We start from the raw sequence: 144,179 nt of genomic DNA, 5'->3' as shown, positions 1-144,179 counted from the left end.
AACAAATCAATTTTATTACTGATTTCTTTTGATATGGTTCGCAGACCTTCAATTTTTCTGGCTCATCGGAAAGGTCTGATAAAAAAACCTATCCAACGAAAGTTCACATGGAAGATTCAGACAATATTTTTATCACAATATCTCAGATCCGGCCTCCAGAAAGTATATAAATAACACTTAAGTGCCAATAACTTTTGATAGGGTTGTCAGATCCTTGATGTTTTAGGCTAATTTGAAAGGTCTTTCAATTATCTAACTAACCATGGGTCGCATGATGGACCCGGACATCATTTTTACTGAAATATCTGAGATCCGGCCTCCAAAAAGTGTATAAATAACACTTAAGTGCTAATAACTTTTTATAGGGTTGTCAGATCCTTAATCTTTTATGCTCATTTGAAAGATCTTTCAATTATCTAACTAACCATGGGTCGCATGATGGACCCGGACATCATTTTTACTGAAATATCTGAGATCCGGCCTACAAAAAGTGTATAAATAACACTTAAGTGCTAATAACTATTGATAGGGTTGTCAGATCTTCAATGTTTTAGGCTCATTGGAAAGGTCTTTTTAATACCTTTCTGAAAATGTATAACATGATAGGGTTTCTTGCAAAAACCACCCTTTTTACAATCTTCCGGACATACGCCAAAATCGTTTTTTTAGCATAACTTTTGAAGTACTTAACTAAACTTGCTGATTTTAAATAGAGACCTATGGGATCCCGAGACGGATCGAATGAGACTAATACGGTCAAAATCCGTTCATCCAGTCAGGAGATAATCGAGTGACATTTTTTTTGTCCACCCACCTACACTAGGGTGGTTCATGGATATATGAAAAAGACAAAAGTGTTCTATTTCGTTTGCATCAACCGGAATTTTAAAGTTCTATGACTCCAGAAGCTAGCCTGAAAATTTGAGCTCATTTGGTTAAGGTTTAGTTGCTCCAGTTTTGATCTGAAGTTAGTATGGAACTTGATTAAATTTAATATGGAGAATTGTAACTTTTTACATGTTCTTATAGAAAATTTCCCAAAACCCTATCAAATTTTCCTATTCATAAGTTTCTTATAGGTTTTGATCTGGGAACAACTTTGTAGAACATCACAAAGTGCTAAGAATTGATCCTGGAAAGATACAGGATGTTTTTAGAGTTTACTTTTTCGGCAAAATTTCAAAATATGCTAAAAAAATTAATCTGTATCTTTTCGGGATCATTTCCTAGCGCTTTGCGATGTTCTACAAAGTTGTTCCCCGGATCAAAACCTATAAGAAAACTCTTACATGATAAAGTTTTATCGGGTTGAGGAAAACTTTCTAGAGGAAGAGTTAAAAAGTGAAAAATAAATCAATTAAATTTATTGAAATTCCATTCTAACTTCATATCAAAACTGGAGCAACTAAACCTCAACCAAATAAGCTAAAATTTTCAGGCTAGCTTTTTGGGTCATAGTACTTCAAAATTCCGGTTGATGCAAACGAAATTGAACACTTTTGTCTTTTTCATATATCCGTGAACCACGCTAACCTACACACATCCACACAGACATTTGCTCAGAACATGATTCTGAGTCGATAGGTATACGTGAAGGTGGGTCTACGAGGTCGAATTAAGAAGTTCATTTTTCGAGTGATTTTATAGCCTTTCCTCAGTAAGGTGAGGAAGGCAAAAATGTTTTTTCGTTGTCTTATTTTTAGTGCTTAAGCTTAAGTGTAACCAATAAACTACTCTAAAATGATTTACAATTTGTATTTTAAGATATTGAAAATGGGCAATATTCAAGGCATTTTAAAATTTAAAACGACGCAATCAAATATTCAAATTTGATTAAATTTGGGTCGCATTTCGAATTTGATGTTTAAAGTAAGAAAATAAAATATAAAGATTTTTTTGTTTGTTTTTTCGAAACTCGGATGATTGAAACTTCGGAAAATCGAGTCTGGACTGTAGTCTGAGACACTACAAAAATTACTTGAAACATCTTTTTGCCTGAAATATAGGAAATGTTAGTAAAAAACACAGCCAAAGTTGACCCCTAAAAAATAACATTTTTCAAAACATTGGCAAAGTCCATTAAAACAAGTCAAACTTCGAAACCTAAAATTTTCAATAATTTTAAGATTGCTTCTTTCCAACGCTTTTTACACACTTACATTTTTTACCGAATTCGGTACATAGTTGAACCGGGACCGTGGTGTAGGGGTAAGCGTGATTGCCTCTCACCCAGTCGGCCTGGGTTCGATCCCAGAAGGTCCCGGTGGCAAATTTAGAGACGAGATTTGTCTGATCACGCCTTCCGTCGGACAGGGAAGTAAATGTTGGCCCGGTCTAACCTAGAGGGTTAGGTCGTTAGCTCAGTCCAGGTGTAGGAGTCGTCTCCATGGGTTCTGTCCTGGTGGAGTCGCTGGTAGGCAGTTGCACTCACAACTCACAAAGGTCGTCAGTTCGAATCCCGGGGTGGATGGAAACTAAGGTGTAAATAGAGGTTTGCAATTGCCTCAACAATCAAGCCATCGGACACCTAGTTTCGAGTAGGAATCTCGCAATCGAGAACGCCAAGGCAATGCTGTAGAGCGAATAATTTGATTTTTTTTGGTACATAGTTGAAAAATCGGTAAAGTTTTTATCGGTAAAATATTCGTTTAAATGAAAAAAAATAAAAACACCGAATTTCGGTTGTAGGAAGAACAATAATGAACTTCATTACCGAATTTCGGATTGTTTTTACCGAATCCGATAATTTTCAGTTTAGGCGTCATCCATAAAGAATGTCACGCTGAAATCGGCCAAAATTCTAAATCATTTTAGAGTAGTTTACGGGTCACACTAAAGCATTACAATGAAACATAAGACAGCGATTTTTTTTTGTGGTTCGATTATCCGAATATGTCCGAGGCCTTCGGATAATCGAGTCTGGACTGTATTTGAATGGAATTTTATGTCAAACATCCATGTGTAAGTAAATTCACCGTTCCAAACAAAAAAATATTGAAAAAAGTTACTTTTCGATACCACTTTTCAGCACTGGTATTTAATGGTGTTAATTTTCCATTTTGTTTTTTTTGGTAGAGAAAAGTAGGCCTTTGCGTTGCTCGAGAATGACTGGAAAAGTAAGTAGTTTCACGACGGAACTGCAAGAAAAAAAAAAAGATTCAATAAATCAAATCACTTTCAAGCTAAATTAATAGCACGAATGCATGACCAATGTTTGATCCACTTTACAGATTATGGACATCAACACTGTACGAACTCTCATGTGGATATATGCGGAATCAATCGCCGAGATTCGTTCCAGGATTAGCTGCAATCTGTTCGTGCTGAGGATGCACCATTATCGACGGCACGTGCCACGGCACGGCATCCATCAAAAGGTTGGCAATCTCACCAACCAGACATTTGCGGACGGAAGCAAGGGAGAACTTGACCTAGAACCGGGTGCCGCCACCGGTATGATTGATAGTTTTGCATGGGACATGTCGCCGACAAAGATTAGGAACAGCTGCGTTCGGTGTAGTTGCATCAAAAAAACTAGTTCAAAACACACAAACCTGGCAACCCCTTTCGGGGTCTTCTTTCTACCTCAATCAGACAGTACCAAATCTACGCACACAGCATAACCACTTATCGTATTTGTATTAGCACAAGGCCGGGGGGAAAACCCTATTATTGAATTAGACATGAAGGCAAATACTCTGTGCGCGGTGCGCTACCGAACATCCGCACTTCCTGATACAGTTTTTCAACCTTTCCTCCTCCGGGGCACCCTCTTCGTGAGATACACGAACTCGGGAAAACCCCGTTGATAACCTTTCGGGCGAAGCACGTGGATGATTGTGCATCATGTTTCATTTCAGGGACGAAGGGGAAATTTCACCGTGATTGCCGTCGAAACGGAATCGACGCAGGGAAATAGGATTAACCGGGACAAATGGGGTGCCGCTGCCGAAAGCTGTCCCTGCAAGCATAAATCACTTGAAAACAATTGGATAAAAACATACATTGCGGACGAAAGATGAGCGGAAGCACCCCTAAAAGGGAACAATTTCGGGTGTTCTACTTTCTGTGGGTGAACGTCAGCAAGCAACAGACGAACGACAGACAGAACATTTGAAATTGGACGAAAGAAGTATGATCCGCAAATTATGCGGCTCGGCACATTTTCCACACATGCACCTTTACCATACATGCACGACATGTTCGCTTCCCATCATTATGCGATGAATGTTGACGGGGGGAGTGAGCAGTTGAAAGCAGTTTGAATTTGTGGTGAGTTTGTGTCCTCCTTTTTGCAACAGATGGCCGATGGGGGTGAAAGTCGAGTTGGCAGTTGTAATTACTGTAATTTTACAAATTCTAAACAAATGCATGCTTTCACATTCGGGGTTGACAAATAGTTTCTTTAAATTCTTTTGCAAGCAAAATTAGAGAATTGTCCTTTGTTCGCCGGTTTTTTTTATGCTGTTGAAGAGAAAAGGTAAAACAATGTGCTCAGTTCCAATAGGACTTAAAAAAAAATTCGTGGAAATTTCACTGAACGTGCCAAATGCTAAAATAACGTATACAATCACACTATCTTAGTGTAAAAATAATACGAAAAAAATGGCGAAGAAACGCTTTACCGAACTGTTTATGGAAATTTCACTTATATTCAGAATATTTTAAATGACCTAAAAGTAATAATAAATGCATTTGTTTTTAGTTGATTGCTCTTCTGTTATCACTGAACATTTTAAATTACCTTGAAAAAATATTGTTTCTGTTTCTAAAAAAATATTAATGTGTTATTTTAGAGATTTTTTTCTAATTTGAAGCAAAAGTATCCATTAATGTTTTATACCTTTTAACAGATTAATGCTACTTTGAATTATTTTTTGCAAAATATCGATAAGGCCGTTGCAAATATTTATCAAAGTGTATGTCGCCCCCTTCAAAATTATTGGTCCAAAAACAGGGGGCCAAAAAAATAAAAAAAAAAACTAAAAAATGTCAATGAAAATAGGGAGAGTTCTTTTATAACGTAACGCAAAAAAATGGATTTCTCGACCCCCTCCCCCTCCCCCCCTCGTGACAAAATTTCCATACAAAATTTAAAAAAAAATGTATAGAGCGTTTCACGGCCTTGAACACGCTTCAACTCCCCTCCCCCTCTCCCCCCCAACTGCGTTACGTAATAAAAGAACGCCCCCATAGAAGTGTGTTTCATATGTATAAAAAACCTCTTCAAAAAAAAAAAAAAAAATACTATGGATTTGTTAAATTTGTTATTTTTATGCATTGGTTTCAGAAATTCGTCGAGTTGTGGAATTTCACGAATTTTACGCTGTCCGCGAAATCGTGAAAATTCACCAACCCCACTTATATCTTATAAGGAGCCATCCATTAACCACGTGAAATCTTTATTTGAAATTTTGTATATCTCAAGAATAAAATCAAATTTTAAGAAAGTATTTGATTGATTAACTCAATTTGGCACAAAATGCACATGCGACAAGATAGCACGACCTCGGCAATTTGGTGATCAACATTTGATAGACTGTTGTTTGCACTTTGGGGGGCTCGGTAATCAATTATTTGTTAGCAATCCTGAACAATCTTGTAGAGTTCCACAAACTTTACCAATTTTTGAGGAAACATTTAAGCAACCTTAAAAAATCAGCTATTTGATCGTATCAATTCAGGATTAGGTTTTAGAGAAAAGTGATGTTCGGGGGCACTTTAAAAACTCTGAAAAATAATCAAAAGAAAAAAATAGACCTAAGGGACAAAAGTTACAGCCATTTTAAGGTAAAAACGTTACTAAATCCACCTTTAGGTGGTTGGTGCCTTCCTCGCATGAATAAAGTGAATACACTACACAGCCTCAAAAAAGTGTATAAATAACACTTATTTTTATCCAAATATCTGTGATCCGGCTTAAAAAAAAGTGTATTAAAAACACTAAAGCACTAATAACTTATGATAGGGTTGTCAGATCTTGAATATTTTGGGCTCGTTGGAATGTTCTTTTGATTACCTATCCAACGATGGGTCGCATGATAGATCCGGATAACTTTATCATCAAAATATTTGAGATCCGGCATCAAAAAAGTGTATAAATAACACTAAAGTGCTCATAACTTTTGATAGGGTTGTCAGATCTTCAATGTGTTGGACGCGTTGGAAAAGTCTTTGATTCTGAGTCGATAGGTATACGTGAAGGTGGTTCTACGAGGTCGAATAAAGAAGTTCATTTTTCGAGTGATTATATAGCCTTTCCTCATTGAGGTGAGGAAGGCAAAAAGATGCAATTTTAGAACCCAAATATATCGATAAGAAAAAAATTAAGCCGCACTACAAATGCTGAAAAAATCTCAGGGGTATTTTTTTTTCTTTTAATTCGAAGCATCTTAATTTGAAAATGTCACCTTTTTTTAGTGAAACGTGTATGGGTAATTCTCTACCAACTCACACGAAATCGGGAAAAGTTGCCCCGACCCCTCTTCGATTTGCGTGAAACTTTGTCCTAAGGGGTAACTTTTGTCCCTGATCACGAATCCGAGGTCCATTTTTTGATATCTCGTGACGGAGGGGCAGTACGACCCCTTCCATTTTTGAACTTGCGAAAAAGAGGTGTTTCAATAATTTGCAGCCAAACGGTGATGAGATAGAAATTTTGTGTCAAAGGGACTTTTAGTAAATTAGACGCCCGATTTGATGGCGTACTCAGAATTCCGAAAAAACGTATTTTTCATCGAAAAAAACACTTAAAAAGTTTTAAAAATTCTCCCATTTTCCGATACTTGACTGTAAAATTTTTTGGAACATGTCATTTTATGGGAAATTTAATGTTCTTTTCGAATCTACATTGACCCAGAATGGTCATTTTTTCATTTAGAACAAAATTTTTCATTTTAAAATTGCGTGTTTTTTCTAACTTTGCAGGGTTATTTTTTAGAGTGTAACAATATTTTACAAATTTGTAGAACAGACAATTACAAAAATTTTGATATATAGACATAAAGGGGTTTGCTTACAAACATCACGAGTTATCGCGATTTTACGAAAAAAAGTTTTGAAAAAGTTACTTTTTGCGTTTCTCTTTGTTTCGTCGTCCGTGTCTGTCGCGGGTGACCATGAACGGCCATGATCGATGACGACCAACTTTTTCAAAACTTTTTTTCGTAAAATCGCGATAACTCGTGATGTTTGTAAGCAAACCCCTTATGTCTATATATCAAAATTTTTGTAATTGTCTGTTCTACAAATTTGTAAAATATTGTTACACTCTAAAAAATAACCCTGAAAAGTTAGAAAAAACACGCAATTTTAAAATGAATATTTTTGTTCTAAATGAAAAAATGACCCTTCTGGGTTAATGTAGATTCGAAAAGTACATTAAATTTCCCATAAAATGACATGTTCCAAAAAAATTTACAGTCAAGTAACGGAAAATGGGAGAATTTTTAAAACTTTTTTAGTGTTTTTTTCGATGAAAAATACGTTTGTTCGGAATTCTGAGTACGCCATCAAATCGGGCGTCTAATTTTACATAAAAGTCCCTTTGACACAAAATTTCTATCTCATCACCGTTTCAGGCTGCAAATTATTGAAAAACACCTCTTTTTTTCGCAAGTTCAAAAATGGAAGGGGTCGTACCGCCCCTCCGTCACGAGATATCAAAAAACGGACCTCGGATTCGTGATCAGGGACAAAAGTTACCCCTTAGGACAAAGTTTCACGCAAATCGAAGAGGGGTCGGGGCAACTGCTGTGTGAGTTGGCAGAGAATTACCCGTATAGGACACCCCAAACGAAATCAGAAATTGTCCAACTAAATTTTTCCATGTAATTTTGCAAGCTGAATCTGAATCTTCTCTCAGAATTGAGCCAATGCATTGCAATGCGTCAAAATATTAATTTTTGGTCATATGTTTCTATGGGATTGTATTATGATTTGAGTTAGGCAATTGCTTTGTTCAAAAAAAAAAAAATATGATAATACAGATTTTTGAAGGTATGCTCAGTTGCTCTCTGTAAATTTGGTCGTAGAAGGCGTAGATTGCGAGATAACATTTTGGTGTCTTGCACAAAGTTGCTTGAAATAGCAAGCCTAAAAACTTTCTGGAAGATGAAAAAATCCCAACGAATTCCTGAAATATGAGATTTTCAAAAACGCACTAATCGTATACCACCCGATTTTTCAACCAAGCTATTTTCACTTAATTTTTGCGATCTGGACCACTGTGCAATGTAAACCAAAAAAAACATATTTTTTGTCGGTGGAAAAAAATCAACTTCAATTTGTCAATAATTGTTTTCTTAATGTTTTTGACTTATGGTATGGAAACAAAAAAAAGTTATTCTGGTTGTTAATTGTGTTTATTTCTTTTTTAAATGAAGCAATTAGATTTTATTCAAAACAAGCCGATTTGACTTGACTTTAAATTATTTTCAAAAAAATATGGAAAAATAAGAAAAATAAAAACAATACAAAACATTTCACTTGTACTTTTGGCACAACAGCACGTGACCCATCTTTTGCACAGTGAACTTGGCACTCCCTCCTCTAGCCTGACAGCACAAACATCCAGCTCGACCTGACGGTACAAATTGGGCCGCTCTCTAGAGGAATTGTTGCGCAATCAATCATGCGTGTTATTAGTGTTCAACCTGGCATCGTGTGCTCATCTTCTCTTACACACAGTTCCATAATCGTTTCCCCCTGTAGATTTTTCGAATGACTGTTTACCGTGTACAATAAGACGAAAATGCCATCAATAACCTACAATTCACCCGCTCGTAAGGGGGCGATTGTAATTGAGACATTAGTGCAAAAGTGTCAAAGTTTAAAATGTTTTCGACATTATTTGTGGGGTTTACAAGCATTATTTCTGGTGTACACACTTTCTTTCTTCTGAATTTGAAACAAAATTCCTGACGAGGGACACGGGGAAAGTTCTAAACCTGCCAGCACCAGAAGATAATCCTTTTCCAATCCAAATTCAACGGGGGCTTCCCGAAGGCTTCGATAATGATTATTTATTCACACTACCCTCGCTCTCCCCCCCCCTCTTGGTAAGGTAATTCCGTTTGAGGGTGCAAAAGAAAGCAAACACGTAAAAAGCTGCTTCCATTGATGGCTAATAGCCAGTGTGCAGTGTTTGTGTGGACACTTTCCCCGATTGGCACCGGTGTGTGATGGGTAAATAACCCCTCCACTCTGTTGGTCGAATGTTGGAGAATGGTTGACGAGGAAGAGGTAAGGGACCTGCAGTTGACGGGTATCTCTGCACATTTGGGGTTGTAAATTCGATTGAACTTGTTTGACTGAAGTATCTGATAAATTAGAATTGGAATTAATTTGGAACATGATCAATACATTGAATAGTAAACTTGTCGATTTGGTTAACGGTTTTTCTTTAAATTCAGTGTAGTCTTGTTTATTTCAAATAATGTTCAAACTTCAAGGATAACGTCCTTCGCGGTCATTGACCTCAAATTATCAAACGCAGAATTTAATTCCCCCGGGGACGCTCGCTTTTCGGCAGTTTTGGCACAACATAATCGTTTTAAGCCTCGACATAAATCAACACTTTATGGCCCCCAGTAAATTTCGTCCTTTCACAAAACGGCACACCGTGGAATCGGTATAGCACCGGATTTTCCCCCAATGCAAATAAACTGTTGTCAGTTTCTTATCACAGCTGAAGTCAAGCTAAAACGTGACCTTTCGAGGCTTGATCTACCGCGGTAAAAGGGGAAAATGCAAACAAACAAAAGTTTAATTTTAGATGTGAACCGAAAAAAGAGTTTTCCAACATTATCAATTTAGAGAAAATCCTTTGCTCAGTCAGGCGTCACGGCGCCTGTTGTGTTCTGCTTTGATAAGCTCCCCTCTTGATTGAAAACGGTAAAACATTGATTCCAATTTCACACTTTTCTTCCACTTAGGGTAGGCAGATTTTATGGATGCATAAATTTGTTATGTAGATGTTAACGTTAGCTTTTTTATCTCTTTCTAACATTTTTGGTATTTTTTCCAGCGTCAAATTGCGTCACTTTTAAGTGTTATTTACTTCAAATTGGGTTTGGCACCACCTGACAACAACCCCCATTAAAAGCCTCTCAAGGACACCAGCAAAGAAAGTTCCGTCACGTCTTTTTCCCCCGAAGGAAAACCCGACTCGTCTTTCCAAATTACGTTTGTAATTACCGGTAGGTGCCACAGCAGGGAAGTTCATTTCTATCTCGTCGAATTCCGCTGAATTTAAATTAAAATTTCCTCGCCACATCTAAAATATCCGGACTCGCACGCTGCTTGAAATACTTGAATTCGTCTCAAATGACTGGAAATTGATGAGCGTGCCGAAGGAAGGATTTGGACATGAAACAAGACACACACGCGCGTGCTGCTATCGTGGAAGTCAAGCAGTGACCTGAAATTTAATTTCAAATATATACACTTTCCCATTTTGAACGACGGTCGGTGCCGATTTTCATCCCCGCGAGGGGTGCCGACTTGAGAGGGAGGACTTGAAGTCGGTTTTTGGCTGAAATTAAACAGCATCCGGCGAGGCGGATGGTTTGGCAGGCAGTTTTGTGGATTTGAAAGTTTGGGGTTCATCAACCATTTTGCACCAACAAGAAGAATAAGCAGAATCTAAGGACTAGCGATTTTAAAGTAGTATTCGTTATCTGTTTGTTGGCCAAGTGTCAGATGTTCCATCGGGAAAATATTATGTGAAAATATTCTAAAAATTTCAAAATCAAGTTCAATATTTCTAAACGTTTAACAGAGGCGACGCGTGGCCAAAATGTTTACCTGTTCAAACAATCTTTTTAGTAATTTTGAAGTTTTTTAGCTCAATCATATTTAAAAATATCTTATATACATAATAAGAAAATATCAGATGATGTTAGCAATATTGTTGTGAGAACTGTTGATCACATGATTTTTATTGAAATAGTAACTCTTTCAAATTACAGCAATTATTATTCTTCAAGAAGTGTAAAATTGAAATGCTTTTTACATTGTTGTTTTCTATAATTAGCTTGTTTTGTAAATAAAAAAAACTAAATCAAAACTTGAGGCATAATCCAACCACAAGTTTTTCCCTGGAGTTTTCTTTAGAATGACTTCTCTTATGTTCCATTGGATTAGATTAGAGCAAAAAAAAATTCTCACTAAGCAAACATTCCGGATGTTGACCATTCCAAAACAATTAGGCCATAAACATTGTATTTTTCGTTTCTCTTCAAAATTTTCCTAAAAAACTAGAGGGAAAAAATTAATATCGATGAAAATTATGAAAATCTATAAAAAATAAAATAAAAAAACATCACTTTATAAAATTTTCCCAAAAAAAATTAAACGATCAACACTCAAGAATTCAAACCAAGTACACATTATTACGACAGCTTTATTTTGATTTTTGTTTTTGGACAAACAACATGTAAAGGAAATTATTGTATGCTTGGTTGGTTAAAGATTTTGTTCTATTTTCTTCCAAATTATTTTGCAAATTTGTCGATGAACTTGCTTGCTTACTTTTAGCTGAGCTATTTATTACTTTCAAAAAATCAAATTATTCGCTCTACAGCATTGCCTTGGCGTTCTCGATTGCGAGATTCCTACTCGAAACTAGGTGTTCGAAGGCTTGATTGTTGAGGCAATTGCAAACCTCTTTTTACACCTTAGCTTCCATCCACCCCGGGATTCGAACTGACGACCTTTGGATTGTTAGTCCAACTGCCTACCAGCGTCTCCACCGAGGCAGGACCCAGGGAGACGACCCAGGGATTGACAGACTACACCTGGACTGAGCTAACGAACTAACCTTTTTTAGGTTAGTCCGGGACCAACATTTACTTCCCTTCCGACGGAAGGCGTGATCAGACAAATCTCGCCTCGAAAAATGCCACCGGGACCGTCTGGGATCGAACCCAGGCCGACTGGGTGAGAGGCAATCACGCTTACCCCTACACCACGGTCCCGACATTTATTACTTTATTTCAGTTAAAAACGCTTTTTGGAAGCAACATGCCGTTCTACTATTTATAAGAATTAAAAAAAGTTTTACAAAAATATTTGAGCGAACACGCCAAATCGTCTTAGAATCATGGAACAGCCAAGCGCATTCGTATCCATAAAGCTCTCAATGAAAATGTAACGCGCACTGAAAATTCTCCCAAGCAGCCGCCAACCTGTTCGTATTTCTCCATGCACGAGTTCCCATACAACGCATCCAAAAATACACAGAAAGACCCCCCTATTTGTACACGCTGGACGGTATGAATGTGGTAGGTAGTTCAGGGTGTGCATGCAAGCTTTTGCACAGCCGACATAAAAGCGCGCGAGCCGAGACGCGAGCAGGGAGAGAGCGAAGTTCAAAGAGAGAGAGAAAACTCCAGATTTTGCCATTGTTATCCGAGCATTCGTTGGTGAAGGTTGTCTGAATCAACATGACTCATCGCGTCCCGGCGCAAAACGCCGGCAATATTGCCCTACCTGCGGCTCAAGCAGGCAAAAAAGTGGGAATTTCCAAAAGGAAGGTTGAGGCCTCAACTGATGGCCAAAAACCGGGAATTTCCAAAAGAAAGGTGCTTTTGGAAGTGACATCGAACAGCAAAAAGACGAAAAAGAGCGACGGTACTGTACCGATGGATGAGGAGGAGGAGAACTCTTCATCGCACGAGGAGCAGCTTTTGAAGAACAACAAGTTCGCTGGACTGCCTGACGAGGACCAGGTAGCGGAAGCAAAGGAGAATGAAGTGAAACAGCGAAAGGAGAAACTGCCTCCTTTTTATGTGAGGCAATCAGCAGCAACGATCGACTTTCGTGCGGGACTGGTTGAACTCATCAAGTCTGGGAAAGTCCTAGGCAACATTCGTCTGTGTCAGGATGGATTTAAGGTGCTGGTGCAATCCAGGCAGCACTATCAACTGGTCAAGGATTACTTGACCGAAAACGAGGAGTACTTTACCCATGATGTCGTCATGGATAAGCCGTACAAAATCGTCGTCAGAGGTCTGTACGACATGCCAGTGGAGGAATTAGCTGCCGAGCTAAAAGTTTTGAAACTGGATGTGTTGGCCGTGCACAAAATGAGCCGACGCAACAAAGACATCAAGTACCGTGACCAGCTCTACCTGCTGCATTTGGCTAAGGGATCGACGACGCTTCCTGAGCTGAAGGCAATCCGAGCGGTTTTCAACATTATCGTGTCGTGGGAGCGATACCGACCAGTGCATCGTGACGTCACACAATGCTTCAACTGCCTGGGCTTCGGGCACGGAGGTAAGAACTGCCACCTGAAGCGTCGTTGCGCCAAATGTGGTACCGATGCGCACATCACATCCCAGTGCATCCAAGATTCGCTGGTGAAGTGCCTCAACTGCAACGGTGAGCACTCGTCAACCGACCGAAAGTGCCCCAAGAGAGCTGAGTTCGTGAAAATTCGGCAGCAAGCATCGACGAAGAATCAGCCTCAGCGTCGTAGAACTCCTCCAGCCCTGGTGGAGCAAAATTTCCACCTCTTCAACCGCGACGCCAGGTCCCGAACTTGGCACCGTTGCCGTTGGATCCCAGGAAGAGAGCTGAGATGAATCATCCACGGCCGGGTTCCAGCCAGGAGCCGAGAACGCCACCACCGGGCTTCAGCCAGGAGCCAAGACCAACCCAAGAACCAGCAGTTGAGGAAAATGGTAATGATCTTTACACCTCAACCGAACTCCTCAATATTTTCAAACAGATGTCCGCTGCACTGCGTGGATGCAAAACCAAGACCCAGCAGATTGAAGTGCTGACCTCGTTCGTCATCCAGTATGGATCGTAGGTCCCTCAAGCTGCTGAATTGGAACGCTTGCTCCATTAGGAGGAAGAACTTAGAGCTGGTGGATTTTCTTCGCGAGAAGGAGATCGACGTAGCTGCCATCACGGAAACTCATCTGAAGCCCGGTGAAAAAGTTTATCTACAAAACTACAAAATCGCGACGCAGCTCGATAGGACCACCTCTGGAGGAGGAGGTGTGCTTGTCGCTGTTCATCGTGATCTCAAGCCACGCCGGCTGCCACACTTTAAGCTGGACATCATCGAGGCCGTTGGAGTGGAAATTCCCACTTCGGTTGGCCCAGTACTCTTCATTGCTGCATACTGCCCACGTCAGGTTAATTCCAGAGATGGTTCAGCAGCAAAACTGAAGAGCGATATCCAGAAGCTGACCCGGCGGAGCGCAAAGTACATCATTGCTGGTGACCTCAACGCGAAGCATGAAGTTTGGGGCAACAGCAGGAGGAATCGGAACGGAGTGATTCTGCACAACGATCTGCAAAACGGATACTACAACGTTGTGAGTCCGGATCGTCCAACGAGGGTGGCTCGGTCTGGGAATCACTCAATCATCGACTTCTTCATTACCAATATGGCTGAGAACGTGGCTCATCCTGAGGTGTTTGAAGAGTTGAGTTCTGATCACTATCCGGTGGTTGTGGAGGTTGAGCTTTACTCCGCAGCGGCAATCAACCCGGAAAGATTACCACAACGTTGACTGGCAGCAGTTTCAGCAAGTGGTCGACAGCAACATCGACTATGATCAACAGCCGGAAACTTCTGCTGATATTGATCGTTCGCTGGAGGTGATCCAGCAGGCTATCAACCAAGCAGAGGCTGCCAACGTTCGGGAGGTTCCTGTTAATTTTAAGGTAACTGATATTGACGTAGATACTAAACACTTGATTAGACTTAGGAATGTTTATAGGAGACAATATCAACGGACTGGGGACTATGACAAAAGATTTCAGTTAACAATTTGAACAAAATCATACAAGACCGACTTGACAATATCAGAAATCAAGAATTTTCAAAACATGTAAGCCAGCTTGGGAATTATTCAAAACCATTTTGGAAACTTTCAAAAGTTAAAAATAAACCAAAGCCTATTCCTCCTCTTAATGTTGAGGATTCTCCTTTGATTACATCCGAGGAAAAGGCAAATGCACTTGGGCTTCATTTTGTTAGTTCACATAATCTTGGCGCTTCCATGACCAGCCGTAAAGAAACATCAGTTGCCAATAGTATTTCAACAATCAATGACTCTACCTTTGAATTTCCTGCAGATTCCCAAGTTTCTGGTGAGGAAGTCAAAGTTGCAGTAAAACAAATGAAAAATAAAAGCTCCAGGCTTTGATAACATTTTAATCTAGTGTTGAAAAACAGAGTGATCAGTTCTTTCAGCATCTAGCCAATATTTTCAATAAATGTTTGCAACTTGGTTACTTCCCCACCAATTGGAAACTGGGCAAAGTCATACCAATTTTGAAGCCTCAAAAGATCCAACATCGCCAACAAGTTATCGTCCCATTAGTCTTTTGAGTAGTCTGTCCAAACTCTTTGAGAGGTCATCTATTCAAGGCTTTTGGATTTTACCAACGATAATAATATAATTTTGAATGAACAGTTTGGCTTCCGAAAGGGACATAATACTGCTCATCAGCTCACGAGAGTAACTAAAATCATCAAGCAGAACAAGCTTGAGTCTAAATCAACTGCTATGGCTTTGTTGGATGTTGAGAAGGCTTTTGACAATGTTTGGCATGATGGTTTGATACATAAACTGTATTTATACGGTTTTCCAATGTATCTTATCAAAATTATCCAGCACTATCTTTCGGAGAGATCGTTCAGGTTTTTTCTGAATGGGATTGCTTCTGGATTATTCAACATTGATGCTGGGGTTCCCAAGGAAGTATTCTTGGCCCACTTCTGTACAATATTTTTACATCTGATTTGCCTACTCTTCCTGGTAATGGTGTGTTGTCACTTTTGCTGATGACACTGCCGTTATTTATAAGGGTAAAATAACCAGATATTTAGTTGGCCGTCTTCAGAAGGGTCTTGACGTTCTTTCCGAATACTTTGGCGACTGGAAAATTCGCATAAACGCAGCCAAAACTCAAACCATCATTTTTCCACTTTCCAAATCGGCCAGATTTGTCCCAAAGGATGATGTTTTGATTAAAATGAATGATGTTTCGATACCCTGGTTAAAGAAAGTTGTCTATTTAGGTCTCATACTTGACTCGAAACTATTGTTTCGGCAGCATGTAGATAAAATATTGAACAAGTGCAGCATTCTCATCAGGTATTTGTATCCTTTAATTAACAGAAAATCAAAGCTATCTTTGAAAAATAAGCTAGCAGTTTACAAACAAATAATTTACCCCGTTATTGAGTATGTAGTACCTGTTTGGGAGTGTTGCGCTAGAACTCATAAATTGAAGCTCCAGCGTGTCCAAAACAAGGTACTCAAAATGGTTTTGAATGTTCCTGGCTGGACAAGATCAAGTGAGGTTCATGAATTAGCAGAAGTAAAAATGTTGGATCAGAAGATTCAAGAAAAATGTTTGAAATTCAGGAAAAATGTGCTATATCTGAATACCCTTGATTCAAGGATTGGTTTAGTTTATGGTAAGATTAAGTTAGTTTTAGGTTAGGTTATGTTTTCTTAAATTTATTTATTTTTTTTTCCTCATTGTACCTAGTGTTACAAAAATGATAAATCATATACTTTTAAAGTTAAGAAAATGAACAGTGTTTAAATCACGAAAAGCAAACTAAAGCTGAAGAGCCACAGCTGACCACTTATTATGTAAACCAAATGTAATGATTATAAGAAAGATTCAATAAAGTATATTTAATTCAAAAAAAAAAAAAAAATCCAGATTTTGCCAGATTTTTCCAGATTTATGCATACTCAAAAGTTCACTTTTTGTAAACTTTTCTCTTAGCAAAATGCATTTTAAAAATGAGGGTTTTCAAAAATCTCAGGAAAAGAGGGGGGTGCCACGGGCGCGGGGGTGGACCAAATGTCACCAAACTTGGGATTCTTTGTTTTTGGGGCAAAAATAACCCCCATGCCAAATATGAACAGATTTGGTGAAGGTCGATGTTGGACGCGTGGTCACTTGGGAAGGAATGACCCATATAAGTCTGACCTTACTGTAAAAGATAATTTAAAAATAAATTTAAACACGTTTTTCTTCGATCGAAATACAGTCCAGATTAGATTACACAGTTCAACAAAAAATCAAATGTTTCTTGTCTCTGAGACGAGAATATGTGTTCCTAGTAGATTTTTGCCTGCTGAATCCGAATTCGGGTCCAGAATTGTTCCAAATGGTCCCAATTTTGAGATACACCCGTTTGAAATGTTAGTTTAGGCCAAAATTAGCTACTTTGTCGACTATTTTACAAAGAACTATTGAATAAACAACAAACCAATACATGTATCTTAAAGTTCACGTTTTCCCCTTCCTGACCATGGTTTTAAATTTGATTGTATCTACGCATATTTATAGCCATTTTAAAATTAGAATTTGACTTGCATGCAGTTGGAAAACTTGAATGAGAGCCAACTGAAAATATAATTTTAAAATGGCTATAAAATGCGTAGAAACAATCAAATTTTAAAACCATGTTTCAAAGGGGAAACGTGAACTTACATACAATGGTTTAGTTGTTTATTCAATAGATTGTAAAATAGTCGACAAAATAACAATTTTGGCCTAAACATTTCAAACAGTGTATCATTATTGACAATTCTGATCGAGAGCAAAAATCTACTAGGAACACATATTCTCGTCTCAGAGACAAAATCTTGTTGGACTGTGTTATCCGAAGGCCTCCGAAAAATTTCACTTCGGACAATGGAATCACAAAAAAAAAGTTTGTCCAGCCGCACATCGTTGATGTTGAAACCTCTAAACTGGGCCCTCGTCCTGTCACGTCCGTCAGTAATCTTGTCGTACATTACAACTAGAATCAGATCTGCCAATGAATTAGTACACTTCTACCAAATAAACACTGACGCTGTATGGATCTGACTCTAGAATAAATGCACAGTTGTGTGTTATTCATAAATCCGAATTATTCAATTATTCATATAAGTCCAAATATTCATTTGCTAACTAACTTGAATTGAAAATCTAAACTTTTATCTAAAATCCTCTAAACTTAATGTTCAAAGCTAAACATTCCTTTAACCGTTGTAGTACTACTTCTATCAAAAACAATACAAATTTATGAACAGTAACTGATATACAAATTGGATAAACATCGCGATTTGAAAAAGAAATGACCATTTACGTCAAAAAATCCGTAATTCCTCGATTCGCAACAATGGTCGAAACAAAACTAATCCGAAAACCGCTAGTTCAACAGATCAACGAATTTTGTCGGATATCATTACATTATTGATTGATCGAGACTCTATGAAAATGTTGACATAAAATATGCCTAGTAGTCTACATCAATCAAAGTCTATTGACAGCATTACTCTAGCATAAAAATTGCAACTAACTTTAACTTTAAATAGATTTTGAAAGAATACAGATTTATTTTCAATGCTAATGCTAAGCAACAACAGAATTGTACTATCCTGAAGTCCCAACCTAAAACCCACATTGTGATAGTGAAAAAGTCACAGAAGCAGCGGTGTCTTGTGCAATTGTGATATTTTACTACCGGAGAACTACCTAGTTCACGAAGACAGCTTATCGGTCAACGCTTAAGCCCTGGGGCTGCGACAAAGCGAGTTCTCGTAGCATGAAGTGGTGTCCAAAGTGCTTATAAAAAAGAATGTATACCCAAATTTTAACTAATGCACTAGGATCAAATCATGCCCCTTGACTTTACAAGGCTCAGGGAGAATCACAAAAAATGTTGTTGTCTTATTTTTGATTGTCGAGGTTAGTATGACCCCTCAGCTACACTAAAGTGATTTAGAATTTTTAAATCCAAGATGGCGCCCAATATTGCAGTGCTGAAATATTAAAAAACTGCATTTTATTATTAAATAGGCAACCAGCTATTCAAACTTGACTAATATGGGGTAGCAGAACTCGAATATGGTGTTAAAAAAAAAGAAAAAGAATAAAACGAAAATGTTTTTTTTGCTCGTGATTCGATTATCCAAAGTTCCATACAAACCTTCGGATAATCGAACTTCTGGACTGTAACAACGAACTTTCATCAGTCGGATGATAGATTCATCAGACCACATGTCACACTTTACCTCCTCCACATTGGTATCTTGATCAGACAATGTCGTCCTTCAACATGCATCATCCACCCGTAAACCATCATTCTAAACCTGCCCTGTAACACGATATCTCACCATTCAGGTCTACCGGAATATGATCTCTCCAGTTGTTCACAAAAACACACAAAAGCAACAAAAAAAAAAAAAAAAAAAAAGAGAAAAAAGTCCCCGAAGACAGATGAGCACGAGGCAAACGTCAAACCTGCATAAATGCTACACATCTGTATTTGTTCCTAATTTGGTCCCGCGCGCGCCCGTCCCCTTAAGAATTTGTTGTTAACTCCCGACTTTCAACACCCGGAGGGCGGCCCAAGTCAGTCGGCAACCGCAAGTTTATGTTTACCTAAGTGTTTTACGTTTTACTGCTGTTGGTTCTACTTTACGGAGTGAAAATAGAATGCCGGCCCAAGCTGCAGCGAGTTTTCCGCCGGAAAATGCACCTTTGAGCCTCTCGAGGTGAGCTGAGACAAATTGTCGTTAGTTGCTTCCTGAAAAATTTGGGTTTATTCTGGAAGGCTGGATTTATTTCTTGATTTAGCTTAACTTGGAACTTCCACCTGATTAAGTTGATGTGAACAACCAAATTTCTCACTGCAATTGCACCCTGCTGAGTCCAATTTCCCCTGAGAAACTGTGCATCTGCGGCTCGCTTGTTTACATCGTAAATTATCATTACGCATCTAAAGTAACTGATAGTTTGATTAAATTTACGACCTGTACGTCGATAGTCGGCAATTCATTTTCGGTAGCGTTTTTTACCCTCATCAAATGATTTCCAAGAATAAACGAAAACAGCCCACAAATAGGGGTCCATATTTAAATGTGCACTTTGGGGTAGCAGTGTTCATTAAGCACCCACACTTACGACCATCGCTAATGAAAAAAATTATAATCAGTGGCACTTAGCTGGGAACAGAACCGTTTTCCAGCACCAACATAAAACAAATAAAAAACACCTGACCTAGGTCTGTCACCCTGGAAGTCCTGGTCCCTTCACTATGATTGATTAATTGCCCACAGTCAGAAACGTATTTGGAACTACTTGAACTTTGAGGCGCATAATTCAACGTGCACTCCAAAAGTGAGGAGAATTAGTTGCAACAACAGAGCACTTTTACCCGCCTGCGGCGTAAACAAATAACTCACATTTGTAAGCATAAATCACTCGCGACGTGTTAGGTTTGTTAGGGTTTTTTCTCCGGAGTTCTTTGAAGAATTTGGAGCGTTTCGGTGCCACTCAATGAAGATCAATTACTTACATGGGGAGATCGGATACAAATTAGTTGAAGATCAATGAATACTTAAAATAAGGAAAATTTTGAATCAATTTGAAACCCTAATGATTAAAATATTAATGGCGTAATCATTCGGTATTCTATTCTGTAGAGAAGCTATGGAATGAAAATCCCGATTCAAATATCTGCAGATCACTAGAATTTCGCAAAAACTAATTTAAATTTTGGAATTGTTGCCATGTCAACACTTCGACTTCAATTAAAGCTTATAAAACGAGTTTTCAACAAAAATCGAGTGATAAATAGTTCAATAGAAAGGGAACAAGCAAGTTTCCATTAAAAGTTTTACCAAATAAATTGTTTAAATAGTGAGCAATTTTCTTAATTTTTTTTTTTTTGATAAAGTGCACCGTTTTCAAGCTAAATCCATTTTTAGGTGACTTTTTTGAAAATAGTCGCAGTTTTTCATTTTTTAAAATTAGTGCACATGTTTGCCTACTACCCACCCAAACAACACACCATTTTCTAATGTCGATATCTCAGCAACTAATGGTCCGATTTAAAATATGTTAAAATAGGAAACATTCGTGAAATTTTCCGATCTTTTCGAAAAAAATATTTTAAAAATTTTTAAACCAAGACTAACATTTCAAAAGGGCCAAACATTCAATATTACGTGTTTCACCTTCTTTCAAGATACCATCAATTGAAAATTTTTGCCATTTTTCGAACCACCCTAGCACGATGTAAGTTACCCTAATATCCTAACAAAAAAAAAATACGGGTTTAATTATTTTTGACCAAAGAACCCGCAGAAAAAATTAGAGCCCGATCAAAGAACTTTTTTTCGGTTTAGGCTCTTTTCAAATGGAATTGCTGTATTTACATGCTCGATTTTCGAAATTTCGGAATTACAAATGCTTTATTTAATTACAGTTATGCTACAATCAAATAATAGCAAAATATAGATGAATTTAAGAATAAATCCTTAACTTTTACAGGGGTTGGACAAAACGATCGCGACAGGCAATTTTCATAACTTTGAGAAATTTTAATCGGTTTTGTTCATTCAAGAAGCATTTGAAAGGAAAATTATTCTAGTTTCTGAATGTGTACCGGTACGAGGTAACTGTCCGTGGCTACCGGAGATGTTCCGATTTTACAAGAAAAAAAAAAATGAAATAAAATTTGCAGTGGGCTTATTTCGACTTGTCAAACTATCCTAGAAAATATGAAATTTCCTTAATTTAATTTCAAGGTATGCTCAAGTTTATTACAGCATTCACTCTCTGATACATTTTCTTCACCAAATTTTTTAGTTATTTTCAAATGTTAGGCTAAATGGAGTGTGGGAGCTGTCACACGGCGATGAAGCAAAAAGTTATAATCCGAGATGTGTTTTACCGGCCTGGATCAGAATGTACATGAATAAATAAATTTTATTGAAAAAATCTTGTACAATCGATTGTAAACTATGTATGATACATGCAATAATATTTATTTCTGTATTTATTTATTCTGATCAAAAAGAGCATTTTTGAAACTTAAAGAAAATGAATTTTTAGGACGCACAAAAAACACTTTTGAAAAAATCCTCAATTATTTTTTTTTTTTTAATTTTGGACAGTACCGTAAGCCGGGGTGACTTTGATAGGATTTCAATTTGTTTTTGGAATATTTTCGAACAGGTAAGGTTTTTCTCAAGATTATTATTTTTAAAACATGTACTGGGGTAGGCCACACAAAGTCCATGCACTATTTCGGAAAAAAAGTTTTTTCAATAATGTTTAGAAAAATAGTTACGTTAAAAAATTTTAGTTTTAATTCCGGGGTGACTTTGATAGTCATAGTTTTTCTTGTTAAAATCATATTTAAGATGATCAAACTTTATTTGTACGCTAAATGTACCATCACTAAAGTAGCTGATATAGTTTTAAGAAAAAAAAATCAATGTTTATATTTAGTTAGCTAAGTGTATAAGCTTTTTAGCAAAATACATATAAATTTTAGGTAAAATTGTTAAAAAGTCGGAATTTTGCCTGAAATTTTTTGAAACTTGTTTTGTTTATAAAATTATCGATTTATATTGCATTTTATACTAAATTTCAAGCACGAATCACAGATTTTCACATTTTACATGAAATTGGTTCAACTGAAATTGCCTATAAAGTTGGTGATTTTTTTAAATTGTGGTTCAAAAACAAAATATTATATATTATTTACATTTTTTTTAACATTCTCCTAGTGGAAAATTGTCCAAAAAATCCGAAAATGCATTCCGTTTTCCGATTAAAAATCATGTTCATTGAGAAAATCATGACACTTTGAGAAGTTTAAAATAATGACATTCATCAACATTTTCTTAACTATATTTAACTAACTTTTTAAACTTGTCAAAATTTTATGAAAAGTTCATGTTGAGGTACTTCGAACACTTCTCTACCACGGTCAGTATGTTTCTAAACCATTCCTTACGTATTTTAACTGTACTCTTCATTTTGCGTAAAAATCGCAAACCTATCAAAGTCACCCCGGCTATCAAAGTCACCCCGTTTTACGGTACCATGAATTACTGTATAAACTCCCAAGCTCATGTTCGCATAAATATTTTTATTTGTAAAAAAATAGGACAATTGACCGAATCGGGTATAAATTTATACTTTAATACTCCTGAATATGTTTTTCTACTGTACCTATGAAAATTAACTAGCATTTGACTGAATAAAAAAATCTCAATCTTGTCTACATGAGTTTAAATAAACATCTAAAAAGATATGTATAATTTAATTTTGTTTTTGATGAGCAAAAACTAAATATTTTCAAATCTATTCTTTTTCGAAGTTTCTTATATTGCTCTAAACATACTTGAAAACTTTTAAAATATTTTTAGAAGATAGCAGTAAATCACAAATGTTAAATTTGTTATCATTGAAAATCGACAGTGGTAAGGACATAAAAACAATAATTTTTTTGCAGTTTTGGAAAGTAAATTGAAATTTTATTAAGTTCGATTCCAATGTTATCGTAGACACGCATGAAAAGAAACAGGATTTTTGGTTATTTTATTGTGAATTTTCCAAACATTTTCTGTTTTGTGTAATTGACATTTTACAACATAATTGAATTGTTATTCTTAGTTCCTGCCACATAGTCACAACAAATTTGTGTGTCTCAAATTTCACCCAAAAACCAGACCACATCGTCTCGAATCGCGTCCTAATCGCGTCTCAAAATCGACACATCAGCGTCTTTGCGCGCCAAAAATAGCTCCAAACCGCGGCTTTTCTAGTCCCAAAACCGGCGTTCTTGTTGCATTCTTCGGTCAGCACGACACAGACTCTGCGGTGCAGTTTTCTTTTCTATCGTCGTCACCTTCGTGTTCACACAACGTCGTAACAGACAAAAGCATTTTCCTCGGTGATTTATCGGGAAAATCTCTGGGGATAAATTCTCGTTGGCGGCACGAACACCCAAGTCAGCATAATTTGGTCTCCATTAAAAACTCTTCGCAATGCATCATTCTTGATGCGGGAGGAGGGGTGGTCCCATATTTCAATTTACAGCATAAACTTGGCACGTTAAGATAGTGAGTCTGAGTCTCGCGGCACTTGTGGCAACGCAAAGATTGACTGGAATTTGTTTCCTTTTTTCTCGGTGGGATAATCTCAAACTAATCGGCTCTGCGGCGCGCCAAATCAAAAACACATTAAAACCCCTTTCTGAGCGGAATTTCAAAATAGTCTGGTTTGGGAAATTCAGCACTGTAAAAAAAAGATGTTTGTTTCTCATGTTTTGTTAATTTTTGTACGGTGCGCAGAACGCGTGCGGTTTTGATTGTTTTCCTAAGCATTTAAGTTAAAATCGAAAGAAAACAGACTCTCTCACTCGAAAAAAACATGTTTTTTTAACGTTTAGTCGAAAAGCCGATCGTATTTTCCAAGCAGTTAATCTCTGCGCGTTGCTTTGTTTTGCTACCGGCCAAAAAGTGCTCAGAAGACCGATTTAAGAAAATAAATACCGGAGATTTTCGCCTTGGGACTGACGAAGCTGCCAAACGAAATTGTTTCGACATTAGGGAAATTCTTGCCGTTTGGCGGCTCTTTTTAAATGGAAGCCAAGTTCAAAGCACAGTTTGAGGTGGGAATCCTTTTCATCGCGGTGTGATACACTGCACTGATTGAGAAGTGTTAATGGGTTCAACTGGAAGGAATGTCATTCACAGCTCCTTCAAAGGGATAGCTGAATGAAGGATGGTGTGAAATGATTCACCAATCGTCGTTTAATGCACTTGTGTTGATATAATGGATTATAAAAAGATGTTTTTTTCTTTACAAAATTTGCAAATTTATTACCATCTATTCTTGAAAGGAACCATTGCTGTAGAAGTCTTTAGAAGTAGTTTGGCCTATGAATGAAGTCATTCATTGCCCATCAATTGGTATTCCTCGTCGATTTACGCGTGTGTTTACACGTTTATCATGAAATAACATCAACATTCACGAGGCTCATTCATCCACACTAAGCATCAGGCTGCGCTGAACTGACTGATGAGAGACTCACTAATGGATGCTGTAATAAATACGCGAGAGATTTTCATCACAACATTGCGCCAACAGCAGCACAGCTGCACATCACTTGAGGGTCCTTTTGCGAGCAGATCGTGCTGAGCTCTGACGGACAAGTGCATCGCTTTATTGTTGTTTAACTTTGCCTCATTTACACTCTCGGCGGGGCGAAAATTTTCCCATTTTTTTTATTCTCTCACCAACATAAGAACAACAAATGCAGCATTGAGCACAAGTTTTCTCCTCTGCACTTTGGCACGCCAGAATCTTTCATCGGTGGGGGCAACATAAGATCGAACATCAGGGGAATCATATTTCCAGCCAGCCGGCAGTGCGAACACGGCCACATGGCCCTATTAGGGCACGCGCCAAGCCACCACCGGGGTGAACGAGAGTCTGGTTTGAGATTTTAACTTGAAATATTTTAAAATAATGCAAGTTAATTGCCTCTAAACTGGTGGAAGGGTCGATTGCTGTTTTTTGCTTTAGCACAATTTTAATATGAATTGTTATAACATAGAGCAGTTCTCTCAGATTTCGGTCATTCGATTTTTTTGTATTTTTTAATCCGACTGAAACTTTTTTGGTGCCTTCGGTATGCCCAAAGAAGCTATTTTTCATCGTTAGTTTGTCCATATAATTGTCCATACAAATTTGGCAGCTGGCCATACAAAAATGATGTATGAACATTCAAAAATCTGTATCTTTTGAAGGAATTTTTTCATCGATTTGGTGTCTTCGGCAAAGTTGTAGGTATGAATATGGACTACACTGAAAAAAAATGATGCATGGTAAAAAATTTTTTGGTGATTTTTTATTTAACTTTTTGTCACTAAAACTTGATTTGCAAAAAAACACTATTTTATTTTTTTTTTTATTTTTTGATATGTTATAGAGGACATCAAATGCCAACTTTTCAGAAATTTCCAGGTTGTGCAAAAAATCTTTGAGCGAGTTATGAATTTTTGAATCAATACTGATTTTTTCAAAAAATCGAAAAATTGGTCGCAAAAATTTTTCAACTTCATTTTTCGATGTAAAACCAAATTTGCAATCAAAAAGTACTTTAGTGAAATTTTGATAAAGTGCACCATTTTCAAGTTAAATCCATATTTAGGTGACTTTTTTGAAAATAGTCGCAGTTTTTCATTTTTTTAATTAGTGCACATGTTTGCCCACTTTTGAAAAAAAATATTGAAAAGCTGAGAATATTCTCTATATTTTGCATTTTTGCACTTTGTTGATACGACCCTTAGTAGCTGAGATATTGCCATGCAAAGGTTTAAAAACAGGAAAATTGATGTTTTCTAAGTCCCACCCAAACCAAGACCAAACCAAGACTAACATTTTAAAAAAGCGTTATATTGAATGTTTGACCCTTTTGAAATGTTAGTCTTGGTTTACAAATTTTGAAAATATTTTTTTCGAAAAACTTGGAAACTTTCACGAATGTTTCATACTTTAACATTGAAAATCGGACCTTTAGTTGCTGAGATATCGACATTAGAAAATGGTGTGCTGTTTGGGTGGGACTTAGAAAACATAAATTTTTCTGTTTTTAAACCTTTGTATGGCAATATCTCAGCAACTTAGGGTCGTATCAACAAAGTGCAAACATGCAAAATATAGAGAATTTTTTCAGCTTTTCAAAAATATTTTTTTCAAAGGTGGGGCACTTATTTTAAAAAAAAGTCAAAGTAGTTATGTCACAGACATAACCGGAATGGCGTAGACTACGTAAAGTTTAGAGATGTGAACATAGAGTTTTCCATATTTTAATTTTGAAGAATTAGCTAGATACTTGAAATACATTAACGGAATAAGATCGTAAATGGGAGATGGGCCTCCCGACAAAACAGAACTTACACACTCCAGCCACTCCATGTAACCATACTTTGAATGTGTTGGCAAATCTTTGACTAGAAAGCCTTATTTAAACAATGGAAACATCGAATGGAGGAGAGATTAACGAAAAACAATTTTTTCGCGAACCGAATGAAAGTTTGGTAGCATAATGTGGTGGAGAGAGAGGGGTTCAGAAAGCTGTGCAATCCGTCACCCCCGAAGACCAACACTAGTTCCTGAAAGGCATTTCACCGACTCATCACGGGTGGGACGAGAGACTGGGAGCGAGGCAACTCCGAAGAGTTGGGAAGTCTTCACCCCCTTCCTGATTGTTTCACAACCACGGCTTGACCCACGAGAGGCAACTGTTTGGTGAGACGGCAGCAGGCGCGTGCCTCATCCTGTTGCTGCTTCGTCCCGGGTGGGCCGAGGGACAGGGAGTGGGCAATTCCGAAGAGTTGGGAAATCCTCACCCCTTACCACGAAAGATCCAAACGGTCCGGCCATTGGGGGCGAGAGCAGCCTCAGAAAGCTGTGCATTCCGTCGCCCCCGAAGACCAAAATTTGTTCCTGAAATTTAAATTGAAATTAGCTCGCTGCCTCGTCCCGGGTGGAACGAGGGATGAGGGCAACTCTTTCAACAGTTTGGAATTGGACACGACGCAATTCTTTCAGAAGCGCTCGCCGCGAATGCGACGAGCTAGTTGTTGTTTCACAACCACGGCTTGACCCACGAGAGGCTCTTCAGCGGAAGGCAGCAGGCGCGCGCCTCATCTCGTTGATGCCTCGTCCCGGGTGGGACGAGGGACGGGGAGTGAGGCAACTCCGAACCACGGCAACCACGAAAGATCCAACGGTCCGGCCATCGAGAGGCAACTGGCTGACGGTGACGACGAGAAGGCGATGCGCGCTTCTTTTCCAGTTCTGGTCCCTCTCTCCTGCTGCTGCTGCCGGTCCGACGTCTGAGACGTGAATGATAGAATGGGCTCTGGCGCGCGTTGTTATATAGCCTTTCGGCCCGCTACTTCCCCTCTTTTTTCGCGACCGACACTCGGTCGCGTTGCTCGGATGATTTTCCCCTCAAAATAGGTACTTGACATTCCCGTCCGTGAGTGGGAAGCGCTCATTTTGCTTGCAAAATCTGTGCATTTGGAAAACATTTTAAAACATTCAATTGTTTCAATAGTTAAACTATTTTGCCAACAATGAAAGTTATATAGCAAATTGCTGAATAATTTTCGAATCGAATGGAACATAAATCGTGTCGATTCGATTAGAGGGAAGGAAGTTATAAGCGTTTGACGGATGACGCAGTAATCCAGGGCCTTCGGCCCGGGTTTTTGGAATGACACCCCAGTACCTTCGACAAAGACGTAAGTCTACGTCAAAAAAAAACATGGGCACTTATTTTAAAAAAATGAAAAACTTCAACTATTTTCAAAAAAGTCACCTAAAAATGGATTTAACTTGAAAATGGTGCACTTTATCAAAATTTCACTAAAGTACTTTTTGATTGCAAATTTGATTTTACATCAAAAAATGAAGTTGAAAAATTTTTGCAACCAATTTTTCGATTTTTTGAAAAAATCAGTATTGATTCAAAAATTCATAACTCGCTCAAAGATTTTTTGCACAACCTGGAAATTTATGAAAAGTTGGCATTTGATGTCCTCTAAAACATTAAAAAATTAAAAATAGTGTTTTTTGCAAATCAAGTTTTAGTGACAAAAAGTTAAATAAAAAATCACCAAATTTTTTTTTACCATGTAATATTTTTTTTCAGTGTAGTCCATATCCATACCTACAACTTTGCCGAAGACACCAAATCGATGAAAAAAATCCTTCAAAAGATACAGATTTTTGAATTTTCATACATCATTTTTGTATGGCCAGCTGCCAAATTTGTATGGAAAATTAAATGGACAAACTAATGATGCAAAATAGCTTCTTTGGGCATACCGAAGGCACCAAAAAAGTTTCAGTCGGATTAAAAAATACAAAAATTAAAATTTAAGAAAAAAGACCGATTTCGTAGAGAATTGCTCCATAGTTTCAATCATGCGAAATATAATTGAGAATTTTGGCCCGGGCCTAAAAATTTAAAGTTGCTCAAATGAAAAAAAGTATATGAGATTGTCCGAAAAAGTTTCGAAAATGGGGCCTGTATCCCAAATTTCAGCCCATTTGGTTGAAAACTGGCTGAAATTTGGGATAGGACCGCATTATCAATACTCTTTCAGGTAATCTCAAATACTTTTTTTTAAATTGGGCTTAATATCATCTTTTCAAACGAAATCAAATTAATCAACTTAATGCTAACATTCCATAGGTTGTCTTCCTAAGGTGTCTTGATAAGGTCCAGTTTGTGACGATACACTACCTTCCCTTTACTAAGCAATCGAATCCAGAAGGGAAAAGATCACCAGTTGTATTGGTCCGAGCCGGGATTTGAACCCCTATCTACCGCTTACGAGGCGGAAGCGTTACCCCTCTGGGCTACGTGGCTTGGTCAATAAAGAAATTTGAATCTATTAAAATTAAGATCTAGATAACATCAATGAAAATATTTGCTATAAATTTAGACTTTCCCTTTAAAGGTGATTAAATTTATGAAATCGATTACCGGGATGTCATTGATAGATTTCTATTTTATTTTTTTCAGCACAGCTTTCAAAAAAAGTTGAGTTGAAAAATTTTATTTTAAATTCCGGGATGTTTCTTACAAATTTCAGATTGAAGGAGGGCAGATTGAATTTATCAACGTCAAACGGACCGTTTACACAAATGGCGGTTCTACTTTTTATTTTTTTCAGTAACACATGAAAATTCACGGAAAGGACTTCCATAAAAAAAATACCAACTCAATTAAGCTGGCTTTAAATTGATACTGGGTGAATGAAGCCAGCTTTTCAGGCACCGATGGAAATTTATGAAAAAAAAACTTGTTGGAATAGTTGAAATACTAGCTAGCCTAACATAAAACAAACTACCCAGAATAACGGAAACGCTTGCTGAATCAATAAAAACTGGTAGAAATAGTCGAAAAATAAGTGGATTAACCAGAAAACTCGCATGAACACCATACAATTTAAGCATTTTTTTCAGTGATAAAAATTTCTAATAGTCTAGCTATTTTTTAGGATTTCTAACTTTAATTTTTTTCCAATTTAAGCTTATTTCAACTGGGAAAACGTATTACCATAATTGTATTAGTCAATGTTTTCGTGATTACACGTAACTTACTTTTGTTCTTTTCAAGGAAGGTTGAAAATACTCCTTGAGATATTTTGAACACTAATCTACCAAGTTCAGTATAGTTTAATACCATTCCATTCGTATTAGTTTGGTACCTTTCATTTTGTAACAAAAAATGCAACGTTTTAATGTCACTCCGGTTTAAGGTATATTCTAATTCTAATTTTACTAACCTCATATTCCTATTGGTATTCAAACCACACCGAGTGGCAACAAATTCCATCAAATTACGATTGAACCACACAATCAATGAATTTCTGTGTATCACCAAGTTTCCCTAGAAACGATTCTGCGCCATTCCGCGCTGTTGCCGAAATATTATTGCTTTGCTTAGGGAAGGCCCGAATCCAACTCGCAAGCACGTGTATTCTGGAGCAACTTGCCGTTTTCACACTCCAATTCTTGCAATTGGCTTTCATCGAACCCCACCGCGAGACTTCCTTCAAAGTCATTCCCGACGGGAAACAAGGATATTTGACTCGGGGCAGGGGCTCCGCGGACCAGGAAGCAGACGATGATAATAGACCAATCAATAAATAAAAAAAGTGGCGATTGGTACCTTTTCGTCAGAGGTTCACAGAGCGTTGAAACAGCTTTAAATAGAGATTCATTTTGGTTTACGGAATGAGTAAAAGCCAATCGGCGGTCATTCATTAGAACAAAGCGAAGTCACGCAATTTTTTTCACCGTTTGTATCGGAAGTGCTGGAAAAGTAATTCTGTTGGCACAGATCTTCACAGTTCAAAAAATAAGTTGTTATAATAGAGTAAATTTATAATATTTCGTTAATAAAACTTTTACTCTAAATTTGTGTCAGCGTAGATCTTTTTTAAATATTTTTTTTCTTTGTGTAGGATGACTTTCACCATATTTCAATTAAAGTACCTTTTCGTACAGTAGTCAAAAGCCGGCCGGCTGATTCAGCCGCAAAAAGCACGCCAGTTCCAAACAACTATAAGGGTTTGCAAAGTTGTACCCGCAATGGTCGTCAACAACATGCAGAAATATGAGAATGTTGAGAGAGAGAGTGAGCCAAATGAAAAGAAACTATGCTGAAGGGACATGACTAATTAAGTTCTTGCTTCCCCCTGGTGCAACTTTTTTCTGCTCTGACCAAAAGGGTCTGGGGCCGAAGTGATTGTGTGTATTAATGGGAAATATGTGCATATCGTTAGTTTTGCCTGCGTCTGCGGCGTTTGTTCTTGTGCAGTCAGTTTCACTGTTGAACACGATTGTTTAGGGGTCGAAATTCGTACTTTTGTGTGGTTTGGTCAGCGTTGGAACGTTTACATTTGATTGCAGTTGGAGGCATTCCACAATTTTAAGTTTAAATGTTAGAATTGGTTTGAGTTTTAAAATTAATCAACGCTCAACATCAAACTGTCAAACGAACCACGCAGTCCTGTCACGCATCAGTCGTCAGTTTTGTTGGATTTTCGCTTTGTTTTTGCTCTTGACACCCCCTCTTCGCAGTCTGTGTCTGCTCCTTTCGGCAGCATACAACAAAACACAAAACTCCAAAGTCAATTTACAAACGTAAAATGGGTAGTTTAAATGACAACCAAACAGTACAAAGCCTTTCAAAGTTCGTCGTCACATCCAGTCAGCCAGGTTGGAAATTTGATCCTTTGACAGTCCTTAGTGCAGATATCAACACAGTAAAAAATGTGTTGAAAATATTTATTTGATCTTATATGAAAACATAATTTAAATTCATATTTTATAATATTAACCTTAAGAAGATTTACTCCATTATCCTCATTTAGGAATTGTTCAACCTATATAAATCATAAAATAGACTTTTTTCAAAAAGGATTAATTTTTCACAGTGCATTCACTAGCTTGTAGTACCTGGGTTACGGCAAAGCCCCACTCTTCATTTACCGTGTAATGATAATGATAATTAGTTCGTAGTCGCTAGGAAGACATACCAGGACATAGATATAGTTTGTAATTTGAGATCCTTTCCGCTTCAACAAGACATGGGCCACTGGCAGTGCGTAATTGGGTGCATTTCCCATCCAAATAAAGCAACTCCTTTGTCAGCTGGTTGGCGGCGGACACTTTTGTTAGTTGAAACCAAATGTATCCAGTTTTAGGCTCGATTTCAAGTTCCTGACAAACGAGCGTTCCGGTTACGGAACGCTGGCGCTGTGTTTTGGAAATGCATCAATTTTCGTATCAAAATTTACATATCAAATTGAGCATTGCGAATTTAATTTCGACCACGATGGGCTCGTTCCTTCCGTCCCAAAATTTTGATTATTAAATTCGACAGCGGCACAAAAGGAACGATCAGTTATTCTTATCCCAGGAGGGGGAAAATGTTGTCCTGTAATAAAACGCTTTCCCGTATTGTGTACATTAAAAATACTGATTAAAACTGATAAAATCCCTTCATTATCATTATCATTCAGCGGGCAATCTCGCACCCCCTCCCAAGCATAAAACATTAAAAACACGGAATGTTTTCGGCGGCTGAAATCGCTTATTCATTCACGTTCAGTTAACGTGTGTTGTTTTCCATAAATTACGGATCCCTAATCAGCAGCAGCAGTCCCGTTTCTATTCCCATAATGGAAGACGATGAATTCAATGTAAGAAGTGGAAGGCAAAAAGGACACACATCGAGACGTCGCGACTGTGCTGGGCAATACACGAAGGTATACACTTTCGTCCTTTTTGCCTAACGGCGTTAGTGTGCGCTAATGAGTTATCTGCAAGTGCGATCGGACCCTTGGACGGGGTCCAGTCTGCACGAAAACCGCACACGGGAAGCAGAAGTGTGTGGGTTTTTCCATAGGGTTTGATTGAAGTACGATGAAGTCCTTTTGAAAGCGAAAGACCGCTTCAATACGGACAACAATTTATAACTTGAGACTGAATGGAAATTAAAGAGTGTGGTTTATAGCAACATATTCTTTTGTGTGTGTGTATAATGAAATTAAAGGATAACCAAATTTTCGTATGATCAAATCAAAGAAAATATATTTAAAAAAAAATAAAAAAAATTGTACATCGCTTACAAGTGACTATAATGAGAAAACCGCGCAATTGATTAAAAAGGTGTTTTAAACGTTTTGATTATATATTTATTTTGACCGTGATTTTCTTAAATCCGCAAGTCAGTTAAATGATTTTCTCAACAGATTTATTTTTTCGTCAGATAAAACATCCAAATGTTTAATTTTTTTTCATTTTTTTTCAGAGGTAAATTTTTAAGACTGTAGCTTTATTTTCTAAGTATTCCTATTCAGTACTAAGAACTTTGCAAAAGATTCAAAAAATAAAAAAAAACTGCGTAAAAAACATGTTTTTTATGGACAGCTGCAAAAAAAATATGAAGATTTGTTTACCCGGACAAATGGAGCTTAACATTTCAATGAGGCACATAACTTTTGTAAACAAGAGAGATTTCCAAAAAAGTGTCCACGTGGTTTATGAATGGTCCCTTTGCCAGATTTAGGTTTCTTGTATTTTTCCTTTAATAAATTTTTAAATCTTTTTATGTCATTTAAATCAAACCATTTACTGTTAAGTTGCATCAAATTGCGAATAGGAACAAACCAAAACAAATTGCGAGATATATATTTTTACTAAACACAAAGGGAGTTAAGTAACATGACTAAGGTTTATCTTAAATTATAGTCAATAAATGCATTTTTTAAAACATTTTCAAAGTCATAAGTTACAAACAAACAAACTCTTAGTATTCTAGAAATTTAGAAATTTAGGAGTTTTGCATTTTGATTTTTAAAAGGCAATCGACTATTCAAATTTGACTAAAATCGGTTCACAGAACTCGAATTTGACGTTAATAACAAAAAAAAACATTTTTGTTCGTGAATCGATAGTCCCATACAAACCTTCGGATAATCGAACTTCGAATAATCGAAATTTCAGATAATCGAGCCTGGACTGTACACGGAAAAAAAAGTTCCCAAAATCGTGAACAAGCGTTCATGAAAATGGGAACCTCTAACAAAGTATTTAAATCCCATGGTACAATGTTGAAAAACGTATCATGAAATTTGAACACTTTGTTCGTGGTTCCCATTTTCATTAAAGCTTATTCACGATTTTGGGAACTCTTTTTTCTCTGTGTATTATATTTTTACTCCCTGTCTAACGAAATTTATACAATATAAATTATGTTTTGTGTGCTTTTCCAATAAAACCGACACTAGAACTCCTTCTAGAAGAGTTCTAAGAGAAAGCATCCAATAATGTTTACCATCAACATTGTGTGGCCAATGTTTACCTATGTAGCCCATACACTCAGACACAGCTCTTTCATCTCCGCGAGAGCCACAACACATTATTCTCGATTACGTCACACACATATCCATCCATCAGACTCCAATCATATCATCACGGGCAGTGCATAAGAAAATGATCGCGAGAGCGAGCGATCAAGCGATCCACCCTTCTCACACACAATCAAACGTACAACACACCGGGTTGTGGTGGTGTGACTGGATAGAGGTGTTCGTACGATCGCTGGATCGCTGCGCAGGTGGTTGTGCAAAAAGTCAGAAAAGTCAAACCTTAGTCAAATCTGAGTATTGGTAAAGCGGTGGATCGTGAGTAATGATTAACTTCAGCCCGTTTTACCTGTCAGGTAACATTGGCTAATGGTTGGAGGAATTTCTAACAGAACATTCTAAAATTGAAGGTTGGGTTAATGCGGGACTTGATTTGACGTTTGTAAGGGCTAAAATATGGATTTGGGGTCTTGTATGGGCCATCGTGGTCGCAAGCGATCCACGCCCCTTTTGATGACATTCTTTCGCGAAGTCACACTAACACTTTCCCAGGTGTGTCAATCTACAGGTGTCAGTCAAGTTTTGAAGAACAGAGATTTTCATGGGGTTTCTTCAAGATGGATCTTGAAAGATTAATGTTTTCGATGAAGATTTCGCAATATTGTAAGGTTTCTGATCTGGTCAACGCCCAAATCTCGTTTCAAGTCGAAGATCTCCCGCAAGTCTTGGGAGTTGTTTTCTTATGATTAACACACCCACCTGTCTGTATTGGTGCGGGTCTCCGGTCCGGGGTCGTGGGGCCCAACCAGTCCACGCTTCACTGCGGGAACCTCCCTTTTTTCCTCGCTTTCGGGTCACCTCCCCTATTAATCCAATTTGTGCACTACTCCCGTGGTCACTTCACTAGCCTATTGGCGGATCACCACACTTTGACCACTCCGGTCATCGCTGAATCACTCGGCAGTTGTAAACAATTAGCCACACTTAATTTGAGAACGCGTTGCAAGCGTTGCTCTCCACGACGAACGACGACGACGGCACCTCGATTCGAACTGAATCAACTCGCCTCAACTGCTCCAGCTCACCAATACGAAAACTTCAAAAAAGGGAGATATTTAAACCACCTTAACACACACGCAAACGATCAAACCCAAAACACTGACCGTGCCGTCGCGACTTCGCGTTGTAATGTAATTCCAGTCAGGGACTGACCAACACTCGCTCACTTACCAGTACGAAGAGGCGAGAGAGAGCATAATAAAAACACGGCGACAGAAAAGCCGCACGAAGAAGAGCGCGCGATTTACAATACACGAGTGCCTGCTACGGTAAAGGACGACTGGTATTGTGCGACCGTTACGAACGGAACCTCGACGAAGACTGACTGAACGAAGCATGCGGCGGCAGCGAACACAAACAACACAATCAACACAGTAAGCCAGGGGTGCCAGTCGGGTGGGTGGTGTTGGGTTTGGTCTGCCTTTGCTGCAGAGTTTTTTTGGGTGGTATTGGCGGTTGCAGTGAAATCCCTTCTCTCTGGTAAAATGTTGGCGATATTTAAATTTAAGCAAATTTTGCGTTTAGTATAGTTTTAAATTACTCTGTCAAATTGTAGTAAAACAAATTTCGGCTTCGGAGTAAAACAAATTTCGGCTTCGGTAGAGTTACATCATTTTCATCGGAAATTTGCATGTTTTCAATGCTCTGTTTGTTCAGTTTTTTTCTGAGTAGCCACGATTTTAAATTTCAGCAAAAATGCGTTAAAACATTCATTCTACACGATTAAATTTGTGTGGTATGCATTAGATTAAAAAAATTGTTTAATGTGAAGCCGTTGAGCATTTTCGGAGAAAATTGATCATCACTCTAAAATGCTCTGTATTGAATTCAATTTAACGAATTTCTGCACCAAATTGAATCAGCAAGTGCCGGTTGTTGCCTTCTTGAAGCTACTGAAAGAATGTTTGGTCTAAATCAAATTTGTTTCGAAATTTATATAATTTTGTGGTACAATCATTGACGTCCTACTTGCCAATCATTGATTAATGACGATTTCCATAACTTAACAAGGAATGTGATAATCGTTGCCAAAAGGAATCAGCATGTGAAGAGCACTATTCTAAACAAATTGTAGAAGCATTTTTTTTTTCAAAATATTGATAGCGACGCATAATTTATATCTTTGAACGAAAAATCATGGCAATGATGGAAGTCTTTACATTAAACACATTGAAAACACTGAAAAAGGCCATCCATGAACCACATGGACGCTTTTTGGGGATTTTAGTCCTCCCTCAATTTTGTAAATTTTTGTTAGATAGTGTAATAGATTTTTCGAGAAAGAAAAAGCGTAATTTATTTCATGAAATTTTCCTATTCTAAATTCAATCCGTCTTGTGGTCCTATAAGACCCTAGTTAATATTATGAAGTTTATAAAAGCACTTCAAAAGTGAATGCGGTGAAACGGTTTATCAAAAGTCCGAAAGATTGTAAAAGGGTAGTTTTTCTTTGATGAGCCTAAAAAATCGAAGATCTGACAACCCTATCGAAAGTTATGAGCACTACGGAGTTGCCAAGATATCGGAATTTGCAGATTTTTGACGTTATTTGGGTAACCCAGAAAACCTATTTTTTCCTACTTGTTTTGCTTTTTCTGTATCTGAGCAAATGCAATTCAAATAAATAATCCCCATCTTTGAAGCTGAATTTAAGGATTATTTTCCATTAATGATAGAAATGATGACTGTTGAAAAATGTTGGAAAATAGTTTTTTTTTTTCAGGAAAATTTACATGCCCTTCTAAAAAGTGTTGTTCGATTGCAAATTTGATTTTATGTCAAAAATTATGCTAAAATTTTGTTTCGTTCTAGAATTTGAGATTTTAAAAATTTTAGCAACTAGTTTTCCAAAAATAAAAAAAAAGTTGTTAAATTTGCTTTTTTCCTTCTATAAAAATGTATAAGTTTTGAAACAATATTTATAAGCAGAGGTATGGAGTAGTGCGGTGCCTGTGTGGACGCTCAGTCCTGTTTTTTCGTGTTATTTTCCGTCTCTTTTATGTCGCTGTTCGAGTGCATGGGATTGGTCATTATAATTAAATAATGGCATCAGTAGTGCGGTGCCTGTGTGGACGCGCAGTCCTGTTTTTTCGTGTTATTTTCCATCTCTTTTGTGTCGCTATTTGTGTACATGGGGTGATTGGATTTCTTCTGATTCGTGTTGTTTTCATCTCTTTTATGTCGTTGTTTGTGTGCATGGGGTGATTGGTCTTCTTCTTCTTCTTTTTTCTTTATTTTTAGTTCGCGCGTTCGTTGGCCAATGAGCTTATTTTTGTTCTCTTTACATAGTTTTCGATAGAAACGATCCGAATTCTTTTTTTTCGAGACAAGCAAGTCGTATTGCTGGATTAAGTCCTTTCTATATCATCGATGATCGGAAGGCACGCCGACGAATATGTTTTAAGGCTTATGATATAAAATCATTTTAATGAATAAAGCCCTTCTTACATCACCGTTGATCGGAAGGCACGCCGACGAAGAATTTCTGGAGGATCGCGGTCGAATTAATACTATATTTAAAATTCTAGATAGCTATCTTTCGGATTCGATTGTGAGTAGCGGGACTTCGCGGTTACTATGCAACGTATTTTTATATTTTAAATTTATAAGTCCTTCTTTTATCATCGTTGATAGGAAGGCACGCCGCCGGTTAAGTTCGTTTAAGTTATTGTTTTAATTCCATTACAATCGGTTACGTGGTGTCCTGTTTTCTTTTCGTTTATATTCGTTGATCTTAATAATTTATTCCAACTGGCAGCTTTAGTATTAACTCATCTACTATTTTTGAAATTTGCTCGCGTTATCTTAATTGTACCAACAGTAAAAATATACTGATAAGTCCAGCCCATAACACTACCGCTCGGTTGGCACGCGTTCGATTAAAACAAACTTTTTAAATAATCAATTATTTATCTTTCCGCAGCCGGCTGCCTAAGATTTAAAATTTCAACCGATAAACAAAATGCTCATGGTCACATCACTGCCACTCGTGAATCCTGACCTCATACCCATCTACTAACCCCTCAAAACTCATGTGATACTTTGTCGGAGAAGCAGTCGATTGGGCGGTCTCTATCACTCAAGTATCGGACTAACATTCCCATCCACTTCCCCGTGACCCTACCACTGGTCGTGGCCGGCGCCGGTATTGATCAGCATGATAGGGGCCTTTGAGAAGTTGCGAAGCGAGGAAAGATAGCTCCCACTTATCTTCCACGGCTCGTGGATGTAACTTCTGGGGGTCCTGGTCAATAACGGAGTAGCAACTGCGGGTGGGCACCTATGCTTATGCTTATGCTTATGCTTATGCTTAATATTTATAAGCAGAGGTATGCCAAATTTAACCAAAATTTAATCAAAAACGTTATTTAATCCACCATTAGGTGGTTGGTGCTTTCCTCACATTTTGAGTGTAATGCTAGGTAATGTCTGAGATTCGGCCTCCACAAAGTTTATAAACAACACTTAAGTGCTTATAACTTTTGATAGGGTTGTCAGATCTTCAATCTATTGAACTCGTTGAAAAGGTCTTTTGATTACCTACCCAACGATAAGTCGAATGATAGATCCGGACAACGTTTTTGTCAAAATATCTTAGATCCGGCCTCCAAAAAGTTCATAAATAACACTTAAGTGCTTATAACTTTTGATAGGTTTGTCAGATCTTCAATCTTTTGAACTCGTTGAAAAGGTCTTTCGAATACCTTTCTAAAAATGTATAACATGACCTCGTCGAGGTTTCTTACAAAAACCACCCTTTTTACAATCTTCCGGACTTTTGTTAAATTCGTTTTTTAGCATAACTTTTGACGTACTTAACTAAACTTTATCATTTTCAATAGCGACTTATGAGACCCCAAGACGGATCAACTGAGACCAAAACGGTCCAAATCGGGTCAGCCAGTGCCGAGATAACTCAGTGCAAATTGTCCCACCACACACACTGACATTTGCTCAAAATTTGATTCTGAGTCGATATATATACATGAAGGAGGACAAATTAAGAATTTCGTTTTTCGAGTGATTTTATAGCCTTTCCTCAGTAAGGTGAGGAAGGCAAAAAGTAAATTTGATTTATTTGCAGCATTTTTCATGAATTTCTACAACTTTGTCGAAGACACCAAATCCAAAAGCAGTTTAGTCATAGAAATCGAAATTCGGCTGAAGGTTCTTTGGCCCAACTGATTAGACCCTATAATATTATTATTTTTTTGCTTGGCAATTAGAGTTCTAGTCATGTTAGGAAGGTCCCAAAAAAGGCCATTTCAAGCAGAACATTGTAAATGGGCCTATGGTGAAATATGTGCTTAAGTCAGTTGATGTTCACATGCGAAATGAGTAGGATAGAGTGTTGGGTTACATTTCGGTTTAGGAATATTTAAAACTAAATTTTCGACAAATTTCACAAAAAAAAACATTTTAATTTAATAAAAAATCAGAACTCTGTTATACCCGATTTGAGTTGAGTTGCAAAAGGACATTGATTAGCTATAATTTGCAGGAAAGATTGTTTGGTATTCGAGAAATAAAAACGGAAAAAAAATAACTTTTTCACTAATTCAGGGACTTTCTTTCATTTCAATTTAAAATTAAAGGTTTATTTTGTAGAAGAAAAAACAAGCTTGTGTATTTATTGATGACATGTTATCCTAGAGAGGTGTATCAATTCAACGAATTTCGATCAACGTTTTTTTTTTCGAAAAAAATGATAACACGTGGAAAGAGCTCCTGCAGGTTGGCATCATTCTGTAACGAGCTTCACAGCTGATCTTGAACGGTAGTAACAGTTGCAATTTAGCTTACAAATATTTTAAGTACAGTAGAAATTAGAATTCACTGCAGAATCCGGTTGGCTTTCAAACGTGTTTGGCTTTAAACACGTACAATATTTCCGAATTTATCATTGATGTTCAAAAATACAAAATTCAAATTAAATGATTTAGTAGCAAATATGATGAGTTGTGTACAAAAGACTTGAATATTTTTTTTAAACTGATAAAACTGCTGCACTTTAAACTAGGCATTATATATGTGTACAAATGTGTGTTTGTGTGATTGTGCCAAACTGATACACGTGTGTTTTCTGTTTCGTATAATCTAGAGTTACTTAATACAAAAGTGGTCTTTAAAAAACTTAACTTCCATCACGGAGGAATCCGGCTTTTATTACTTCCTCGCACAAGTACAAATCATGGATGCAGTTAGTTGCGTAAATTACGGACGAAATCATGTTAATAATTAGAATAAAAATGATTAAAATACAAAAATTTTGAATGAAAATACAGACCGAATGTGGGTGTAAAAAAATGTGAACTTTTAATGTGTTTTTTCTTTCAAAATGGTTTGTTTATTTCTCCTGACTAGCGTACTTTTTTTTACGAACATCAAAATTGAACTCTTTGAAGAACGGTAAATTAAGGCGAAATGTCAGTTTGGTGGGGGAGAACCAGCGCGCTGGCCATTTTAGCTACACTACTGATTAGAGCGGCCATTTTGTTTTGGCTGGTTTCCACCGCGTGACGTCATCGGAGGATTGTGCTTGTCTCTGATTGGTTGCTGAATGTAGTTGTAGGATTTAGTATGTATGTGTGTTTTTGTTCTTTTGTAGTCTATTTACACGTGACGTCACTAAAAGGTTTGTCATTGTCGAATCACTTTTTCAACTTTTCCCTGAAAGTAAAAAAAAAAACAGAGGTGGGTTAGTTGTGTGGAATTTTTTACGACAAGTTTTACATTGATCTTTTGTTAAAAATATTGTCCCTGACAGCAATACAAAGATTTCGTATTATTTTAAATCAACTGTTCACTTTTTATTGGTCAAACATTATACATAATAACAATATCTGTAGTTTCTCATTTCTTTTTTCTCAGTTTCTTTAAATATTCTATGATTTTCTGCTTGTTTTCTGTGTCGGCGTATTTTGGTTGTTTTGTTTTTTTTTTCCTTTGCTGTTTATCTGCAATATTCCTTTGAATTGTGTTCTTACGCTGCTTGTATGTGTTTTGTTTGTTTTTTTTGCTGTCCTACTTTCGCATTGAATTTTGGTTATTTTCAAACAAAACTAACGAACAATACCAATAAGACGAAATTAACAATCAACTGATGGCATTTTTGCTTCAACAAACGGGGGTTAGTGTTCAAGATTATTGTTTTTGTGGCTATTTCCTTTAGTATCCGGAAATAAGTTCAATCTGTTCTCGTCACTTTTTATTTTTGAAAAGTTTAATATGGTGATTTGTGAAAAGAACATCTTTTTTTGAGTTGTTGTTTACTCAATTGTAAATGATTTTTTTCTTAAGTTTTTGCACGATTCTTTTCATTCAATAAGCAGTCAGGATAACTTTCTGTTTCATGGTTGTTTTAAAGTTCTTGTATGTTTCTTGTTACTCAGAATAAATAAACAAAAGGTCACACGCTGCTGGAATTTGTTAGTAGGGTTTGTCGAGTTTTGCTGCTTGATGGTGAAAGTTTTTTGTTTTGTGTGTTCATTTTAAGTATTTTGTTGATCAACTTCGTGCATCTAAAAATGTGTTTTCAAATTTCTCTTCACCTTTTCTCATCGATTTTTTTTAGTTCTTTTCTCTTTTTGGTTTAACTCGTTCTGTTGACATTTTTTTTATTTGCTGAGATTGAAAAGTGCTTATTTCATTATGTGGGACTTTGTTTTTTCAGTATTTTGCAAATACCATTTTACGCCTATCGAATGTGTGGTTATCTTGATTGAAACATTTTGCTGATGTTATTTGAAATGTGGTTCCGTGTGTGAGTAGGTGAGATTTTAGTGAGTCGCTGTGAGTAATGCTATTGGTGGTGAGAATATGTGTGTGAGTGTGAGTCTAACGCTTCCATCAAATTTATTTAATCCATTAGTTCTGCGCAGGGAAACTGCCAAATTTGGTAGGCTTGTTGAATGTATTTTTTTTATTTGTTTAATATTTACACTATGTATATTCTCATTGCCTTTGGCGTCAAGAGAACCAAAATGCTTTGTATTTTTTGTTTGTATCCAGAGCATTTCAAAAAGGAAAAATGTTTCGCTTGTTTTTTTTTCATTCATTTAATTTCCAAAGTATTGTAAAATCAATACTTTTGCTTTTCGTAGAAGAGGAACATTGGAGTTTTCGTGTTTTTTTTTGTTTTGTGTGGATAATAATTTCAGTGATTTCCACAATTCAAATTGATGTAAAATGTAGTATTTTGCCCCCTTTTTTTAAAGAGTGAAACTGATTTATTTGTTGCAAGTTAAAGTGAAGGTAGTTTTAACCCACACATTCAAGTAATTTACATGTCTGTAGGTTTTTGTATGTTGGTGCCGATGGAATGTTTCGAGGTTCATCAACAGAATGCTGCGTGGTGAAAAACGCAGAATTTTCGTGAATTCTGCCAGAACTAAACTTAATTGATTCATGCATCCGATATCTGCAAAAAAATATTAGCGAAACTGCGACCACAATTTTCCAAAATGTTTGGCTTTTGTTCCACAGTTTTAAAAATATAATTTTACTCGATATTCCTATTAGCTCTAAGGTTTGTTTGCCTTCTAAATTCATAATATCTTTTTTTTGCTTTAATCTTACTTAATTTTAATTAGTCAAAGATACCTACTGTAACTATTTTTTTTATTCACTTTTGTGATTTTTTTGGTTTTTGTGTTTTCAAGGTTGCGATCAATTCAACTGTTTTATACCGTTATTTAGAGGTCTGTAACCTAACATTGCTTTGTCCATGTTTGAAGAATTTTAGTAAAATTATATTTTTTTATTTTTAATGCTGAAATAAAGATCCCATTTAAAAAAATCTGAATGCATCTTTTATTTTAAATTCAAACAAAATAAAATCATCAAAACTGTTGTTTTCGAATAAAAAAAACTTGATCAAACGATGCTTGGAGTCTGTGAGTGAGTAGCTTCGTGTTTGTGTAAGGTTTTCAAACTTGTACGGTTTTAAAATCTCAACTAGGTAAAGCGTATTTTTAGTATTAGTTTATAATTTTTTTCCCTCCACCCCGCGTTCGCGACACGTTTCCAACGCAGTACTGACTAATACTTTGCTCTTTATTTTATATTTTTAACTAAATCGTCTACGATACCACTTTTTTTACTTTATACTTAATATTTCGCTAGGTAACGATTCGAAATTATTATTTTTTGCCTACCCAAAACTGTATCACCTCTAGCTGAAACAACGAAAGAACGATAAAAGTACACTGAGAGAAAAATGAAGTGGTGAAATTGGTTGCTTAAACCGCGCTTCTGTTTTCGATTTTATTTATTTTATATTTGTTTATCTCTGTTAAATTACTTTTTTATAATACAATATTTACAGTTGAAGATTTCCAACAATCTTCTGTAATGCCTTCTTCATTCTATTTTATGTGATTTTTATCTTATTCTCACACACAGTGAATTCAAAAATTTATTTTTTCAACGTGTAAAAAAAGTAAGAATTTGCAAAACGTAGCCTTCTTTAGGCTAAAGTTGGTTTCGTTTTTTTTAAAAACATTTTTTGGGTCCACAAATCAACTCTGGTTTATGAATTAAGAATAAATACTCAAAGCCAAATTGCTTCCTACCGATTACACGGAGAAAAAAGAGTTCCCAAAATCTTGAACAGGCGTTCATGAAAATGGGAACCACGAACAAAGTGTTCAAATTTCAGGTACTTTTTCAAAATCGTACCATGGGATTTGAACACTTTGTTCGAGGTTTTCATTTTCATGAACGCTTGTTCACGATTTTGGGAACTCTTTTCTCTCCGTGTAGAGTTGGATTTTTGGTTATCGTCAATAAAAGCTTTTCTAGATACTGTTCTGATCAAACGAGCTTTACTGTAGCTTTTTAGGTGGTTTTGCTACAAAAAAATCAAAAGGGAATCAAATTATTAATAAAAGTACAGTCGACTCTCTGGTTGTCAATATCCAAGGGATCCAAGGGAGAAAGAGAAGTACTAGTTTGCAGAAATGAAGGTTCGATTGAACATATATTTTTGTTGATACCCAGCTATGGAAGAAAACATTCACAATGTCCAGCAAACAAAAAGAAAAATGAAAAATCCTTCGAAGCTTCGTTTCACAAAGAAAAAAGATCTGAAAGCCATGAGAAAGATGAAATATTGTAATCCAAGGAACCATCCAGAAAGAATCAAGAGCATATAGAGGAAAGAAGAGCATCAAAGTAAGCGGTTTGGAGGGACTCATGAAACCATCGATAGATGAAGCAATATTGAGATAGCGAAGATCGACTACCAGAGAGTTGACTGTACACCCAAAGAAGGCATGTCTGACGTAAATCGTCGCATGCTGTGGGTAACGTATGATGCGAAGACCAATAGCATGTTGCGCGCCCAGCCAACGAAGTGTCGAGCTGTCACTAATACTTTATCAACAAGTAGACAACACATTGCTCACTACCACTTCTCTCTACCGTCTTGGAACGCACCCAAGACTAGTAAGTGTTTCGCGTATTTTTGTTTACTTGTAATGCTCGCTATGTGATATTTTGGTTAGTCTTTGTTTTTCGTCTAGTTGCACGAACTAGTTTGCATTTGCTTTGATGTTCTCTGGCATTGTTTTGGTTTTGCGTTTTATTTTTTTCATATAAAAGAGTGCTCCTGCGATGATCGTTTGATTTATCCTACGCAAATCGGCTTTTTTAAGCTACTACCTTAGTTTGATCATGCCTTTGCTAAACTATCACTAAGATGATGGCGTTTTTCTTAAATTCATGATCGCAAACGCATTTCTTCAGTGATGTTTTGTACCTACTTGGATTGGAAAAAAAATCCTACAATGGTCGACTCTTGACAAATTTCCGGCAAGATATTTTTTTTCTGAAATTCTGAAACGATTTTTTCTTAACAGAAAAAAAATCATCAAGGGTCGATCATCGTGAGACGAACGTTTTGTACGGGCAGCTGTGGTATAATGTATGGGTTATCTGAATCAATTTCACAAAACTATTTCTCACACTCGCGCAAAAATGGGGGTTGTCTCGTCAAGCCTAAACTGCCGCATTTTGTAGGTCTCGCTTTTTCTGTACTTTGTTGAGTTTAGTAACTTCGGTCGTTTCACCTCCAAAGAATACACGAGATTAACGTTGTTACGCAGTGATTTCCGTCCTTCTTTCTCCCTGTCAGGATTTCGTTCGAACGTGGAAAGAAGTCTAAGTTTGTTTAGTTTGTTCTGCGCTAGGATAAGTTCTCTGGTGGGTTTAAAGTTTTTTTTTCTTCTCATGATCGACATCCCTGTTCGAAGCGGGCAGGATTCGCTAGGCTAGCCATTTTTGTTTTTTTTTTGTTGTAAATTCTATCGTTTTTTTATCGAATCTGCAGCTAGCTTTCAACGTGGTTAGGTGTTTGGGGCCAAAGTATAAACCAATTTGTTTGAATATGGAAATTCAGGTTTTTCTTCTGTTGCTGTGATTTATTTTTATCGTAAAGTACTTTTTACCGGAATTTTCCATCGTAGTCTAGGTTATCATAATAATCTTCCTTCTCGTTACTTCATGTATCACTACGTTATAACTAAGCTTTATTTAACAATTTCTTAAAGAGTTTTTCTTTAGCAGTACAATAGAATTTATTATTAGTTATAGTTTCGTGAACTTTTTCTCCTTCTCCTGGCAAGTTTAAGGTGGCAGCGTAAGATAGAGAAAAAAGACATAAAATGGTTAGGGTAAGAATGCTAACTATGGTGGCGGAACCTACAAAAATACGCTGGAGTGTGTGAGCTGTAATTAATCTACTGTACAGAGCAAACTAAAACGTATGATTGTAATGTTTGACCAACAAAAGAACTTACCAAAATACCAATAGAAAAAAATACTTTCTAACCAAATGATGACTATTTGTAAATATACACAGTAAAATCAAATATGCAAAACTCATGATTTTAGCGAGAAATAGCACCGTCAACTGGGGTGAATCAGGACAATGTTATAGAGACATTATAGAAATCTTAAATCATTGGTAGTTAATGGATTCGGACCTATTTTTATTTATAAGCTGATTTTTTCCGTATAAACAAATTATTTAGCAAATTTTCCGATAGAAATTTGCTTTCTCACCGCCTTTCAAGCTATGTTTTACTTAATTTCAGTTGAAAACACTTTTAGATGCTGTAATCACACGTCAAGTGATCATGTGCATTTAAAGGGAATTTGATCTGTTTAACACCTAAACAAATTCCCCCTTTTTCTCGAGCTTGGTAATTTAGGTGTTAATGACATAAAAAGTTAATCGGACTTTTTGGAAGTTGTGTTCACATAAAAATTAATTTTGTTACATGAATCATACATTTAACAAATATACTTTGAAATCTGAAAAGAATTCCTATCAATCGGAAGAAAATTTAAAACTATGATTCAATAACGCTTAAAATTTATAACTAAGGAATTTAAACTTTGTCGAAAATTTACTTTTTTCAAATAATCCTATTTATAAATTTTTTCTTAATTTTATTTAACCAACATTTTAAAACGTGAGCAATTCTCCACAAAATCGGAAATGGATTTTATTTGAATGATTTGATTTGGTTCTAACTTTGTTGGGGCCTTCCCTATGATCAAAGAACAAATTTTTTATCCTTGTTTCACCCATACAAGTCTCCATTAGGGTGGGTACGCTTTTCAAAAAGTTCTCGGATCAAGTTTTAGTATGGTTCCCCTTGTAGGGCATGCCCATAGGGACTTTCATGCCAAATATCAGCTCATTTGGTTGTAAACTGGCTGCGCGCATCAGGGTTAAAGTTTACATGGGAATTACTATGGGAAATTGGAACTTTTTGTTCAAACGCTCCTACAGGTCTGGGAAAATCACGCGCCAACTTCTGGTATGGTCAGGCCTATGGGGAATGGTCTGGAGAACACTTTTCCCGAAGAGAGCATATGGATTCGTTGTCCCTAGACCTGGCGCATCGGCAAACAATCCGATGTCTCCGGAATCAACGGTTTTCCCTCAAAAAGCATCAAATTTTCCTTAGCATGCTATGAAAGCTTGATGAACACCGCGACGCCATACGTCAGGCAGCTACCACGTGGTTGAAATATTTGCAAAAAAATACAAATTTGCTATGCAAAGATTCTGAATTCGACTAAATAATATCAGGATTACTCGAAATGATGATTATTTAGTTAAAAGAAGGTTTGCAATTGAATATTCCAGCCGTTTCTCACCCACGTGGTAGCTACCTGACGTATGGCGTCGCGGTGTTCATCGAGCTTTCATAGCATGCTAAGGAAAATTTGATGCTTTTTGAGGGAAAACCGTTGATTCCGGAGACATCGGATTGTTTGCCGATGCGCCAGGTCTAGGGACAACGAATCCATATGCTCTCTTCGGGAAAAGTGTTCTCCAGACCATTCCCCATAGGCTTGACCATACCAGAAGTTGGCGCGTGATTTTCCCAGACCTGTAGGAGCGAAACAAGAAATTGATGTTTTAAAGTCTCATCCAAATATTCCCATATTTTCTAATGCCATTTAATGCCAAACAAAAAATATCTTTTCGAAACAAATATTTAAAAAAAAATGAAATCAAGGTAAACATTTCTAAAGGGCAAACAATCAATTTTTTGCCCATTTGAAATGTTAGTCTTGACTCCAAAAAAATAAAAAAATAATGCTTTTCGAAAAGATACTAAAACTTATTTTTTTATATTTTTCAGCTTTGCTGAGATATTGGCATTCTTATGTGGGATTGTTTGGATGAGACTTAAAAAATGTCTCTTAGGCAATTTAATTGGAAATTTTCTGAAAAAATATTTTCAGGAATGAACACTATTTTGAACAATCGAAAAACGGTAATTTTCAGTTAAAATAAAACTTTAAGTGACTATATTTCATTTTTCAGCTCACCATCTCACACCAATATTTACTAAAAATTCCATTGTCCAGAAAACTGTAACTGGCCAGGAACCCAACAAGGTTGGTTTTGGGCTCAATTGTCAAAATATTTTTTTTTTTTGACGGTTGTCCTGGGTTGTTGAATCGTCATTAGTACAAGTCCTCAGCAACGTTGTTCGATTATATTGTGGGAGATCTGCATTTTCTTGAAAATAAATCTGTATTTTATCTGTATCTTGTCGAATTCAAAGCCATAGAAGACATTTTAAAATTGTAAACAACAGATTTAAGCTTTCGCATCATATTAAAGCATAAATGATTTACTAAATTGTTGAAACATTCAACCATAACAATTTTTAAAAAATCTGTATATACAGATTTTTGAGATTTTTGGGATCGAATAATCTGTAAATTCATATTTATCTGTATATCTGGCATGGCTGGTCCTCAGTCCAGGTGTAGGAGTCGTCCCCCTGGGAAAACAACCTGTCTCGGTAGAGTCGCGGGTTGGGAATTGGACTCATATTCCAAAGGTCATGAGTTTGAATCCCGGGGTGGATGGGAGCTTCGGTGTAAAAAGAGGTAATAGGGAACGCCAAGGCAATGGTGTAGAGCGAACAGTTTGATTTGATTTTGACAGTATGGTAGCCCCACCCAGAAAAAAATGATGGTAATTTTAAATAGTGAATGGTGACAGATTGTGTGATTATTTATGTGTATTTGTATCAGAAACTGTTGAATTTTCATCAGTTTTTGGTAAATTTTCATCAAGTTCACATTTTTACATATTTTTTTAGGTAAAATTACTCAAAAAGATGTAATATTCAACCAACCAAATTTTTTACCTTCAATAGTTCAATCTTTTGTTTGTGTATGTTAATTTTTACGTTCAACAACAAAAAACACGATTAAAAGTTGTTTCGGATAACATTTCTTTGATTTTGATGCAAAAAATAAAAAAATGGCAAGACAACATTGGATCAACTATGGTCCCCTTGAAGCGAGCTGTCAGGTAAGATACTTTTTTGCAAGAATGGCCACGAAGTTATTTCTCAAAATTGAATTCAAAATCCATTTTAAACGCTTTGTGTTTGTTCAAAAATTCCTTGTGCTCAGGAAAGAAAGATTTATCGTTGTGAACAATAATATCAGCAATTTAAGCTTAATTTTTAGGACCCATTACACTCAAACCCCGATGGTTGGTGACTTTTTCGTTTGACACTTTTTAGTTTGTACCCCGATTGTTTGGCAAAGTCAATTGGGTACTAAAGCCCTATGTCAATTTGTATGTACAACGGTAAAAAACACGATAAAAAACCATTTCTGATCACTTTTTTTAATTTTAATGCAAATTTTTTTTTTGACATGACAACATTTTTCCGATGGATCAACTATGGTCCCCTTGGAACGAGCTGTCAAGTAGGAGCTTTTCTGTCAAGAAGGACCGCGAGGTTAATTTTTCAAAATGGATTTAAAAATCCATTTTAAACTCTTTGTGGTCGTACAAAGGGTCATTGTACTCAGAAAAACAAGCTTTATCGCTGTGAACAATAATATCAGCAATCTAAGCTTCATTTTAGGACCCAATTTAAAAAGTGACGAAATATCATATATTACTCGGAACTCGGAGTCGCATGTGAAAACTCCCTTCTCTGTTTGTGGGCATTTCCAGTTTCTGAGGCAGGGGGAGAGGGGGGGGGGAGTGTACTTTATGGTGTAGCTGGTGTTTTCGAAACCAAACAGGATCATTTCATGCAGGATAAATAAAACAAGGCTAGATAAAACGCGTTTTTTTTCAGTGTCCAAAAGTTTATTAGCTTACAAATTTCAACTGGGTTTTCACAAGAGGGAGGGCGCGATGAAAAAGGGGTTGTGAAACTGTGGGCGTGTGTGTGACTGACTAATAATTTTCGCACGTTTTTTTAGTTAGAAATGCGAACGTCGTAACCTACTATCTAAATATACGTTTTTTAATGTTTTTTTTTGAGTAATAAGGTGTGCAAAAGTTTAACAATGGTTGAGATTTATTTGTTTGTTTGTATTAATACAAAGAACCAAGATGGCACCTAAAGGCACAGCTCTTATATTTACGCAATGTTACAGTCTAACTAGATTTTAGTGTTTTTTTGTTTGTTTTGTTTATTACAGATTAGATAAAAGTTTGTAAATCTACCATAAAGATGCACATATTGTTCTCTGATACTTGCTAACAAGGTTAATGTTCGTGTGTAATACCATCTAATTGCTAGTATGAACTCACTACTTGGGGATGGCGTGAGGATAGTTTTGGATGAATCGTGCATCTTAAAGGATAGGAGAAGGACACAAGGGCGCGACGAAACTTAACTCCGATAGGTAAAACAAGTTAATTCGGTAAACTCAAAGTGCTTTTTTCTAGCGATTTTTATCAAATAATTTTGTTCTTCGATCGACTCGAGGAAGGGGGGGAGGAGGTTTGGGTTCAAAAAAGAAAACATTTTCAACGAATTTTCATTTGCACGCGGGGACGAATCTAGGATTTTCTTTGACGCAGCTCGGAAGCATTTCCGTTGTGGCCGTTCTTGTGTCTGCAAAAAAGCGGAGAAAAAACAAGGAAGAAAAGAACAAGAAAAGGGTCGGTGTTGGATTTAAATTGGTTTAAATTTGTTGAGTGGGGTTGGAGGGTGGGGTCTCTCAGTGTATGTGAGCGTATGTGTGCGCGCGCGTGAGGACGTATGTGTGCAGCACTACAACACATCACAATTTGAATGGTAACACACGACATACAAGAAGTTAGTTGTTTTACGAAAATTTTGTATTAGTTGAGGCAACATCGATTGCAAGTTACTTCAAATCATTTTTTTAAAGGATAAATTCAGGTTATTTTGGGTTAAAACATAAACATGCAACGACATTGTTAAACTGCTAGCCGGGTTATTCAATTTTATAGCAACTACTGTTAGCGAGCTATAATAAGGGTGCACATTGAGAAGGGAAGAGGGAGAAGAGATAAATGCCCAAAACAGAGATCCGAACGAGTAGAGAGGGTTTATAGCTAAACGATAACGACGTCGAAGGTACAACATGACCTCTGCAGGCCGTTCCACGAACTGCGCTCACAGCTTTTGCTGCCAGTTCAAGAGTGTTTGTGTGGAGTAATTTATGGCAAAACTCAGAACTAGAGTGTAGTGACTGTGTAATTCATGACTGAAGTAACAAAAAAAGGATGACACAATTTACCACGTTGATATAATAGCAAAACAGAGCAATTCAAGTACACGAACAAAAATGACGATGAAAATTAGGCCTCGTCAAGAATTTGAACAGTGCCTCGTAGCAGCCCTGGGCAAATGCTTGACAAGACTAGCATGGTGGTGTAATAAAGCTATGTTGGGGCTTAACTTTCCAGAATCAATACTTACTGGTCTGGACTCTGATCGGTGTCGCTCTCCTCGATTTCTGTCTTGTTACGTCTTCTTTCGCATATCAAAATAATGATACATAATACAACAACTTCGGCAATGATACCCACGAATACGTACAGCGCAGCGTATTTTCCTAAAAGTCATCAAAAAATTAGCATAACACATAAAAAATTAGCTCTCTCTCTCTCTTCCCGCAGTTACCTCTAATTCTAACGGTTATCGAGACATGGGCCGGCTTGCCGGAGATGTCCGTGGCGTTGTTCCGACCCTCGCAGGTATAGTCGGTGTAGTCGGCCATCGTGACGGCCGAGATGGTGAGCCGGGCGTTCTCGACGCCCTTGTCGTCCTCCTGCAGCTGGATGTGGTCCGTGCTCGCACTGAGGCTCTGGTTGCCTGTTTGTAAAATTAATATTTCAGAATATGCGATTTTTGCTCAAACAAGCTGATGCTTCTCTTAAAAAAAACCTTCAAAACGAAACAAAATCTATTGTATTCTGATGTGTAGAAACGCAGACCTTTTTGTTTCATGATTGCTAAAATATTATAAGTTTGAAGATTCTTCTTAGATAAGGTTCTTTCATGGAGGATGTTGTTATTTAATGCAAAATAACTGAAAAAAGTATAAGGCCTTCCTATTTCTCAATAGCTAAAAAAACTTTTAAAGTTGGATGTTCTTCAACATTCTTGATGAACATCCCGATTCGGTGCAAACGGACTGACTTGTGGTAACTCCTTGAGGCACCAAATGACACAACGACAGAGTTTTTACATTACGAGAGACCCCTGTGGCCGGAAAGTCTACCCTCTAACCAATCTTTCCAGTCAGGGTGTAAATTACGTTAGAGTACAAAGTGACGTAAGTGCATTATTTAACTTTAAACATTTTACGACAGCACAAAATCAACCTGTATAAAACAAATTATCAACCCTATTTTAATCTAAACTGACGCTTACGTCACTTTTTGAAATCAAGAAGTCGGATATAGTCGGGTCTCTGCAATTCCGCTACACTGAACTTCTGGAGACAACCCGCACCTCCCGCTAACAGCTAAAAGCTGTACACTAAACTGTGTAGATGGTAACAGCTTAGTGCACCAGTTGAAAGGAGTTAGGAGAAAAAGCATAAGAAGGAAAGCTTCCGACTTTTGTCCTCGAGGGTGCCTACACTTGTGTTCAACTATGATGCTGTATGGAGGGAAACTATAACAATCCAAGATAAGACATCACCCCAGGACATGAATGAAGAGTGAGGGATAAAACTGTGAAATTGTTTAGGGTGTAGGATTGCGGGGAATCTGATTGGTTAAGCTTTGAATTTATTTTTTATTTATAGATCGGTATGAGCACACACTTCAACTTTTTTTTATCTATTTTGAAGACATTAAAATATACATTTTCATCTATTAACAAAACAAATTTGAAGACATTTGGTTGTATCATTGCCGAGAAATAGCTACTTGCTACTTGTTAGCAGTTTCAAAAAAACGGGTGCAACGATATCTCAACACTGCCTTGACCTAATCGGCTCAAAATTTTGGTGAAGACTCGTTAACGTGAAGACTTCCATCATTGTCATGATTTTTCGTTCAAAGATATAAATTTTGGGTCGCTTTCAATATTTTGACAAAATTCCTTCCACAAGTTGTTTAGAATAGTGCCCTACACATGCTGATTCCTTTTGGTAACGATTATCCCATTCCTTGTAAAGTTATGGAAATCATCATTAATCAATGATTGCTAAATAGGACGTCAATGTTTGTACCACAAAATAATATAAATTTTGAAACACACTTGCTTTAGATCAAAAATTCCTTCAGTGGCTTCAAGAAGGCAACAACCGGCACATGCTGATTCCTTTTGGTAGTGAAATTCGTTAAACTGAATTTAATACAGAATATTTTAAAGTGATGATCAATTTTCTTCGAAAAGATCAACGGCTTCACCTTAAACTGGTCTTGTGTGCATGACGTAAGCCGATTTTCAAAAGGTTTATTTAAAAAAAAGATAAAAATATTGTCAGGCAGCTATCACGTGGGTGAGCAACGGCTGGAATATTGAATTGCAAACCATCTTTTAACTAGAAAATGATCATTTGGAGTAATCCTGATATTATTTAGACGAATTCAGAATCTTTGCTTAGCAAATTTGTATTTTTTTTGCAAATATTTCAACCACGTGGTAGTTACCTAACGTATGGCGTCGCGGTGTTCATCAAGCTTTCATAGCATGCTAAGGAAAATTTGATGCTTTTTGAGGGAAAACCGTTGATTCCGGAGACATCGGATTGTTTGCCGATGCGCCAGGTCTAGGGACAACGAATCCATATGCTCTCTTCGGGAAAAGTGTTCTCCAGACCATTCCCCATAGGCCTGACCATACCAAAAGTTGGCGCGTGATTTTCCCAGACCTGTAGGAGCGTTTGAACAAAAAGTTCCAATTTCCCATAGTAATTCCCATGTAAACTTTAACCTTGATGCGGGCAGCCAGTTTACAACCAAATGAGCTGATATTTGGCATGAAAGTCCCTATGGCATGCCCTACAAGGGGAACCATACTAAAACTTGATCCGAGAACTTTTTGAAAAACGTACCCACCCCAGTCTGTATATTTTGAAATGTCTGTAGGTATATTTTGAAATTAAATACAATGAGCAAATTGCATATACAATACGCAAAAAAAAGATTGTATTTAATTTCGGTGTTTATTCATTTTCGTCCAAATACAAAAATATGTTGAAAAATATTAAAAGCATTTTTTATTTTTTTTTTAAATTATCAATAACGAATGTTAAAAAAATGCCATTAATGAAAATTTGCCAAAACTTTTTTGAAATATTCAAATAACCCTTTGCTGACCATAGCAAACCCACTATTTTACTTCACTAATTTCACTGATTGTACTTTAGGTGAAATTTTTGTTTAGGAAGTTATTCATTTTGGAGATAATTTGAAGTTAATTTTTACTTTTTAAATCTCAGTGAAATAAGGACAGCCAAATCGTTAATTCAGCAGATAAAACTACTGCAAAATTTCACAATGTTGAAAAATTCTTATTTTTTGGAATGATTTTTTTTGTGCCAAGGGGTTTTGTTTTGTATCTTGAAGTACTGCAAACTTATTACGATCTATCTTTGCGTTAATTTTAAGCACACTCTTAGTGTACCGTGAAATTTCAATGTTTTGTTGTTGGCAAGCGGCATTTTTTTGCATTGAAAAGTCATCAATGTTATTCAATAAAATTTGTAAAAAATTTCGATAACTAAGTCTTGGACAAAAATAGGAAATTTTCTTGTTATTTCTTTAAAAAAAAAATGAATATATTCATTCTTAACTAAATTCAACGCTGCTTTCACATGAAACTACTTTTCAAGATTGATTTATATTTTAAAAGTTATCCTCATCAATAACACTCTACAAGAAATTTTCTGAACACGCCAATTTGAACAGATAACAAAAATCCAAGATATCTAGGGAAAAGATTATTGCATAATCATATAGATATTTGTATGAACAAAATATGAAGTCAATTTATTTTTTGGTCCCCTTGAGATTCATGTCAATCGAATAAAATAAAATAAAAATTTAAATTTGAGGATTTAATAAAAAAAAAGTTAGCGAAAATAGAAAAAAAAAACAATGCTTTTGCCTGCCTTACCTCGAGCAATACTGAGGAACACAAACTGAAAATATAATATTATTACAAAAAATATATAAAAATAATCAAAGTACGCAATGTTCGACCTAGTGTCCTGACCACATTCTACATTATTAATTAAGGCTGACTTTCTACGGAAAAAAAAACTTTCCACCTGGCACTTATCTCTTGCCGGAAGTACCATTTCTGTCTGGACCCCACCAAAATCAAAGGTCAACCCAGGTGGACTTGGGTAGTCCCTGCATGGTTGAGCCGTAGATGGGTAGGTTCTATGGTTTGAGGGTTGGGCGCCGTTTTAATTTATGCCAGAAAGTTTGCGTGACTAAGGCAGCACTAAATGCCCGAACGTGGGCCGCACCACACGGCTGAGCTTGGGCTTGCCCATGGGAAACAACAACAACCACAACAAAAAGCAGGTGGAAAAACAACAAGTGCAAATGGAGTAATTTACAGGTTGAAGTTCGCACTTGGCCAGTTTATAAAGTAGTTTGTGCGGTAGAAGGTGGGTTGGTTTCGCCAGAAGTTTGAAAGAATTTGAATTTTAATCGATTTTTGGCGTTCCACGAGGAAACCTTTAATTCCAATGATACCCACAAGTTTAACTCAAAGATGCTAACGAAGTGAGTTAGTTAATACAAAGGCGATAAAAAATATGCTGAGAACACATCGCATTTAAATATTTACTCCCACAAACGAATTGTTTATTGTTTGCCCACTGACTTTCACCCTACATATATAACTCGCAAAATCTGGCAAACAGTGGTCTGGTGGTCTGGGGTGTCCAGTTTACATAAACAACGCCTAATGTTTATCGATTGTTTACAGATTTGGTGTGTCGATATGACGTGAAATGTTCGTGCAACATGTTTGAGTCGTTTGATAAAAGAACTTCCCGAGACAGGAATTCACTTTTTTTTGTCGATTTGCGATTCTCTTGATATGTGATCTTTGCCAAGTCAGTTATTTTTGGCTTTCGTTTAGGCTAATGTTTGCGTTTCGAAAGGTGTTTTGTGTGAATGTGGGAGGTTGGAATTCATCGTTTGTTTTGAGCATGGCCATCAGTCAGCTAAATAACAGTTGTCGATTGATAGACTGACAGGATCTTCATACAAATATAAATTTGTTTAAAATTGTATTTTGTTCTGAATCTACTTTTCCCGTGAATCTTCCTCAAAGTATTTAAAAGAAAAAAAAAGTTTTCTGTTGTATTTCTCACCAGCCAAAAATGAATAAATATCGTCAAAAGACAACAAAACAGTGGCATTTTTGCTCACTTTTGTCTCAAATGCCATCTGTTCGTCACAACACTCAAGTGACGATCGTGGTCCGTTTTTGTTGTGTCCACGACACATAGCAAAAGAGAGAATGGAATCCGCTGGGATGTGCATCCTGCCCACAAATTCATACACACTGACAAAAACAGGGTGCTATTTTTAACTCCAATTATTCCAATATTAGTCTGCGCATCGTTGCACCACACCTCCCTCAAACGATGCCAACCTGATGGTCTTAATTGGGACCAGGTCGCAGGTGTGTGTATTTTTTTGAAAATTAATACGGAAGGCATGGTACGGTGGAGACGAAAGGTTGTTTTAATATTTATTTTCCTTCGCATGAACACAAATATATCAATGGCAGCACCAAGTCATAACAAATAAATCCACTCATTTTACCAAGAGAAGCATCGAAGTATTATTCGACAGAATAATTAAAAGGGGAAACTTACCGACAATCCAGGTGATTCTCGGAGCTGATCCGAACGCCAAGCAGTGCAGCGTGAGAGTTTCACCTTCCACCATGTTTGTTTTACCTATTTCTGTGCTTTCAAATTTAACAATAACATTTGCTGTTGAGGGGAAGAGAGAGAAAATTAATTAATTAATTACAATGTTTAACACTTTTATTTAAAGTATTGCTACATTTTAAAATGTTGATCATAATGTTATCAGAATGGTCAGATTATACAAAGAATGAATTTTTTTTTAAATTTTATGATATCCTTCATTACATATTTTATTTATTGATTTTTTGAAATTTTTGAGCTAAAAATGCCCATATGAAAACGGTGCTTTATCAAAAGTCGTATAGAGTCGATTTAGATTTCAAATTTGTTTGTGCAACTTGAACTGATTTTGAAATTTTGTTTGACAATATTTTCGATTTTAATTCCAACAATCTTTTTTTTAATTACTGCATTCGGTAGCAGATTTTGCACAATTCTAAACTCTAACATATCAAAATTAATTATAATAATCCTGGAATTCATTATGCAATTTGTGCCTTCCTCACCTCAATGAGGAAAGGCTACAAAATCACTCGAAAAATGAAATTCTTTATTCGACCTCGTAGACCTACCTTCATGTATACCTGAATCCTGAACAAATGTCTGTGCGTGTGTATGTCTGTAAGTCCGTACACCGAAAACCGCACACGATTATCTCCGGACTGGCTGAACCGATTTGGACAGTTTTGGTCTCATTCAATCCTTCTTAGGGTTCCACAAGACCCTAGTTAATATTATGAAGTTTAAAAAAGTACTTCAAAAGTTATGCTTAAAAAACGATTTTAGCTAAACTTCGAAAGATTGTGAAAAGGGTGGTTTTTATAAGAAACCCGTCATGATATACATTTTTAGAATGGTATTTAAAAGACCTTTCCAACAAGCCTAAAACGTTATTGATCTGACAACCCTATCAAAAGTTAAAAAAAATAACAAAATAACAAAATAGGTAATCAAGAGATCTTTTCAAAGAGTCTAAAAGATTGAAAATCTGACAAGCCTATTAACAGCTATAAGTACTTTAGTGTTTTCAATACAGTTTATTTGATGCCGGATCTAAAATATTTTGATAAAATAAGTGTTATTAATACACTTTTTTTGATGCCGTGTAGTGTATTCACATTATGAATGTGAGGAAGGCACCAACCACCTAAAGGTGGATTAAGTAACGTTTTTGAATAGAAAGTAGAATAATAATATCGGGATTATTTTTTATGCTTCTATTTTTCTGACAATTTCTGATCATGCAACATTGCTAAAAATAGAAATCGATCGAAAAATACTTGGAAACCCTCAAAACTGCATGAAGACTTGTTTGAAAAAAAAAAAAAAACAAAAAATGAAAAAAAAACAGCTGAAATTGATTGACAAATTGTAATGCAGATATACAATTACGAAATTGCTAGGTTCAGAGAATTACTCGACGGTTTATACAACATATAAAAAGGGCGGATTGAAAATAAAAGTTAAAGGTGCTTTTGGACTGCAAATTCTACTTTATTCAAAATTGGGGGCAAGCAACCTATCATCAATTTGTGACATAGCAATGGCAATAGTAAAAAAAATGGAACTTCAAAATAGCTAATATGTTCAATCAATTAGACATGTGTTGTAAAAAGTAAAAGATTTTGGTTTTTAATGATAATAGATTACAAGTCCACCTGTAAACTGGCTGAAGATTAAAAAGCAAAGTTTCTACCAAATAAATAACCAGAAATCATAGTTTATCGATGCCTCAATTAGCTTTGGTCTATGGACTTATAGTGATTAGAGATACATTAAAATGATCACGTTTTGCAAAGTATCAACTCTTCCTCCAATCCAAGGTCATTTTTTTCAATCTTTGATAAATTTGAAAAGAAATTCGAAGGATATTCTGTAACTTTTTTCCTTCAGTAGATTTACACGATTCATTAGGCACCCGCAACCTCTGTTCCCAACTTTGAATTAAGCTGTTGAATCAGCTGTTAAAAGGTAGTCCACATCTCAACTTAGGATAGTAACTTCACACAAGTAATGCTGGAACAACAAAATAAATGAAATGAAATTCGATTTTGATATTGATATTAGGAACTGCCATATTAGCGCAAAACTGGGATCAATTTATTGAACTTGGTTCGTTTACTGCGTTGTTTCCAAAGAAAGTTTTTTTTAAATAGTATTTATGGTGATTTTCGATGGATTTATCTTCTCTAAACTTTTTAAATATTTTTGATTTTTAACGAAATTTAAAACTAATGAGACAGTAGATAGCAGAGCCTCGTGGCGCGGTGGTTAGCGACTTCGGCTGCCGATCCCTAAGTTGCTATGGGGCGTGGGTTCTATTCCCGCGTTATCCTCCTGGCCTTCTATCGGATGGGGAAGTAAAACGTCGGTCCATTTGCGTAAAAGAGGTTTTGGGTGACTAACCACACAGAACCTTCGGACGCCTAGAAATGAGCAGAAACTTGCAACAGAGACCACAAAAGACCCGGGGGTCGTTAAAGTGGATTGCTTTGCTTTTGAGACAGTAGTAGGGCAAGTGTTAAAATAATAAAGTTTTGTGAAACACAGATATACACAGAAAACTGAAAATAGAATCTTCTGATTTTTGGATTAACATTTCCATTTCAAAAACACTCATGTATCATTAAGTCTAGCGATTTTTCCAAATATTTCAAACTTTAATGTTTTAAAATAATCAGCAGGGTGACCAGAAACAAATAAAATTTTAGAAAAATCTTTAGAGATGCTTTCTGGCACGATTCTCTAAATAAAAATGAGTAACAGAGACAATTTTGAGCCAAAATTTCCTCAAAATAAGATATTATTACGGAATTTTTCGGCCGTAGGCTTGGTCGAATGGTTAAGCTGTCCGCTTTGTAAGCAGATGATCATGGGTTCGATTCCCATCTGCTCCAACCTTCCATCGGATGAGGAAGTAAAACGTCGGTCCCGGCCTTGGTTGTTGTTACAAAAACAAGCCTGTTCCGGTGGAATCGTTGGACTCGCAATCCAAAGGTCGTCAGTCAGTGGAAGGTTCCTTGGAGTAAAAACAGATTTGGGTGCTCTCCCCATTCAAGCCTTTGGTTTCCTAGGTTCGAGCAGAAACTTGCAATAGAAACCACAAAAGACCTTGGTGTCGTTAAAGTGGATGGTTTTTTTACGGAATTTTCAATGCTGACAATTGTTAGCCTTTATCGTTGCAAGAACATGAGCACTTACCTAATACATTAATAGTTCTGGACGCGTTCAACACGGGCACACTACACGTGTACACGCCAGCATCGCTCTCCAGCGCCCGGCTGATGATGAACTTCTTCTCCTCCTTAATGATCCTGAAGCGATTATTGAGCGATTCGACGTCGCTCACGTTCTTTCCGTCTTTCGCCCTAAAAGTAGACAGAAAGAATATTTTTTATTTTTTTTTTGATTTTGTTCATGTTAAAAACCCTTATTTATTCAATTATTAAAATTTCTTCAAAGCTTTAAAAATCCTAAATATTCCACAAAGTTTATAGTACTGAAGTAATATGTCTAAACATTCCGCTCTCTTCCCAATCTCCCCCCTGAAAAGTACAGTGCAATGCTAATGGGATGCTAATTTTCCAAGATGGTGAGAACTCATTCAGCAAGCAGACACCCCGTTAGTCTTGTTGTCGTCGTGTTTCCAGCTCCGCGCGTCCTGTGCTAATGAATTGAAGTTGGCGCACGTGGTTTTCTCGTAAAGTTTTGCGCAAACCAATTGCAGTGACAAACGAGGTTGCACCATGCAAATTTTCTTCTGCGAGAAAGGCGGGGGGGAAACTGATCAATGAATGCTAAGCGGTTTCTAAGCACAACTACAACCACCTGGAAGGGGACGATGGCTGGGCTGGGAAAGTTATGATAATTGATGGACGCTTCAACGCGCTGTGAATTTTAATTTCGAGTTTAATTTTGCATGTGCCGTTCTTTCCACGCGGAGACGACGGACAGGAAAAGTGCAAATTTGTGTTTTCCTGCTGTGATTTGTCCTGCTTTAATTAGTAGGAAAATGCGCGACTTTGCTTTAAGATTGCCTACCGGAGGTGGTTCATTAATTTTACGCATAATCACACTCATGGTATGAACCGGACTAAATCGTATTTTTAAAGTAAAAATTCAAGATTTTGTTTGTCATTTCAACGCATACAAATCAAAGGAGATTAGTTTACTTACCAACTTAACTCATAATCTCCCTCTTTCGTGATATTACAACCGAGTGTAAGAGCTTTCGCGATATCGAAATACTTTAAACTAGAGCTGGGATCGTCGTAGTTGGGATGCAGGATATCTGAAACTGGAGAAAAGCAAGAAATCGAATTTTAGCGATTGCAATTTACAATTTGAATTTGTCATGTATGAGTTGTGAAGTTGTATGATGTTGTGTATCAATCTAAAGAAAGACGAACAAAGTTTATACTAGCATTTGGTATGATCTAAAAGTATTCTTAGATATGAAAATTGAAGATCTTTTCAGTTCAAAATATGATAGCACTATAAACCTGAAAAAAGTAAAAGTAAATACCCATTCAAAACAAGTATTGCGGCAATCCGTGTGACAATACGTGCGCACTATTGTCACCAGCTGAGTAAGCAATTTTAAAACAATCATAACAATGGCCATATAATCAGCTTTTCAATTCATCCAGGGCCGGGCCTGAAAACAACCGCATTGTGACACATTGCAATGCCGCCGTGGCCATTATCATAACCGTAATCGGCGCGAGGCGCATTTGGCTAATGTTGTGTCGCGACGGCGGTGGGTGGATGCACGTTGGTGCAAATATTTGCACTTTGCAACATTAATGTTGAAACCGGTCAGTTCTGAAAGCTTGGCTATCATTAGGGGTACAGAAACATGCGAAATGCGTGCATAAATTGAACGGGAGTACACGGGGAATTTGTCCCCCTCCTGAATAGTTTCCCGAGAAAGGGAATGTCCGCAGAGAATGTCACTGAGTTTGAGTCTGACAGTGGACAACATCATCGACAATAGGATGTAACAGTAATGACTTTTTTTTTGCGGGCATGTCTGAATACTACATATGAGCCTGATTAAACGTAACAGGTACTGTGCATGTAATTTAACTCGTAAAAAGAGATTTGTTTGGTGTTTTTGACAAAGTTGCGTGGATTGGCAAGTCCAACAACTTTCTAGTAGATAAAAAATCCCAAAAATATTCTCACAAAGTTGATTTTCGACCAAACCAAAAGTTGCCCCTTCCCATTTCCATTTTTCAGAAGACTGAAGACACCAAAGCTCCACAACTTCGCAATTTTTCGGAAAATCCGGAAATTGCGCAAGGATTGTTTGACGAAATATGTTTCAAAATAATATCTAGTGCAATAAAAATTTGAACTTTTAAAATTAAGCAATGATTCGGATTCTTATAAAAAATTAATGAATTATTGTAACTTAGGCTATTACAGTTATTTTCAAACCAAAAATAACTGTAATAATAACCCCCCCCCCCCCCAAAATAAAATTTTCTCAAAAAAACTTTGAAATTTTGCGTAATTAAGCATGTTGGGGTTCATTCAAATTTCAAAATTTTTGAAAATTGTCTATGTACAATATCGCATAAAGTTTATTTTTCGCGAAATTTTTTGATTCCATCCATTTTTTTTGGAAAAATATTCATTGCAAAACAATTTCATTTCAATTTTTGTTTCAGAGCCAACAGAAACATGCGAAATGCGTGCATAAATTGAACGGGAGTACACGGGGAATTTGTCCCAAAAAAAAGCTTTGAAAAATATTTGCATCACCCTTATCAATATTATAACAATGGGCATTTCCAAAACCCTAATGTTTTCCAGCTAAACTTTTTTCCATTCTGATTTTTTTAATACTTTTTCACTTATTTCCAGAATTTTTGAATATATTTTTCGTCCATTTTTTTTAAAACAATAAAAAAAAATTGCAATCTTTTGAAGGCGTATTGTTAATTGACAAAACTGTTTATTCTAAACAGCATGATTCGATAAAAGCTAATTAGTTAGTTGTCTTTATCTGGGTGCTGAATAGTGGTTCGCAAAACGGCCTCAATTTTGAACTGTCAAAGTATTTTTACCATTTTACTGTTCACCAAACGTAGAGAGTATTTTATCGATCATTAAATATTGTTTTTTTTTTTTTGCATGAGAGCAATTCCAGCTCAAATCAGGAATTTTTCTGATACTTTTGTACCCAACCCTCTCCGATTTCAATGAAACTTTTTAGACATGTTATCCCAGGCCTATATAAGCCATTTTTGTGTATATGGAGCCAATAGTACTCGAAAATAACATTTGAGAAGAGCGTAAGGTATTTAAATATTTTTGTATTTTGCAATTTAAAAATTACTGTATCTCAAAGCCATTGCTTCGTATCCAAAAGTGGTCAAAGACAAACTTGTAGGAAATTAGACGGGCTTTCGGAAAAAAATACACTGAAACAAAAATACACGCCACTTCTATGAGATTTTTTTGATTTTTAGGTCTAAAACTTAAATTTAAAGGTTTTGTCACGATTTTTTTTCGTTCAAAATTTTCGAGGAAATAGTCTAAGATGTTAACAAAAGACTGACGAAAAATGCAGGATGGTATGTCTCTCCTAAAAAATACAAAAATCATTTACTAAAACTGTTTTTTTTGAAAAGTGGTCTAAACGTCAAAATTTTCAAAAACCCATAGTGGGAATCGATTCCTCAGACAATTTTACATATAAGTCTCCATATTGACCATTGTCCTATGTCCAATCCTTGGGAAGATACAGCGGTTTTAAAAATTAAAATGATGAAAAAATTGGTTTTTTGGTGGTATTTGGCAATTTCTATAAAACAGACTTGGTTTTTCAGTCTCGTAAATATTTTTACCGGAAAGCTCGTCCAATTTCCCATAAGTTTGCCTTTGACAGCTTTTTGATTTGACTCGTTTTGATATTTACGTAAGCTAATTTACTATCCAGGGTTTTACCACACTGAAAAAAATATTCTCTTTTCAGTTATTAACAATGTAATTAAGCTTATAACTGTAAGCCCTTACATTCAATTGAAATGCTGTCAAAGGCAAACTTATGGGAAATTGGACGAGCTTTCCGGTAAAAATATTTACGAGACTGAAAAACCAAGTCTGTCATACAAAAATTGCCAAAAACCACCAAAAAACCCATTTTTTCATCATTTTTATTTTAAAATCCGCTGTGTCTTCCCAAGGATTGGACATAGGACAATAGTCAATATGGAGACTTTTATGTAAAATTGTCTGGGGAATCGATTCCCATTATGGGTTTTTGAAAATTTTGACGTTTAGACCACTTTTCAAAAAAACAGTTTTAGTAAATGATTTTTGTATTTTTTTAGGAGAAACATACCATCCTGCATTTTTCGTCAGTCTTTTGTTAACATCTTAGGCTATTTCCTCAAAAATTTTGAACGAAAAAAAATCGTGACAACACCTTTAAATTTAAGTTTTAGACCTAAAAATCAAAAAATCTCATAGAAGTGGCGAGTATATTTGTTTCAGTGTATTTTTTCCGAAAGCCCGTCCAATTTCCTACAAGTTTGTCTTTGACCACTTTTGGATACGAAGCAATGGCTTTGAGATACAGTAATTTTTAAATTGCAAAATACAAAAATATTTAAATACCTTACGCCCTTCTCAAATGTTATTTTCGAGTACTATTGGCTCCATATACACAAAAATGGCTTATATAGGCCTGGGATAACATGTCTAAAAAGTTTCATTGAAATCGGAGAGGGTCGGGTACAAAAGTACCAGAAAAATTCCTGATTTGAGCTGGAATTGCTCATGAATAAAAAATGTATAGCTTTTGGAACCTAAAGTTGAAGTCAAGACATGTTAAGAAAGTTGACGGCGAGATCTTCATTTTTTTATAATCATGAATGGAAGTTGTTCATGGAGTCGACGCGGCTGTATCCATCCAGATGCGGTCTTTATTGTTTGAATCCGTTTGAAAACCTACTGGTTTAGTGCAAATTTTCTCTGTTTGTTGGATTAACTTCGCTAGAATTAGCGATGTTTTTTCGCTGGACCAGAAAGAGCTATAAAAAAAGTAAAAGAAAGAAGCTGCAGAAAGAGCTGCAGGATTCCAAAATCAGCCAGGGAATTTATCTGCGACATCGCAGAATGACATTCTCGCCGTAGTTCTTTGTCACCCGTAAAAAAAAGAAAAATCTCTTCTAACCGATCGAAACTTAAACACACGCAAAATTTTCCAGCAAAACATGACAAAAACTAGACAAAATAAAACACATACTAATGATAATAAAACAGCTCATTAACCAGTATGAAAAAAGTCATGCTTGTGCTTGAACAAGCCTACTTTGTAGATGTAAACAAAGTGATTCATCACCCAGGTCTTTATTAACGAGCCTTTCTTCAGCCAAAAAAAAAGATCTCCGATCGGTCTCAAAATTTGTCAGGCGGTTCCTTGGCCGAAATAATTAGAACCGTATTTTTTTTTGTTTGGCCATTATGGTGATCAGGCCATGTGAGGGTGGTCCAAAAATGACAATCTCCGTCGATTTTCGCCAAAACCAACTCCGCGACATTTCAACCGATTTTACTTGTCTTGGACGCAAATGAATGGTGAGTAGTTGGCCTTTAAAGAAAAAATAGCTTTGAGTTTCAAAAATCGAGCCTTACATTTGAAAAGACCGCATGAAAACTTAAAATACTGTTTAGAAGGTCTCAGGACCAGAGAGTCTATGTCTATATATTTTTATCGGATTCCTCGCAAAAATTTACTTAACATATAATAAAATGGTGAAATTATAATTTCAGTATTCCGAGATACGATCTTTAAATAATAGAAGCTGGGTTTTTCGACCTGCCGCTCGCAAATACAGGAAATTACGAAAACGGAAAGAAATTGGGTACCAAAATTTCCGTAATTGAAAGACACAACTTTTGGTACCCGAACATGTACAGTACAGGTCATCGCTGAAATCTTAAAGCTTACACAGTTTTAGCAAAAAAAACTTGTTTTTCCCGTATTCCAAAAAAATTATCTCGGAATTTAAAAAATACTGAAATTTACAGAGGCGACGCGTGGCCAAAATGTTTACCTGTTCAAACAATCTTTTCAGTAATCTATATCTTTTTTTTCCTGGAGTTTTCTTTAGAATGACTTCTCTTATGTTCCATTGGATTAGATTAAAGCAATAATTATTCATTTTTCTCAATTCTCACTAAGCAAACATTCCGGATGTTGGCCATTCTAATCCTGAAATCACGTGTTCTAGTTTCCTGATCAAAACAATTAGGCCATAAAAATTGTACTTTACGTTTCTCTTTAAAATTTCCCTAAAAAACTTGAGGAAAAAAATAATATCGATGATTTTTTTTTTCATTTAACAAAAACTTGTGCAATCGTTTAACGTTTATTTTTGCATTGATTTTCAAAATGGGCTTTTTAAGCATATAGCATTATATAATTGATAGCCACAAATAAAAAATAATTGCCATATTTAAGTATAAAAAATCTGTGATTTTTTTGTTATTTTACTGCATCTCAATATAAATCTACAAAAAATAAACAAAAATCTTTGAGCGGACACGCCAGCTCGTCTTGGAATCGTTAAACAGCCAAGAGCATTCGTACCATAAAGCGCTCAATGAAAATCTAACGTGCACTGAAAATTCTCCCAAGCAACCGCCAACCTGTTCGGATTTCTCCATGCACGAGTTCCCATACAACGCATCCAAAAATACACAGAAAGACTCCCCTATTTGTACACGCTGGACGGTATGAATGTGGTAGTTCAGGGTGTGCATGAAAGCTTTTGCACAGTCGACATAAAAGCGCGCGAGCCGAGACGGGAGCAGGGAGAGAGCAAAGTTCAAAGAGAGAGAGAAAACTCCAGATTTTGCTCTCTCTCTGCTCGTGGTTCGGCTCGCGCGCTTTTATGTCGACTGTGCAAAAGCTTTCATGCACACCCTGAACTACCACATGCATACCGTCCAGCGTGTACAAATAGGGGAGTCTTTCTGTGTATTTTTGGATGCGTTGTATGGGAACTCGTGCATGGAGAAATCCGAACAGGGTGGCGGCTGCTTGGGAGAATTTTCATTGACGCTCTATTATACGAATACGCTTGGCTGTTTCATGATTCCAAGAAGAGTTGACGCGTTCGTTCAATTATTTTGATGAACATATTTTAATTCTTTCTTCAGAAAGAAATCAAAATGATCACCTGTCCTATGAACATGTTGAACAGGTGGACGCGACGCCTCTGGAAATTTATATGATCATCAATATACAAATGGCCTTAGAACTGGGGCAAATATTTACAATGTTAGTGTTACAACTGGTTACTTATCAAAAATATATTTTTCGACAAAATCCTGATAAGTCTGATCTAGGATTTGGATACTTATTAAAAATATACTGGCCAATACAATTAATACAATGAATTGTATTAAAATTACATATTTTAACGAAAATTATTAAATTGAAAAAAACTTTAATCGTTGCTTCTCAAACTACTAACACAAGCCTTATTTATTAAGTGTTTAATTTATTTCAATAAAAAATGTCACATTTACGTTTGCCTCAATATGAATCCTGCCACCTCTTCCGTGCACTCTGCAAATTATAACCCAGCTCGAAGGACCATTTTTTCCCCATCCTGATGCCACCCACCGAGCAGTGGGAAAAGCCCACTCTTTATCGGGGGGTGCAAATAATGCAAACGCCCGTGAATATCTAGGTCGTCGTCGTCGTCGTGATTGCTTGTCTTGCGGAAATTTGAAGCAAACACCACACTCTCTCTCTTGCTGCTCTGCTGCTGCACTTTCCTTCTGGCATGAAAGCGGCCCAGGCCTAAATTCATTATGCCAAGAGTCTTTTGATTTAATTTGTTTGCTCATTAGCATATAGCATCGTCTAGTTTGAGTCTTCTAGCCGAGTAGTAGAGGTGGAGGGGGGGGGGGACCCCATATGAAAACCTTGACGCAAGCCGGAACAGTACAGCGGAGGCTTCAAGTGGGCGGGGGAGCAACATGCCTCTTCCTCCGGAACTTGTTCCACACGGAGCAGACAGGAGGGAAGGGAAACAAGAGAGGAAAAAAGATTATGCAGTAGAACGGAAAAACAGGTGCAACCTAAGGCGCAGACACCAGGGGAGGTCTGAACTTTTCCGAAAAACCTGTTGATACGTCAGTCACTCGGGCCGTCCGGCTGTCAAACTGTCGAGAAGGCAAAACTCGAACCAAAGTTCGGATCTGAAGTTGAGGCATGTGGCAGGCAGGTTTGACGCTTGACGTGATTTTCGCTCGAACCGGCAGGAAGACCCCACTTCAATGGCAGAAAACGAAAGTCTTTGATGGGTGGATGAAGCCGTTGACCACGGTCGATTTGAGCTTCCTTGACGGAACATCGGATCGAGGGTAAACGGTTGAGATTTTTTTGGCAGGAAGTTTTCACATCTGTCTTTGAGTAAGGGAATGTACCTAGTGGAAATATACCCATTTTAATCACTCTAAGCCGTTCGACCAATTTTCATCACTTTTGCCGTTTCCCGCTATTTACACTCAAACGCTCGGGTAGTCATTTGACCCCTATTTTTTTTTCTTAAAAATCTCATAACTTTTGGTAGAATTGACCAATTTGGATACTTCCGGTTGAAAATGATCCAGATTTGTCTATATTTTTAACTGTCAGATGGGGGACAATTATGGTCCACTTTTACCAAAACTGCAAGGCATCATGCTAATAAACCTCATTAGAAATGGGACAATTTGTCCTGTAAATACATATTTTGGCAACGGCTAAGTCCGCTTAGTTTATCCTTGTGCAATCTTGATACTATTTAAAGTGAATTTATTCATGATTTGCTCTAAAATTACACATGAAATGATAATTTGGGCAAAAAATTGTGAAAATTGAAAAGTTTTGTATTTATATTTGTTTATTTCTACTGATCTGATTTGAAAAAAAGTTAAACATGAAATGTGTTTTTTTTTGGTTTTGTTAGGCTGTTGCAAATTTTTCAGGAAAAAGTTTTTTTAGGAAACGATTTCACTGATTGTTTTAATATGGAGCAATTCTCTCAAGAATGAAAAAGTTTTGTGAAAATTTAATTTTATATTTTTTAATTTAGATGAATCTTTGTGTGTGAAAGTCATTTTGCATCATTGGTTCGTCCGTACAAGTCCATAAAAAAGATATTACAATATTCAAAAGCCTGTACTCTGAGTATGGATTTTCTGATCGATTTGGTGTCTTCGACAAAGTTCTAGGTACAGATTAGAATTATTAAGAAAAAAATAGTTACACCCTAAAAAAATACTTTTTTTAAATTACACTTTTCACACAAAAGAAATAACAACGCAACATAACCATTTTGAAAATTTTAATTTTATAGGTACACAATGACAACCAAAAAAATTTAAAATTTAAAAATACTTATTTTTAAGTTTTTTGATAAGGGTAATTCTCCGCCAACTCACACAGCAGTTGCCCCGACCCCTCTTCGATTTGCGTGAAACTTTGTCCTAAGAGGTAACTTTTGTCCCTGATCACGAAACCGAGGTCCGTTTTTTGATATCTCGTGACGGAGGGGCGGTACGACCCCTTCCATTTTTGAACATGTGAAAAAAAGAGGTGTTTTTCAATAATTTGCAGCCTGAAACGGTGATGAGATAGAAATTTGGTGTCAAAGGGACTTTTGTGTAAAATTAGACGCCCAATTTGATGGCGTACTCAGAATTTCGAATAAACGTATTTTTCATCGAAAAAAAAAACACTAAAAAAGTTTTAAAAATTCTCCCATTTCCCGTTACTCGACTGTAAAAAATTTTGGAACATGTCATTTTATGGGAAATTTAATGTACTTTTCGAATCTACATTGTCCCAGAAGGGTCATTTTTTCATTTAGAACAAAATTTTTCATTTTAAAATTTCGTGTTTTGCAGGGTTATTTTTTAGAAAGTAACAATGTTCTACAAAGTTGTAGACAATTAAAAAAAATTTGATATATAGACATAAGGGGATTGCTTATAAACATCACAAGTTATCGCGATTTTACGAAAAAAAGTTTTGAAAAAGTTGGTCGTCATCGATCATGGCCATTCATGGTCACCCGCGACAGACACGGACGACGAAACAAAGAGAAACGCAAAAAGTAACTTTTTCAAAACTTGTTTTTTTTTTTGAAAAAATCGGATTTTTAGTTTTTGATGTAAAATTAAATATGCAATCGTACTTTACAGATTTGTCTTAAAGTTTGATTTCAATTGAAAAAATCTGTTTTTTTTTTTCATTATTTAAATAGTGTCCATGATTGTCGTGAAAATATTTTTTTCCCAAAAGTTCAGAAAATGTCCAAGAAACATTAAAGATTGGACTTCCGGTTGCTGAAATACAGCGAATAACAGAAAAATAAACAAGAATCGTGATGTTTTGTTCCACTCTTCCATGGTGATGAATGAAATGAAATGAATGAAATATTTGTGATGTTTTATGATATTTTCGAATTTTTTTTTGAGAACTTTGTAACTAGGCTAACATTTCAAAAGGTGAAAACATTCAATATTACACCAATCTTGAATAAAGTTAAAAATCATTGTTTTTCAGTCTTGTTTTTTTTGGAAAAATCATTAATTTGATCAACTTGTGCCAAATTCTGATAATTTTTGTCATCTAAAACAAATCCATAAATGAGAATTTTCAATTAAAATCATCTGAATTGCTGAAATCTTTTGATTGAAAACACGGCGAGGTATATTTTGTTCAAGCTGAATGAAACTTGTTTTAAAAAAAGTTTGTAAAATCAAATCAATAATTATGATAAATTTTAAAACCATGTTTTTATCAAGGGAAAAATAATTATCAGTTGTCTGCTTGAAATTTTGAAATAGATTTGCTTCTTCCATCACGACACTCGAAATCACCCTATAAAAAGTCAGTTGGCCAGCTGGTCCCTGGTCGCTTTAGCAGTGTGGGCGTGAGTATAATTTTAATTAAAAGCTTAATCGAGCGGGACTTTTTTGCTGCTGTCTGCATTTTGAGCGTGAAATCGATTGCGAACCGTTTTGTGGCCTGACATTCACAACGGCGATTGTCGTCGCTGGCTGCACTTTTGCGCTGCTTGCGTTGCATATATTGCTTTGCAAATTGAAACGTATGTTTTTTTTTGGTAAAACATTATCTTTTTGATGAAGAAATAATCGAAAAGCTTGCTGGCAATTACGTGGCGGAATAAAGGGGGAAGGGTGCGCAAAACTTTGATAAGCAATTATCGTCAAAACGGGGAAACGTTTAACTCTCGAGCTGTAACAGGTAAAAAAACACGTTAATGAGTATGGGTTCAAAAAGGAATGTTTATTTCAAAAATAGTTCAATTTACATTACAAACAACCGGGGGGAGGAAGCGCGCTGTACATTCCAACTTGATATAGCTTACTGGCAAAAATGTAGATCTTTGAAACGCGAGCGTGCGCGCCAAATTGGCGGTCAAATTTGAAGCAGATTTTTTGAAGGGTTGATTTTGAAAAATATACACACAGAGTATAGAAGAAAATGGAAATAGAGATAGTAAGAACAACTAAACGAATGCAAGCCATTGACAGTTTCTCAAACATTCAGAGCAGCGCATAAATGGAGGGGGACGGCAAAATGTTGTGACGCAGGCATGATGTTACAGCAAGTGAGAAATTTATGTTTTGTTAAAAACAGTTGAAAATGCTTTTTTTCGTTTTTTGCTTTGGAAATTGGATTTTGTTTCAATGCTTTTAGACCACTAGAAATTTGTGTTGTTGTTATACCCTCCCCCTATAAAAAATTCCTTAATAAGTTAAGAAGCAAACAATTAAATATTGCTGAAAATTAAATTTTTATGAAAAAAGTGATTTCAATCTATTTAAAATACACAGTGTTAAGATCATTTTTGTATTTTTAATCCTCCTCCTTCATAGTTTTTTTTTTCAAATTTTGAAATCTTGGATCACCGATCGGAAAAGACATAAAACATAAGGAAAAAAGTATTTTCATTATTTCATTGATATTTTACTAATTTTTGGTAGTAGCACAATAATTTGTAAAGCAATTTGGGATGCTTTTTGCATCAAAATTTTGAAAGTCCGAAGGAAAAAAAGATTAGATTACATTTGTTCCAGGCTTATTGATCAAAAAAGAATTTTTTAAAGAGATGTGATTTTTTTTATAAACCAATACAATTTCATAGAACATAACTCCAAAGGTTTTTTTTCTTCCTCACTGAGGAGAGGCTATAAAATCTCTTGAAAATAAACTTTTCAATTTGACCTCCTAGACACTTTTATTTTTACATAACATGTATGAATTAATTTCTGAGAAAATGTCTGTGCGTTTGTGGGGATGTTGGTCCAAAATATTTACTTCATTTTCTCGGTTGAACGAATTTTGTCCGGATGTGGTCTACTCTGCCTAGTTCCAGGTCTCGCGGCTTGGTATTGAAAAATACTATTTTGACGGCTACAAAAAAGGGCGATTTTTAACATAACCTCAAATGAGCCGAGTAGAGGGATGCCGTTTCCCTTAAAAGCGGTGTCTGTATATTCTTGACAAAAAGTGTGCAGTATTATTTAAATCAGAAAATTTCTATTTCAGACCAACCTAGTGGTGGATTAAGTATGCTTTTTAATCTTACAGTTTGTAGAAAGTTAATAAAAAACGTATTAAACATTGCACTAGACAAAAAATTTCTGCTTTTAAAAAGAGTTTTTTTTTAAATTCTAATCATTTGAGAAGCAACGTTGAATACATATGTAGTTTTGACTTACTCATTGATTAACAAATATCTGTCTTAAGAACTGCACGGTTATTTTTTTTTGTACTTAAAAGGTGAATTTCCAAAGTTTGTTTAGAGGATTAAAATTATCTTAAATTTCTTTTTAAATTTAATTTATCAATCTTTGAAAAAACGTACTAAAATTAACATAACATTTAGTTTATATAGAAAATTAGCTTAAAATAATCATAGTAACTAAAATTTTGGATTTTATGCCTTTTTTAAGGCTGAAAAATGTTGTTTTCCGGAAACGATGAGAAATTTCAAAGAATTTTATTTCTTTTCGACTTTGTTGATTGAACAATTGTTGCTGAGACTCTGTTGGCTACCAAAAAAACTGAATTAGATGAAATCATGTGTTTTCTAAGTGACAGTCAATATGCCGTCATATTTTTAAATTATCGATAAAAATGGTTAGACTTTAAATGATAAAAAACAAATTCTGTGTGAAAATCTCTTTTTTTCGAAAAATAATATCAAAATTTTGAAATTAAAAAGAGCTTGAAAGAAAAAAAATTTTTTTTTGAATTAAACACAATTTTACTGAGATTTAGAGACCTGAAGTTTTGAGAACTTTCATAAATTCACATAACCTCAAAACGTCGGATCTCATAAATTGGTCTTACCTTATTTGAAGGTATTTGAAATATCTTTCCTATGATGAAATTAAAAATCTGGCAACACTGCCATAAGATATCGTGACTTAATTAAAAAGCTCAAAGCTGGATGTTGTGAATGTATATTAACAGACTCGTTAGATAGGTATTTGATAGACCTATGCGAAAAGTTATGATTTTTTTAGATCTGGCAGCCCTGCCAAAAAATGAAAAAAAAAATGTGCCAATTTGAACAGCTTTCTAAACTATAGTTCGAAGATAACTTTGCTGAGGTTTTCAGTGTACTGTTATATGATATTACGATTGAAAATTCTACATTCTAAAAAAAAATGGAATTTAATTTTCCAATTAATTTTAAGTCAACTCTAATGTCTAAAAAACGTTGTGGAAATACATTCGGAAAAGATGTTTTAGTCGATATGATAAAATATATAAAATCCCACATCTACGTTTCAGATAATTCGTTTCATAAATACTAGCTCTAAATATGAACTGATGCGCACACAGATGAATAAAAAAGTATCAAAATGAAGTAGATTGGCCGAGTTTGCCAAACAGCAAGAAACAAAACGAAATGCATTTTTTTAGAACAGTAAAATGGAAAGCTCTGGATGAAAGTATGATTGGATGACACTGTCGAATGTTTGAGAAAGCTTACAGCTGCATGAATCGTAACAAAACTTGTACGGAAAGATATGAAAAAAAAAAACCAACAGAGTGTGTAGAAGCAAAAATAGAAACGGGTTCAAAAACCAATTTGTTTGGCTTTAACTGCTTAGGAACAAAATTTACCGAACAAAACTCAACTCTACGAAAAAAAGGTTTAGCGACTTTTTAGAATTTCCGCACGCGACTCGTACCGATTTGCCACTAGCTATAAAAAGTATGGTAATAAGAACTGAAGAGGAGATTTGCGATTGTTTTTGATCGAAATCGAGATCCTCACCGGGCGCAACCGTTGCCGAGTGTTGCTGTTGCTGCTGCTGTTGATGTTCGTGATGGTGGTGGTGGTGATGTCCACCGTGCGTCTCCACGTGCTGCTTCTGGACCGGGGCCAGCGGCATCAACGTGGTGGTCGTTGAAGTGGTGGTGGTGGTTGTGGTTGTTGTTGTTGGCGGGGTTTGTGGGACCGTGACGAGGGCGGTTGTTGAGGTGGAGGAGGTCGTGGGGATGACGGCCGCTGCAATCAGCATGTTGTTCTGGCTGTTGCTACTGTCCCGGATGCGGTCCAGCTGCTTGCCCAAACCGCCGGAAGATGGGGGGCGGTGCTGGTGCTGGTGTTGGCGGGGCGGGGGCTGTTCTTCGCTGTCGTCAACCCGGATTATGCCGTTTATCTCACTTTTGTTCATTATCAACTTGTCGATGAGGCTGTCTTCGAGCGATACGTCCTTGCTCTCGATGACGATGGAGTCCTGCTCCTCGTCTATGGAGTCGTCTTCGTCGATGGCGGGGGGTGCGACGTTATCTTCGAAGAGGGGCGGTGGTGGTGGGGCTTCTTCGATGCCTCCGTACCCGGATGGACCGTCTTCCCGGGTGTCCTCAACAATGGCTTCGTTGTCTTTGTCGCTATCCGGGGTGGGGTCTTCACTATCGACGACTTTGATGTGATTATTAGCTTTGCCGGTGAGTTGTTGACCTTCCAGCGGCTCTTTGGCTCGATGGCCGGAATCGGGCTTGTGCGAGGCCGCTTTGTCTGTCTTATCGACGTGATGGTGATGATGGTGCGTCTCCAGTGGCGCTAGTGGTCCCGATTCGGGAGTCGATAGCGGATGGTGCAACTCGGCGATTGAAGTTATCAGTGGAGGACGCATCGAGGTCAACAGCAGGGGCCCCACGACGGGCTCGTCCAGCTTGTCGAGGATGGACTCGGGCGGACCTCGGCGGCCGGGCATCATCTTTTCGCTACCGTCGGACGCATTCCGGTGGACGTACAGCATGTGATAGTTCTTGTACAGTGAGTTGCACTGGTAGCGCCCCTGGTGCTTCGGCAGCGCCCTCTGCACGCTAATGGTGGCCTCAATCTTGTCCCGGTTGCCTTGGGTGTGGGATAGAAAGGGAACCATCAGTAAAAACAGTGGAAATTTTGCAACCCAAATGAGTGCGCTTCTCTACAATGCATGGCAAGCGTCTTGCGACAACTATGGATGAGATGTAACTCGAACCATTGACTACAGGTTTGCCTTTTTTTGCTCCAATTCGATCCAATTGCTCGACGGTCTGTCAATCGTCAATGGTTCAGCGTCTAAAAATCATTCTGGATGGCAACACTACTGCGAAAGATGCGGTTTAAGCGGGGTGTTCTACTAGCTCTTTTTTCTACGACGCCGCGCGTTCGAATTCGTACCGAGGGGCGCTAAACTTGGAATCGCCCAAAATTCTTCCTCGGCAGCAGCGTGTTCAACAAAGCAAAATGAAGCGAATAACTTGCGCGCAGCAGGGTAATAAAACAAAAACCGTCTCGCAGTCGTAGGTGGAGTTGTCGTGCACCTGTTGCTCGGCGGGATCTTTTTTCGTCGGCGTGGGCGTCCCCACAGCTGGGCGTGCATTGTTGGTTTCTGGATTCTACAGCTTCTTCGCGGACACCAACCGAGCACTAGAAATCCGGATCATAACTCATAAAACGAAAACAAGAAACGAGCAAGCACTACAATATCTCCGCAATCCGCGATTCCTGCAAGCCGCAAGCTAGCGCCACCGTACGAACTCTCCAAAACGAACCCCCCCCCCCCTGCTGGAGTTCGCCTACGTTACCTGCGATGCCCATCTCGCTCTCGATGTACGAGTGCTCGTCCTTGCCGTGGCGGATGTTGCTGTGCTTCCGCAGCGGCTCGCCGTCCTTGTGCCACTCGACCGGGTCGGCGATCGAGATGATGCACGAGATCGCGAACGGTTTGCCGACCTCGGTTTGCGAGTCCCCGTAGTAGATCACCTGGTACAGATTGTTCACGTCCCGTTTGCGACCTTCCGCGGCGGGTTTTGTTACGGGGGGGTTAGTAAGGGGTAAACTAGGTTAGTGAGGGTATTTCGAGTGACAATTGTTAGCGAAAATCTCAATCAGATTCACATTCAACCCGTATCGCCCCTCTCCCCATTGATGACTCAGATGATAAGTGGTCCCCTGACGTCATGTGGGTATGGAGATGAACGGCGCTCAGATGGGATTACGAAAATGTTGGTTTATGGGCAGTCCCGCTTGTGGGTGGGTGAAAAGGTGAAGTGTTGCCGTAAAACCTCGTTTTATTTCGCAGTACAGGCGCGGTCGAGTACAGTGCAAAGCATCAATTATACAGAACACTCGTCTGTTTGACGGTTGAGCCGGCCCACAAATAGTGCACCGTGCAGTTGTAGAAGAATGAGATCCATTAGTTCCGATTGCGCGGGTCAAGTCGGGCGGGCAGAATTTGAAACCGAACATGCTATTAAGGGTAATTGATTCTGTATTATCGCACCCTACGTGACGTAACTCGTAGGGGTAGCTGATGTGTGACGTTATTTGAAATTAACATTTTATACGAGTTGGGACAGATTTTAACTTTTTGCTTACGTTTCTGGTCTCTTTTGTATTTTTTTATATGGAAGTCCTTGGTCCTTTAAGTGTCCCGAAAAGATCATGGAGTCTACCGCCGTAACAACGTTATTCTACCAAGATTTTTATCATGGTTCAGTAATTACTCTTTGAATCATTTTAGGGACGATCTGGGTCCTCCAAAGTGTTCTGAAATACACTTTGGCATCACTATGAACAATGTGGCCCAGGTTGGGATGTTCTGGGGCATCCTGGTGGAAATTGCACATACATTCCGAACTCGATTATCAGAAGCTTTTGAATAATTGAATCATGAACATTTATCTTGTTCTATTGAAAAAAAAATCGAGTTCTGCAAATTAGTCAAAATCATGTTGTTGATTGCTTGTCAGATCACCAAATAGATATTTACAAAATTCATCCACTATCATATGTGCTACTATCTTTACATAATTTATAGTAATTCTAAAAGGCCCCAAGGACATTACTTAATATGAACCATGGCTGGAAAATTGTTAAAAATTTGTTGTTACGTTGGTAGATTCCCAGATCTGATTTCTAGGACACTATGGAGGACCTAGAACATCCCTAAAGTGCTTCACACAGTTCAAATTGTTTGCAAAAGGTCGCGGAGGCATGATTGGTAATAAATTACCTTCGAATGCTTAGAAAATTTGTTGAATTTTGTTTTAAGTATTCCATATTTTACAAATTTCAGTTTTTCAGGATATTCTAGCTAGGTCATCCAAAAGGCCTTTAATTACCACTTAAACATTTTTACTAGTTGAGAAGCGCATTCCGTGACAAATCTGCAGAATCCTGATCAATGGTTCTCCGATTTGGCTCAAATTTGAGATTGGTTTGGGGATTAGGGTGGTCCTATCCTTAATAGGGTGGCCCAAAAAAAATGCGTTTTTAACAAATTTGGAAAGGAGCTCCCAACTGAATGTATTTTTCCATGTTTTTTTTTTTATTTTTTATGTAATATATCAAAAAATTGTGATATTATTGCTATTCAAGGAAAAAAAGTAGAGAGGTTTTTGGATATTTTTTGGGCCAAAAGACAAAGAATATTAATTTTCGTGAATTTCATTTCCAAGAAACAAAAAGTGCGATCAAGATGGGCAAAATTGTCGAGGACCAAAACATTCAACAAGTCTATCTTTTCAATCTGCGAAGAATCTTCTCCCTGCCGTTTTCCCGCTAAATAGACCACGTTTTTCCCACTAATCTCACTCGTTTGTTGTATTTCAAGAGCACAACTAGAGCCGCATCGGCAGAGTATATAAATTTTACTTTTATTGCTAATTTGCGGAACGGATTCCACCTTAGCCATAGTCAGTGCAAGCGCCGCCAACACCAGAGTTGTTTAAGCCATCTGTTTTTCCAGCCACGAGAACCCATTAATTCTGGGATGCCTTGCTCTCTTACTTACTCTCTGGGAGGCAGCCAGGCAGGCACTTTTCCTGCCAGCTATCAATTCTTTCTCTGCTTTCAATCCCATCAATTTACCGCCTTCCCCTCCCTCCTTCCAGCGCGCAGTTTGTTTGTTTGTTTGTTTTCCCAAACCATCACTTGCGATGGGGGCCTCGAACGAGCTTTCTTTTCTTTCGTCGGGAAAACGCGCGGGAAAATTGATCGTTAATCGATCTCGGCGGAGCCGATGCACAAATACAGTCGTTAAACGATGCTTCTTTACAGTTTTGTGTTCTTCAAAAATATGGCACAACTCAAAATCACGATATTTTTAAATTCATAAATTCATGCAAATCAATTATTCCCTCATTTCCCCCCCCCCCCTCCTAAACGACCATTCGCTCCCTCGATTTGTGCCACTCTCGTGCCAACAAATTAAATTGCGATTTTAAATTTAGCCCGAGCCTAAAATAAACCATTGATCTGCTATTAATAGGCTCGCTCGTTGACGTTGTGCTTTTTTTTTGTCGTCCAGCAGCTTTGGAGTTTGCTTCCAAAAACCCCGCACCCCCTACCCCTCTTTATTCTGCAGCTTGTTAGAAGCTCGTCAGCGCAGAAGAGGTGGAAAAGTTTATCATTTTTCGTGTTTTCCTCTTCCTGGTGAGGTTGGGGAGGGGATTGCAGAATGTCTTGGCAAGGGCTCGATCTGAGCGGTGGTCAATGGAATTGCTGTTTATTGGGGAAAGTTTTTCCTCGTTTTTGTGTGTTGGAGATTTAGAAGAAGCACTGTGTGTTTGGGCATGTTTGACATCGTGTGAAATTTGTTGTTGTTCTTTGATAAAATTTAGTATTAAAGCAGTTTTCTAGTATGGCACACAATGGTTTAAAAATTGGAAACATTTTTCGTAAGAACTAAGATTAATTGTTGACGTACCGTAACTGGGATGACAGGAGGTTGGATGTAATTTTGGCAAAGTGAAAAACAACAATAATATACGGGCTTAGTGTTATGATGAGATCGGTAGAGAAGTTTTAAAGAAACTCAATGAGTAAAATATAAACAAATCGACAAATGTTCTATGTTTTAAGTAGGATTATTTCAACTCTTTCAAAAAGTCTTTTTTCTATGAAATTGGGTTCAAATCGCAAAACGTTCTAAATTTCTGCCCATCATAAAAAACAGGTGTTTTCCACTCAAGGTAGAATCAAGATTTTTGGTCTAGGTAATAGAGCAATGTTACTACAATAGTATTTAGTTTTGGCTTCCGAAGTGAAAGTCCCACTTTGTTGAAAATTACCTTGACAAAAAATTGTACAGCCCCGTAAAAACTTTTTTTTTGCAAAAAAAAATTTCGTCAATACTTAGGTATTTTGGAAACTAATGATTGCAAAACAACTGGGCAGGTGTAAAATGCATTTTTAAACACTTTGTTCATTCAAATTTTGAAACCATGGCTCATAAATTCAATGTTTGAACTTTTTTATTTGCCCTTTGAATGATATTCTAAGATCTTGTGTTCAGTCATTGCTTCATTTCACACATTAGATTAGATAAGATTAGTCATTGCAACATTTTAATCAAATCAATATTGATAATTGTTACTTTTCAGTACAAACGCTGAAAAGTTTTAACTTTGAATCCCCCATTTCAGGGACGTCCAATTTCCCGGGATTTTTTTTTAAATATGTTTCCAATATTTTTTTGGACTATTTTACAGATAACACCACGCAATTAAAAGAATTCAGGTTCAAACCAAAAGCCATTCGAAAACATGCGCCATAATCTGAGATATAGCCATATTAGTGTTTTACGTCTTATTTTTACCCTATTTTTTCTTATAAATTTTTTGGTTTAGGGTTTTGGAATTTCATGTTTTACATCGAAAATGTTTTAAACATTATCTTTAATTAACTACCGCCAACTGTGGAAAATCGGGACTACAGTCTGAATAGGTACAGGAGATTTTAGAGCACTAAATATTGAAATCGGTGTTCTAATCGTTTTGTTCTGCACAGAAAAAAATGATGGTAATATTAATCAGGAAATGTGTAATATTATATCAGAAATAATGAACTTTCATCAGTTTCTGGTGAATATTCATCAGGTTCACTTTTTTACACATTTTTTAGGTAATATCACTCGAAAAGAGGTTCAATCTACCAAATTTTCAATATTCAAAAACTCAACTTTTTTTGCTGTGTATTCCTGTTTCAATAAAAAATATATTTTCAATCAATTATTATGAAAAAATAATGGCTTAAACAGCTGTCTTAATTCGATTCATTTTTCCTGATTTGCTCCAGATGCCAGTGTCTGATGAAAATAATGAAATTTGATATGTTTTACTAGTTTAAAATCGTTAATTTACGTAAATATAATACTAAGTCAAAAATAAATAGGCATTTTTCGGAACATAAATTTTAACACCAACGAAATACAATGTACAAATACATATACAAACAGATATGAATACAATTTTAATGCTTTAAAATTCTTATCGATTACTAAGTATTCAACTGTTCAGCTATTCCCACAACGAAATCTGCTCGGGCAGACGGTAATAACAAAATTCGTGCCATTTCAGTAACAAATGTTGTTAAAATAACAGAAAGTGTTATGAAATCATCTTGAAAAATCCATTTTTACATAAGAGTCCAATAACTGTTTATGTTGTCATAACAAAATTTGTTATTGGTCTGATATTGATTGAAAGCCAGAACAACTTGGGAATATCATTTTTTGTTATGGAAGAATATCTCAAACTGTTATTGGGATGATCGGATTAGTTGTTAAAATAACAAAAAATAATAACAAAGATTTGTTCGAAGAATAACCAAATTGTTATGAGTCTGTTAATACAATAACAATCCAATAACAAAAAAAATAATAACGGCGAATAACAAATCTTGTTATAAATAACATAAAGTGTTATTGGCCTAGTATTTTCAAACATCAAAAAAAAAAAAAAAAAAAATATTCCCAAGTTATTTCCGTCTGCTCGGGTGACCAAAATTGGACAAAAAGTAAAAATCCCGGCATTTAGGAATTCCCGGTTTTGGAGAAATCCCGGGAATTTTGTCGTGGGAATTCCCGGGATGGACGCACTACCCATTTCAGTGCTAAAAATGGAACTTTTCAGCTCTTGTATCGAAAATTATTACAATTCTATTCTATTATTTTTGGTAGACATATGTAAGCCGTTTCAACGTTCGAGAATGCCAGGAAAAAAAAAGTATTTTCACGACGGAAATGCAAAAAAACATATTAGTTTATATTATTTCTTTTATTATTATGTCCGAATTAGATGAAAAAAGACAAATCTAGCAGAATTTATTTTGCGTTTCCTGTCTGTAACACAGTTATTTTGAAACTCGTTTTAATATAGAAAATGAAGTTTAGACAAATACCTGTGAATAAGTACATCGCATTCATTGATGAGTTCATTTTAAACTGTTTCGACGTTTCGAATCAAAATCATTGTTATTAATCGCGAATTGTGTTGATCCAAAAGCAAACATCAGCTACAAATATTTATGCATATTTTATGGTTGAATAAAGCCGCCAGTTTTCCATCAGAACGCGCAGCAATTTTAATTGCTCTGTCTAAACTAGAACGTGAATCAATTCAAAATTAATCCAGGATTCCACTTCCAGTCGGTGGAGTCCTCCCCCAGGGAGCAACCCCTCCCACGATCCGGTGGAGCTCCAGAAATAGTTTCCCAGAGTGGTGATTGCTGTCGGACATTTTTGGTTGGTTTCGAAAAAGAATGTCCCGGCCTAATAACGAAACACACACACACATACCGGTCCCGGCTGGGCCGGATTCATTCCGTATTCACCAGATGCGCTCCGGTGGCCTGTAAATAATTTATCCTTTCTTTGTGACGAAACTTGAACCGAATGTTCTGCAAGGTGTGCTGCCTTCGCCCGCCCACAGGTGTACTACACGGAAATGGGCTCCGAGAGAGGTTTATTTTGTGTTGAAGAACAAAAACTGGAATCAGCTGCAGGCTTCCGGCTTGGGATTCTTTTGCAGGCTGGCAAGATGTAATTCACCGTTGAATGATTTCAGTTGAGCTTTAGTTTTAGCTAACATTGAATTGTTTTGCAGATATCAAAATTTTTTGTTATAAATTATAACTGTTGCTTCAACTTTTAGTACAATATATTTTTACTTGTTGTTAACACTCTTGATCTTGCTACTGGGTTGGGACCATCAACAAGATTAAAGTAAACGTATTAGGATCCCAAACTAACCTCCAACCGTCAGACACCATTAATCTTCCATCAAGATCACGTGCATCATAGCTGCTGATCTGATGGTGGCCCAGCTAATCGTTTGCTGAAAACATTAGCCTCAATTTTCTAAAATATTAGTGTGCTCGTATGAACGACTGCTAACAAGCTTCAAGTGTGTAGCTCCCGTCAGCGCAGCTAGGCGGCTTTGAACATCGAAAACTAAAGGTGAACCCGGACAGTGATTCTTCGCACAGTTTGGTGTTCTGTAGCAGAACCTTCAATGGCCTTTTGCGACTTTAAATAAGAATATCATTGAATAATTTGGAAAATGTTAATTACAATTGCATTTGAAATATTTTCTTTTTTGAGAAAAAAGAATTAAACTACAAAAGGGAATAAAAAGGAGATTAAAATGAAGTTAAAGAGTTAAAAATAAGGTTAACACTGATAGTTTAACCTAACCGTACTTTCCATCGTCCAACTGTTGCTTAATTCCCATAAGAAACCAGACCCAATAGTCGAAAATATGTGTGTTTATAAATAAGTTTTATTATTATTTGGCGCTGCTATACCGCGCGTCTGCTGTTTTCGTCCGAGTTCGTTCGCGTGTGTGTAAATTTCCACCCCGATTCCTGTCATGTTTATCGGCTGATGGTGGCTGACACGTACGTAAACCCACCCAGCGTGGGTGGGAAAGTCTTGTGTCCCATCGACGTGATTAACACGTACCGGCGGCGACTATCGGATGCGCTCGATCTTTTTGTTGGCATCGTCGTCGAGATTAGGGGTTCGTGGTAGTCGTGTGGTGATTTGGTTGGATTGAACTGTGGGAGGGTAATCAATAAAGCTACATTTCTTGAAGACACGAGCAAGCTCGGTTTGGCACACTGCCGGAAAGGGGCCATCTACAAATCACGTGGAAATTTTTTTTAAATATCCATTTTAAATTTTAAATATATTTCCTCTTGTGGAAAATTGTTAATACATAAATGTATGGAGCATGGGTAATCCCCAAAGAACCTACTTCTCACATCCTTTCTTTTAGTGTGCACGTAATTTGTGGATGGCCCCGAATGACGTTTTCCGGGAAAATACATTTTCGTTTTGGGTTATTCCGAATGATATTTTTTTTATTTAAAGGTTGTCATGTTTTAATCAAGCATTTTTTAAATTGTTTTTTTTAAGCTTAAATTATGATACTCATGATTCCGAAGTTCAAAAAAAAAAATACAGGAAATACAGAGGCAATTTTACAAAGAATCAGCCACTTCTAGAACTTTTTTCTAGTCAAAATTTGGTTAGTACTTAAATAATGTCTTCACATCATTAGTTCGTCCTTAAATACAATTTTGGCGGCTGTAAATACAAAAATGCTTAAAAATTAAAAAAAAAAAATCAGAACGCCTTTTTTCTGATTGACTACACCCAAAGTTAAAGAACGAGGGGATATTCCTCACGAAAAGAAACGTGAGGAAAGTGCTATATTGTGAGAGTATAGTCCTCTCGCGTGTTCATTCGTTCATTGGAACAGTTCATCCTATGAGTGGCTTATATGGACAAACGACCGCCACTTAGTCACCGAACCATGGTGGCCCGTACGGCAAAGGCACGGTTCAATATGCCGAAGGTCTTGGGTTCGAGTCTCGGTACCGGTACTTTTTTTTTGATGGATGAACTATTTTGGAAAATGAACCATGAGTAAAGTACTCTCGGTAATTTCGGGATTTATCCTCTCCGTCCGCACACAGTACCATTTTACTACCGAATCGTGCTCTTTATCCTCTCGTACGCCGATGCCCAGTTCTGGTTGTATGTTTTTTCGAAAAAATTGATTTATGAATTCTAGAAAAAAAGTTATACACCCAGAAATGGGCATCGGCATACGAGAGGATAAAGAGCACGATTCGGTAGTAAAATGGTACTGTGTGTGGACTGAGAGGATAAATCCCGAAATTATCGAGAGTACTTTACTCATGGGTTTATCTTCAAAAAAAGTTCATCTACCAAAAAAAAAAGTACCGGTACCGAAACTGGAACCCAATGCCTTCGGCATATTGAACCGTGCCTTTGCCGTGTGGGCCACCATGGTTCGGTGACTAAGTGGTGGTCATTTGTCCATATAAGCCACTCAATGGGATGAACTGTTCCAATGAACGAATGAACACGTGAGAGGACTATACTCTCGCAAAATAGCACTTTCCTCACGTTTCTTTTCGTGAGGACTATCCTCTCGTTCTTTAACTTTGGGTGTAGTCTTAAATAACAACCTTTGTTTATTATTTACATGTAACCCAAATTTCTCAATAAAATTTTTGTTTAATCTTTATTTTAGAGTTTTTCAGCCGGTGGCGGCGGTGTACCAGGTCATGATCAAGCTAGACCAAATGAAAAACCTTTTTTATCAGAAATTTACTATAAATTCAAATTATGATTTTGAAAACCCTTTTGACACGAAGTAGAATGCGCGAATATGTTGTCACTTTTTGCAGTCGACCAGGGTTGCCAGGGCATTATTGAACAAACCTTACAATGTGCTGATGAAAAACCTGACAGACGAAAATTTAACAGTAATAATTGAATCAATTTAAAAATTTGTAGGATTATTTTATAGTGATTGGCCAGGTCTAAATTTTTTTTTGGATAAATTCCAAGATAAATTCTCAAAAATTTCAGCAATCCAATATTATATAATTTGCCTTAAACTTTGTAGGTGCCTTCTTTATGACCAAAAGGCCATATTTTACGTTATTGAAATATCCACACAAGTACATTCAAATTTGACAATTTTAACTTAAAAAAATGTCGCAAAAATAATTTTAATAATTAAGATGCAAAATGGTATAAAAAAAATACAGGAATATTGATAACGTGCGCCGTTTTTGAGGTAAATCCAACTATGATTTGTTTTAAAAAATAAGTTTTATTTTTCAATAGTAGTTGCTCAAGCCTGAAAACTTTTTCTTCGAAAAGTTCAGAAAACTTTCTAAGATATTTTACAAAAATATTAAAGATTGGACCTCTGGGTTCTCAAACATACCCACGAAACAAAAAGAAACAGGAAAAAATGGGTTATTTGGTTATCACCCAAATAGCACTAAATATTTAAATGTCGATATCTTAGCAACTTTTGATCTGATTTTTATAGTCTGACATTGAAACACACGTGAATTTTCTTTCGAATAGAAATATTACTCAAGCTTGAAGTTCATGACTGAGAATGGCCTAGTAGTAACGCAGCTGCGTGTAAAAGGCCTGGGTGTAAAATAAATTTTGCATTATTTTATGAAATTCTATGTAATATTGCACCCTGAAATGTGTAGCTCGTTAATGCTATGCGTTTATCCTTTCAATTCTTCATCGATCTGATGGCCGAGCGGGCGAAGGCGCCAGTTTTTACTGTTGGTGCTGGGTTTGAATCCTGTCGGTTGCAACTTTTTTTTTGTGTGTAAGAAAAATTGTACATGCAGTGTGTAATATTAGGTGTTGACGAAGGTGATGTGCATGCTTTTGCATGCGATTTTACCATCGGATTTTTTGCTGTGCAGTAAGGATTGGCTCCTTAGTCCGCTCGACCATCAGATCGATGAAAATGATAATGACAAACGCACATATATATGAGCTCGACATTTCGGTCAAGTAGGTTTCCTATGTTGTTGGGCTACATATTTCAGAGTGTAATATTACATATAATTTCATGAAATAATGCAAAATTTATTTTACACGCAGCTGGATTACTACTTTTTTTTTGCTATGTAGGCGTTCAAAATGAAAAATAAAATAGATGGTGAGCAAAGCTCAGAAGGATAACAACTAGTCAAATTTATTAATTTTCAAAGTAATCACATCCATTCCAGCGATCTTCAGTTAAGTTTACAAACATTCCTCCCCATTCTCAGGACTAGCTTGAAACTGTTCCTTCGGAGAAGTCAAAGCCGGAAAATAGCACCGCGACCGTTGTATCAAAACCAATTCAAAGAAATCGAAAGGTACACGCTATGGTGTCACGTTTAAAAATAACAACATCAGAAGAGTGGCCCCTCGTTTAATTTACTACTCTGCCGGTCATCGACGTTGTCTATGGATCGCCAACGTCAGCTTGTCCCATGAGCAGAGGGACTGCTTTCCAAGATACGTACGGCGATGTGGCGGCGATGTCTTGCCTCTTGTCACATGACAGGTGTACGTTAAGGAGTAGCGAGATGAAAAAGAACGAAAAAAAAAACACTCACAGTCCAACTTCTTGCCATTTTTCGGCGGTCCATGGCCTCTTCTCCGAGACACACACACGGGTCAGTCTCGGCCAGACATGACGCGCGCGCTCGTCGGCACACGGCGGCACGAGAGTCACAGGAAGTTGGAACGACGCTCCCTGTCCTGGCCTGGCCAAACTCGGCAGACTGAATTGTGTGGTGTGGTTGTGGATATAAATACCTTCCCGCCGTCCTCCGGACCGGCCAGCAAAGCCGTGTCCGTCCCTCAACGGCAGCAGCAGGTCAGGCCAGATGTACACCGTACTAGTCGTGGAGGAGCTTCAGGTGTTGATTTCCACGTTTTGCTCCTCGCTCCTCGCTTTCTCGCCGCTCTCTTTGGACAAATCCCATTACATCACAGACAACCACAACACTTTCTCCGAGAATTTTCCGACTCGTGCTAGTATTTGTGGCGAAACATTTCTGCGAGAGAGACAGCGAGAGACGCGCTTGCGTTTCTGGAGATGTTCTCCGAAAGATTCATGCGCTCTCTGTGGAGAAAGAATTTTCCTCTTTCCCCCCGAGAACTCATTCTCTGGAAATGAAAAATCGCTGACTTGACATAGTTCCGTCTCGTGCGGGCAATTGTCGGTGACGTCACCGTTGTGTACCCCAGCGCGCGTTACGGTGAATCCGTGGTGGTAACAACGACAACATTTTCGGGGCACGTGGTTGGACTGGGGGAGGGTGAATTTGTTTTTCTTTCGTACATTGTGTTGTGTGAGGCTTTGGTACATGAATTCCGGGGGAGAAGAGTAGATTTTGGACTGGCTTTGTTTTCTTGTCGCGGAAGGACGTAGGCACTGATAATGTTGAATGTTTGAGAGTTGAATCCGTGCTGAATTGATTGTGTTAATTACGTAAGAAAAAATGTTTACAAACTAATTGAAAAACTGAAGTAAATAAATCAATAGTTATTCTCAAATTTCTCTTAAAAAATAAACTGAAAATTTTTGACTAATTTCCTCACTACTATAATTAAACAATACCTGCTTATCCAATATTTTAAAAATTTTATGCAATTTAATGCCTTTGTTTTGCATTCAAAGTACGGTCCAGACTTGATTCATCATGGACTGCGATCTCATTTTAGTCAAGTTTAAAAAGTTGATTGCTTATTAAATAACAAAATGCATTTGTTCTATATTTCTTTGCTGCCACGTTGGCCACCATCTTGAATTTTTAAAATTGAAAAGCTTTTTAGCGTTGTTTAAGGGTTGTACACCCAGAAATGGGCATCGGCATACGAGAGGATAAAGAGCACGATTCGGTAGTAAAATGGTACTGTGTGTGGACTGAGAGGATAAATCCCGAAATTATCGAGAGTACTTTACTCATGGGTTTATCTTCAAAAAAAGTTCATCTATCAAAAAAAAAAAAAAAAAAATACCGGTAGCGAAACTGGAACCCAATGCCTTCGGCATATTGAACCGTGCCTTTGCCGTGTGGGCCACCATGGTTCGGTGACTAAGTGGTGGTCATTTGTCCATATAAGCCACTCAATGGGATGAACTGTTCCAATGAACGAATGAACACGTGAGAGGACTATACTCTCGCAAAATAGCACTTTCCTCACGTTTCTTTTCGTGAGGACTATAAGCCCAAAAATAATATAGATTCGATTATCATAAGTGAAAATTTTCCAAAACCTTCGGATATGGTGGGCAAAGCCGCTAGGAGCCGCTCATTTTCGTTCACTCATTAAAAAGAGCGGCTCTTTTGAACGGCTCTTTCGCTATTTTTTCAATATTTTGATAAAAAGGCTATTTTCAAGAGTGGTGTGATTTTTGTAGTTTTGTAGTTTTTTTTTTGTTATTTAACTCAAAGTTTAGGGTTCAATGCTTTGAATGGAAACTAAATTTAAATCTAAGATTTTGGAAAAAAATGCTCTTAATTATACAAAATTGCGTTTATTTCTGCCTAAATTGAACAAATTTTGATATTTGGAGACAATATACTGCGTATTCATGTCTACATTCTTATTAAATCGATTAAGTCGATAACAGTTTAATCGAGCACGAGCAAGAGAATTTTTTTTTTCCCAAAACCTCGTAGGCCATTCATCAAATTTTGGTAAAATTTTCCAAGTTTAGGAGTTTGGAATACCGTAAACTGGGGTGACTTTGATAGCCCGGGGTGACTTTGATAGGTTTTTCAAATGCCCGTCAAATTAATATCTAAACATTTTTGAGAATTTTGAGTATGCAAACATTAAGGGATAGCTTATTATCGAACATATATGCAAAAATATGACTGTTACATTGGATGTATAAAAATTAGTGGCCAAATCAAATTTCTATCAATGTCACCCCGGGCTATCAAAGTCACCCCAGTTTACGGTACTCAAATTTATATTGGGGCAGGGATGGAATAATCGCGAAAAAATCAATTTCGCTTGCGAACCTTTTTCACCCGCGAAAGAGAGAGGAGGCAAACCACGCAAAAGAAAATTGCTCCCGAAATTCTCCAAGAGAATCAATCTGTTGATGATTTTTGTGAATTTCCTTGTCAGCACCATTCCATAATATTTATTTCACTTTGTTTACACACATTGCTTATCTACAAAATGTGACAAGTCATTTTCCGACGTGTGACGTTACACTTGCAAGTGCAGTAGTGGAAAAGATGTTCCGCCGAATAATCAAGATGATGATTTTTTAGATTCTTTTTACCGATCTTTCGTGCCATGCTCCATTCGGATTTTTTCTCTTGATGAGCATCCAAAGATTTTCTTTTGATGATGATTATTCCATCGCTGCGCTGTATTGAGGTAATGCTTTTTCTTTTTTTTTTTTAATTTACGAACGGTTGTGCAATGAAAAGTTTTTTTTTAATTTTTGTTCAGAAAATCATTAATTTTTTGAATTTTAAAGAAAACTGGAAAACTGAAAAATATGAGTTTGATAATTTTTAAGTAACTTGTGTGTGTGTGACACGTCTGCTGTAAAAACGTGTCACAAGATAGCACAATGCTCTTTAATCTGTTGTTTTTATCCTAAAATACTGAAAGAAATCACCGTGTGACATTTTTGGATTTTTTTTAAAAGCATTGGAATTTATGAAATTGCATTTTCAATCATCAACATCAAATTTGCGGCTACAATTTGTTGGAAATTGGAACAAGATTTCAAAATCATTCCATCTTGGAACGGTTCTTTCAAAAGACCGAAGTTTCAAAAAGAACCGCGGCTCTTTTGTTGTCAGCCATGGTTCGTTCGTTCTTTATAGTGAACCGGCTCTTTGAGCGACTCGCTCTGCTTTTGCCCACCTCTAGTGTGGACTGTTATCGATTTGAGGAAAAATCAACTTAATCTTATACGAAAAACTCTTATACATTCACTGTTAAAACGCTAGGCAAAATGTATTTATTAGGAGCATTGGAAATAAGAGCACTTGACTTTTTTCATAAATCATGGGTTGATTATTTTACTTGTTTTATCTCCTGCTTCATATTTCATAAGGAAATAATTCAGTAATTATGGTTATGTCCTTACCCTGAGAAACAGCATGTAATTGTATTGAGTAAAAAAATATTTGCATATCAGCACGTTGTTCAAAAATGGAGTAATAAATGGTTCTTTGGTAAGGCAACAAGCAAATTTCTAACAAAAATTTTGCTAAATAATTTGTGAAAATAGTGGAAATATCGAGTCCTTAACTTACTAAACACATGAGAATTTTCCCTAACAAAATCAAGAGAAAATATGAAAAACACAAAACTACTACCAATAAAAACATAAACTAAGCAAAAAAAATGCTTATGGATGTATATTAAAAATAAATGAAGAAAAAAAAAAGCACAAGAGAAGTAATGTTTTTCGTAAAAGGAAAGTTAATCAAAATGATCTCATGAAAATGAGAAAAAAAAAACGAAAAATTAGGACAGTTGAGGGTTTAACGATTAGGACATTATTTCTTTGTAAAGGTCGAGGTGGTGGGCCCAAACAAATGTCAATTTCCAGAATCAATTATCATAATTTTGAAACAAGAGTTTCACAATATGCTTGAAGCATTATACTGGGAACAATATGCAAAATATTTAAATAATTCATGATTTTATTCATTAAAATATGCTCTATAAAAAAAAGTTCATCAAAAAATGCTCGTTAAAAATAAACATATTTTCAATGTCGAGCTAAATTTGTGAATATGTCTCGATAAAGTAAATGCTTGAACAACTTTTAAAATATTCATGCAGTAAATTTGTTTAAAATCTTAGTAGTACAACTGATTCATATGGAGTTGTGAGAAATTACATATAAGTGTGCTTACGAAATTTCGACTTTGTGTGTGATAGGTAACAGAACACTCCAATCGTCTGATTTTGACATTCTTCTTTCGTTCGTTTCACACACAAACAAATGAGTGCTACACAGTCATTTACATCCCTCTAGGAACACATTCGCTCAGAGAACGGTCGATTGAAATTCTACCGAGATTCCGATCATCTCTCCCATGATCGCATTCAAATGACTTCTGTCACGATGGAATAGAGGAAGGAAGAGCGAGACGAATAACGAGAGAAAGAGCACGTGCGGACGGCTGCTTGAGTGGTGCTCATTTTTCGTTCGTTTCATCTTTGTGTTTTTACGTTCACTGACCGTTGCCATGCAATGACGATCATGAAAGGTGCTGTGTGACAGCGATCAAATTTCGTTTTCGGAAATGATCGCTGTAAAAAGTTCTATCAAATATCAAGCAGTCCCATTCAGTGATAGTCCTCTTTTCAAGCATTGATTGCCTACAAGATATAATGTTTGGAATTAACATTCGCATTGCATGGTAATTGTAGCGTTTTGCAGACTGGATTTCGTCATGTATATGTGTTAAAACCAATCTTACCAGAACAGGACAGGACATACAAGATACAATATTTAGAGACACAAAGTTTATCTACATGTTCCTTTAAGACTGAAGGTAAATTAAAAATAAAACATATTTTGATTATTGGTACAATCGTCTGCACCAAGACACCGCATCAAGTACCTGTTCACGGTAAGCACACTCTCGCACGTGCATTTGCATACTCCCCCACACACAGTTACAATCTCCAAGAATCGTTTAAAGGTGTGTAAAGCGTGAAAACGTGAAACCCTCGTGAAGAAGTCCTTATCCTTCCAATCTGGTGAAACCCCTTTTAACTCTGCATCTCTCTCTCTTTCATCGAACAAGTGTGCGTGCGTGCTTGTTCCTCAAGCATGCTTTTGATGTGTGTTTAAAAACGGGAGGAAAAAGTGCGTCCTCGTGCTTTAAACTCTTTTTTTCGACATCGACAGAGAATGTGTGCGAGTGTGAACAAAGAATTCATTTTTTCTTTTACTTAGAAATAAGAGAGTTGAAAAGTCAATTCCGTTTCGAACTGTTGCTTGTGTAATCATCCCGGGGAACTTTGCCTTCCGGGAAAAGGGTTGCATGTGTCCCGCCGTATGATTACATAACAGGTGCGGGGAGTCCTTGACGCGAGGTCCCATGCGGTTGACAATTACGTGAAAGGGGACTTCCAAAAATATTGGGGAATATGCTGGTGTAGGTTAGGTCAGTGCTGCCGTGGTTGATTAGCCAAATTTGTTTTGGGAAGAATCATGAAGAAAAAAATAAAACAGTAGGAAATTTTACATCAAGCTCAAGTTATATATGATTTTGATTAAACTTTTGATGATTTTAATAAAACTTTTCGAAAGAGGGAAGAATTTTGAAGATCTGGCATCCCTGTCAAATGTCATGGATACTCAAGTTAAGAAATGTTTATTTTCAGTATGCTTCTTGTATCGAACTGATGTACGTACATCAGTGATTAAAACACTTGAATTCATGAAGTTGATTGCAACTTTCATTCACTATCACGGTTTTCCTTTGCTATCAGTATTTCAGGGGACTCAAGAACGATATCTGTTGTGATAAATTATGTTTTTATTAAGATTTAATTAGATTACAATAATGTTCGGAGTAATTTTCATCAAATGATTTACTATTATTTTTGAAGTTCTTTTTTAGTTTAGCTTACAAACTCCACGTTATTAGTTGCTATTATTACCAATGAAGGTTGTTTTTTTCTGTACCACAACTACCGAGTGGACATTTGAGGCCAATATGGATACATGATGGCAAAAGTGGTTATTGATTTTTCCTCCCCGTTTTATGGCCATCAATGTCATCCTTTCGTCAAGTTTCCACGAGTGGGCCCCCGCTAGTTTGTAGAGGGGGACACCACTACCCTCTATGCACACTCACAATTTCTACAGGCGGTGGTAATGTGGTGGTCTCTTAGGTCATCCTCTTCCCTTTTCGCCGCGGAATGTCTTGCCTCTGCTATTTTGCCTTGTTCCTTCAAGGCTCTACGTTTATGTAATGCTTACTATCGACGGTGTGCTAATTCTGTTTCGAAAATCACGTGTCAAAGGGGGTGATTTGGTCAACAGGCTAGCTGGAAAGTGTTATGCAGAATTATGCAAATCAATTACGGAAGTAGTATAACTTTCGAACATTATGCAAAAATACACTTTGTCGACTTTTCTTAAAGTTTTTTTTTATACCCTCCTTCTTATAAAAAATTATTGTTCAAAGCATTTTGTCATCTTCTCTGACAGTTCCAATTCCTCGCGGCTAGACGCGAGAAGCTCGAGCCAAACAGCTGACTCTCCAAAATGTGCGACGTTCCGATGGTGCGACAAACATGAAAAACGATGTCGCGGTAAATACGCGATTGATTAATTTATTTTCCACTCACCGAATGGTGACCATGGTCGTGACACCATGGTGCCAAGGAAAATGAAAACATTTTGGAAACATTGACGGTAGCAGTGCGTGTCATAAACAACACAGTGAGAAAAATTGGATTTTTGATGGTTGAAAAATTAGATGGTTGAATATTACTTTTAATGGCATGTAATTTTATCACAATTCAAGTTGAAAAAGTAAAATCACACATAAAGCAGATGTAAATTTACACGTTTTTGGAGGTATTTTGCACATTTTTTTCTGACGCAAAATCTGTCAATACAGCCATTCCACGTCAAACAGGAAGTCTCCAAATTAAAATTTCTCCGATTTGGCTCAAATTTGGAATGGTGGTTCCTTTACCCAAATAATTAGACCCATATTTTTTTGTTTGGCGCTTAGGGTGCTCCTATCCAGAAGGCATTTTTCGTCGATTTTGGCACAAAGCACATTTTTTTCAAAAAATCATATCTCCGGAACGGCTAAACCAATTTTAGAGCGCCACATTTCAAAAGAAAGGTTATTGGGCTTTAAAGGAAAAATATGTGGAGGAAAAATATTTTCAGATACGAGCTCCTTTATCCCGAGACCTTCAAATTAGCAAATGAAATTTTCAGAGAACCTTTTCAAATATTCAGCTAGGTTTTTCGAATCCCCGCATATTTCCATAAAAGCCAAATTAATAACCTTTCGTTTGAAACGTGGTGCTCTAAACTGGTTCAGCCGTTCCGGAGATATGATCTTTTGAAAAATGTGCTTTTTGCTAAAATCGACGAAAAATGCCATATTTTGAACCACCCTATTTTGGAAAGGAGCGCCCTAATCGCCAAACAAAAAATATGCGTCTAATTGTTTGGGTCAAAGGACACACATTCCAAATTTGAGCCAAATCGGAGCACTTTTGATTTGGAGACTTCCTGTTTGACGTGGAATGGCTGAATATTCCTAGATGTAATATTACCATACTTTTTACTGTAAACGTGTTGTTTGTCATGGAATTTCCACGTCCTATTAAAGTTTCATTTCTTTTTTTCAAAGTATGTTATTTATGTAATTCTTTGAAAATGATTACAATTTTTGTCTTCCATTGACTTTAGGTCCAGAGATGAATCCATGGATAGTTTACAGGAAAATTCGACATAAGATACTTAGGTGAAACTAACATCATTTTTCATGGGAGTTTTGATTAAAATTACTTTTGGATTAAATTTTGCGTGTGAATGCACAGCGGAAAAATTTAGTGAAAATGTTGAAGTTTTTGAAATTTGGAATCTTTGGAAGCGTTCACAATATTTTTTTTTGTAAATTTGAAAGGTGTAATTTGGGAAGCTTGAATATTACCGCTTTTATGATGTAATTTTACCTCAATTAAGACTGAAAAAGTGACATTACACCAGAATAGTGGTGAAATTACACATTTTCAGAAGCAGAAAAAAAATTTCTGACATGAAAGATGTACCCCTTCCCAGATGTAATATGTATTACCATGGTTTTGTTATATCTGTAAGCCCTTACATCCAATTGAAATGCTGTCTAAGGCAAACTTATGGGAAATTGGACGAGCTTTTCGGTAAAAATATTTACGAGACTGAAAAACCAAGTCTGTCATATAGAAATTGTCAAAAACCACCAAAAATCACGTTTTTCCAACATTTTTATTTTTAAAACCGCTGTATCTTCACAAGGATTGGACTTAGGACAGTAGTCAATATGGAGACTTTTATGTCAAATTGTCTGGAAAATCGATTCCCACTAACGGTTTTTAAAAATTTTGACGTTTAGACCACTTTTCAAAAAAACAGTTTTAGTAAATGATTTTTGTATTTTTTTAGGAGAGACATACCATCCTCAGTTTTCGTCAGTCTTTTTGTAACATTTTAGGCTATTTCCTCAAAAATTTTGAACGAAAAAAAATCGTGACATCTTGAAGGTGATGTTTTAGACTTAAAAATCAAACAATCTCATAGATGTGGCGTATATTTTTGTTTCAGTGTATTTTTTTCAGAAAGCCCGTTCAATTTCCTACAAGTTTGTCTTTGACCACTTTTTGATACGACGCAACGGCTTCGAGATACAGTAATTTTTAAATTACAGAATACTAAAATATTTAAATACCTTACGCCCTTCTCAAATGTTATTCTCGAGTACTATTTGCTCCATACAAAGTTTCATTGAAATCGGAGAAGGTCGGGTACAAAAATATCAGAAAAATTCCTGATTTGAGATGGAATTGCTCTATACTGTTTTATTGCAAATTTAAAGGATCAATTTTAAGCTTAGTTGGCTATTAGGGTGGTTCACGAGTTAGGCGTTTTAGATTGTCTCACTCTACAGGATTTTTTTTAATGGATTGTTTGCACTTCTGGAAAGTTCTTGGGTATGCCAAGCCAACAAACTTGGTTGAAGAAAGCGAAATGGTATCTAAGGAGTACATCTTTTATGTCAGAAAAATGTTTAAATTTCGTTGTAATGCAACTTTTTCAGTGCAAATTTACAGCTTTCAATTTTACACCTTTCAAATTTACACAATTTTTTGCTATGTATACAGTTAAATAGAGTTAGTCTGGAAGAAGGAAAATAAGATGGTTGAATATTACCCCTTGTATGATATAATATTATCTCAAGTTAGACTGAAACAGTGGAAAAATATTAAATAAGGTAAATTTAAACATGTTTAGAGGTAAAATTACGTGTTTCACAGTAAAAAATAATGTAAATTTGGAAGCTGTAATTTTGGAAGGTTGAATATTACCTCTTTTATGATATAATTTTACCTCAATTTAGACTGAAAAAGTGACATTACACCACAAAAGAGGTAAAATTACACATTTCCAGAGGTAAAATTATACCTTTTTTTCTGACATAAAAGATGTACCCCTTCCTAGATGTAATATTACCATTACTTTTTTTTCTGTGTTGTTCTGAAATTAAAGGTGTTATTTCCTTAACAAACTTGCTGTACTTGCAAGTAAGTTGAAAGACTCGTTATGTCTTAAAAAACTTTGATGATCTGGCAACCCTTTCATGAAATATCACCGATTAACTAACATTGACATTAATTTCTACGAAAGTTTCTTTTTATTTTTTTGTTTTTTTGTTTTTTGTTTTTTATTTTTTTTGGGAGTTTGTTTTATGCAACTTTTGATCTACAATAACAATGAGTTTAATACTGATACAATTATTTTAAAAAAATCAGCAAATTTCAGTCTATCTGCTTAATTCATTCAGCTCTGCCAAGCTGCCCAGCTAGGTTGCCTTCTCGCACGTAACCCAAATGTATCGTGTAAACTGACCGTTAGTGTCAGCTCTCGGACATCACCGTTCCTCGCGTCCATCGAGCTGTAAACAAACCCCGCGAGAGGTCGTCGGTCGGCTTTATTGTTTGGCCGAACCGAGCGTGTGTGAGCACTCACACAGAATTACTCTACTATAAAGTCGCGATCCTTTGTTTGGTTCCCGCGATGGGCTAATGAAACGCCGAATATCGCTGCTCAAACGAAGCAATGATGAACGGGGTACACCAATCTGGGGCAAAATCAATCGAACCTAAAAATAAATACACTTTTTTTCCTATAGGGGAACGCGAAGGCCAGGGAAAGAAATCAGCTGAACCACCCCTTAACATCAACCTGCTCGTCAGCTCCTCACGAATTGACGAAACACTGGCAAAACAAACTCCACCACTCTTTCTCACGGAGTCGTTCGGGGCACCCGCGTCAACTTCCACTCGGTTCCCGGTCGATACCGGGCTCTCGATGTGCCTTTTTGGCCGTCCTTTCGCTTTCACCCTGACAGCAACAACAACGTGGCGTGGTTGCCGTTGTGCTATGTTGGTACATTTTTGGATTGCTGGTAACAGATTGAATAATTGTTCGACAGTCTGTTAATAGAACTTGATATTTTGCAACATCAACAATGTCGTCGATGCCTTCTGAGCCACAATACTACTAACAAGTCTTGAATCGACATGCCTTCCAAGCGATGATGTCAAGAAATGGACTTATTTCAATCAACAAGACTCCGTGAAGTCCCCAAATTGATTTTGTTTTGAGCTCTAAGGATAAAATTTGGAAAATGAACACACGACGAGACAGCACAACCACGACCTACAGTTGCTCGAGCAGCTCCTCGCTGATGGTTGATGCCAATCACTGTCCTTTTACTACGCGAGGAAAGCATTCTAATGGTAGAGGACCTGCCAGGACGTCGTCGACGACAACGATGAGGAGAAAGCACGTCGATAATGTTTAATAAAATATAAATCGATGGCCTTTCCGTTAAAGGTATAAGGTTATGGAGGCCCTCCCCTCCCGGTAGCCTGGGCGAAGGTTGTTGAAACGGTTCGCTGCGATGGGGTTGAGCACTTCTAAATTGGTATTGACACGGTCGGGGACGGAAATAATCGCGTACGGATTGTCGGGCGAAATCGGGCGCTGACAAATCGTGCAGAGGCTGGTTTGAGCTGAATTTGAAGTTTCAACAGTTCAGCTAGTAGATTTTTAAAGAATCCTTAGAATGCTGATTCAGGACTTTTTCAAGCAATACTACAATTCATCGTTTAGCACCCCCTAATAACACTTCCCCCTTCAACCTCTGGTCCCATTCCATAACTTAATCAGTCCAAACGACACACTAAAAGTCGAGTTTCCCTTGAGTCGAAACGACGTTATTGGTGCTGCGATAGTCGTTCGCCCAGCTGTGTTCCACGGTTCATAATAGACTTTTAAATTGGATCATTATCAATTACCATTAGCCGTGCGCAGTACATAATGCCGTATAATGGGCGCAGGCTGGCGGGGTTTCCAAGCTTACGAGTGATAGCGAAAGTATATCTGGAGTACCGTTTGATTCGCACAGTTATCAACAATTTACAACACGTTCTTATCAGTGTTTATGGACACTCTGGAGGTTGAAAATTTTGAGCAGGTTGAATCGTGAATCCAAAAGTGGAAAATGGATTCGGAGAACATCGACCATTGCAAGCGAACCTGTCACCGGGCATGACCTTATTCTGCAGTGAAGGAGAAATCGTCTGCTTTGAGGTCGAAACTGTTGAGTAACCCTTATGCATTACAGAAGAAGTGTAGTTCTATAATACAAATGGATACCTGTGTTGGTGAGCCTGATGACACTCACAATAGCATGCAAGGAGTCGGATCCTGGTGGGAGTACATTTGCAAATGTTCTTGTCTCATCCTTTGAATTTTACACAGGCCACAGACAGACAGACGTGAAACTCCAACTGTTGTCAGGTATTCCTCGGCTCATGAGAAGATGAACCAGCTGTTACATCTGCTACGTCTGTGACAGTCTGTGCACCCACAGGAACTAGTGGAGCAAGTAAAGCAAAAGAAGAAAAAAAAACCCAGCTTTTTTGCCTCATTCTGATAAGAGTTAAAAATAGCAAATCACTGAACGGAAACTTTTCAATTTACGAGACCGGCAGGACTCCGCCGCACCCATTGAGGACACCACTAGACTCGGGGTACTTGGTGCACGAACCAACCCTTGCGGGTCAGTGGGCTAGTTCATTTGCAATACGAACTAGTTTTTTTTAAGTTGAGTATCTTGTTGGTTAGGGAGTTGGAGTGAAATGTAAATCGACTCATTTGCATTTCTCGAACATTGGAGAAAAAAACCTGCTTGGTATCAGCATGTCCTCAATCTAACTATGCTTCCAAATGTCTTATCTTGTCCGTGGTGAAGATTAAACTACGCCATTGCAGTAGTTACGGAACGTGCTGGCAAGGTTAGATAAAAGTAGAATCTTGTAAACTGCAGAGTAGCAACACGAGTCAAGCCTGCGTGGTATACAACTTTGTTACTACCTTGTGGTATTGCTGCAGATTCCGTAGGCAAATACATGTCGTTGCTCACCTTGACTGGGATGTTGGAGGGTAACGAGCGGTGGAATCGTTGACACAATTTATCGCTTTAGTTGCTTCTGCAATTGTAAAGATAAAACTGCTACTATTTACTCTCGTAATGGTGTGACTGTAGCTGCTGTAAAACACATTTTACGTGTCGCAAAGATGTCATTCGAAATTTGTTTGCGATGTTGAAACAACTTAAGATCTGTTGATTCCTCAAAAGAATTAAGGATAACCCTTGCGTCACATCTTGCCTAGCAATCGCTCTTTGCTGACGTTTCAAGACGGCTCGCTTGACAACACTTCTTTCTACAAACTACATTTCCTGTACCTTCTAAAACTCTCCGACGACAATGAGTAAACACACCTCCAAGGAGCGCTCCTTCGCGTGCGATTGTGATTAATGAGATGACGTAGCAAAAGCTGCAGCAAAGTTAGGAGGTGTCATTAATACTGCTAAAAGCTGGGTCTCTCGAAGCTTGTCCTAGTCACTGTTGCATAACTCGTAACCGCTGGAGCGTGTGTAATGTAAGGTTCGCGGAAGGAAGCCAAAACGACTTACAAGTGAAACTGGCGAGGTATCGTTTTATTTCGAACTTTCGCCGCGCCGCGGCGCCACCCTCGTTTAACCTTTTTGTTGTGCCTGAAGGCACAGACAAACAGACGTATATATCTCCTTAAAAAATCAACAATTTAACGTTCATTTTGAATGTTCGTTCTATTTTGTCACGAAAACGAAACTATTGGCACTACGCCCCCCGGGGCATGGCCTTCCTCTAACGTGGGATTTCTGCTCCAGCGCCTCTGACGAGACAGGAGAAACCGGGACCGACGTTTTTACTTCACCATCCGATAGAAGCTCAGTGGATAAGGCGGGAATCGAACCCGCGTCTCATAGCATCATCGGGATCGGCAGCCGAAGCCGCTACCCCTGCGCCACGAGACCCACACTTCAAACCAAATTAAGTTTGCCTTAAATTCATCAAAACCGGATAAAAATCCGTACATTTTTGTAACTCTTCATTTGAAAGAAGTTCCGATCCATTCGATTTATCTTGTCACACCCTGAAAATTGCAGCAAGTGCGACAACTAGTCAAAGGGATTTCAGGTCAAAACTCGTTTGACACACGTACATGCCCGTAAACTGTAAACATTTACAATTATAACTCGGCGACCAAATTCAACCAAATTTCGGAACAATGCTCAAAACAGTCAGCCAAACAAAACGTGTGTGTTATTGTTTACATAGCGGGCTTTGGTTTATGTTTATTCAAGGTCAAACATTAAAACGCGCTTTTCTCGAAACGTCATGTTGATTTGACAGATGTTCGAGTAGTGCGCGCTTTCACACCTAGATGGCTCTAGTGAGGAGTGATTTTTTTTCTATTATTTAACTCTGTTTATCTGTGGTCGTGCTGCGGAATCTCAACGTTGCCAGGATGCGATGATGGGAGTTCAAAGTTGCGCGCCAAGTTGAGGGGAATTGCTGGCCCCCAACAAAGTGTACGGGGAGTTGTGTGTTGTGCACGCTTTCGATAAAATTGGAAGGATTCAGAGCATGAAAATTATCCAGCGCCGACATCCGCCGGGAGACCGGTGGCAGCATGCGAAAGGAAATCTGAGCTTTTTTCCTCGGATGCCCCTTGCAAGAGGCAGCCAGCCTCCGATAAGACGCTTCCGGAGGGAGGAATGGATTTGTGTTTCCTCTTTTCATGCGATTTCCTCGGAGTATTCCCGGTTTGTTGAGGTTTCTGGTGAAGAAGGGAAACGAACGAGTCGGGAAATTGGCGAGTTTTGTCGATTGTAAAGGCCTGCACTATGAGATAACTTTGAAATTAAAAGTGTAATTAATTGTGGTTTGGAAGAGTCTGGACGAGATTGGTGCAAAAGTTGTTATTGCTTCGATTATTTGTAGATTTGTAGAGCTCCATTGTATTCTCTTAATTGTGGTTTGAAGATATCTAAGATTTGCTTCCTTATCTGATCAAATGTGAAATCACCTATGGAAATCATTCACCAACAATTTAACAAGCCGTCAAAAACATCCCGCAAAGTTCAGCATCGTCAGTATCAATTCACCTGTAACCTCCAACGAGAGTTCCGACAGTTTATTGTTTCATCAGCCACCGTCCAACTTGGTAGCCGCTGGGCAATTCAACGCAGCAGGACTCACCAGATGTACGTGCCTCCATCAGTGATTGCCAAAGTGAAGGAAATTAAACCGTAATAAATCATTGACGAGCCTTTCGGGCAGCTCGAGTCCGTACAACCGCCGCTGGTAGGGATGCTCAAGTAGTGGCTATACCTTCCCAATAAGGCTGGTACAAGTTGCCACGGAATCCCAAAGTGTAGCGTGTGATGCAACCGGAAGCGACCGCGAAAACGGTCGGTCATTATCCGATACAGGTTCGTGGTGTCTGCTATCGAGACCTGTCATCGTGGCTTCCTCGAAACGGTGTAGTTGTGTAGTCCCCACGAACGCTAAGGTGGTTCCTCTCTCCGTCTTCGGCGAGGAACTGATTAATTAAAGACTACACACACAACAATGTGGTGGGGTGCGCTCCGGAGCTTGATTAAGGATTGATGAGCTCTAGCTCCAGCTGGGCTCCAGCTCGTGCACGGGGACTGGAAAGTTTCAGGTTCAGGCTCGGGGGTGACGTCGTTGTCGGACAAGGCCGACGACTGAATGAAGTATCGATTTTGAACAGAGGGCGACGGCTGTTCCCGGGGCTGCTCCGGTGACACGGTAATGAACGTTGTGATGTAACCCGTACATTGGCGAAAGTGGATTGTCACGGAATGTGCCGGGGTGATGTCACCGCTGCCGGGGGTGGATCCACTTTGGAAAGCTTAGCGGACGAGGATTTTTGGAGCTGTTTCACAGTTGGAGGGTTTCGTCCTCAGAAGTGGGTTGGCAATAGGTCGTCGAGAAGTTTATTGAGCTTAAATTTTGTAATATTCAGAAAAATTGAGTATCGTTGTGCCATCATGTCGCACGTGCTTTTTAGGCCAAACTGAGTTAAGAACGCCATTTTGTGTATCATTCACATATCCCCGAAATTCGATTTCAATCCTGAGATAATGAACAAAACCCGTCAAAATCCGGTGCAGTGTCGTCATACCCTGCCAGTGCGACAACTGGCCAAAGGGAATATAGTCAGAGGACGTTTTGTCACAAGTAAATGCCGACAACTTCAACCAAATTGTGGGACAATGCACGAAGCGATTAGCCAAACAAAACGTGTTTGTTATTGTTTACATTGCGCGCTTTTGTTTTTGCTTATCGAAGAGCTGTCAAAAAGAACGTTTCGTTGCTGGCGTGCTAACTTGTTGCACGTGCATTTTGGGCCAAATTGATTTCAGAACGCCATTTAGTGCAGCTCACAATGCCTCACCTTTTGACCTTCACAGATATTCAATAAAAGCCGAAAAAACTCTGCTTGAAACAGCCTAAAAATTTATGTAAGTGCGACAATTTCCCAAAGGCATTTCAGGTCAGACGCGTTTGACACAAGTACGAGCTCGACTACCGTAAACAATGCACATAATGGTTTACCAAACAAATCGTGTTTGTTTACATTGCGTGCTCTCGTTTTTGTTTATTCAAGGTCAAACATTAAAACGCCTTTTTTCTCGAAACGTCAAAATAAAGCGACGTACGACAAGCTAGCACGACAGCGTCGATTTTCTGTCAAGAAGGGCCGTGAAGTAAATATTTCAAAATTGATTTAAAAATCAATTTTTAAACCTTTTTGATCGTACAAAGGGTCATTGTACTCAACAAATTTAGCTGTATCGTTGTAAACAATTATATTAGCAATTTAAGCTTAATTTTAGGACCCAATTGAATTAGTCGAAAGTTTTGTACTTCATCCTTCTTGGCTATACCATTTCACTACCAGTTTGAGCAGCCCTCTGTCACGACGGCCATGTTTCTGAAACCTAAATGTTCGACGCGAACATGAAGACAACAAAGAAGATGAAGAACGCATTTGCTGTCAAAATTTGAAAATAAACAAACCGCGTGGTAAAAAAAACATAATTTCATAATGTTGAAATGATTTCCATGAGAAAATAACGACACGGGACGGATTTCCAAACACAAGCGAGTCGACAGCGGGAGTGGGCCAGTCCTCGGAGAGGGTTATCGAACGATGCTCGGAAAGACCAGCTCCGCCACAATCACCGGAATTACGCATGTTTCTGCACTTGGTCGGTTACTCCCTGCCGGAGATTGCAACGAGTTGTTTGGAAGGATCAACAGCGGGACTTGGCCAGTCCCCGGCCCAGTACTACCCGGCAAATCTTCCCGGTCAATCGGAAGCAACAGTTCTCACCTTTTTTCGTAACAGATTTGCACACACAAAAAGTGATGTTTCTTGAAGATTTGGTGTAAACAAACAGACAACACCAATACTGCTATACCCACAGAGCCCACGCAGTAGTATTAGTGAAGAGCCCACGTAAACAACGTGGGCTCTTCACTAATACTATTATGTGGGCTCTTCGAGGTTTTGGTGACTGTCAAACGTTCTAGCCATTTACAGTGGTGCCAGAGGGTTGAGTTTGAGAGCTCTTTCCTCTCAGTTGACTGCTGCGCGTTTTTGGCTGCTGGAATTGGTTATTCCAGCTCTTGTTCCAGTTAGACGTTTCAACCGGGAAATGAATAGGCCACTTATTTCGTGTTTCATCCTGGTTGGCTTGCCCACAAGCAGAAGAAAATCTGTTCAATTAGTTGGGTGGTGACGCGCGGTCAATTATGTGGCATTGTGTGTGAAAAGAAGAGAATTTTATTTCGTGTTTCATCGTGGTTGGCTTGCCCACAAGCAGAAGAAAATCAGTTCAATTAGTTGGGTGGTGACGCGCGGTCAATTATGTGGCATTGTGTGTGAAAAGAAGAGAATTTTATTTCGTGTTTCATCCTGGTTGGCTTGCCCACAAGCAGAAGAAAATCAGTTCAATTAGTTGGGTGGTGACGCGCGGTCAATTATGTGGCATTGTGTGTGAAAAGAAAAGAATTTTATTTCGTGTTTCATCCTGGTTGGCTTGCCCACAAGCAGAAGAAAATCAGTTCAATTAGTTGGGTGGTGACGCGCGGTCAATTATGTGGCATTGTGTGTGAAAAGAAGAGAATTTTATTTCGTGTTTCATCCTGGTTGGCTTGCCCACAAGCAGAAGAAAATCAGTTCAATTAGTTGGGTGGTGACGCGCGGTCAATTATGTGGCATTGTGTGTGAAAAGAAGAGAATTTTATTTCGTGTTTCATCCTGGTTGGCTTGCCCACAAGCAGAAGAAAATCAGTTCAATTTGTTGGGTGGTGACGCGCGGTCAATTATGTGGCATTGTGTGTGAAAAGAAAAGAATTTTATTTCGTGTTTCATCCTGATTGGCTTGCTCAAGTCCTTCCTACATCATCGTTGATCGGGAGGCACGACGTCGTGTGAATTGTTGCATTAAAATAAGTTTAAGTATTACTGTAAATGACTGTAAAAAGTCCTTCCTATATCATCAATGTCGTCTGGGTAATCGTGATGAAAAATTACATTTATTCAGTATTTAAATACCTGTGCGCGAGTGTTTTGGTGTGCTAATTAGAAAGACCTTCCCATAGCATCGTTGCTCGGAAGGCTCGCCGACGGGTTTGTAATGAAAGTCCTCCCCATAGCATCGTAGCTCGGGAGGCATCGAAAAGCCAATACCTTATCCTACTAACCCAAAAAAAAATAATCACGTGATGCTTGAAGGAGATGCTGTGGATTCAACGGTCTCAAGCGGTATCAACAAGTATATAGCGAAAAACTATGTGCTTGATGAGTCTGCAACTTCAACTATCGGACTAACATTCCTCCCTTTTGTTGAACTGCAGGCTTCTTGGGAGGGCGCCGGTATTGACTAATAAAGTCGGGGTCTTCAGGGGTTAAACAGTGAACGGATGGTTAGCTCCCACTGATCATTTTTGATTCATTGTTTAACTTCAGCTGATCTGTCAATAACGGAGTAGCAGCTCATTGGCAGTCAACCATGCTCATGCTCATGCTCATGCTCATGCTCAACCGGGAAATGAATAGGCCACCTACATCCCAAAGTTCAAAGAGGGACCACCGAGCGCGCCCACCTGACCACAATTCCATTATTACAGTGTAATTAATTACAGCGCTCAACCGTATCCCAACGGGGATCAAAGAGGACCAAACCAGCCGGGGCCCTGGTTGGCCGAATGAATAATTACCCACAGATGCCACCTCGCCGTTGAAGGTAGTCCGAATTGGGCACACAAAACTACGGCAAAAACCTGTGATTTTCAATTCAATTACAAGTGCCGCTGGGAGAGATTTGGAACGACCTGTTTGGGCGTGTGTCACATATGCCCCGGCCTCCATTACCTGACGTAACAAACTCGGCAGAGGCGAAGTTGCGGTCGTCGATCAACATTGCATGCAAGCGGTACATAATTCATCACTTTCGTGCGAAAGTGCGATGCAAAACTGTGGTTTATGGGCGCTATTTATCCCGGTTGAGGGTATAGAGAATTTGCAGCAAAGCTAAAAGACACATGTCGCCACCTATCAACAAATAGCGTAAACCTATGATTTTTTGAAAAAAATGTGTTTTTTCCTTCATAATCAATATTTTTATAAAACTTATGCCGGATTCGGATGAGAAAAATTATTTCCAACAATTTGGTGTACAACTTTCCAATATTTGTTTGATTTTTCTATGAGAAAACTGTAAATTTTGAAAAAGATAGTAATTTGGACAAATTGGTAAGAAAGTCTGTCAAAAATCAATAAAAATTATTGAATATATGTTAACACATCTGTTATCAACTATATATCTGTTTATTTCATTGATATATACAAGGAAACTCATTTTTTCGTGTTCCAAAAAATGTTTTTAAAAGAAAAAGTAAACAAATTTTTGCGCGCCCTAAAATTGATATACATTATTTTATAGCAAAAAATTTTTCTCGTCTTTTGCAACAAGTTTCATTAAGATTGATGCAGGGAATCATGAGAAATAAGCGATTTTGTTCTTTAATTCAGCAGAAAGGAATACGATTTTTGGCAAGTAACCTCATTTTGGCGCCACCTACATTTGAAACACAGTCGCGCTGCAAAACCTCAATCGCGGAGCAGCTATGACCTATCGTACCCCAGCTTGATGAATATTGATGTAAATCGGTGTTAACTAATTGAGTCGCAGTCCAGGTTCCAAACTATTTTATACAAAGTAGCAAATTCTCTGAATTTTTCGGCTCTGAATGAAAATGCTTCATGGAATTTGCTCAGTAACTCCGAGCCAATTTTAGGAAAGCGGCCCTTTTGCTGTACGGTGCACCGAGTTTAAATCGATACCCGGCAGGGGATGGGGAAAGTCTGCCCTGGCACAATTTGGGACTCCGAATGGTTCGGTTGGTTGTTCTTCACCATGTTTGACCAACTGTGGACCATTTAATGAACAACTCAGCAGTAGGCAGTAGCAGAGGCATAACTCGGCTAGAGTTCTAAAATATTGCGGTTGCGATTTTGGTGAACAGGGTGGTCACCCTAGAATATAAGAAAAAGGTACTCATTTCAAGATTTCTCCGGATTGCAGACTGGATTTCGTCATGTAAGCGATTGTATAACTCGGATTGCCTAAGAACTGATAGTTGGCCATCAAAACATTTTTCGAAAAGTGTTGTTCTACTTTTTTAAAGAGGAATACAAAGAATTTCCGTGGAATCTCTAGTATATTTGGACAGTCATAATTTTAGTTGTGATTCTCGATTTGAAATAAAGCTGTCTGTAAAGCAGAAAAACGAGCGAGAAAACGAAAAAGTGACCACCCTCACTACAGTCCTTCTCGGGTTGGCCAAAAAAGCACCCGAAATCACAATAAATCCTTCTGGTGCAAAACGCTCATATGAGCACATCGTAGTCCGGGCCGCTGCATTCTCAACTTTCGACTGATTGTTGGTCTTTCATGCTGTCGAAATATTGATGCGGGTGCAAAACTGGACCAAAAGAATGGGCACACTCACGAGTCAGGTGATCCCCCGGACTGCGCACCGCGCCAAACCGCGAGTGTACCATATTGACTGACATCGGAGAAGCAGATTTGCATTTTTGAGTGAAAGCGGATTCCGCTGCATTCCGCCAGCTTTAGTTGAGAATCCCCAGAAATTGAATCTCTGGGAGAAGATTGGATAATGCCTTCCGAATAGTAGAGCAAGTATCTTCTTTCAACCTGGATTCCTCCAGGGTTAGGAGCAGAAGGTGTGAGCTGACCGCAAATTTTGAACGGTTGCCAAGAAGTTGTTCTGGGAATCACACACACAAAGGACAAACGATTGCAGACTCCCTGCCTCCCCGATATGATTGTTTTCTTTGGCAAGCTGTGTGCCAGAAGCTAGAGAATCAATTCGACGCTGCTGTATATTATTGATTGCTCCCCTTGCTCCAGCAGTGTAGTTGTGGTTGAAGTGCACCTTCGGGAAATCCCCCGACCGGAAGGTTGAGGGGTTTGTGAGATTCCGCAATTCGCCCCACAATTGGCAAGAAACTGTTCATAATTGAATAGCTAAGCGGTGGGATTCGCGGGTCGTGCGACTTGTGCTACGTCCAGAAGTCATCCATTATCATTAGAGGATGGAGGTCACAACCGCTGACGTCGGCCTCATGATGGCCGGATCATCCCTCATCCGGCATCGATTAGCGACCACAGCGCGTAGGGAATGTCTGTGTGTGTATCCCTTGTACGTGCGAGTTTCCCTTCGGGACGAACGCTGCTGCCGTCCTCTCTGATGTAAGCAGGCGTGGACGACGCCTCTCAGTCTGCTTGTGATGTTGGACCATTTATGCCATTTTCGCTTGGTTTGGGTCGGGTCTTGGGAGCTATTTTAGTTCTGCAACCCGCTGGATGCTGGGTTGCCATTGCAAAAGTCGGCGCCAGTTTAAGATTGTTCCGTAGGATTACATCAGCCCTAGGTCCGGACGTCAAGACCTCGGATGTTCTAAATCAATCAAATCTTCAGCAATGCCACGTCGGTTTGTGAAGCAATTCAGTTCATATTTCGTGTAATATTTGTAAGAACTACAATTGCTAATGAATATCGACTGATTACCCCAACCTGAGGCGCGCTACAAGTAGCAGACCTTTATTGCAGGTATCATGTTTCGCTGGCTTTCGCAACTAGTGCGTAATCCTACTACCTCGAGCTATGCACCTCCCGGGACCGGTTCCATCGTCGCAGGTAGAGCTCCGTTTCCGCATAATCAATGAGTCAATTATCCCACCGACACGACTGCGTATGACGTCCGAGAGACGCTTGGAAACCAAGTGACAATGACGTCAGTCGCATTTGTGGAATTTTCTTTGTAACTCGGGCGTAATTCTTCAAGTCGCGACTCGACCCAGCCGAAAGTCGTCGGATCGCATTTGTTTACACCGGTCGGGCTGCGGTTCAAACCAGACTTTCGGCAACAAGTTCATACTGGCTCGTAAATTGTCGCTGCCGCTGTTGGTCACACAAGACTCAGTGGCCCGACTAAAAATACTCGACCCTCGTACAAGCACAATACGCAGCGCGGCACGCAGCAATCATCATAGATCACATTTCATTCACACAAATTCTGGTTGTGGCGGGGGACACGCAAGAATAGTGTAGGTGATGCGGCGGTACGTTGTCGGAGTTTCGAAAGGACATCAGGACAGAGGTTGATGTGCTTTTAATGGTATTTAAACGATATATTTGAATCAAAGGATCATTTCTTTGAAAATAAGTTTAAAAAGCTACTTTTTGTCTAACATATTTTTGTAAAAATAATACAGCAAATTCAGTTTACTGAACCCCAGAATATCCACTGAAACCTACCAGAAGATCGTACCTCCAATACTTTCCAAAAACAGTTTTTTTTCTTTCTTAGAAAATCTCGTCTCAAAAAAAGCACCACAAAAGACACATAAAACAAAAAAGTATTCCTTAAAACGATTTCCACAATTCAATGCCATTATGAAGCAAAAATGTTTTGATACTCTTCCAATTCGATATTGTTTTCTAACCGTCTGCGAAGAACAACAAAACGTCCCCCCCTCCACCTTACTGTTCACCCACTTCAAAAACTCAATTCGATCAAAAGAAAACGCAGATTCGAATTGGAAAATCGTGTCACTCGTGCTGCCACAGCCAAAAAGAATGGGAAAATTCGCAAATGAGGCCATTTTTCGCGCTAGGTCAGACAACAACAACCACCAACAACGGCAGCTGAGAATAAATGAAAATGACAACCAACTTGTGTGTGGTATGGTCGGCGTCTCCTCCATATAGCCCACATATGATTGTGATTGTAAGGGTTTGCTTTTTTTTCCTGTCGAGAAGCACTCTGTGAAATGGCACCAAACTTTGAGCAAAGTGACACGGACGCGCGCGGTGATGCTCCGACGATGGCAGAGAGGGTGGAGGAAACCTTGGTGGGATGAAATGGGAGGGAGGTTTTTTCTTTGGATGATTCTTGGAATTTTCTAAATGAGAATGTGTGTTTGATCTAGGGTGTCCTTTGTTAGATTCACGTGAGGAATACTTTTGAAATAAAAAAACATGATGATGTGCATGTTTCAGATCTGGAGTTTTTTTTAAAAGGTCCAATACACGAAAAAAAAAACAATTCTCAAAATCGTGAATTAAATTCACGAATGCGAGAACCACGAAGGAATATATTCACGTTTATAGTGCAAATGCACCATACTCATGAATAAATTCCTTCGTGGTTCTCACATTCGTGAACTTAATTCACGAGTACGAGAATTGATTTTTTTCTGTGTAAACATAATTTTCAGTTTTTGCTTTTTGGGTTTTTTAATACCCCTGACTCAAGTCGGTTTAAAAAACACCCAAAAGAAAAAAAAACTGGAATTTTGTTTATTGGACCGTTTCAAAAAAAAAAAAAAAAAAAACTCCAGAGATTTATAATTTCTACATGAAAGTATTTAAAAGATCAACAAATATAAATAATAAAGTTTTTAGTAAATAAGGTAAAAAAATCCTAGGCAATTTTTTGAAAATGATGTCTGAAGCCTGAGAATTTGCAAAATAGTTTCAGCTGTCAGAATGCTTATGCGCCCTTTTTTTTGAAACTGCATCATCCTGAAAACCCAGTACGCCGCAGTCGAAACCCATCCCTTACCGGTCAGTATTTTACTCTTTTAAGGGATCTGACTTGGCTAAGCTAGACAGGAATCGAACCGCTTACAAGGCGAAACCCGTAGCCTCACGGCCACGGGTGCTGAGCGCAGAGCCTTATAGCTATTCAAATGTTGCTCCAGACTTCTGAGTTTTGACTCATTTTGGACAAAATATGTTTGAAAGTGTTACAAAAAGTTTTTGACAATATCTATTTATTTTCTTTTTGAGAAACTTTCGCAATTTTCCGATTTTTTCAAATAATGTTTATGTTTTTTTCGTGAAAAATTCAAAACTTCTCGTAAATCTGTAAAAAATAAAGTTTATTTTTTCTCTAAAACGGTCCTTTTTGTCACGAGCACGAATCTTTTTTTTGTGTTAAAATCTGAAAACTGCGAAGGTAACACATATGGGTCATTCCTTCTGCTCATGGCATGGGGGTTGATTTTGTCCTAAAAACAAAGCATCCCAAGTTTAGTGACACTTGGTCAACCCTCTCGCTCTAGGCACCCTCCGCTTTTTTGATTTTTGAAAAACCTCACTTTGAAAATGCATTTTTCCGAGGGAAAAAAAATATTATAAAGTCAAATTTTGAGTAAGCAAATTTGAAGAATTTTTTATGAGAATCCAATGGCGTACTCAAAATATACGTACAGTGTTGATTGCTGAGAGTGTTTTTTACATGGAATGCAATTAAAACCTCAGATTAAATCAATAATTCTTGAGATATCACTTTTTTAGGTTTTTAGAAAATGATTGCTGAAAGTGTTTTTTTTATACATGAAATGAATTTAAAATTTCAGATTCAAGGATAATGCTTGAGATATCACATTTTTTTGTTGAAAAGTCTTGTATTGCTTTGGTCAACCCTCTCGCTCTAGGCACCCTCCACTTTTTTGATTTTTGAAAAACCTCACTTTGAAAATGCATTTTTTCCGAGAGAAAAAAATATTATAAAGTCAAATTTTGAGTAAGCAAATTTGAAGAGTTTTTTATGATATAAAAATAAAAAAATATAAAAAATTAAATAACAAGCCATAGTCTTCACATTTAAATGAAAAAAGTGTTTTAAAATGCATTTTACACTAGTTCAGTTGTTTTGCAATCATTAGTTTTCAAAAAATCTAAGATCTGACAAAAACAAAAATTGTATCGAAAAAAAAAAAATTTGCATCGAAAATTTTCAAAAAATCTTAAGATTTTTTAATAAACCCAAACATAGTAAATCTTTCCCTGTTCCTGAGGGGAACACCCGTGAAGAGTATCGGGGCCGACATTTACAAAGCGGATTCAGTGACAGTTTATTAATCAACTTAATGTTAACATGTTAAGGTTAATGTTAACATTCCATAGGTTGTCTTCCTAAGGTGTCTTGATAAGGTCCAGTTTGTGACGATACACTACCTTCCCTTTACTTAGCAATCGAATCCAGAAGGGAAAAGATTACCAGTTGTTTTGGGCCGAGCCGGGATTTGAACCCCGATCTACAATTTTTATTTTTATTTTTTTTAATTTGATTTCAGCTGGTTGCACTTGAATTTTCATTGAAATTTTGAAGTTTATTGTAAAAATATTTGTTTTGCCCCCTGAACCCCTGGGGGGTGGTGGGTGACAAAAACTTTTAAAAATATTTGTACCAGCGTACAAAAATGTAAGGAGATATAAAAATACCAGTTTCCGGCCCACTGACTAAAGAGACTAGTTTCGATGAATTCTTATAAGTATTCTTAAATGTGAGAAGATGAAAAATTCTGATCAAATTTGAAAAAAAAAGTTTATTAAGGAAAACATTTTTTGGACAGTAATAACAAAAAGTGGATCTATTTTTTTCGATAAAGGTTTAACAAGCACTTGGATAGTCCAAATGATTTTAATTGTTTGGTATCGACATTTTCTAGTTTTGAAAAAATATTACTCAATTTATTGAGTTTTCTTAATTTTTTAAACCCTTTTAGGACACTCTAATGGCTACATAAATAAACTTGGCCAACGTTCGCGATATGGTGGCACCAACGTATATCCTTCTCCCCTTCAAGGATACCATAATCCACCCGCACGTATGTGTGTGTGAGCGCCACACGTGTCTTTTGCTTCGCAGAGGTCCATAGCGGACCACCACCGCTCCATTCCGTAGGAGGTCATTAACGGCTTTTCTCGCCACTGATAAAACGAGCTGCTGTTAAGGAAAAGAAGTTGTATGTGTACGACTGTTTATGTGTTTTGTGTGTGCGTGTGTTTTGCAATTCAATAGGTTTCCTAGGAATAAGCGTAACGTTTAAAAGGAGGGGACATGTACCTGTTTGTGCATTGACTAGTGATGCTAAGAATAGCACAAATAGTGGCGAATATCGTGAAATCAATTTGCACTCCATCTTGACGATTATCGACCCGATTTCATGAAAAAGATGAACTGGTCGGCTGGCTGGCGTTGCTTGCTGCTGCTGCTGCTCGTTTTCGGAAGAAGCGACCGTAATTTTCCACTCGCTGGTCTGCTCGGGAACTCGGCCAAAGGCGCTAGCTTCTGGCCGCTGATTCTAGCTGGCACTGCTCCACGCGACGACGACGACGACGGTCTAGGAATGATGATCCACTTTGCTGCTCCACTTTTCCTCGACTTCACGTCTCACGCGGTCGCGATATCCTCTTGCTTCACTCACTCACTCGCTTTTCCGACACTTTTTTTCTTCGCTTTCCCGCAAAACAGCCAAGCTTTTCCTCTTTTTTCTTCTCCGGCAGCTTGGACACTGATTTTTTTCTATTGATAATTTTTAACGACTTAATTTATTCCTCTCTCTCTTCTTTCTTTTTTTGCTTTCTTCTCTTCTTCACTTTGCTCCGAGCGGTAATTAAAATTAACGCATATACATATATTTACAGGAATAACCGAACCGAAGAAGGAAAATATCACTCTCACGCTAGAATTTCATCTATTTTCCGACGGTGGCGATGTCGTTTAGGAGTAAAATAGAAAATTGGATGCTATTAATATTTCCGAAACTGACACTTTTTTGATAGTGGAGTCTTGGCCCTGTCACTCTCTTGCTCTCTCTTCCTCTCTTTCTCCCTGACACGCGCGCACTTCCTCTCACCCTTCTCTCTCCCGTAGGCGCTTTTCCACACTCTTCTTTTAAAAAGAAAGGAAAAACACTAGGGAAAAACTATTTCCCACCACAACCCACCCACCTCGTCGTCGTCGTCCTTTCGTCGGAACCAACCAACAAAATTCAATTACTCTTCCCCCCGCAGGAAAACCACGTAACCAACCATTAATCCGTTTTTTTCGGCGAACCCCGTCAAAGTTTTCCCAGCCAGTTTTTCCCCGGAGGTCATTCCGTGGACCCCAGCGGATGCTGCTCCATTACGCGCTTATTTGGACCCCAACTATTTTCCCACATACACGCACACACACACACGCAGCCACACGCACGGCGCACGTTTTCGTGACGGAGGGAGAAACGCTGCCAGCCGTCGACCAGTCGTCGGAAAATTCACTCGCGGACTGAAAACGGCATTCCGGAGTTTTTCCACAATCGCGCGAGTGGCACTCACTTTTCCGGACACACGTGTGTGTGTGCGAGATTTTGGGAGAGCGAGAGAAAGTGGGAGATAGTTTTCCATTAGATTTTCCTTGGAAAAGAGGGAAAGTCGCGTGTGAACTTGGCGCTCTCGAAAGGGTCGTCCAGGAGGAGGGCCAGTGTGTGTGTGTTGTGGTTGTTATTATTCTCGAAGAAAAACAGTTGGGGTTTGCGAGAGCACATTCATCGAATCGGTTGTGTTATGGTTAGAATGTTCTCAGTTCGTGTGAGAGGGGCAAGAGTGTTCATTGAGAATTTCAGTGAAGCCAGAAGGGCTGTATTATTTTTTGATAATACTTTGACACACTCTTCAATCTTTTGTGGAAACAATTTGGAACAGTGGAGTGACAGAAAATTCAATATGTACCTATAATGATTTGTGTTTTTTTGGCTGATTTCAAACGTACAACAAATTTGTTCAATGTGACGACGGTCCTACCAAATTTTGCACACAAAAGAATAATTTTATGCGTACGCCGAGTTTCTAAACGTAGCCCTTTGGGTACACAGAAAAAAAATCATGGTAATATTACATCTGTACAGGGGTACATCTTTTATGTCAGAAAAAAGGTGTAATTTTACCTCTGGAAATATGTAATTTTACCACTATTCTGGTGTAATGTCACTTTTTCAGTCTAAATTGAGGTAAAATTACATCATAAAAGAGGTAATATTCAACCTTCCAAAATTACAGCTTCCAAATTTACATTATTTTTTTCTGTGTAGGAGTATGACTCTTTACCAGCGATGAAAGAATCATTATCAAAAGAAAATCTTTCAATGCTCATCAAGAGAAAAATCGGGAGGGAACATGGCTCTTCTCTCTTACGCACAAAAAATCGGTAAAAATATAGTCAAAAAAAACATCATCTGGATTGTTCAGCGGAATTATTTTAAAGTCAAATGTCCGAAAATGACCTGTCACTATTCGTAGATGAACAATGTGTGTAAACAAAACGAACAACAAAATACTTTAGGTGGTGCTAGCTATGAGATTCACAAAAAATCTTCTACTGATTGTTTCTTTAGCGAAAAGTTCGGGAGCGATTTTTGAACTCTTTTTTCATCTCTCTTTGGTTGTGATGCAGTAGAACTAACGAGTGAGCTGTTGGACTGCTAGGATGCGAGATAATCTCATCATCCATTTGTAGAATTGCTGCAAATGAATGCCGGATGCTTTCTCATCGGCGTCTCATAGATAAAATCTAAAATTATCAGAGATGGAAAAATCACCATCCAAACAGTTTTACTGAGCACTCATTCAGAAAGAATTCCGAAAAAAAGAAATCAAAGTCTCTCTTCTCTCATTGGCATAATATCTGTTAAATTAAATCTCAAAGAATCGTAACAGAGATTTTCATGGGATTTTTTTTGAAAATTGATAATATTTTAATCAAATGAAGTGGTGCTAAGTGAATTAACACAAAGATTTATGAAAGTGAAGTTCAATCATTGTTTTTCCTTTAACAGATCAGACACGTTTTTTTCATAGTTTTGCATTACGACTCAAGGACGTAATAGACTACGACAGACATACAAACTTTTTGACAGTTTGCCTGCAGAAACGTCAGCCTGCATACATTTGGCTTTGTTTGTGAGTTTGACGCAAACAAGAATTCGAATGTGGCAACCTTTCAAACACAAAAAAGGGCGGGTTTGTTTGATCGTTTGCCATAGTCTAATAGCTCCTTAAAAAATTGGAGGCGAAAAGTTTAAATTCTGAAAAAAAGGTTGATGATTCAAGGTGTCCCCCAGATTTCGAAAAGGTATTTTGTTTATTTATTTACTTCTCATATTAGTTTTCAATGGTTTTTTAAATATTTTTCATAATAGCTGTAAATTAGTGAGCACTTTTAAACAAAAATAAAACATTTTATCAGCATAAGTTCAGTTATACAAATTCAATAACAACATGCAATGTTGGGAGCTGTCCATACACAAATGCTACAAAATATTCCAAATTGATACCAAATTGATTTTTTTCAACGAATTTGTATCTACGAAAACTGTTTATTTTGGAAATATAACCGTTTTTCTTCTATTTTACATAAAATCAGAATTGCACAAAAAAAATGTTTGGATGAAATCGTTTACTTCACATTTCCATGAACATAAAAAATAAAGTCTTCTTTAGATCATTTTTCACAACAAGAACTCTATGTTTGCATTCATGTTTATCCCCCGAATAACACAGAAAAAATGCTGAATTTTGGAAAGTTGAAAATTTGGTTGGTTGAATATTACCTCTTTTTTGAGTAAATTTACCTTAAAAATTTGTAAAAATGTGAACCTGATGAACATTTTCCAGAAAGTGATTCAATCCATCAGTTCTTGAAAAAATATTACACATGTTTTTGACACAATATCTTTCGTTTTTTTTACAAAAATGCTTCTCCAAATTGATAAAAATATATAAAATTTTTATATATATTTTTTGATAACAAAAAAAAAAACAAGTTTATAGAAAACAAACTGTTATTCTTTTGTGACCATCGTCTTTCAATGCTAATTGTTCTGATTTTGATCTCGCACGCCAGCACTCAATGACTCACTCGCTGTGTACGAGTCTGAACGATTGCCAATCGGGTTCTTGAAATGTTGTGCGCTATCGCCAGAGCGAGTGTCGAACCTCTGGGGACTGGCTCACATGATTCACTACTCTGGTGGAAACTATCAAAACACTAAAACGGTCGCACACAATCGCACACACTGACCGACGGATTCACACGCACAGCTGAAAGTCGCATGTACTGAGCTATTGTGTGGCGGCCCCACACTCCGTTGGAAACTGACAACACTGGCTGGTCTTGGTCTTAGTACACATATCCATCACAGAGAGCGAGCGAGGGAGAGCAGTTGCTCATGTGCTTACAGGGCGAAAGAGTGAGAGAGCGAGAGCAAAAATATACTACACACTATAATGAACACAAAATGGCGAACAATTATGTATATTTTTGGGGTAATTTTTCGTAGCGGCGGGGCCTTTGATGTCCTGACCCGGGACACTAACGGGGGTTCCGGAGAGAGTTAGCTCGATGGATCACAACACTTTTTTTTCCAGGTGATACCGTATGATGCACTGTCCGTCACCGTTTGACAGGTGAAAAATCGGTCACTCGCACACAACCCATACACGCACGTTCACGTTCAGTGATTGTCGCGAGAGGACACACTGGCGAAAAAGTACCCTCCGGTTGACGGTCCTCGATATCGATCTGAAATTTTCCTAACCTTACACACAAAATCACTGCTTCACTGGCTACTGTTTTTGGGCCTGGTGGCAATCTGGCTGTTCGTCACGAACTGCTAGACACAATGCTCATTGCTTCGAAACGCTCGGTTGAGTAGTTGAACGCCAACTAAGATCCGAACTTGAGCTCAAGCGTGACAAAACTGGACTAGTGACTGTCGCAGCTTGCCCTGGGTTTCCAAGGGGTGAGCAGCAGCTGACTTGCTTGGCAAACACTAGCCGTTGCGGAGGCCTACTAGATTGAAGAGATTCTCGGGCTCAAGGAGACACGGCAAAGAAATATCTTATCAACCCGCACAAGATGTCACTCAAGCGGTGATATCTGCATACAGTATTTGCTGCTTGCGATAAGAAGACTATCTGTACGGTATTCGGTGCTGTATTGCGGTCGTTTTGCTGGGTGATTACCCGTATCGCACGGGCAATTACGCCAAAGTCGTAAAGTACCGAAATTATTTGACAATTAATAGAGGACAAATGTTAATGAATTCAGAGCCCGATTCGACAAAGTACATGATTTGACCCCGCTCAAACACTATCAACCGGATGTATCCGTGTTCCGGTGGTTCCGGAAACACTAGGCACTACACAAATCGTCCACCCAGCAAAGGTCCTTGGTTCTTCATCGATCGCTGTGGTGACGATTGCTCATCCGCACTGATTCACACACGGTTCCTCAGCCAGAACCAGAACCCAGAAGCTCATAAAGCACACACTTACGACACGACGGAACAACCGACACCGGACTGCGAATCGCGATACTGCTGCGACCGACGATACGGATTTGGCTCGAGTGATCGAGAGGAGTGAAAAATTTTCAATAATTTTTTGACAGCCAGCCAAAACTCCGTCCGTATAACACACTCACTGCACGACCCACCAGCACCATCAAGACCGTCGACGGAACCAACACAGCCCTGGACGAACATTCAATAATGCACGGCGTACACGGTCATAATGTATCGCATCGTACCCAAAGAGGAAAAGAGAACGTGTCGAAACATGCAGGGGCAGTTCGCAGCTGTAGTGGTGCCATCATGAGCAATGTGACCCAAAGTATCGACTGTCAGTGTCAGCACAGCTGACAGAAAAGCGTAAACACAGCCGGAATCGAAGAACGTAACGCAGGAACCATAAAACGGGACAGCACCCAAGAACGATTTAGTCATGGATGTCGTCAGCAGTACGGGATAGCAGCGCATTGCTATAAATGTTGACGCAATGACCGTGATAAAACGGATACTAGAAAGAAGACAAGGGTGCTTTATCTCTGGTAACTTTATCCGGGAGCTTGTGATAATGGAATACGTGTGTGAAGACTTCGTATTCTTATCTCTAACATGCTTTGGTTATGTGCTGCGGAAACACAGTCAAACATTGAAGTCGTGCTTTGTTGTTTTTTTTATTTCAAGTTTAATACTGTTTTACCACCTCTCCCTCCTTCCTCTATCTTGGCCTGAGTCGAGGGGTTAAAAGTTTGAGAGTTTAAGTAATACTAAGTTGCCCCTGAATTTTGGATTAATTTTATTATACATGAAACGATGGTATTTTTGATCAAATATGATGCTGTGCAATTTTATTTCATGTGATAAAAATTCTATTTTTCTTCTAGTACATACATATGAAGTAGTTTTTTCCTTAGGACGCTCTAATTTTTTTCTTATTATCATTTTGTTTTTCTTATGAACTTTTGGATGCAAATGAAAAAATCAGAATGATTTTCAGACATCTATTAATGAGTTTCATAAAAAAATGCATTCCGAACAAACATGATTTTGAATAAGCAAAAGAAAACATTGAAAATAAATTCCAAGCTGCATTCATTTGAAAATTTCGTGGAAAAAATGTATTTGAATTCCAGGATCCTACAAATCATAATTACCTAAGGAGCATAAAATGTGTGCACATAGGCAAAGTATAGTGTATATACTGCTTTGCCCATGATTTTCATACGTTTGAAAGAAATGAATGAAAGAAATTTGGAAGTTTTTAAATTTTTGCTCAATTTAAGCATTTGATTTTATTTTTGTCATAGTACAACTGATTATTGATTTGTTTCAATTGTCCTGTTTGGGCGTTGTTACTTTCAAGAAGATTACTGCTACTAAACCACAGTAATTGTTCCCATAATCCGCTAATGCACGTAATGCAGTTTAACTATTCACAGTTCGCATCCAGGATGTAAACGACCAAGAGCTACACCTTCACCCACGTCGTTCCATCCACGTGGAGCGGGCGGGAACTTTCTCAAAGTAAGCACCAGTTGGCACCGGTAGTTGTCCATCCCATCATCATCGTTGTCGTCAGCATCCGACCAACTTTGGCCCAAAGGACCAACGCGACGGTTTTGTAACACACAGAACAACCTGCAACCCGCCGGAAGCGAAAGTGCACACCAGTACAAAAGCTTCCCGAACCCAAGTTCGACGTGCTTGGTCTGTCTGTCTGCAAGCAGGCGGCCTCTCGGTGCTGTTGGTGGAAAACTGCTGTAACATGGAACGTGGTTTTTAGACTGCGTGGGAAAGTTTGCTTGGGAGACGGAGCTTGAAAAGGAAGTGATTTCGTTAAAAAGTTATTTTATGAAATTGGACACTTTTTTAAATTACGGAACTTCTCTTCGGGACCACCGGGGGGGATTTGTTTTGCACCATTAGTTGGGACATATAATTTTCTATACAAATTTGGGAGCTGTCCATACAAAAATGATATTTGAACATTAAAAAATCTGTTTCTTTCGAAGGAACTTTTTGATCGATTTGTTGTCTTCGGCAATGTTGTAGGTACAGTATTTTTTCTGAAATTAAAAATATTGGTCGTATTTTTCTATGTCAAAAAGAAATTGCAATCGAAAAGTACTGTAGTATTTTTCTTATAAAGTTCACCGTTTTCAAGTTATAGCCATTTTTAGGTTAGTTTGTTGAAAATATTCGCAGTTATACATTTAAAAAAATAAGTGCCCATGTTTGCCCACCTTTGAATAAACATATTTTTGAAATGCAGAGAAAATTCTCTACTTTGAACTTTTTGAACTTTGTTGATACGACCCTTAGTTGACCGACCCTTAGAGATAGATTTAAAAACTGGAAAAGTGATGTTTTCTCAATCTCACCCAAACAATCCATTATTTTCTTATGCCGAGTTTTTTAAGAAAAACTTTGATTCTTGAAATCTACAAATTCGGAACACTTTTTTCTTAAGGATGTAAACAAACTTTGGTTTTCTCCATAAGTACATAATTTTAAGAAAATAATGACTTCACGTTCTGAAACCAACGAAACTTAAGCTTAGTTATGTTTTATGAATGGTCTGATAACTTTTTTTTGTGAAAATATCAGTTTAACTCAGGTGTTCCACAATTGTGGGAGGCACAATAATATCCCACAATTATGGAACATGCAATTTGGAGGCAGTGTTTTGCTGAAAAAAAATGTTTTGCTTCCTGATTTTTGGGCTGATTTTGAAGGGGGCACATAAACTTTGAAAAATATTTGCAACTTTCATGCATTTTGGATTCCAAGTTTAGTTCTCAGCTAAATCATTTTGCCTAATGTACTCTTAGCCAGGAATAATTTATTTATTTATTTATTTTTTTTTTGTTAATGATTAAATTAGTATGACCCTGCGACAAAATTTTAAGTCTTATATAAAAAAGTTAAAAATAAATAAATTACAGGCCACGGTTTCAACATTTGAATGAAAAAAGTGTTTCAAAATGCATTATACACCTGTCCAGTTGTTTTGCAATTATAAGTTTCCAAAATTTCTAAGTAATGACGAAAATTTTATTTTTGTGAGAAAAAACGTTTTAGCGGTGCTGAACATAGTAATTTCATCAAACATATTTTTATTTTCAAACGAGCCCAAACAAGCTAAATAAAAGCATTGAAGATTGTTTTTGCGACCAATATTTCAATTTTTTTTTAATCTGTATTTATTTAAAAAATCATAACTCGGTCTAAGATTTTTTGCCCGTTCTGTAAATTTCAGAAAAAATGGAATTTTATGTCCCCTAAAACATGTCACGAAATAAAAAGAAAAGTTTTTTTTGCAAATAAAGTTTTAGTGACATAAAGTGAAATTAAAAATCACAAAATTTTTATACCGTGCTTCATTTTTTTCAGTGTAGTTTTTATTCATACCTACAACTTTGCCGAAGACACTAAATCGATCAAAAAATTTTAGAGTTTTTTCAAAAGGACCTATAAGCCATTGTGTTTCATATGTATATTGGACCTATTCAAAAAAAACTCTAGATATGTTTTTTGAAACATATCCACCTATGAATCTTCCGTCGCCCCGAGCACGACTTCTCCACGGATGCGTAAATTGAGTCGAAACATCACGACGAAAACGGCTCACGGACGACAATGGAGTTTAGAAATTACAACACTAAAGGGTGTGTGTGGTGGCTCTCACCAACAAAGCATGACAGCTGCGGCAAACACAAATGCAAACGCGTACACAATAGTGTGTGCAACCCCGCCATGAACCTTTTTAATATTCCCCCAAGTCCTTGCTGTCGAATCGAGTGGTGGGTAGTTAGTTGTGGTCCAAGGGGCGGTGGGTGGAACCACCAACTATTTACATGACTTTGTGCTGTCAGAGTGAAACTGCAGCAAGCAACATCCGCCTGCCAAAAGGTGTGCGATTATCTGGTGTAAAAGGATGTATTAAAACTTTGAGTTTTGGGGAAGGGAGCTGTGCTGTAGGTTGCAGCGACGAAAAGACCACCTCCTCTTTTTGGTGTGTGGGTGTGCTTTACAACAACAGCCATTGTAAGCTTACTCCCTTCAGAACCTTGGGCACGTTTTGGATGGTGCTTCCGGTTTTTGGTAAGTAATTGATAATACCTAATTTTGTGTGGAGTTGGAAATTAATTAGAGCGGCGAGTGTGTGCAAATTTCGTTTACAATTTGTTGTCATGTTTGGGAACAGAACAATGTAGTCAAGCTTGAAAGATTAGCTGTCACCGGATGGATTAAGAACAGAATTCAATTAAATTTTCGATGGGATATAACCTCCATTAGAATTATTAACAATTTCAGCGTTTAGTATATCGTCGCCGTCGTGCTAGCTTGTCGTATTTGCATTTTGGGCCAAATTGAGTTAAGAACGCCGTTTTGTGCATTTTTGTCACTTTTCATATGAAAGAAGTTTCAATCTTGTCGTGCTATCTTGACACAGCCTGAAAATTGACGATAATTGAACAAAGTGATTTCAGGTCAGAACGTGATTGACACAGGTACGAGCTCGGCTACCGTAAACATTTTCAATTATATTTCTCGACTCCGGCAACCAAATTCAACCAAACTTCGGGACAATGCAAACAAAGGTCAAACGAATAAAACGTGTTTGTTATTGTTTACATTGCGCGCTTTCGTTTTTGTTTATTCAAGGTACAACATTCAAACGCGTTTTTCTTTGAACGTCAAAAAGCGACGTACGACAAGATAGCACGACAGCGTCGATATTAGGTAATCTTTTTTTTAATTTTTCATCCTATGTAGAGTTTTTCAGCCTGCGGTTGATTTTGGTTGACTCAACAAAAATTGATATCTGATCGAAGATATCATAATTAATTTAAAATTTAATTTTAAAATTCATAACGTCGTTCATAACCATTTGAAAAGAACGAAGAAGTTCGGAAAAAATATGCCAACGGTTTTCTAAACGATTTATAATATTTAAATGTTCAAATTGGTCTGCTTTATCTAGCCATCACCAGATGACTCTCTCACCTCACATTCATCCATTTCCCCTAACAAATTTCCCTTACATGCGCACTGCAAACATTTGTTTTTGTTCTGTTCATTCATCTATCCTTGCAGAGAGTAAAATCAGAGAGAAAGAGCGAATTTACACTATCATATGGTCCAAAACCACGCGGAGATTTCCCAACTCTCACTCTCACAAGCACTGATCTGCTCAACTTAGAAACTCTTCGGATTTTTGTCGCTTTTCCAGGCTCCTTCTCCCACAGCTACTAGGTAGTGGGCAACTCTGCTTGTTTTTCATTCCATCATTGTGGCACTGTTTTCGGTGCGGTTGGTTTGGGGGTGCTACAAGCTAGATGAAGTTTGGTTTGTTTGGGATGCGGTTTCAATTTTGTTTTGCTGGTCCTTTGGTCCTTCCTTCGAGTTGTGCACAGCGTGTATCAGTTTGTACTTGTAACCTGGTTTTTCTTAGATTTTCTTTGATATTCTTGTTTGGTTAGGTCATGATGTTGCCATCGGTCAACTGTTTTTTTTTGTTTTCGATGGTATCGTCCGAGATCGATTTCGACCCCTTCCATTTTTGAACACGCGAAAAATTACATGTTTTTCAATAATGTGCAGCCTGAAACGGTAATGAGATTTTACATCTGGTGTCAAAGGGACATTTATGTGAAATTGAACGCCCGGTTTGATAGCGTACTAAAAATCCCGCAAAAACGTTTTTTTCATCGAAAAAAAAACATTAAAAAGTTTTAGATACTCTGCCATTTTCCGTTAGACCGTTGCAAATATTTTTCAATAATTTTTTTTTTGTAACTACTTAGAAATTTTTGAAACTTTTGATTGCAAAACAACTGGACGGATGAGTACTGTATATTAAACACTTTTATCATTTAAATGTTATAACCGTCACTCGCAATTTCAATTTTTTAACTTTTTCATTCTATTGTCCCTCCCCCTCCCCTCCCTCGACTATGGTCAGAGTCGAGGGACATAAACTTAAAAAAATGGCAACTGCCTTACTAATTTTTTATGAAACATGTCATTTTGAGAAAATTTCATGTATTTTTCGAATCAACAGTATGTTTAAAAAAGTATTTACACCCCTTGTGCACTATGCACATTTTGTGATGAAACATGTAAACAATTTAAAGTTTAACATAAACCTAGTACTTCGTTTTGTTCAGAAGCTCATGCTGAACATTTTGCTGCAAAAAGCTCATGAAAAGATGATTTCTATAAAAAGTTATATAACAAATACTTTTAAAAAATAAAAAAAAGGTGCAAAAAAAGTTTGTACACCTTTCGAAAAATTAACAAAAATATAATAGGTAAAAACGTTGTTATGTTTTCGTTTGTGCAACCTACCAAAAATGTATGGACTTTTGCAATTTTTGTTCTCGTTGACAAACTTACTTTTAGCTCAGGTATTTTAAAACGTGGGTTTTATAAAACGCCTAGATGTTTGGCAATTGAAAAATCGGAAATTTAATGCCCTTTCCGATGTCACATAGGTTGACTTGTGAATCGTGGACCGGTTCGGATGCCGACGGATTTTCCGACGACGTAATTCCGGGTTGGTACGAAATTTCAACGAAAAATCTATTCTATCTTTACAAAGACCCCCAAAACGGTGTTATACCCACTCCAAAATGTTTGTTTAGCAATTCTATGTAATATATTGACATTTAATTAAATAAAAAAATTGCAAAATTAAGTTTAGATAAGTTTTATATAGAATTTCCAGAGTTATATAAACTTTTAAACTAAGTAGTTAGACAAATTTATATTCGATCCAAATTTATTTTATCAGTCATGGATGCCAATTTGGAGTTGGGTGACTGGATTTTTGGTGATTTGTCAACAAATAACTTTGTTCATCATGTTAATTGTTTTTATTTTATGTTTTTATTTTGTAATAGTATTTGTTATATAACTTTTTATTGAAATCATCGTTTCATGAGCTTTTTGAAGCAAAATGTTCGGCATGAGTTTCTGAACAAAACGTAGGTCTAGGTTTCTGTCAACATTAAATTGTTTACATGCTTCATAACAAAATGTGCATAGTGCCCAAGGTGTGTAAATAGTTTTTTGCAATTCCGTCGTGAAACTACTTACTTTTCCTGTCATTCTTGAATGACGAAACAGCCTTCTTTTCTGTACCAAAAATAACAGAATCGAATAGTATTTTTTTCAAAACAAATGATGAAAAGTTCTACTTTTCAGCACTGAAATGGTTACTGAAAAGTTGAACTTTTCAGCACTTGTTAGGAAAAGTCATACTTTTCAACATTTTTTTGATTTGAAAGATTCATTGACTCAATGCATGGGCATTAGGGTGCCCAGAAAAAATGACCCCCTGCTCCACAAGCGGAAAACGGTTTTTCGGGTTATTTTAAGCATCTGTGTAAATTTTGAGTGAAATTGGTTGAGATTAACCCATTGATACCCGAGCCCGAAGTTGTCAAAAAAAATGTTTTTCATACAAAAATGACTTTTTTAAATCGCTAATAACTTTTCAGGATCGAGTTTTACAGCTTTGATATGTTCTACAAAGTTGTAGAGCATTAAATTTTCAATAAGAATCTCACTTTTGAGAATATTTGGATGGAAGGAGCGCACCGTGCAGACCAAACCGTAAGAAACTTGGGTTTTCCATACATTTTTTTGGATTTTTCCCATACAAACTCCACCTCCGAGTATCAATGGTTAAATGATGACCGATTTTGCTCATATTTGGCCCAGAGTCCTAAAATAGGTCAAGGAACAATATTTCGCTTGTGGAGCGAGGTTTTGAGAAAAAGTCCCATATTCTGGGCACCCTAATGGGCATTTTTCCTCGGTGAACCTCGTTAGATAAAATCCTCTTTTTGCAACTTGTTGCATAAACTACTATTTTTACATACTGTACATTAACCCAGAAGGAACATTTTTTTTCTTTTTAGAACTAAAATTTTTATTTTAAAAATGGTTTTTTTTTCTTACTTTCTAATTTTTGAATGCAGGCTTACTTTTTAGAGTGTAGTAATATTCTGTGAATTTGTAGACCAGAAAATTATAACAAAATGATATATAAACATTTTTGCTTATAATTTTGCATGTTTGCTTATGGATTTTGCTTATAATCATGAAGAGTAATCGTGATCATACCAAAATAAACTTTGAAAAAGTTGGTCGAAAAAGTTTTGAAACATAAGAAAATGGTGGGTCGTTTCGGCGAGTTTTTGCAAACATCAATTTTCCTGTTTTTAAATCTCTGCATGACAATATCTCAGCAACTAAGAATCGTATCAATAATGTTCTTAAGAGCAAAATATAGAGAATTTTCTCCGCTTTTGAAAAATATATATTTCAAAAGTTGGCAAACATGGGCACTTATTAAAAAAAAAATGAATAACTAAGACTTTTTTTTAATAAAAGTTACCTGTAAGTGGTTATAACTTGAAAACGGTGCACTTTATCAAAGTTTCTTTTGAGTACTTTTTGATTGCAAATTCAATTTTATATCGAAAAATTAAATTGATAATTGTTTGCGATAGATATTTCGATTATTGAGAAAATCACTATAGATACAAAAATTCATTGTACTCTGTCAAAGATTTTATTCCCATTCTGGAAACTTCTGAAAAGTTGGCATTTGATGTCCCCTTAATCATACGAAAAATAAAATAATTAAAAAAATGTGTATTTGGGTGCAAATCAAACGAAAAGTATAATTAAAAATGATCAAAAAAAAATAACCGTGTATAACTGTATATTTTTTAAGTGTAGTCTTTATCCAACTTTGCCGAAGACGCCAAATCGGTCAAAAAATTCCTTCAAAAGATACAGATTTTTGAATTTTGATACATCATTTGTGTACGGACAGATGCCAAAATTTGTATGGAAAATTATATGGATAAACTAATGATGCAAAATGGCTTCTTTGGCCATACCGAAGGCACCAAAAAAGTTTCAGACGGATTAAAAATTATAAAAATTTAAATAAAAAAAATGAGTTTTTTTTCCATAAAAAGGATTTTTATCAACCATTTTTTCTTTCATTGCTCTTGATTTTATTTATTTTAAAACCATGGATAAAAGTTAACAAAATATCAATAGAACACTCCCGAATTTATGGAACTTGTTTTTTTACACAAAGTTTCCATTTGAAAATGTTCCTATAGATGTTACAAAATCAAATTCATGGGTCCACTACTCCACACATTCTAACACAATTAGTAGCACTCCAGCTGGCCACATTTGAGTGTTTCTATGTTTGCCTCAAAATAGAATAGTGCCGCAGCTTCCCTTTCAACATATTCATATCATCTGCCACACCGCCGGCGGGGTTCGTTCCTTCTAGCCGCTCTTGATTACTTATTTAAACGCTTGAGGTGAAAATTCTGGCTCGTCTGCCAGTTGTATGAACACACGATGCTGTGGAAAAGTGTAGATTTTCCTGTGCAGCCAGGTTTTCATCCTGAGTGAGGTTACAAAACCGCACACGTGTGCACTGCTCTTGTTTTTGTTTGTGAGTGAGCTACCACTACTGACTGGATGAGGTTTCGGTTACCGAGCTGCAAGTGAACAAAAATATCAGGTGTCGATCCTCCTAGAAGTACGAAACGCTTATATTTTTCTGATTTTGTTTTTAGCTAGAAATTTAACAGTATTAATTTTTCAAAAAAAAGTTGAGAGTTTTCAGTCAAATAAAATAAACTAGATAAGTTATAAAAAACCAACTCATTGACTCTAAACCCAGCATTGTTGAGCAAGACAATAAATATGCAAAAAAAAACATCCTTAAAGCTATGCATAAATCCTTTTCGTGTTTCCCCTCATTCATGTTGGCTTCTGCATGCCAGGAATTCGGTGTGTAGCATAGTTCCACAGCTGCAAAGCCAATGCCAAGTCAGAAAGGATTGTGGCCAGGGCCAGCGAGAAAGGGAAAACCGAGGATGAAATACTGTGAGGGTATTTTTTCTAATTAAAAACAGCTGAAAATTAATCGCTTGTCGTACGGATTCGCCCCGGGCGCGGAAGCAAACTTGCAGGTTGCAGACTCTGGTGCAGCGTTCAGAGTGTGCCGGAAGTTCAATTGTAGGTATTCAATTATTCTGTGCAGGAATTATTGGAATTGAAACTAGACTTCAGAGGAGAGTCGGGTTGCAAGCCAATAAATTAATTAAGTTCCACACACATTTGATTCTCTTTCAAAAGAATTTCTTTTAATGTAGAGAGTAAAGCCATATAAAAAAAAAACAATTTTTTTTACGGAAAATAAGTTTGAGTTTTAAGTTATGTAATAAAATAGTTTTCCTATGCACCCTACATCATTCAACTGATCAATCACAATTCCCATCCAGATGCTCCGTGTCAATCCGGTAAAAATGCAGATCCTCACATGTCGAACTCGATTCCACGCAATCCGATAACTGCGCTACACATTACGTAACGTTACTCCCCCGCAGCCAGGACAGCAAACTGGAGTCAACAGCATTAGCCGGTAATCCTTGTGCATATCCGTTTGTCATTCCCAGATCACCCACATAAATATCTGTGCGCGCTAGGATCCGACTTATTTCTTACACTTTGAAGCCAGCGATGGTGGAAGCTGTCGAACGGAATCGCATTACACCTTCCATCTTCAGGGAAGTCGACGACGCCCGACGGTAAACTACTGGAGCACAAACGGACGATAACGATGAAAATTTATGATCGATTTTCGCCATAGCCAGACTCCTCCAGGCTCATCCCACCTCGGGTGTAGTCACCACCCGAGACGCTCAGAACTTTCCGCAGAGGAATGAAATTCTGAATGCCATTTGTAAACTGGATTTTTTTGAATTCTTTGTTTGTTCAAAGAAATTCTTAGTAGAATAGATTATCACTTTTTGTTAATTTTTTGATAGTTTGATTGGATTAATGAAAGGTTTTTTCAATTCAATAATTGCCTTACGGTTTTTTCCTTTGTTACCAAAAGTATTATTAAATTGTATGGTATTATTCGTTTATTTTTGTTTAAGTATTATTAAATTGTATGGTATTATTGGTTTATTTTTAATATATAAGAATCACCACTGCATGAACTAACATTTCAAAAGTAATATTCTCATGGAGTTGTTATTTGCCAACTCACACAATATTGGAAAAAGTTGCCCCATTGCCATCTAATTGGGCGTCCCATTTTTCGCAAAGTTTTCTTTGACCTGAAATTTCCAAATCATCAGCTGAAAATTATTGAAAATTTTTGTTTTTGAATGTACAAAATTGAAAAAAAAGGAAATCATTTGCATTACATTTTCCATACAAACCTCCTATAGGGGCTGGTCATACAAAATGGGTAAATGTATGAAATTCTATATCTTGAGAAGGAGGGAGCGGTCGTGGCTGAATGGTTACGGTGTTCGCTTTATAAGCGAATGGTCCTGGTTCGATACCCATCTGCCCCCAACGAGAAAGTTCTGGACTCATTGAATTTGGAAATTAATGAAAAAACATGAAGCACACGGCTGGGTTCGATCCCCTGTCCTTAGGATTGGCAAGCAAAATGCTTTCCATTTTACCGTGAAGCATTGGTAGCTTGAGTAGGACTTAGACTGATATAGTTGAATCCAAGAAACGGACGAGAATAAAACTGAATGCAAATTGAATATCAGAACATACAAGAATGCATTGCATTGCATGCATGCAGGCGCATTTGAAATGAACCTACATAGGGACGTGGCGTTAGATCGTACTGCCACCTGGTTTTTTAAAGCGCAAGAGTGGAAAAGTGCTGAGTCATCGTCTAAAAATAGACGGCGTCCTATCTCGCCCAGCAAAATGAAGTCGATAAAGTAGTCGGTTTCGATGAGAAAAAGTGGAAAACGTGGTCTAAAAATAGCGACGCCATCCCCCTATTACCTCGCTATAAATAGCCTGGGCGACTGATAGAATTCATCCAATAAGAGATGAGAAGAATTGAAAGCTTTCTCATTAGAAATGAGAACACACGAAGAATTCGAACAACAATGCAACGGTCGCTTAGGGTGGATCCTCAGACCATTCACCTTCCCAAAAACCATCCAACTCCAAGCGAAACTTTCTTGGGGACACCGTGCGGACTTGCCCTTGATCCCTTAAACAAGTGGAGCATCAACACTTCCCGTCTTCCAAATCCCTTTCCTTGTCCCTGGTGCGCGGTGGAGATGGGAGCGGCCGGCAATGGACGGCTGCCATGGTGGTGAGAATCTGGTTCAGGTGGAATTGGTTCTATTCCCAATTATCGATTCCTAGGCAACTTGGGCTTAGACAATCATCACCTCACATGGTGAAAATCCAGTCTGCAATCCGCTAAAATCACCGTCTCCTAGCGAAGCGAAGCAAAATTCTATATCTTGAGAAGGGACCATCCATAAACCACGTGGACCCTTTTTTCAAATCTTAACCCCCCGTGGACAATTTCAATTTTGTATGGAGAGTGGACAATCGCCATACCACACCCCCCTTTTGGGTGACCACGTGGTTTATGGATGGTCCCGAAAGGACGTTCTGATTCATTTGGTGTCTTAATTTTTTTCAATATAAAAAATCTAAATCATTTTAGCGTAGTTTTTAGCTCAACAATCAACAATAAGACAACTTCAAAAAAAATCTTGGTTCGATTATCCAAAGTTTTGATTATCCAAAGCGATTTTTTTCCGAAGCCTGGACTGTACTTTAAAAAATCTGATTTTTTGTATAACTTTTTAGCACTTCAAGTTTACATTTCAAAAAACGTATTTTTTAAATTTTCGATTTTTTATATGTTTAAAGGGACTAAAATACATCTTCTGAGCCATAGTGTGTGATGGGAGAAAATCTGGTTTAGGTGAGATGTATTTTTGAAAAAATAGAGTGTTTTCAAAAATGTCGAAAAAATTGCAAAAAAAAAACCTAATTGAATTTGCAATCGATGCAACATTACGCGTTATCAGCGATGGCATAATCATCGTCAAAAGAAAATCTCTGGACGAGAAAGAGAAAAAATCCGAACGGAGCATGGCTCTCCTCTCTCGCGCACGAAAGATCGGTAAAAAGAATCGAATAAAATCATCATCTTGATTATTCGGTGGAACATCTTTTTCACTTGGGGAAATATACCTTTTCCAATCAAACACCTATCTTCGTCATATGGAAAGTTTGATGCTCGATTAAAGCTCCAAAAATACTATTTAGGTTATAAACTTACCAGCAACAGCACCGCCTCGAGTAAGCACGCAAATGTATGCTACTTACTGACCAAAAAGATCAAATTGAATGCACTTTTGATCATAATTTCTATTTTGCGAGACCATTTCTTATCATTTTGTTGGCACACACAGTGACACACGCGAGAAACCCTCAAACGCTTAATGAATATCGCCAAAATCAACCTTTCACATTCGCTAACTTTTTCACGGCTCTTTCGATACAAAACTGCCCCCAACTTTCGGCAACGTGTTCTTTTGCACATTAGTTAGTCACTCACTTGAAATATAATCCCAAAACATGTAAATAATTAGCAAGCGTCATCAAAAAAACAAACGCGCAATGTCTTTTGACGTTTGACTTTTGACTACCCATTCTAATCGAAGGCTGAAGAAAACCAAGCGAGAAGCGAAGGCGAAAAAAAGAACAAAGGGTGGCCTCCGGCATTCTTGTTTGATTAGAATACATTTTGGAAATATTTTTTTCAAATGCTGGAAAAAAAAACTTTAAGGAAAAGTGAACATAAACAGAAATGGTCACAAAAAGTTGCTCTAATACCGTTTTTTTTCTTCAAAAAATCGAAATATTGGTTGCAAAAATCATTGTTTTTTAAAGAAAATTATACGGATTAGTTCTGTGAGACCAAGCGAGGATTTTAATTGAAATTATCCCTAAATTAAAGATTTAAAATCCTCAAGTTACACTGTAAACCGTTTCCAGTCCACCCCGATAGAACCGGGAACCTACGTCAAAAGCTCTCCCGAATCCTCCCAACCAGCCAACGAAACAATATTTCTTGCGTGTATGACGTTGATTCTGCCTCTGCTGCATACTACCGTCGTCAGTTTCGCGTTGGGAATCAATAGTGTACGGCTGCGTGTGTGTGTTTGTGCCTGTTATTGGCAGCACCCACCGGTAATGGCGACGACGACGTCAAGGACGTGCGAGGTTTTTGAAGACGCAACTGGAAGGAGAACCGGCGAGCCGCCCCACCCAGACATTCCGGAATGTGTGTGTGGGTGAGGTTTCCGGAGTGTGCGAGGGCTCCTTTTACGCTCTATTTCGTTGGTGCGGGAGAAGTAAAAGCTTGAAATTGATTGAACTGCTGCTGTGGGAACTGATATCCTGCGTAAATGATGATGGCTAGACAGCAGCGCTAGGGTAAGTGCTTGAGAGAGTTTTCTCTATTTTCACGACGTCTGGAAAATTGCACGGATAGGTTTACTGCTTTTACTGGCAATGAGTAAACAAAAATAAAGTACATGCTGAAGGCTTCTTCTATTTTTATTTTATTTGATAGAGTACATTGAAAAAAAAGTGCAACATTCAATCAACCGTTATTTATATTTTTGAATCTGTCAGACAAGGTCTCCATAATTAAAATACGTGAGCATTAGGGTGGTCCAAATCCGGACTTTTTTGGGGCTACCCCCTGAAATCAAAGATTGACCCATCACTAGGCTAAATTCCAAATTTGAGCTCATTCTGACCACGGGAACCCCTCCCTCCAATCGCTTAAAGTTTGTATGGGAAAAATCGTCAAAATGTATGGAGAAAAGCAACTGTTTTACTTTGTTACCTGTGGAAGGCACCATAATTATCCGATTCTTATCATTTCTTAAATGTAGAACCTTTATTAAATTTTGAACAACTTTTCCGAAGACACCATATTTTTAGGATTTTTTCCCGCGAAGTTATTAGCGCCCAAAACTGACCCTTTTTGCGCGGCCAGCTGTAAGGGGCTACCTAACAACGATGTTTATTTCCAATTCGTACACGCACGTGCTCTCTCTCAGGTTCAAACTCTCTCACGAGCTTGCTCGCCTGCCTGCCTGCCTGCCTGTTTACCTACAAGCGCGCGCGCTGTTTCTCTGCTTGGACTTTTGTCGTCGTCGTCATTTTCGTTTGCTATCCGCTGCGCTGCGTTCGTGGCATGTTTATTATAATGTTGAACTAAAATACCAGGTTTGTTTTGAGATATAAAATTTAATGTAATATGTGATCAACAAAAGATATCATATTATTAGAGCGTGTGAGAGAGAATACAAATTTGATGAATTAGTTCATACATGAATCGTCATCTGTTCTGATCCAAACCTAATTGCAAACGTTTTGGATTTTAATTTATCGGCTTTTGTTACAAGAAATACCATGCTGTTTTTTTAGATAAAAAAGGAAGGAATTTTCTTTAGATTTTTTTAAACTGAATCCAAATGAGTATCTTAAAGGAAGGCCGCAACTGCAAGATCTGAAGGTAGTTAACGATTGTGCAGAAAAAGATGTTTCCTGAATCGAAAAATTTACAGGTAAACTGACAAAAAATGATAAACAGTTGCAATATTTGTTGCAGGTGGTCTAGGAACATAGAAAGAAATTTCCAGAAAGAATAAAAAAATAATTTTAGGGAGTATGAATGAAAATTTGCAGCAATAACTGTAAAATTGTCTTGATTTGTACTCAGTATATTTTTGTCAAAGCAAACTACCTAAAGGAACAACATTTATATTACCTGAAGAGTTTTTTTTTTAAATAATTGAATCATTATCATGTTTCTTTAGCATATACGAAAAACTGCGTGTAATGCTTGGAAAAACAAACAAACCCTGTTCTCATGACATTTGTTGTAATTTTTTAATCGAGCCTAAGCTGTCTTTTCTTTAAAATATTTTTTTCAGCGCAGTTTTTTTTATTTTTGTCATAATTTAAGAATTTATATGCTAAATATATCTCAAAACAATCCTGCTATTTTAGTTGAAAATTATAATAAACATGCCAGAGGATGAGAAGAAGAAGTGAAATCGGGCAGTGTTTGTTTCTACGAAGCGCGATTATTTTCTTCAAATTTGAGTTGTTTTTTGAGATAAGAATACCCTTAAAGTGGCTTAAAGTTTTAATTACGTTGTGTTTTTACCCGGTGCGATGCGGATTTTGAGATATTTGATCTCTTTTTCGAGTTTTATGTGCGAAAAGATTCGCAAATCCCGTATTCGTTTTTGCTCAGGCATTTTGTTTTCCGTGCGCGTTGCTAAAAAGATGAGTTTTGCATCGTTTGTGCTCGTGACGGTTGCAACTTGCATGCAAGTAGCGAATCTTCAGTCACCATTTCCCGCAGGGAGCGTCTGATGCCCAACGGTTTGACACTGACAGAATCTGAAGCGCTTTAGTGGTGTTGGTGGTGATGAATCAGCTGTTGACAGTTGAGATATTGCAGAATGAGCCTGTGTGGACATTCCAATTGGATTAAAAGTTCCGTTATCTAAAACGGCTCATATTCGAGAGTATCAGAAGTGAAATTAAATTTTGTGATTAATTCACCTTTGGAGTGCTACTGCTAATATAAGTGTGAATGTGAAGTGAATCGAAGAAAGTTGGAACAGGAAGATTTAAAAAAAATGCAGTTTTGGTGTGCATAATTTTTCTATTGTGAAAGCTTTCAAAACGTGTGCATTGTCGCCACTGTTGAAGGTCAACTGTGTTTAATGCAGTTGCATATGACGGGATTGAGTTACACGACAGCGAGTGAGACAGCACGACAAGTCGTTGGACCTGTCACTATGATCATCAGGACTTCAGCTGAAATTTGGTGAGATCTTTCCAAAACAAACGAATAACAAAATCTGCCTACTAAATACGCGCTGATTTCTCGTCCACGGATAAGAAATCGGAAGTTCTAAATAACGTTTGAATCCGATTGATACAAACGTTCTTTAGGGCGGGGCTTGTCGATTCAAGCTGAAGTACCTCGCGCACGGCTAGCCTGCGTAGAAATGGGTCACCGAAGCTCGGCAGAGCTAACACCCTCCAAATGCCTATGCGAGTTATTTGCATGTATAGAATATTAACCTAAAATACATGGAAACAACTCAATTTGTAAGAAAGGACCGCGTGGTCCCGTTTGGTTGGTTGCACACACACACACAAAATTATAATAAACATGCCAGAAACGCAGCGCAGCGGATGGCAAACGAAACGACGACGACGACAAAAGTCCAAGCAGAGAAACAGCGCGCGCGCTTGTAGGTAAACAGGCAGGCAGGCAGGCAGGCAGGCGAGCAAGCTCGTGAGAGAGTTTGAACCTGAGAGAGAGCACGTGCGTGTACGAATTGGAAATAAACATCGTTGTTAGGTAGCCCCTTACAGCTGGCCGCGCAAAAAGGGTCAGTTTTGGGCGCTAATAACTTCGCGGGAAAAAATCCTAAAAATATGGTGTCTTCGGAAAAGTTGTTCTAAATTTAATGAAGGTTCTACATTTAAGAAATGATAAGAATCGGATAATTATGGTGCCTTCCACAGGTAACAAAGTAAAACAGTTGCTTTTCTCCATACATTTTGACGATTTTTTTTTACAAACTTTAAGCGATTGGAGGGAGGGGTTCCCGTGGTCAGAATGAGCTCAAATTTGGAATTTAGCCTAGTGATGGGTCAATCTTTGATTTCAGGGGGTAGCCCCAAAAAAGTCCGGATTTGGACCACCCTAGTGAGCATGCATAAATAAATGGTGAATTTCCGAGGTTTGAAATTACAAAAATATTGTCCTCAGAGTTTATTGATGGACCTGAACACCTTTTACAAAGTTAAACTGTTTACCGATTAACCAACCCAATTCAAAACCTCTGATCCCCACGGGTTGACCAAAAAGTTCAGCCTTATTCCCAGGCTACTGCACATCTCCACTTGGTTCCATCGGAAAACCTTCGGTACGGAAAAGTTTAAGCAGTTTCATTAAAAACTAAACAAAGGTAAATACTGAAAGCTCCGCTTCAGAAAATTTCATCACACGCAAAAGTAATTGAAGCATTCTCAGCGTAGAAAAGGGGAGCACGACATTGGGGAAATTAGTGCTCTAAATACGCCACCCCCCAACCATCATCAACACACAAACACATTTCGCTTTCCATCTCTGTCTTTCAGGCGCTTTTCCTGGCGCTTTCCTGGCTCGCACTCATTAGCCAGATAAAGTTCCTTCCTGGGGCCGGATGCTCACATGAGTGATGTCGATGATGGTGATGATAACGCGAATGGTAATGTTTCCTACTTTGCCAGCCCACCCACCCACACACAAACACACTCTCAACAGCAACAGGAGCAGAACCGGAGAGGCAGCTTTTATTTATCTAGGCAGAAGTTGGCCCCGGTGTGTTTAGGGGGTTACCCTAATTAATTCTTCAATGTCCAAATGAATTGTTGCAAAAAAAAAACTTCATAAAAATAATGAGGTAAACCAATCACGTAATATTGTTTCGGGGCCATCCATAAACCAAGTGGACTCTTCAGTAGGAGTTTGGGTGGGGTCGCTGGAAATGAAAATAATTCTAAAATTTCAACCACATTGCCAACGTTGTTCAATGATGGCTTCTTTCTATCAAAATTACTATTAAAAAGATATTAAGTCTAAAAAAGTCTACTTGATTTGATTATTCCCAAAAGTGAGATTCTCTTTGGAATTTCAAATAAAAATCAAACAATCTTTTCAATGTTTACATATTTGACAACATCGATTGGCTATCAGGATTTCTCCCTGTGTACAACTTTATCGAACAAACCAAAACTTAAAAAATCGAAAAAAGTAATTTTTGTATATGAAAAACTGTTTTTTCATTAGCTTCAGGCTTGATCTGTGATGGACACTGAAGAGTAATTCGCTACGAAATCGGTTTCTTTTTTAAATTTAGCTTTTGTATTTTTGAATCCGGCTCATATTTATGTGAGGCCTTCGGTATGTCTAAAGAAGCCATTTTGCATCATTAGTATGTCCATATAATTTTCCATAAATATTTTCGCGAATATAATTTACTATTCAAATTTTGATATATTAAAATTCAAAAATCTGTATGTTTTGAAGGAATTTTTGGATCGATTTGGTGTCCTTGGCAAAGTTGTAGGCATAGATGAGAGCTTCACTGAAAGAAGATACACAGTAAAAACGTTTTGTTGATTTTTAATTTCACTTTTTTATACTAAAACTTGATTTGCAAAAAAATGCAATTATTTATGGGTAATTCTCTACCAACTCACACGAAATCGGGAAAAGTTGCCCCGACCCCTCTTCGATTTGCGTGAAACTTTGTCCTAAGGGGTAACTTTTGTCCCTGATCACGAATCCGAGGTCCGTTTTTTGATATCTCGTGACGGAGGGGCGGTACGACCCCTTCCATTTTTGAACATGCGAAAAAAGAGGTGTTTTTCAATAATTTGCAGCCTGAAACGGTGATGAGATAGAAATTTGGTGTCAAAGGGACTTTTATGTAAAATTAGACGCCCGATTTGATGGCGTACTCAGAATTCCGAAAAAACGTATTTTTCATCGAAAAAAACACTAAAAAAGTTTTAAAAATTCTCCCATTTTTCGTTACTCGACTGTAAAAAATTTTGGAACATGTCATTTTATGGGAAATTTAATGTACTTTTCGAATCTACATTGACCCAGAAGGGTCATTTTCTCACTTAGAACAAAATTTTTCATTTTAAAATTTCGTGTTTTTTCTAACATTGCAGGGTTATTTTTTAGAGTGTAACAATGTTCTACAAAGTTGTAGAGCAGACAATTACAAAAAATTTGATATATAGACATAAGGGGTTTGCTTATAAACATCACGAGTTATCGTGATTTTACGAAAAAAAGTTTTGAAAAAGTTGGTCGTCATCGATCATGGCCGTTCATGGTCACCCGCGACAGACACGGACGACGAAACAAAGAGAAACGCAAAAGTAACTTTTTCAAAACTTTTTTCGTAAAATCGCGATAACTCGTGATGTTTATAAGCAAACCCTTATGTCTATATATCAAAATTTTTGTAATTGTCTGCTCTACAACTTTGTAGAACATTGTTACACTCTAAAAATAACCCTGCAAAGTTAGAAAAACACGAAATTTTAAAATGAAAAATTTTGTTCTAAATGAAAAAATGACCCTTCTGGGACAATGTAGATTCGAAAAGTACATTAAATTTCCCATAAAATGACATGTTCCAAAATTTTACAGTCGAGTAACGAAAAATGGGAGAATTTTTAAAACTTTTAGTGTTTTTTCGATGAAAATACGTCGGGCGCGCATCTAAAAGTCCCTTTGACACCAAATTTCTATCTCATCACCGTTTCAGGCTGCAAATTATTGAAAAACACCTCTTTTTTCGCATGTTCAAAAATGGAAGGGGTCGTACCGCCCCTCCGTCACGAGATATCAAAAAACGGACCTCGGATTCGTGATCAGGGACAAAAGTTACCCCTTAGGACAAAGTTTCACGCAAATCGAAGAGGGGTCGGGGCAACTGCTGTGTGAGTTGGCGGAGAATTACCCTTATATGTTTTAGGGGAAATCAAATGTCAATTTTTCATAAATTTCTAAAATGTGCAAAAAATCTTTAACCGAAGTATCAATTTTTAAATCAATACTGATTAAAATAAATCGAAATATTGATCGCAAACATTTTCAACTTCATTTTTCGATCGATGTAATATCGAATTTGTAATCAAAAAGGACTGCAGTAAAATTTTGATGAAGTGAACAGTTTTCAAGTTATAACCATTTTTAAGTGAGTTTCTTGAAAATAGTCACTGTTAATATTTTTCAAATGAGTGCAAATGTTTGCCCGCCTTAGAAAAACACATTTTTAAAAAGCTCTCTTATTTGCTTTTTTTGAAATCAGTTGACGACCCTTAGTTGCTAAGATAATGCAATGCAAAGATTTAAAAACTGATGTTTGCTAAGTCTCACTCAAACAACCCACCATTTTCTAATGTTGATATCTCAGCAACTAATAGTCCGATTTTCAATGTTAAAATATGAAACATTCGTGAAATTTTCCGATCCTTTTGAAAACAATATTTCCATTTTTCTATAAATCAAGACTAACATTTCAAAAGGGCGTAATATTTAATGTTTGTTTACACTTGAATTCTAATTTTGAATGATCAGCCTGCAAATGCATGAAGAATGTTTCTTAGAATAAAAAATATCATAGAAGGGTCAATTTTCGAAAACGTAGCACGGCTGTTTTCTAGGGGAATCTTTTCAGGAAAAAATATTGATCGCTTCTTTCAAATTTGTCTTACATGGCATTTTCAAAAACATTGAAATATTGTTACAGAAACTAATTGGAAACATTTTTTTAAATGTTCAGGAAACTTTTGAGATAATGCGTTTTATGTGTCTTTTACTCATACTAATGTGCAAAATTAGACAAAAAAAATGTTGAAGGTTACAATTCAATAAAACTTACAAATATGTGTTTTTACTGAGGTTTTAAATGTGTGAGATTTGTTTAAAAATTAAGTGCATATTACCTTATTAAACATCGATTTAACAAAAATAAATAATTTTTTTCGTGATTTGTGCGTACAAATCTCACCTGTCTGCTCTGATTTAGCTGATACTACCGACATTTTTATTATTGGGTTTTTAATGAATGAATATCAAACCTAATTAAGGCCGATGCAAATATTTAAAAAAGTTTTTGTCCCTCGGCCCTGGCCGAGGTCAAGGGGGGGGGCAAAACATAAAAAATATAAAAATTTAAATAACAAGCCATAATCTTCACATTTAAATGAAAAAAGTGTTTTAAAATGCATTTTACACTAGTTCAGTTGTTTTGCAATCATTAGTTTTCAAAAAATCTAAGATCTGAAAAAAACAAAAATTGTATCGAAAAAAAAGATTTTGCATCGAAAATTTTCAAAAAAATCTTAAGATTTTTTAATAAACCCAAACATGCTAAAAATGATTCTAAACGCAGGAGAATGTATTTTAATTTGATTGTAGCTGGTTGCCCTTGAATTTTCATTGAAATTTTGAAGTTTATTGTAAAAATATTTTTTTTGCCCCCTGATTTTTCGGGCCAATTTTGAAGGGGGTGACAAAAACTTTTAAAAATATTTGTACCAGCCTAAGCAAACATTTACCAAGCGTTTGAATACAAACCATGTTTTAAATCGAAATTGTCTAAAAAGTACTGTTGCAAGCTTCATAATTCATATTTTAATTGAGAATAAAATAAAGATTAAGTTTTATAAATTGTTTAACTGCTGAAAATGCATTTAAAAGTTACTATTTATCGTATGTTTTCAATTCAGAATGTTTAAAACAGCCTTACAAGCCTTTTTTATGTTTAAAATAAAATTGAAATATTTTTTTCAGCAAAATAGAATACCCGCCTTCGAGCAGTTTTTGACAGTTCGCTCAATAAGAAAAACGTTGTAGAAAAAAGCAAAAACTGGTGATATTTGTATACAAAACACCTGTAAAATTCAATATATTCTTGTTGAAATCTCGTTTAACTACGGTTTTATGATTTTAATTTCTAATCAAATCCAACTCAATAGACCGACTCTTCAGCACCTTTTCAAAAAAAAAATCCCAAGTTTTTTTCAGCATTTTGGCTGTAGTGGCACATTAAAAGAAGAAAGATTTGTAAAGATATTTGATTTTCCTACAGAAATGTCATGTACAATTAACAATATTGTACCTACAGGTGCTTCCCCTGATATGAAAATGACAACATCGTAAAATTGGACTTTTAAAAGGCACTGCAAAACAAGCGCTACAGTTTTGCCTGTTTGATTTTTTAAAACTTTTGTTCTTCTTCACATAATCACGAACTAAAAAACGAATCATTTGCTCCTTGGTCCTTTTGGTTGAAATTTGAGTTTTTGCAAGCCATTTCTATGCGTGACGGGACAACGAAAGGAGCAGATTTATGAAAAAACTCCTCTCTCATTCAATGGCTCGCAGACTTTATTTGGTCAATATTGTTGACGTTTAAGGTAAGAAAACGCATTTAAAGCAAATTGCAATTATTGAATCAGAATAAAAATGAAATCTTTAATTTTAATAATCACGTTGAAAATTGAAAAAAGGGATATTTTGGGAATTGGTCAGGCATAAAACATCGTTTTAAAAAAATGTTTTTTTTTCGAATTAAAACTCATTTTAAATTCATCTAATAAAGTTTTGAAGGTTGGCTAAGTTTGCCAACCGAACAAGTCCCAAATTTCTGCAACAAGTAATTTATGTTACATAAAATTTCACATTTTTTATAATCTTTTTGAACGTTAGATCTATCAGAGTTCAGATATCAAATCGATCAGAATATTTTGATATTTAGATATTTTGTACACTTGAATTCTGAAATTAAATTATCAGCCCGCCAAATTGATGAAATGTTCTGACTTAAGAACAGCAAGAAGAACAGGTCAATTTTTGAAAACGATAAGAATAATATTCAATGTGGCCTGGCTTTAAAGACGTCGTCATTGAATGCCCTGTTCAGTCTTGTTTGAAGTTTCCGCAAACTAAAAATTGAAAATATTCATATCGTGACCCCTTAACTTTGAGGGGCAATTCGCAGCGAAAACCGTGGTACATCATTAACATCAGCTGCTGACAGAGCGCCACCCTGGGCTGGGAAATGGCAATACTCAGGAGCGCTTTTATGTGTTGGACGGGAAACCTGTTTCGAAAACTTTCGCATAGTGCGATAATTTTCATTAGAAATTTAATTAATTTTGCCCCCTCCCCATCAAAAAGCGCATTACCATGAGGCGCACACCTCTTTTTTTGTTTTTGGTTGTGACGATCTATCAGATGCTTGTGTGTGGCTGCTGAGTATGTTGTGGCATTGGACGGAAAATTTATACCAAACTATACGGAAACTAAAATTAAAAGACCCGTAAAATAATTATTATGAAACTAGGCGCCTGGACCCGCCTCTCCTGCCGCACCATTTTTGGGCGGAAATGGACCATAAATGATGGAAAAGGTAAGCGTAATTGGTAGTGTTGTAGAACATCAAAGCAATAAATTTACGGTTACATTTGATGGCTTAATCTCGCAAATGAAATGCAAACGCCCGTAAAATGGTCGTTAAAATTGTCACCCGGGTAAAGGGCTTCAGTTGGGAGATCGTTTGAAGCTGAGCGAGATATGGAGCGTTCCTTTGTAGTAAACGTTTGATTCGAACTTTTTATTAATATGTGTTACATGTTTTAATTTTGATATTAGTGTTTTTTAAATACAATGCTTTGTTTTAGTGGCTCGTTTGAAAGATTGTTAAATAAAAAAACATTTAAAATTTCAAAACACTGTTTACAAACAAATGATAGAAGTTATTAAATTGACCAAACCTAGGTTTTAATTTTTTTACAGACTATTAATTCACAAGTTTTTAAAACATCTTTTTATATTGTGAAAAAGTATTTCTTGAAATAATAAAATAGGCGATTCTAAAATTAGTTTTTTTTTGTTTCATTGTAATATAAGGCTGAGCTAAAGAAAACACTTTGTAAAAAAACACTTTCCAAAAAAAAACGAAAACGTTGATGATCGCACCAGTTAATGGCGCCCAAATTCGAATTCACTTGAATGCAATAAATTTCGAATGCAAAATTGTTGCTGTCAGTTTACGTTTGCACGTTGCCAGTGACAACCCACTCGCACATATTCGCTTTTGGATTCATAGCATTCTTCTTTTGGGAATTCAATCTTGCATGGACCCAGTCATGGTGGATGTAGAAACTTTTACAGTTTTCACTTTGCGTAGGTTGAAAGGTTCCACCAAACGTAAAAGGATGCAAAAATTTATTTTAGTCAAGACAATAACAAGAGGTAGTTACACAAAAATATAAAAAATTGGATCAGAAAAAAAAATTGTTTATAATCGAACCCAATTTTCAATCCAATCTTGCACCTTGTATCGGTCTCCAGAAACTCATGGACAAACTCCCAAAAGCAAACGAATCAAAACAGATTGGCCCTGGAGGGACCAACGTGCGGATGCAATGTTCAGCCGGGCGAGACGACACTTTTCATAATGTTTGCCTCTAAAACTGTTTCCACAATTCGTGCTTTCGAGCCCGGTTTGCACTGTTTCTTTCCACAGATGCGTGTGATGCTGGATTTGGGCTGGAGTAGTAGTACCTACTTTGACCTTTTGGCTTATTTTTTTTTAAATAATTTTTAATCTCTGAATAGTGGAAAACGATAAAATTTTGTTTTCACAAATTTAAAACCAAGAGTTGCCTAAAGTACATACTGTAGGTATTACAAAAGTTTAGATAGAGCTGGCAATGTCTACTTTCAACTTTGGGCGAATCCTATCCAAAATAAACAATAGATTGAGAAATCGCCATAAAAATGAAAATGAAGTACGAGAAGTGGATATTTATTCGAAACCATTGTTTTTAGTTATGCTACACAGTTAAAAATCATTTTAATATTAAATCGGGGATTGGCAAAAGATTTTTTTGTTAAGATTTTTAATCAGAATAATAGTAAAATATAACCACAAACAAACATGTATTTGTGTTATTTTACTTATTACTCATAAATTGTTGTAAAATTACATCGTAAAAGGGGTCTCAAAAAAGAAAACTCAAACTACCTGATTGTATGCCAAGCATTGCTTCTCCGTACAGACCTGTTACTTCTTTTATTTCCATAAACTTTATCTGAAATTGGCAATCGTTCTCAGCCATGTGCCAACAACGTGTGCATCGACCCAGTGGAACGCACTTCGATCGAACTTCCAAACTTTCCAAAGGACAGCAAAATCAACCAGAAAAAAATCATCTCTCGCAAACTGCATTTCGATTGCACTTTTGCAAGCACCGTATCGACAGTTGAAAGTTGATGAGGCAATAAATTTCCTCGATCCGAGAGCGCGCGCTCCCCGATAAAGGGGAAGATGGGAAAACCACGGAAAATTGGCGCTAAAGGGGTTGAAACTTGTTTTCCCCTTTCTTCCGCCCGTTCGGTTCGGCATGATGGCACGAAAAAGAGTTACGCGAATCGCCCTGTAATGGATTCGCAATTTGGAGCCACCACCGCCGAAACGTCAGGGACCTGTCGGGGGGGAGCTCTCGTACTCTCACAATAATATCGAAAAGACAGTTT

General features: G+C 37.4%; 1 protein-coding gene across 14 annotated transcripts; it reads right to left on the bottom strand.

Moving 5' to 3' along the window:
• Positions 1–39,906: 39,906 nt before the first annotated feature.
• Positions 39,907–118,279, bottom strand: LOC6050518. Of its 14 annotated transcripts, none has more exons than XM_038256054.1 (10): positions 118,107–118,248; positions 112,858–113,488; positions 76,132–76,341; positions 74,327–75,415; positions 61,164–61,284; positions 60,189–60,355; positions 56,931–57,050; positions 51,752–51,943; positions 51,548–51,683; positions 39,907–40,976 (listed from the first exon to the last, which is right to left on the bottom strand). In XM_038256054.1, exons 2-10 carry the CDS (start codon positions 112,931–112,933, stop codon positions 40,958–40,960), a joined length of 2,130 nt encoding a protein of 709 aa, XP_038111982.1. In that variant the 5' UTR covers positions 112,934–113,488; positions 118,107–118,248; the 3' UTR covers positions 39,907–40,957. The 14 variants fall into 14 exon arrangements, with proteins under 14 accessions (XP_038111982.1, XP_038111981.1, XP_038111978.1 ...); XM_038256053.1 differs by lacking the exon at positions 39,907–40,976 and adding an exon at positions 41,092–45,923; XM_038256050.1 differs by lacking the exons at positions 39,907–40,976; positions 118,107–118,248 and adding exons at positions 49,935–50,713; positions 118,255–118,279.
• Between the last annotated feature and the right edge of the window lie 25,900 nt (positions 118,280–144,179).

The sequence above is a fragment of the Culex quinquefasciatus genome, chromosome 2, assembly GCF_015732765.1.
Source record: "Culex quinquefasciatus strain JHB chromosome 2, VPISU_Cqui_1.0_pri_paternal, whole genome shotgun sequence".
Lineage (NCBI taxonomy): Eukaryota > Metazoa > Arthropoda > Insecta > Diptera > Culicidae > Culex > Culex quinquefasciatus.
The sequence above is the reverse complement of the archived record's forward strand: the minus strand, read 5'-3'. Positions and strand labels throughout refer to the sequence as shown.

Excerpts from the sequence above, each read along its gene's own strand:
- LOC6050518 (XM_038256050.1), bottom strand. The coding sequence starts at position 112,933 with ATGGAGTGCAAATTGATTTCACGATATTCGCCACTATTTGTGCTATTC. Across the intron at positions 76,342-112,857 it reads ACTAGTCAATGCACAAACAG|GTCGCAAACGGGACGTGAAC; the intron begins GTACATGTCCCC and ends CCGCCGCGGAAG. Across the intron at positions 61,285-74,326 it reads CTCGGCAACGGTTGCGCCCG|TTTCAGATATCCTGCATCCC; the intron begins GTGAGGATCTCG and ends GCTTTTCTCCAG.